Source organism: Vicugna pacos, chromosome 21 (assembly GCF_048564905.1).
Source record: "Vicugna pacos chromosome 21, VicPac4, whole genome shotgun sequence".
NCBI lineage: Eukaryota > Metazoa > Chordata > Mammalia > Artiodactyla > Camelidae > Vicugna > Vicugna pacos.
Window position 1 is genome coordinate 21,372,693 of NC_133007.1, and position 124,327 is coordinate 21,497,019.

The window sequence follows — 124,327 nt, forward strand, 5'->3', positions numbered from 1 at the left end:
TTGGAAAACTCAGTTCTGAGGAATGCACTGATATCAGACCATTGTTTTAATGGGATAGTACTGTTGGGTACACAGGGAGCACCTGAAAATGGTTGAAAATCCCACTGTTGATCACCATGGGGAAAGGTAGCTCCTGGGACAAAAGGAGAAATCTTGAATTAGGGAAGGAATTTAGACTTTTTCTCCCTCTGGTCTTTAAGGGGTTAATCTGGACTCTGATATTCTGGAAGATAACTCAGAATGGTGAGGGAAATGCTGGCTCTACTACAGGGAGGGAGCCACCCTTTAGAGGATCAGTGTAGATGGGTTTTAGAAATTTTTCTCTTTTGTTACTTCCTTTAATTATTCTGGACACTTCAGCAAAGAATTCTTATAAGTTATAACTTGGTCTCTGTTATGCTGTGGGGAATTGGGTCCACACTTAGAGAACTTGGTAAAGAGAATGATAAAAAACAAACAAACAAAAAAAACAAAAAAAACCCCCTAACTTTTAGACAGTGCTTACTATGTGCTAGGTACTGTCCTAAACATTTTGCAAAATTAGCTCCTTTAATTCTGGCAACAACCTTAAGATAATGACTTCCGTTATCCTCATTTACATTTGAAGAAATGAGGAATAGTCAAGTTCAATGAAAGAAACACATACAGACACTAACTTGTAGAACTGGAATTCACTCTCAGGCACAGTCTGACTCTAGATCACATCCTTAACCAACTGATAAGCCTTTCTATCATTTCTAGGCCAATGTGAAATCAGCAGCATGGATCTGGGGGGTTGGAAGTGGTAGCACGGGGCTAGTCAAGACCCTAAAAGGGCATATAGCTATCAATAATGAACCCATGTTTCTGAAAACACAAAGACTGATGGTTCTGAACCAAGCAGTAGAGCTGCAGGAACACAAATGAGACAACCAAACCCTCCCTGGAATGGGCTGAATTGTGCACAGGACCCTCTGGTATCACTCCCAGGGACTTTGGAACTATGGACTTTGAGTTTAACTGTTCTCTACTAGCTAGTAAGATCTTGGCAAGGGTTGGGGGTGCCAGAGGATTTTGTTAACAAAGATGAAAAGATGTAGTCTTTGGGGAGGAGAAACTAATATGTAATCAATTACCATAAAATAAGAAATCTTTATTCTGGAAGTATACAAAGTACTGCCTGAATAAGTATGCCTGAGAGAATAAGGTAAAGCTAGTAGTATTTGAACTGGACCTCTTAGGAGGAATACACTGAATGTGCAGGCAAGGAGAGAGCAAGGTAAGTACGGTATTCTAGGCAGACAGAAGAGCATACATAAGGCTGGAAGGCATTAGGGAATACGGTAATTAATGACAGCAAATATCCAGATCATTATTTGTAACAGAAGGGGGAAGAGAGCTCCTAGAAACCATTAATGTTATATTAATTATATGCAATATGCTATATACAAATATTTATAAAATAAGCATAAAATCAGACTGCAAAATTTTACACACACATGGTTTTAAAATATTCACTCTTAAATAGATAATGCACGTATCTGCTCAAAATTCAAAATGTACAAGAGGATATAGAATGAAACACAAGTTTCTTATCCCATTCCTTGGCTATTTAGTACCCTTCCCCAGGGGTTCCTTCCCTCCAGCTAGTTTTTTATATATCCTTTCAGATATATTGTATGCACTTACCAATATGTACACACACGTGCATTCTTTTAAAACTTTTTATGCACATCACAGCATACTATACACATTTCTGTGCATTGCTTTTTTCACTGGATAACATATCTTGGAGGCTGTTCCAAATTAATGTATATAAAACTACCTCATTCTTCTCCTCTCCCCTCCTTTCTTCTTTAGTAGATGTACACCATTGTATGGATCTACCATGATTTATTCAACAAGACCCTCATGGATGTATGTTTAGATTGTGTTCAGTCTTTTGCTACTACAATGTTGCAGTTTATAGTCTTGTCTACTCATCATTTTGCACATGTATAATAAATACTTAGATATGGAACTGTTGCCACAAAAGATTTGTGCATTTTAAATTTTGTTAAATATTGCCAAATTGCCCTCTATAAAGACTAAATCAATTTTTATTCCTATTGGTGATATATGAAATGACAAGCTTTCCCCCAAAACAAATCAATATTAACAACAGAGTTGGGGTTTTTTAAATTTTTTTTTTGCCAATTTCATGATTGAAATGGAATCGCAAGACAATTTTAATGTCCATTTCTCTTATTATAAGTAAGGCTGAATATATTTTCATAGGTTTAGTACCCATTTGTATTTCTTTTTTTGTAAGTTCCTATATCCTTTGCTCCTTTTTGATTATCATCCATTTTTTCTTATTGATTTGCATGAGTTTTTTTTTTTTATATTAAAGAGATTAGCCATTTGTGATGAGTTGTAAATATTTTTCCCAGTTTGTCATCTGTCTTTGCTTTTATTTATGGTATTTTTTAACCATGTAGAAAATTTTCATAAATGAAGTTATCAGTTTTTTTGCTTATAATTTCTGGTGCTGAGACATCACAAAAGTCTATATTATTTTTTAAAAAATTATCCCATTTCCCTAGAGTACTTTTTCTCTTAAACTGAAAGTGGCTTTGCTTGTTCCAGCTTATTTAAACAATACAGAAAAATAAATTCAAAATCCTACCCAAAGAGATTAAAAACTATCACTTTAAATATATATCCTTCCAGACATCTCTTCGTACACATTTCCTTTCTTCTACATTCTCTGGATTTATATAGGTTTTTGAGATGGATGCAAAACTTCAGAACTTTCAGCTTTTCTTTTTTCCTAGTACGTGTAATTAAGACTATACATTTCTCTGTAAGCAAAGCTTTAGCCATATCCAAATTTTGGTATGTTGTATTTTTATTACCATTCAGTTCCAATTAATTTCTACTCCCACTGTGATTTTTTTGGGGGTGTGGGTTAGAAGTTTATTTCTAACTTCTAGTTACCTTATTGCTACTTATTTCTAGTTTAACTGCAATGAGGGCAAGAAACACACTTTGTATAATTTCAATACTTTGAAATTTGTTGAAATTTGCTTTATAGCACAATATGATCAGTTTTTTAAATGTTCCAAGTGTGCTTGAAAATAATCAGTAATTTGCAGTTTAGGGGTATAGTGACTATATATGCTTGTTGAATGAAGTTTGCTCCTCATGTTAAGATTTTTATATACTAAGTTTTTGTCTATTAGTTCTTTATCAGTGAATGAGTGGCATGATAAATCTCCTGATTGTGAATTTGTCTGTCTTTCCCTTGTAGCTCTGTTGCTCTATATATTTTGTTATTCAGTGCATACAAATTTATAACTTCCCAGTGAATTGGACTTACTGATATGAAATGCCTTTATTTCTAGTAATGCTTTTGCCTTCAAGCCTACTGTATTTGTTATTATATAATTTTCTTTTGGTTTATGTTTGCATAGTATATTTTTCTCATTTTTTTACTTTCAACCTTTTCATACCCTTATATTTTAGTTTCTAGTATTTTATATTAACTATGATTAGCTATTAATGCATATGGAATTAATTTTGAAGGGTATTTAAGGTGACATCTTTATCAATACAAAATTTCCACACATATTTGGGTCTGTCCTTGGACCTTCCATTCTATTCCATTAATTTGTTTACTCACAGAGTATTAACCCATTGTTTTAATTATTGTAGATTTACATATATGTTTATATCTGGTTGAGTTGGCTTCATTACTTACCTTTTTCAGAATTTTCCTTTCAATTATTCCTTATTTTTCCATGTGAATTTAAATACATTTGTTTGATTTTTTAAAAATCCTGTTGATATTTTGATCTAGACATTAAATTTATAGGCAGTGTTGGGAAATTGACAACATATGTTCTATCCAAGAACATATTACTTTCCATTTGATCAAGATTTCTTTTATGTTGGTAGCATTTTAGAATTCCATTCATACAGATCTTGTACATTCTTGTTAGTTATTCCTAGGCATTTTATCTGATTTGTTGCTATTGGGTCTTTTCTTCAGTTTTATCTTTTACATGTTTATATATCTATAAAGGATATTTATTTCTGCATGTTACATCCCCCTACATCACTTTACTAAATTGTTACTATTTGTAATAATTTTAAAGTTGATTTTCAAGATTATCTATGTAAATAAGCTATCATCTGCAAAAATGATAATTACATTATTTTAGCCATGTATAAATGTGTATAAATAGCTAAAGCTTGGAAGAAAACACGAAGAAATGAGGTAATATAAGTTAGGAAAATTCTTTTTGTTATAACTTCATTAATGTTTAGCTAAGATAGTAATAGGATTTTAGCATTTTAAATGAGTTCAAGGCCTGGATACATGGTGTTTTCGAAATCAAAAACACTATGTAAGTGAAATTGTACTCCCTTCAGGTAATCTGAGGAATTCACAATATGGCAAATGTCCACATTTTCAAACAGGGAAATTCTAGATAGTGAATTCTGGAAACCAAAAAACTGAGATTACTGATTCTCAGTAAAACTGTAGAATATCTACTAAAGAGTGTTTTATGAGTGAGAAAAGAAAGCAGTGATCCTCAGATGCCTACAGGGGTTCAGCACGATGTGTTTCAGTCTCCCAAAGTGTCAGCTCTTCCTTGCCTCTGGGCTTTTTGCAGGTATCCTCTCAGCCTAAGAGATTTCTCCCTTTCTCTACAAGAAGGCTGACTCCTTTGTCTCCTTCTGGTCTCAGCTTCCATGTCACCTCCTCAGAGAGAGGCTTTCCCCGATCATTCATCTTCCTGTAACAGCATTCTGTTCTTCTCCTTCATAGTACCCATCTCAATTTAAAATGATTTATTTGCTATTTTCCTTAGTGTCTGTCTACCCCTGTATACAGTGAATTCCATGAAGACATGGACCATGTCTGTTTTGTTTACCACGTGTATCCTATCCTACATGCCTATCACAGTACTTCACATAAGTAAATGTTTACCATGTATTTATTAAATAAATGACTGAATAACTCTCCTTGCCAGTATTACTAGATTAACAGACTAGGATGACATCACAGATACAGTACACCTTGATTTCAGAAAAATCTAACAGTTTCCTGATATGTTCTTCGAAAAGGATAATGAATTGGCTAGAATATAGAAGCATTTTTATTCGATTAAACAACCAACCAAAGAAATGATTAATTCTCTAAGTAGCTGGTGGGGTTGGTAAGACAGGGATTTTTTAATTTTTTTCCCATCATGGCCTGCCTGTATGATAACCAATGACTTGGAAAAAGTCATCCCCATGGGGGCAGCAGAAAGCATTAACAAAGACCCTCCTGAACTTCTAAAATCTGGTGAAAATTGTTATATATAAATATTAGATAACATTTATCCAGTACTTACAAAGCTAGGCCCTGTGGTGATACTTCACATATATTATTTAATATAGTTTTAGAACAATGACCTATGAGATCGATGTTATTTTATATTTGTTGCTTTTACAGATGAGAAAATAAGCTCAGAGAAGTTAAGAAACTTGCCTAAAGTCACATTAGTGAGGGTCAGAGCTGGCAAACAAAGAAAAGGGAGCAAGTTAAGGAGAATTTTGGACAGATCACTAGGAGTCAGTGACTGATTGTGGTCCCTTTCTTCTATTCCCTAGGAGCGAGGAGTCACCAGAATTCTAGTTAAGGGCTTACGGCTAGGTCTGAATTACGAGTGAAATTAGGAGCCAGTATGATGCCTGGGTGAAAATGAGTAACTGGAGTAGCTTGGTAACTGGAGTTAATGGGGGCACCAAGAACTAGAAAGGACTGTAAGGTCAGCAAGTCACTGTAGAATAAAGTTCAAGAGTAAAGCCCAGGCAGGGCCACAGGGATCAGAGTGGGCCTGGAAGATTCAAGAGGGTACCTGGGACGATGGGTTGCTAACAGCGTGCAGAATTCTTTAAGGGAAAGTCTGGTTTTAAGACTTTAATTCTGGCAGAACTGGGGAACAGCATGGACTGGGACAAGCAGCCTTAATAGAGTATTGAGATCAAGGAAGATAATAGATCTATTATAATTTGAATTGGTACTACCATTGACTTGGAAAAAAAATTTAGTAGGGACATATTAGCTATCTGAAGAGCTGACATGTAACTATGATGTATTGATTCAGAGAGGGGAAAAAAAAAAAGGACCAGAAAGTGGAAGTTACAGAGAGATTTTTCTAATTACAGAAAAAAAGGCTTTTCTAATCACTGAAAATTACAGTGAATTAAGAATTATAGTGCAAGACATACTGGAAATAGAGGCATGTGAAAGGTAGCAGAAGGATGTCAGTTTAAAGATTCTAGAGAAGGATAGAGATAATTGTGGGAACAGAGTTTATTAAGAAGAAGAAAAAGATGGGAGTCAGGGTCCAGTTGGAGGGGCCAGTGTTTGAAGGCTAGAGGGATGTTATCTCAGCTGAGGCCTGAAGGAAGAGACAGGAACTGAGGAACAAGGCAGACGAACAAGAGAATCCTACACAGAGTTCTCAAACTTCTCAATAGAGTTTTCTCAAGTTTTTAGCTGAAGCAAGGAGAGGGTGGAAAAAACATCAGGCAATAGATGAGGTTTATGCTGTAACTGCAGAAATGATGTACAGTTTAATCCAAAGGGGAACAGCTGTTTAGCCTCAAATGACAAAAAAATCTTGTTTGAAATATTTTTCTCCATGTTGGGCATGAGAGTGCCCACCTCTATACAAATCTCCTTGGGTTAGTTATTTACTCCATTTCACCTCAGGAAATCTGCTCAGCTCTTTATTGGCAGTATGACCTCTTCAGCACCTATACCACCTGTACCTTCATGTTATTAAGAGTGAACTTCAAGGGTCCCCCAAACAGAAAACATTTCTACAAATGTAGTCATAAATGGACTGATTTACGAACAGCTGGCCAAGCAATTGTCCCAATGTCTGGAATTTGTAAAATTTAGTTAAGGTTTGGCCCCAGGGCAAAGGATTAAGACCTACAAATCCTATAGAGGAAGAGGGATTACTTTGAAGGCCTAATGAAAAAGAACCCCAGCCCTTGCTTTAGCTTTCCATTCTGAGTGAAGAGGGCAATCTGTCTTTTCCCCGCAGGCTGCAAAGAGCAGACAGGACACCATAGTGTCAGAGATGGCAGTCCTCAGCATGGACTCTCCTCTTTTATCCTCCAAATGGGGTTGGGTTAGGTTAGAGAGGAGATGGGCTCATGGAAAGGAATTACTACTGTGATGCCAAGACTGCTAGGTGTTAAATCACTTCTGGATATGGGTATAGAGAGAATATGATTCTATTTTAAGAAGTAGGGTCTGGGTCTGCCTCTTTCGTGGGCTTATGTGGTGGGGCACATCCCCCTTCCATACATTACAGCTGATGAGTTCCTTTCTGAAAAGCCAGGAAGTAATCTGTGAAGAAAAAGAGAATATAGGGAAGGTTGTTTGCAAATGAACAGTTCCAGTATCGGAGGGAGGGACTGGGGGTGTAGACATTTTTAGCTTCTTCTAATAGGTATCTCTTCTCTTCAACCTTCTAAAGTAGAGGCTGTTCTTTCTCCCACTCCTGTAGGAAAGGGTGGCAGGCTATCATTCTTCTCTGCTATCCACTGCTACCTTCAGATGACTGTGCTTTCATCCTCTTGCAAAAAATCTTCCCTCTTTGAAGCTTATGCCATTTGGCTGTACTACTCTTAATCCTTCATGCTTACTGAGTGCCTAATAACCTCTCTGTGCCAACTCTTCCTATCATTCTGGGTGGTTTTAGGAAAATCCATACAATCTCTAGTTAGTTCTTGACCTTCTCAACTCCAATTTATACTCCTACTTTTGATTCCTTAACTATGCCATTTCTGACAACACAGGTTTTTCTTGAAGGCAGCTTAAGGGCCGTAAGAAGGAATGGGAGAGGTGGTATTCTTGAGTGTGGAAATATTGGTGGTGCTAGAACTGGCTGGTGTCAAGTTCAAGACCCACTGAAAGACTGCAACTGGCAGTCCTGACACAGAAGAATGGAATACATGGGGTTTGAATTCCACATGATATTTGGAGGAAGGTTCAGGATCTGGATTTGACCTTTATGCTAAGCTTCCTGGAAACCTGGGTCTAGAGTTAGCTTTTAACCTTTCCTGCTAGCTGCTTTTCTGGGGACATCTGACACTTTTAACAACTTTCATCCTCTTGGAAGACTCTCTTCCCTCTGTTTCTGTGACAATCACCATCCAGTGTTTTTCCTTCCTCACTGGCTGTTCCTTTTTGAAGATTTTCCAAGATTCTCTTCTTCTACTTGTGCCTTAAATATTAAAATTCACCAGGGCACTTGTCTTAGCCCTCTGTTGTTCTCTGGGGAGTTTATCCAAATTTATGGCTTCAAATACCACTGAAATGTTCATAATTCAGAATTTCTGGCCTGTACAACACTGGAGTTTTTAAAAAGTAGTTTTCTATAAAAGCAATACTAAACAAATTAAAACTAAAGATGGATCTAAAATAAAAAGTGTAAGTTTCATCCCTCCCAGGCCTAATCTTCATGTTTGTTTCTTTTTAACACTTGTATGAATATGCCATACATATTCTTCTGCACTTGCTTTTTTTCCGTTTAATATATTTTCTCCTATGTTTCAGATCTGTGTATTCAATTACCACTAGCGCACCTCCATCTGGCTGTCCCATAGGTATCTAAAACTTTCCTTTCTTTGGACTTCTCCCTTATGATATATATATCTATCTCCCTCATGATATATATATCTCTCTCTCATTATATTATATATATATCTCCTATGGCTAGCATCTTTTTGCAGTCAACAGCATGAAAAAAATCTGTTTTTATACATTGTGCCTACCAGTCACTCAGTTTACCTCAATCTTGTTTCTACCCCACCATTATCTCTGAAACAGCTTTCTCCAAAACTACGAAAGGACTTACTTGTTGCAAAATCCAATGGATACATTTTAGCCACATCTTACCTGAATTGTATGTTAACACTTTGATCAGTTTCCTTGACACTTCTCTCCTGGTTTCTTATTTCCTTCCTATTTACCCCTTCTCAGTGTCCTCTTTTCTGTTCCCTTCCCTCATCTCATTCTTTAAATGCAGATATTTCTCTCTCAAGGCTCTTACTCACTTCCACGGCTTTAACAACCTTCTATATTCACACACTCAGGCGTGCACACACTCCAAACCCTCCTTTGGGGCTCCCACCCGACATTATCTAATGTTCCATTGTCTAATGGATATCCCACAGGCACCTAAAACTCATTCTTCCCCCACCTCCCAAAGCACAAAGAAAATGGTATTATTATTCCCCATTTGCCCCAAGTCAGAACACTAGGAAATACCCTAGATTCCTCTCTCTGCTTCATACCCACTTCCGATCAATTTTTTCCCCATTTGCATTCCCCCTTCATAGGACAGACCACAGTCGTATCTTACCTGGTAAGAGCTTCCGAATTGTTCTTGACTCTAAGTTCGTCCCCTCCAATTCATTCTCCCCATTGCAACTAGTGATCTTTCTAAAATGCAAATATATCGGTTCACACCTCTGCTAAGACTCTTCAAGACGTATTCATCGCCCTTAGGATAAAATCAATTAATTCACAACGCCTCGCGTTAACCGGCCCCTTCCAACCTCCCAGGCCTCATTACCTCTCTTTTAATGATACCAGACTGCTGGCAGTTCCAGATGGTACCTGGCCCCCCACCCCCAATTCCCAACAGTCCAGGATTCAACCCAGGCGACACTTCAGGAAGCGCGTGTTCAAAAGGTAAATGTTCAAAGAGTGAAATCTGAGAGGGTATCTGAGCAACGCTTTCTGTTCCGGACTCAGGTTTACAGAACGTCCGGGTTACCAGGAAGCTCAGAGCAAAGGTCAAATCCAGAGCATGAACCTTTCCCCAAGTTCGCAGGGCAACCCTGACCCCGTGATGTTCCGCCCTTATGCGTCATGGGTACCAGTCGCAGTCTTTCAGTTGGTCTTGAAGTCGACACCAACCAGCCCTACACCCACCAGTGTTTCCACACTCAAGAATGCCACCCTCTCTCATGCCTTTACACGGCCCTGAAGCCGCCCTGAAGAACAACTTGCGTTGCCAGCTTGCCCGAAAGCAAGATGGCTGCCAACCCCTATTCTCTGCTACCAAAGTGAAGCTATTCCCTCCCCGTTTAATGCCGCTGCCAGGCTGCCCTCACCTAGCATGGCTACTTCGGCTCATGCCTCACTATGGTCTCGAAGCCGCCGCTAACCGGCCAGGTTCCGGGAGGCGCTGTTCAGGATGCAGCCACCCCCGCCCGCCTCTCCCCTCCCCCACGCCCGCGGCGGCGGCGGCGGCGGCGGCTGGAGCCCGGATGCGGCGCCGTGAGACAGGCCCGGGAGAGCGGAGCGGATGGATCCAACATGGCGGCGCCGAGCCTGAGCCGAGAGTGAGGCGGCGGGGCGGCCGGGGTGGGGAGGGGGAGTCGAGCGGGACGGGGCGGGGCCGGGCGGGGCCGCAAAGGGCTTGGGGAAGGAAAGTGGAGGGGGAGGCGGTGGCGACGTCCAGCCTGAGAACCTCAGGAGAGGGAGGTGACGGGACGCTGCGAGGTGGGGGAGGGGAGCGGCCGAGGGGGGCGTGCGGGGGAGGTGGCAACTGTGGGAGAGGGCAGGGTCGAGGCGGAGGAGTGGGGCAGGGGAGGGGCGTAAACAAGGGCCGAGGCTGGGCCGGGCTAGGGGTATTAGAGAGGCCGAGGTGGGGAGTGGGGCTGCGATCCCGCCGGGCTGAGGGGGTAGGAGCGGGAAGGAGAGGCTGAGGGTGTGAAGGGGAAGGGGGCTGGTGGCTTGTGGTTGGAAGGGGGACTGGACTCTTGTGAGGGGTGTTGTGGAGAGGTGGGAAAAGGTGAGGATGGGACTTGAGACGTTTGGAGGGAGGTTCTCTAAGTGTTAAATTGAAGGTGGAGGGGGAAGGGCCTAGGGGAGACTGGGTGGAAAAGGAGAGAACGGAGGTTTGGGGAATGGAGAGCGTGTCGGTGTGACGAGGTAATGGAGAAAGTGAGAGTCTGGGAGGAAAGTTTGGGAGGAAGGGGGACGGGATGGGAGATAGGACGGTGGAGCTGCATGGGTGATAGAGGTTCGGGAGTTTCCCTTTCCCCTGTGGAAAGGGAGAGAGAGCAGAGTTGAGCAGCATCAGTTGCAGCCAATTCTAATTGCCAGGCCTTTAGCTTTTACTCGAGTGGGAAGGGCAGAAGGGAATGGTCATGTGGGTTTGGAGAATTGGGGTTGGATGAGGGTTCAACTGGATTTGCTTTCCAAAAGCTCCCTAGCTTGCTGCTCCCTTGTTTTCCCTGGTTACCAAAGGAAGGGAAAGTGGGGAGGCTGGTATGCTGGAGTGTGGAAGGAGTGAAGGGCTTTCCTAGTTTTAAGTAATTAGCAATGCCAGAATGGGGAAACAGCCATGCTGTGTTGGAGTCCTGTCTGCTAAAGTGGTGGCTCTGGAAGTCTGAGACGGGAAACAGAAAACACAGGATTGCATCTAGGCAGCCATGCTAATTAAATGAGTGGTTTAGTTTCCAGACCTTTCTTTCGCTGTTTAAGTGCTAGGAGGGAGGGGTCGGTATCCATATATGAAAAATGTTCTTGGTGAAATGTGTATGTTGGAATGGATACTGCCCCAGTGGATATTTTGTTGTGTGCTAGGTAAGGGAAAGAGTGAAGATAGAATTTGGAGGATAGTTGTGATCTTATAAGTGAAGTGATGGAAAAGAAAGTGCCTTCTTTGGCTTTAACCTCGTTCCTCCTAATTCTTTTAAAAGATGAAAGTCAACGTTAACACTGTAACAAAATAGGTGGTCTCATAAGGAATTGAGGAATCAGATGAGGTGTCAGAGGATAATTGGTTTTCCTACAAGTTGTTGAATTTGGAATCTTTCTTGCCCTGAGCCACTGAGGCTAGAAGTTCCTGGAGTTGGTATTGTTTTTCTGTAGTAGAGAGTTAGGGAAGCCTGGGGACTTTGTTAGAACTGAGTTCTCTCATTTAGCTTAGAGTGGATTATTTCAATTGAAATGGCTTTAGGCTTGTCTGTGTATTTTTGCAACTGAGATTGACTGACTCTTTGGGTCTCTGAGGTTTCAAAATAAAGCTTGAAAATTTACCTCCCCCGCCCCCCGTTTGTTTTTGTTTTGCTGCTGGCTTTGAATCTTGTGCTAGGAAGAGACCTGGGAAGTTAAGTTTCTTGCAGAGGTAAGTCTGGAGCTTTTTATTGTTTTCTAACAATAGAAGGGAATGGAAATGGCAGTAGAAATGTAATGTGGGTTGAGCCCACATTAGATGTCAAGGAAAATAGGTTTTTACCCACCCAAGTACATAAGATCTGTTGTAGTCACTGTCCCTTTGGGTAACTGGAGATTGGTAGGAGGGAAAGGAGAGCAGAAATTAGGTGCCTTGGGCAAGCCTCCAGCTTTGTTTTGTTATTATCTAGTGTTCTTGGTCAGCTCTGAGAGAAACATTTTTAAACATATGGAACACTGTACTCTAGTACAATGTCTACTAAATGTTGCCCTTGGAGGGTTGCTGAGGCACCTGCCATGGGAAGACTTTTCCTTTAGCTTACTCTTTCTTCGAGTTGTTCTGGAATCTTCATTTTGAAAACATACTCTGTAATTCTGACTTACAGATATTTGGTTACATTTTCTTGGTGCTACTAACAAGAAAGCTCTCTGTGTTAGTCTTAGCCATCTTTAAGGTTTTCCATGTCCTTTACATTTCAGGTTTCAAGACATCACTCTTCTTTAGTTTTACATATGACTTTCCCTCTCTGAGGGTTTCTGAGAGAGTCAAATACCTCAAAAAATACAGATCTCATTCCTGGTTGGGATGGGGCTAGACTCTGCTTGAAAGTAGAAACTTAATAGATGAACAATCAATAAAATCAATCAAGAGGATGTCCTGTAGATACATATAGATTGTCTTTTGGCCCTTGGCTGGCTTGGACCTCCCTAAAGAAAACAAACAACAACAACAACAAAACCCTCAACTCCAGGATATGCAGCAATTCATTTGAATAAAGAACTAGTTTGGGGAACCTCTTTGGGGGATCCATATGTTAGGCTCTCAAATGTACCCAAATCAGCCAGCAGGATCAGGACGTTGGTTTACTGGAGTGTTTGTCTCCTGGTATCTGACGATATTTCAAGCACGAAGATTCAGAAGTTCTTTCTGATCTTCTGTTTAGAGGGGGTACATTCTCCTCACTGCTCTGATACCTTACATCTAGTATACTTTAAGCTGAGTTCCCTCGATTCACTGCCACAGAAAGTTTGGTTTAAGAGGAAATTGGTCACGTTCTTTTAGTGCCAAAGTTAGATTCTTGGAACCCCCATCTGGATTATTGAGTGAGTGAACTCACCATCCTAAACGATAATTAAGTGGGGAGGGCTGCCTATTAGCCTGCATGCCAGCCTCCTGACATTTCTCCCAAGGACATGGCCTTGGGGAACTTCTACCTCTTCTACGTTTTGCTTCAATCCATAAGCAGTATAAGTCTGACCAGGAACCTAACAAGAAGAGTCTGCTACTGATCTAGTTTTGGGACTTTAAAGATGACTGCAAGGGTTAAGTGCAGGATCCTTTCTGTCTGTCTTGCAGGGGATGGCTTTTCTCTAATCTTCACAGAAATCCAGATTGAACTAGGTCAAATTAGACCTCCTGGGAGGGGGCAGAAGGGAGTGTAGCCCTATTACCTGCTGTTCACCTGAATAGCAACAGCAGGTGATAGAGAAGCCAAGGTTGGAGTGGAATGGAACTCCTTAGTTAAGTTAAATGAGTCTTTGTCTGACTGGCTTTCCTTTCCTTCTGAAATATTGTTTGATGGGTTTGGGTTGGGGGGACCAGATGGGTTCCTTATCCAGGTCTAGGGTGGATAGTGACATTCTGTCTTTTCTTTAGACCCTTCATCATGCTCCATCTAGAATAGGGTTTCTCATCCTTAGCATTATTGACACTTTGGGCCAGATGCTTCTTTGTTGTGGGAGGCTGTCCTGTGCATTATAGGGTGTTTAGCAGCATCCATCACTTTTACTCACGCTAGTAGCACCCTCCTCACCACTCCCATCCCCCAGTTAGGACAATCTAAAATGACTCCAGACATTGTTGAATGTCCCCTGGGGGACAAAATCGCCCCTGGTTGAGAACCACTGACATACAAGTTGTGACAATCCTGGCACTTTGATCTAGCCTAGGACCTAAGACTTAAAGGTGGCTGTTTTCCCCTTAAATCTAGGGAGTTAACCCTAAGGATTGAGGCCTGTTGTACAGTTGCATCCATTGATACATAATTAGGACCACAGTGCTTTGCTGTATTCATTTTCCAGTAACCAGGTATGTGGGGACAATATTTCTTAATTTCCCAGAGTTTGTAGCCAGGACACTGAATTAGGGAGCTCTGGAGCAACCTGCTTTTCTGATTGGTTGAATCTGAAACCTGCCTATCTGTTTTTTTCTGGTATCCTCATAATCAACAGCTGACCAAGGGGAACAGGTGGGATAGGGAACAAGAAGAAGTTGTAGGGGCTCCAAGGAGGCTGAGTCTTCTCATATTGCCTGCTATGAGCAAGAAGTTATTTTTTTTCAGTCCCCTCCATTTGTACCCTGTGACTGCAGCAGGTGAAACGAGAGGAAGAGACAAGGAAAACCAGTTAATAGTTGAGCAGGTATTTTCCCAGTTGTTTCCCATGCTTTGGGTGGGGCATCTGGGCTCTCATAGTTAGATCTGGGCTATATTTCCTGTCCACATGTCCGAACCCATGGTGTAGGGCTAGGTGATTCCAGGGTGTACCTCCCCTTTTCTCTGGGGTTTGAGTATTTCTGTGCTTCCATTTAGGATTACTAAAAAAGAGAGGACCAGGTCCTACTTGCTGTTCAGTGTTTTGAGTCCCCAACAGCTTGACTCTTCTGAAGTAGTTCATCATTTTCTTCTCTTTCTTAACCTAGCCTCAGTTTCTTGGAGTATAAAATGGACAGAACAACCTGTCTCGTTGAGTAGGGTGCTGTGGAATGGGTAGCTCTGCAGTGTTGGGGAGGCTATAGCTAGTTAGAATATATGCTGGGTGCCTGAGTTATGTGTATTTTTTTTCCCTCTTAAAATAGCTTTATTGAGATATAGTTCATAAACCACATAATTCACCTATTTAGAGTATACAGTTCAATGGCTTTTAGTATGGGCACAGTTGTGTGTCAAATTGAGTGAATTTTTAATGGGGTCCTCTCACTCTCGGACTTAAGTTTTTTCCTTAATTGATACTGCTTGTGGTGATCTCTTGGAGATTCAGTTCAGTTCAACAACAGGTTGCTCCTACTATGTGCCAGCCTCCATCCATTGCTGGGCACTAGAGATATAAAAAGGAATATGACTTAGTCCTTCTACATGAGTCACTTAATATCTAATAGGATAGTAAATACACAAACAATTTTAGTACACTTTGATAAATGGTTTAAAGGAAATGCACACAGTGTTCTATAGGAGCACAGAAGAGGACTACTTATCTCAGCATGGGGTGTAGAGAATGAATTTGAAGATGGCATCTGAGCTGACTCTTAAAGGTTGAGTAGGAGTTAGCCATCTGAAAAAGGGTGGTGATGGAAAAAAAGGGAGAGGGGCATTCAGGCCAAGGGAACCTGAAGGAAGCTGTAGAGAAATGAATTGCATGATATATGCGAATTATAAACAGACTGACAATGTTAGAGGAAAAATGCAAGTTATGAGGTTGACAAGGTAGGCATCTTGGTGTATTGTATAAGGAGTTTGAAGTGTTTTTATAGGTTGGGGGGGACTGTAGATAGCTCTTAAGCAGAAAAGTGATGTGGTCAGTTGTGCATTTTAAATAGTGAATGCAGCTGGATGTAGGGGATAGATTTAGCCAGGTTAAGATTGGTGGTAAAGAAAGTCCTTAAAGAAGCTGTTGTAGTAATCCAGGTGAGAGATAATTGGGACCTGAACCAGGGCTGTGGTAGTAGCGGTGTGGAAAGGTGAGGCAGATTTAAGAAATGTTTAGAAGTAGCATCAGCAGGAATTTATAATTGATTGGGTGATTGGAGGTTGTGGTCAGAAGATGGAGCAGTATCAGGTGGTTCTGCCTGGCCAGGCAGTAAGTATGAGTGGCTAAAGTGGAAGTGAAAGTTGTTGGACTTGAGGATTGGTTTTTGGCCTGGTCACTGACATTACTCAGGATAATGGAGAAATTTGTGTATCAAATGGCAAAATATATAATAAATGTTGGGATGTGATCGGTCATTGACAGGACTGGTAAATGACAACGATGAGGAAGGGTTAGAAGGTGGTATATCCAGATGATGTGTGAACATCAGGGGAGTACAAGTGGCATAGGAGAACTGTAAGAATGCTCAATGCAGGAGCTTAGTAACGTTCTAGTTCTGGCCCTGCTGTCCCTAAGTTCATCTGCTGCAGCTTCTATATTAGAATTAAGAGTGAATTCTCTACTTCCCTTCACTTTTGGCTACATTTCATTTAAGGAATGAATTGATTGGGGTGGGAGGCTGGTAGTGAGAGTACAAGGGACCAAAAGCAGTATTTTGGAGGCTGGGGGAAAAATTGGGGTAATATCTAATAGCCATTTCTGCTGAATATGTAGCACTAAAATTGCATATAACAGTCTCTCTTAGAGGAAGTCACTATATTTCTCCAGTTGGGTCTGGACATAGGGCAGCATCCGCTGGGTGTGGAGAGTCGTAGGTTTTATTTTTTAATAAATACTTTGTAAAATTTAAGAAACACTTATTAAACACTACATTGTGCCAGGCATTGTGTTAGGCTCTGGGAATATAGGAACGCATAAGACTAGCTCCTGCCATTGAGTGGCTCACAGGTTCTTTCCTTGCCCTTACAGTATAGTGGGGATTGCAGCTGCTGAGTGGGAATTCTGGAAAGCATTGCGCACCTGAGCCCCCAGCATGGCGGGCCTAAAGCGGCGGCGGGCAAGCCAGGTGTGGCCAGAAGAGCATGGTGAGCAGGAGCATGGGCTGTACAGCCTGCACCGCATGTTTGACATCGTGGGCACCCACCTGACACACAGAGATGTGCGCGTTCTTTCCTTCCTGTTCGTTGATGTCATTGATGACCACGAGCGTGGCCTCATCCGAAATGGACGTGACTTCTTATTGGCGCTGGAGCGCCAGGGCCGCTGTGATGAGAGTAACTTCCGCCAGGTGCTGCAGCTGCTGCGCATCATCACTCGCCATGACCTGCTGCCCTACGTCACCCTCAAGAGGAGACGGGCTGGTGAGGGTGCAGCAGGGGCTGGGGACACTGGAGTCAGGGAAGAGTTGTGGGAAGCCATGAGTGAGCAGCGTAGGAGTCCAAGCGGGAGGAGGCATTGACCCCGGGAAGTACCGAGGAGAACAAGTTGTGAGGCCCATTGGAGGGTTGGACTAGGAGAAGGGAAGGGTGTATCTTCTCCTACATGAGTCCTTCTCTCTCTACAGTGTGCCCTGATCTTGTAGACAAGTATCTGGAGGAAACATCAATTCGCTATGTGACACCCAGAGCCCTCAGTGATTCAGAACCGAGGCCCCCCCACCCCCCTAAAACAGGTGAGAAGATATTAACTCCCCCTAATGTCTGTAATCAAGAAAGAGGACACTGGATCTGTCATTTTCCCAGCTTTGCCAGCCTAAAGAAAGGACTTTGTCCTCCCCCTCCCCCCATATCTGGCAGCATAAAAATCAGATGATGTGTTAATACTTCATCAGGTCCTGTAATTGTTCCCACATTGTGTCCACCTTTCAGGTCACATTATTGATACTGCTCCTAGTGCTAAGTCTAAATGATTCCTTCCTCATTCCAAGGAAGTATTTGAATTTCTGCTTTTACCCTGCTATGTCTTCTCCCTTTTTACCCTCTGGTCAGTGCCTCCCCACTATCCTGTGGTGTGCTGCCCCACTTCGGGCCCTCAGATGTGTAGCAAGCGGCCAGCTCGAGGGAGAGCCACACTTGGGAGCCAGCGAAAACGCCGGAAGTCAGTGACACCAGATCCCAAGGAAAAGCAGACATGCGGTGAGAAAGTTCAAGGGTTCTAGGTGTGGAGTAGACTTGAGGGGAAATACAAAGAACTGCTGGGTTGCTGGGCAATTTATGCTGTTCAGTGCAAGGTTCACTTTGATTGTTATTGCAAAGTGAGGTTGAATGGCTTAGTCTCTGGAAGGAGAATTCCTCTACTTTGTGGCAGAGTACATTCCAGTTCTTTCTAGTTAATACCAGATGAAAGAGATGCCGTTACGCCATCCTTATTGTAGGATGAACCAAGTCATGATAGAGTATTAAAGTGAACTTCTGTGTGTTAATTAGGAAAATATCTCCTAGAATCAAGGTGCTACCTGTAAGTGATGGAAATAATCTGAGCCGGCATGGCTCATTTAAGGGAACTTCTTGAGTTCAGGCAAGGATTTCAGAGGTACATAGAAAAGAACTGGTTCTGGGAAGAGAAAGAAGCTGTCCTGTGGTATTCCCAACTTTGCTACTCTGCTGCTCTTTTCAACCTTGCATGTGAACTCAGACCTCACTGCAACCTCTTCTGCATATATTCTCTTCCCCACAGACATCAGACTGCGGGTTCGGGCTGAATACTGCCAGCATGAGACTGCTCTGCAGGGCAATGTCTTCTCTAACAAGCAGGACCCACTTGAGCGCCAGTTTGAGCGCTTTAACCAGGCCAACACCATCCTCAAGTCCCGGGACCTGGGCTCCATCATCTGTGACATCAAGTTCTCTGAGCTCACCTACCTCGACGCATTCTGGCGCGACTACATCAATGGGTCGTTACTAGAGGCACTTAAAGGTGTCTTCATCACAGACTCCCTCAAGCAGGCTGTGGGCCATGAAGCTATCAAGCTGCTGGTCAACGTGGACGAGGAGGACTATGAGCTGGGCCGACAGAAACTCCTGAGGAACTTGATGCTGCAAGCATTGCCCTGACCTTTTCCCCCTTCTCACTTCTCTGGGGACTGTTCCCACCCACCTCTGGAGCTTACATACTGTTCTGGGGTTTGTTCTCTACCCTTCCAACCAATCACACCCCTGCCTTTTTTTTTTTTTTTAAAGGAAAAGACAAAGGAAAAATGGAAGTGGTGTTCCCCACCCCTCCCTGCACCCATGTGCCTGGGCTTCCCCTTTGTGTCCCTTTTCCACTTAACCCCCTGATGTGTGTCTCTACCACCACCTTGCCACTGAGCCGTAAGACAAATGTATAGGGAGAAGCAAAGTCTATAGAACATAGTCTTTGTTAAGGGATTGAAGTGAACACTGCTTTGGGGTGCATTGAGGGGTTTTCAGTACTTCTGGCTTTATGAGGGCTCTTAAATTTTGTCTGAAAAACCAAAGGGCTGTGAGTAGGGAGCTGTGTGGAAGGTGGGATTTTGAAGTGTATTTTGGAAATTAATCACCACCCTCTCCAAAATTATAGAATTTTTAAAAAACAAAGAAGCTGTGGCCCTTTCCACTCTCTCCTGGCCTCTGGTGCTGCTCCTCTGCCTCATTCCCTCCATTCCATAGCTTCAAACCTGTCTGGTGTGGCTCCATCCTTTTGCCCCTTTGTCATACCTCTTCAAATGAGTAATAGGTAAGAGGACTAGGTCAGCACAGTCACCTTCCCAACTGTGGTGTTTGTGTGTTTGCACACATACACAGGGTGGGTGGAGAAGAGGTTGCTGATTAAAATACACTCCCCCTGAAAAGGGGAAGGAGGAGTGTGACACTTTATTTCCATGTTCAAATGAAAATAAATAATGTACCCTGCAGCCCTTTGCCCCTTTGCTTTCTTCTGGCTTGGGCAAAGGGCATCATAGGTGAAAATGAAGTAATTCAATATCAGTTCCTTTCTTGTTTTTCCTCCCCCACCCTCTACCCTCACTCCCACGCTTGGGAGCATGCACTGGGGCTGGGACATGCACTGAGTGTTGCACTTTTATTTGGGTAGGGAGGCATGTTGAATGAGCCAGGACGCACAGAACTGGAGCCTAGTCCAGCTGATACAATACCACCTTCCTTTTCAGCTCCTCAAAGTGATGTCCAGACACAGACTTTATGATTATTATATTTTTTTTCAATGCCAGTGCTGCTCAGCCCTCAGCATTACTTCAGTTTTCATGAAATAAACAGTGACTATAAAATTCCACCTTTCTGAAACTGAAATCTGAGCTCAGGTGAAAGTTTTTTCTTTCCCAAGAAGCTGAGCCTGTGTTCCGTCAAGAGAGAGAAGGTTCTCCAAGTGAGGGGAGCTGCGCCTGGGTCCTGCCTACAAGTCACAGCAACACCAGCTCACAATGGGGGTCTCAACTGACAGAAGCCAAAAGTCTTAAGACAATGGGTGACCCAGACTGCTGTAGAGGTCAGGCCTGCGGTGCTGGAACACAGGCAGGTTTTGGCGCAACTGTCGCAAGTAACTGAGGTCAATTCGGGCAAGGCAGAGGCCTGGTCCTTCAGAACAGCGGGCCACCACAGTTCCCCAGGGATCTACCACCATGCTGTGGCCATAACTTGCTCTCTTTTCATGATGGCGTCCACACTGTGCTGCCGCCACTACATAGCACTGGGTTTCAATGGCACGGGCCCGCAGCAACACCTGGGGACAAAGAGAGGCATTCACTTAAGTCCATGAACAACTAGTGGGGAAGTGATAGGCAATGGACATTACAGGCCTGTCTACGCATTGTGACCATTCTGATAAATTGCCTATGAATGATTTACTATGTTAACTATTCTGAGAGACAATGATCTGTGGAAATGAATTTTCCCTCTAGGTGGGAACGGGAAGAAAATCTTTCAAATGGTAGAGCCAAGGGGAGAGAATAAGGTTCAGAGAAGGCCCTTATGTTCTGAAGAGGTGTTCTCTTACCTCCCAGTGGGCTGGGCCTGTAACAGATCCAAAAGCTGAAGGGTAGGTAAGTATTTCTGCTCCAGCCTGAACCAATGCCAGAGAGAGTTCAGGGAACCGCATGTCATAGCAGATAGCCAGACCAATCTGGAATGAAAAACAGCCTATTTAGTCCGCCTGCCCTATTTGTCACAGCATCTAGTCAAATCTCAGCTACCCCACTTAGGGCTTTCTATCCTCCACTACCACTTTCAAGTATTCCTATTCCCCTCCCTCATGTTCCTCTCCCACCCTCATCCTTTTGCATCTCCCACCTTGCCTGCTGGTGTGCTGACAGGAGACTCAAGACTGGGCCCAGGTATGGTAGAGTTGCTTTCACGCATAGGTCCCTGTCCTGGAATCTCTACATCACACAGATGTGTCTTCCTATAAGTGGCCACTACTGACCCTAGAGTAAGAGGGAGAAAGAGTACTCAGGGCTGGTGATCTGGAAGCCCAGCTTAGTTCCTCTCCTCCCAAGGAGGAGGCAGCTTATCAGGTAGGAAAAGTACAAAGGCCCCTAAAGCCCTTAGACAAGGAAACAGTTGAGACAACAGCGTTCTGGAGAATCTTAGTTTAGGTAGAAGAGTCTGAGAAGAGGCAGGCTAAAGAATTTTGAGGTCTCACCCTTGTTGTTCAGAATCACATGACAATTGTAGATTTTCTGAGTCTGCTTCCAGTCTTGGCCACGCTCATGGAAACCACCCAAGGACAGCCAGAGTCCACATTCCCTGAGGGGGAGGGGACACTGACGACTCTTCTCAAGGCTCTACCCTCGTATCTGGCAATCCTGGGACATTACCCCAAAAGAAACTACCTCTCCCTCCCCCTTTCCCTGATACCTGGCAAGCTGGGTATATTCTCCCAAAAGGTTCCCACTCAGTGGCTCAGACAGGCGTAGCGTCTCTTCAGGGTCCCGTGCAATGAAGTCAAATGCCTCAGGCAGGAAAGCCAGGCAAGCGCCCAGTCTGGCAGCCTCCCGAACCAGCTCAGCACATGTTTTAAAGTTCTGCTGCTTGTCTGGTGTCGATGTTACCTGGCACACAGCCACCAGGGGCAGTTCCCAGGAGGAAGAGGAGATAGCCATGGCTCTGGGTCTGCGAATAGCATAGGCAGGACTGATTTCCTAGTATGGGGAAATCCAAGTTTAATGATAAGGGCTTAAATGAGGAGGCAGGAAGGCTGGACTTCCTTTTGATTTTTCTCTTACAGGGCACAATGACCCATGGCACAATGACCCACTTATCAAATGTTCTGTAGATGGGTGGCACCTTAGTGTTTCCAACCCCCATTCATTTAACATTTATTGAGCATCTACTATGTGCCAGGCACTGAGGACCCAACAAAACATGTTACCTTGGCTGAGCACAAAGTACTGAGAGTCGAGGTATCCGCAGTCCAGGACACAAGAGAAAGGACAGGAGCTGGTGAGGAGGCCTGATGATAAAGCCCAGCCTGAAGAAGGTAAGGAAATCAGGACACCAGCCCCTTCCTCAAGCAATAAATTTCTAAGATCCTCTGACTTCTCTCTGCATGCTGTGAGGCTGAATCAGGGCCCTGTCTGTAAAAACCCCCAAGTCTTCAAAACACTCTACCGTAAGTAAGTATGGGCTACCAGAAGAGATCATAAAGTGGGGAGATGGAGAAAAGGGCTCTGCTCGGCACCTTAATATCCCGACTTCCAGTGATCTCACATCAAATTGAAGCCCTTTTCTTCAGCCAAACGTTTCCTCAGTTCAAAAGTCATCTCTAAGATACTCCCTTGGTTTTCCTAGCCGCTCTTCTCGACTGTGCACTTGCACAATTTTATTGACTCAAAGCATATTTCCCCCCTTCCACAAGAATCTCTGAGGGGAAGTCCACCCTCCCTCGCTCCTCACCACCTCACGGCGGGCAGGGGACAATTAGCACTCAGATCCCAACCCGCGCCCCTCTCTCCAGTTAACCCGTCCTTCCCCGCCTCTCTCAGGGGCAGAGCCTCTGTTGCACCAAGTTAAAGCACCGCAGGTGGAATTCGCCGCGGCGGGCAGGATGAGTAGTAGGTCCTACATGAAGATACGGCCAAAACCAATCGCAGGATCTGAACCGAAGAGCGGCCCGGAGACTGAAGCGCCGGGGCCAGTGGGCGGTAACTCGGAGACCGGATGTGACGCGAGGCGGGGGCGGAACTGCGCAGGCCGGAAGCCCAGCAGGCGGTGAAGATGGCGGAGAGCAGCGGTCGCGCCGGCAAGAGCAGCGGGAGCGGCGCGGCGAAGGGGGCGGTGTCGGCAGAGCAGGTGAGGAGCGGGGAAGGCGAAGGAGAGCAACCCGGCTGGGTCTGGAGTCGATTCGAGAAGAGCCGGGAGCCTGTGACTGGCGCAGGCCTTTACTTCAGTCCCACATTAGCGTGGCCGCCCAGAGAGGGGAGGGTCCAAGAGAAGGTAGCCGAGCCCCCGGGGAGAGAGTAGGCGGATTGGTAGGTGAAAGCCACGCCTCCGTTGGGGCGTTTGGTGAGCCTAGGGGAGAGAAAAACTCTGAGAAGCAGAATCTGGGAGGATGCACAGGTCTGAGGGAAGATGCGTGGTCACTTTCCCCACTTCTCCGCACCCTCAAACAGGATATGGCTGGGCAAGGCAGCTCGTAACGAACCTCAGGGGATTAGTCAACGGGCTGGTTGTGTAGTCTGTTACGTGACCCCGAAACCTCGCTGACAGTCGTCGTCAGTCTGCAGAGCCACGTGACTCCCATACTGGAACAGTCTAGTGTTCTATACTGTTTTGATTCGGGAGTCATTATTAGGTTGAATTTCTTCAGAGAGCAGAAACCCTTTTCTAATCCGAGCTTGCTTTTCTCCCATCGGTAATGTTTGATAAATTAATCAGAAAGCCCTTTGTGGCTTGGGAACCGTGGTTTGCTAATAGAGGGGCTAATGTTTACTAAGGGTGGGAAGAAATCTACATAATAGGAAGGGGAACGTAGTTAAAACAACAGCTCTTTTAATTACAGGTTCATTTATCAGTTTTTTGTTGAACAGTTACTACAGGCAAAGGTATCTGCATAAAGATTTTTAAAACTGACACCTGCAATGAAAGAGCTCTTAGTCTGGTGAGAAAAATAAGACATACAAAATGTTAATATGAGGCAGAAGTAGACCTAAGAGAGGTATAAAGTTATTTGGAATTTTGGGGAGATAAAAAGAGATAGTTTCTGATTTTAGGGGAAAAGGCAAGGGAGAAGGAACCTAATATTTTTGAGGGTCTACTATGTGTCAGATACTCTGCTGGGTACGTGAAACAGATACATGAAATAGACCTTGTTTTCAAGTTAATGGACAGACTCATTTCAGAAAAGACAAACCAAGCAATAAGCTTCACAGTGTTCCTCGCTGGCTTTCTCAGTGTCGGCTAGAGGAAGGACCCCTTCTAAGCAGGAGGTTATGAGATTGAGGGGCCAAGTGGGAAAGGGAAGTGTGGTACAGTGGGGTGGCTAAGTGAAGGAAGGCACTGGGGTCAGATAGATCTGTTTGAATCACATTTCTGCCATTTACTATCTATACATGACCTCCCATGAATTACTTCTTTTGGTCTCCTGGGAAAACATAATGATTCCTACTTCACTGTATTTCAATTATTAAGCTAGACAACGCATGCAAAGTGTTTTGCACAGTGATTGGAATATACTATGTGCTTAATAAATGCTAATTATTTTGTTTTCTAGAAGAGAATCCTTCATCTCGATTATAAAGGATGAGAGAAGTTAGTCAAACAAAGAAGGAAATGGAGAATTTTTTAGATAGAAGGAATAATGTGTTTAAAAACACTGTAGCATGAAACTGCCCAACATGTTTGGGATACAGGTGAACTTAAGGTTTGGGATGGACTGCAAAACTTGAATGTGAGGAAAAAGGGATAAAAGGAATCTGGGGTGTCCCTCAGGTTTCTGTCTTTGATGGTGCCATAGGGAATGTAGGAAGATGGATAAATTTGGGGAGAAAATAAGTTTGGGTTTGGGCATCTTGTAGGACATCCAGGTAGAGACATTTAGTACGAAGTTTTATTTATAAATCTTGAGTTACAGAAAGAAATCTGAGTTGGAGATACAGATTAGAGAATTATGAGTTTATGGATGGTAGACCAGGCTGTGGTTGGGGATGAAATCTTCTAGGGTTTGTACAGAAAGTGAAAAAAGAAGCAGAACAAGAGTGAAATCAGTATTTAAGGGATGATAGAGAAAGAGAAGCCCTTAAAAGAGACTGAAGGATTGTGATAATTGAGTTCTGAGGCTGTTCCTTGCTTAATGTTCTCTGGCTTTTGTTTGTATTCCAGAGAGACCACTGGGTAAACAATATTATATTTATCATTGCTGCAAATTTGAGCCACATATATCCCATATAGACAAGCTGGAAGCAATAACACATTGTACTAGGCACTTTAACTTGTTTTATCTTCTGTTAATTACTGTGATTTGAAGTAGCTGTATTGTCCTCCCTTTACAGATAAGGATATTCAAGTTTTAGAGACTTAAGTTAACTTATCCACAGTTAGTAACTAGAAGAGCAGGGCTTTTAATTGAGGGACTTGAGAATAAGACAGACCTATTTTTTTCTACTTATACTATGACCGTATTAGAGAGATTTGAGCTGAGCTTGAAGAATTGGATAGATGTGAACAAGTGGCAATGAAAATGGAATATACAAAATAAGATAAGAAGAGGAGAACTGGGGAAACCATAGATTGACATGAGGTGCAGTTACTGGTTTGTTTAGCCAAATCATGAGTAGTAGCAAGTTAGAAAGATGTGGTCTTTAAAGCAAGCTGAGTCTTTGCATGGCAAAGAATTTGGGACTTTTTAATGTAAGTAGTAATGGAGTCACAGAATATGTTATACTATTGATTTTTCCCTCATTACATAAAACAATATGTTCATTTTAGAAAATAAAAGAAAAAGTACAAAATAAGAAATAAGTAACCGGGGGGTGGGAGTAGCTCAGTGGTAGAGTGCATGCTTAGCATGCACAAGGTCCTGGGTTCAATCCCCAGTACCTCTGTTAAAAATAAACAAACAAACCCAGTTATCTCCCCACCCAAAAAATTTTTTTTTAAAAAGGAAATTACCCACGATCCTACTATCCATAAATAACTATTCTTATCATTTTGTAGTATATTCTTCAAGTTTCCCCCCCTTTATGTTTTTGTATATGTGTGTGTAAATAGAAAGGGAGGGCATGTGTATTGTACACATTTACATATTTTATAAAATGAGCATTATACAGTATGTGCTGTTTTGTAATCTGCTTTTTAAGCCTAGTAATATATCATGAATATCTTTCTACGTCATCCAAGTGTTAGCAGAATTAAATTAGCAGCAGTGTATATGATGGATTTGGAGAGTCCAAAAAGGAGATAATGTAGAAGATTCGCAGTAGTTCAGAGAAGAGGTAATGAAGGTCTCAACTAGGGTGATGTTGGTGAGCCTAAGAAAAGTTGCTAAGGTAGAGGCAATAAATTTGGCTTTTAATGGGATAAGGGTGTGTTCAAAGACGAAACCAGGGTTTCCTGTCTGAAGGTTAGAGTGGTGTCATTAGCAGAAATAGGGGAGACAAGAAGAGGAGCAGTTTAAAACGGGGCAAAAGATGATCAGTTTAGCTTTGAATGGCCTGAGTTTAAGGTCTCCATAGGACATTTAGGTGGAGATGTTTTGTAATAATAGCAGCTTCTATTTACTGACAATCTGTTGTATGCTGGATATTATTCTAAGTCCTTAATGTAATTAATGAATCCTCACAACATCCTGAGACAGATATTATCTCTCCTTTATTGGTGAAACACTTAGATTCAGAAAAGAAGTAACTTGTAATAAACTATAATGGAAAAGAGAAAAAAACTATACATGTATACATACATATATATGTAAAACCAAATCACTTTGCTGTACACCTGAAACTAACACAATATTGTAAATCAACTATAGTTCAACAACAACTACAAAAGAAGGAGTAACTTGCTCATGGTGAGACTTTGTAGCCGTTTCTGACTCCAGAGCTTCTTCCTCTAACTTGGAAGTGTGGATCTGGAATTTCTGAGAAAGCCTGAGTTTGTAGGCAATTACAATAAAGGCAGTTGTTGAAACTATGGAAGTAGCTAAGAATATCAACGGAAATAGTTCAGGTAATAAAGGGAGAAGTCCTATGAACAGAATCTTAGATTCGGTCTCCATTGTAGGGGTGAGAGAAATCTTTAGAAAAGAGAAAGGGGGTTGACAGAGATAGGAGAACCAGAGAACTGAAGGGTCCTGGAAACTAAAGGAGAATGGAGTACCTACATTATATCAGTCACTTGCCATATATCTTGGTTTAGTTCTCATTGTTACCTTGTGGTGATTCTCTTCCCTGTTTGATTTTGCCCCTAGGAGATATTTGGCAATGCTTAGAGACATTTTTGGCTGTCACAAATAGAAGGAACTACTACTGGCTTTTAGAGGGTAGAAGCCAGGGATGTTGCTAAACATAGAGTGCACAGGACAGCTCCCACAACAAAGAATAACCTGGCCCAAAATATCAGTAGTGCTAATGTTGAGAAACCCTACCCTATGATATATTAGCTCCATTTTATAAGTGAAAAAAAGAGAAGTAACTTGGCCATATAGCAAGGAAGTGGCAAAACTAGGATTTGAACCCAGGTCAGAAAGTCAGAGGTCTGGGCTTTTCCACCATGCCACGTTGCTAGTTGAAGGAAGAGTTTCAAGAAGCAGATTGTAGATTGAGAAAAGGTCACTGGATTATGCAGTTAGTTAGGAGACCATTCATGATCTCTGTCTGAGAAGATAGTTTAATAAGTAACAATAGTTTAATAACTAGTATAGACAGAAGACAATCAGAAGGCAATTTAAAGTCGACTGGGAGTGAATGAGAGGTGAGACAGTGAGTATAGACTAGTCCTGAAAAAATTTGATGAAGAGAAGGGATGAGAATCATCATTTGATGGAGTAGTAAGATCAAGTTTTAAAAAACTTGTCAGAAAAAGTGGCACTGCTTGTCAGAAACAGCGGCACTGAACTGAAAAGAAGATATTTAGTGCAGCGATAGCCCAGAAAATGCTTTTCCAAATGCATCTGCACGTAATTCTGTATCTCTTCTATTCTTCTGTTGAACCTAATAAGAGTACATATCATGTAGGTAAGAAGACCAGATGACATTTGGGGGATAAATGTAATGATTGTATTTCCCAGAGCTACCAGAGTTATATGGTATTGATTAAACAAACAAACAAAAAGAAAACACAAAAATAAATCAAGTGGAAATAGTTTGACTTTCATAAGAGATTATTATGTGATAAGCCAGGAAGCTAGGAATAATACATCCATAAAAAACGGATTCTTAGAGTTAGACAAACCTGGGTAGAAGTCACAGTTCTGCAGTTTACTGTGTTATTTTATCCACCCTCCACATTCCACCAGCCTTGGTCTCCTGATCTATAAGATGAGGGTACATGTCTTATGTTTTTTATTATTGTTGTTTGCATGGTTTAGAATTAAATGAAATAAAAAGTCTAGCACAGTACCTGACACCTAATAGTGTTCCTTTACTATGCAAATTGAAGGAAGGCAGATTATTATAGGACTATGAAAGAAATAGGTATTTTAAAAGAGGTTACATCTGCATATTTGAAATTTTCAAAGAATATAGTGATAAAGATTAGAAGGCAGGCTGCCTGGTGGAAAGTAAGGAACACAATATGTAAAAATAGAAAAGGTTTTCTATTAAAAAATGTAAGGCATTGATATGCATTTATATGTGAGCACATAGAAGGAATTAATATGGGGGTAGAGAATAGTTAGAACTGCTTCCTTGAAGAATCTAAGTTGAAACCTGAAGAAAGAATTAGAATCAGGCAGGGCAAAGGGAATGAGAGAGGTTTGGGTAAGTGTACTAGATAGCATGTGGATTCTGCCCTGTCAAAGGCAGTTGATTAGAGGAACTGCAAGTGGTTCCACAGGGCAAGAGACCTGAGTGTAAGGTGGGGAAAGGCTGATTGGGAGAGGTCAGCAGGAACCAGGTCTTCATAGGATTTTTTTCTGCTGTGTTCAGGAGTTTGGATCTTTTACCCTGAGCAGTGGGAATCATTGAAGCTTTACGTGTAGGAATAATATGGTTAGTTTTAAATTTTAGGTTATTTGTGCTGAATATGGAGAACGGATTGAAGGGGACAGATCTGGAGGCAAGTGTGGAACTCAGCTAGGAGGCTTTAGTGCAGGCGAGAGAGGATAATGAGACGGAAGTGGATGATTTGAGGTATTTAACAGATGGATGTGATTTAGAGAGTAACGGGGTGTGGAGAGTGAGTCAAGGATGATTCCCAGGTTTCTGGAATTAAGATCTCTTCTTTAAAAATTGTTAAATTAACAAAAATAATATAAGTTACCATTAGAACTCTGAGGCAACAGGTGCAATCATGATATTTCTGATAGCACTGTAAAGTCATCTGGTCATCTTGGAGAGCTTTACAGCAGCAGGAAGTAAAAGCTATAGTAATGTTAATCCCTTTTGACTCATTCATCTCACTTTTGGGAATCTGATTCAATAAAAATGGCTGTAAAATTTTTGTACTCTTTGTCCAGATATTTAAAATCAATGCTATTTATTACAGAAAAATTGGGAACAACCTAAATGTCCCAATAACAGAAGAACAGACTTTTTAAAAATATATCAATAGGGTGAAAATGCTATTATAGCCCTTAAAAAAGAAGAAACCACATCCTGTGGATGAATAAAGAAAATCTCTCCCTCTCCCTCACACACACACACACACACACACACACACACACACACACACACACACACACACACACACACACACACACACACACACACACGAACATTATTCACCCGTAAGAAAGAAGGAAATCCTCCCATTTGTGACAAAATTGATGAACTCTGAGAGCATTATGTAAAGTGAAAATAAGAGAAAGACAAATACTGTATGATCTTACTTATATGTGGAATCAAAAAACAAAAACAAAACACAACATGAACTCATAGAAACAGAGTAGATAGATGGTTGCTTGGAGGGGGAAGTGGGGGCATGAGTGAAGGTGGTCAAAAGAGTACAAACTTGGAGTTATAAGATGATTAAGTTCTGGGGATGTAATGTACAGCATGGTGACTATAGTTAACAATACTATATTGGATACTTGAAAGTTGCTAAGAGAAGAGATTTTAAAAATTCTCATCACAAAAAGTAACTGAGGTGATGGATGTATTAATTAACCTTATTGTGGTAATCATCTCACTTATAAAATCATAATGTTTTATACCTTAAACTTACACAATGCTATATGTCAATTATATCTTGAGGGGGTAATTAGGTTAATTTATTTATTAATTTTTTTTTTTAATGGAGGTATTGGGGACTGAACCCAGGACCTCATGCTTGCTAGGCACGCATGCTACCACTGAGCTATACCCTCCCCCTTCCATTGTATCTTAATAAAACTGGGAACAACAGCAGCAAAAAAAGACCACGTCCCTTGTAAAATTATTGTACATGCCAGTTATGAGAATGTAAAGAGCTCCGTATAGTTTCAGGGCTTGAAGTTACTTTAGAATAGGATAAGTAGTTGGTATTTTTTTTAGGAGGAGGTAATTAGGTTTATTTTATTTATTTATTTTTTAATGGTAGTACTGGGATTGAACCCAGGACCTCATGCATGCTAGGCACGCACTCTATCTCTGAGCTGTAACTCCGCCTAGTAGTTGGTATTTTAACTGGATTTTTTTTTCATTTTTTTGATGTTTATGTGTAAAATGATTTAACAGGGTTGAGAGAGTCAGCAGTGACCTGGCCATCCCTGCTCATGACAGGCAGCTTTAGGAGAACAGGGGATAAAGGAAAGGGAAGGAAAATTAGGTCGAGCCATAGGAGAGAAGACCATTAGAAAAGTTGTATTTTAGGAGGAAGAATGTGGGAATAGAGCACAGCCTCTCTGTCTTCATTACCTGGCAGACCCCAGAGATGGCAGGTTAATATCAGCTTATTTTGCATTTAACTAACAGTTTTCATTTAGCTGCTAAGAGATTTCATTTCCTTCAAGTGCATCAGTGGCTGAAACTTTTATAATAACTAGGGATAGCTCATATACTTAAATAGATTTACTTTAGTTTGGTATATCATTAAAACTCTATAAACTGGACCAGGAGGAAATAGGGGTTGTTAATTAGCAAGAGAGTTTGAAGAAAAGTTGGAATTAAAAAAAATATATTTTTACCTTTAGTTGTGTTAAATTGGTGGTTGAAAAGTAGATTTCTATTAGTTACTAAGGAAAATAAGTTCAGGCCTCAGAAATTTTAGACATTTTAGCTGATTTCATTGATGTATGTTAAATACAACATCCATCCAGAAGAGTGGGTCATTTGGATGCTAGGAGAACATCTAGAATCTAGTTTAATTGTAGAATATTTTTAAATGAAAGTATTTTGATGTGTTACACTGACAGTGGTGAAAATGCTAATTATAAATGGAGTAGTTTTGATATAGGCAGTGAAGGTGAAGGAAAGTAGCTTGTAGTGAGTGAGATTTCCAAGGCATTTGCCAAAATGAGTGGATGAAATAGACTGAGATGAGAGGATGGTGGATGGGAGAAGGAAGCAAGTTGCTAGAATGACAGGTTTCTAGTTAAATTTATTCCTTCATTCATTGGGCAGTAAAAGGGACTAGGGGTGGTACAGGACAGCCATTTGGATTATTAGCTGCATATGAACCTTGCAGAAAGAGCTAGAGATAAGGGATCCTAATAAAGATGAGGTGGTTAGTCATCAGTGGTAATGAGACTAGAGATGATGTAAATAGGAGTGAGAGATTTGGCAGCTGTTTGAATGAATAGGCCCACTGCTCTCAGCTGATTAGGAGGGTACAAGGGGGCACTTCTGGATTTGGACAGAAAGCCATTATAGTAATTAATGTACTTCACTGCTTACAAAGCTATTTCACACTAATTCACTCATGTGATACAACAGCTCTGTGAAGTAGGTATTGTCTGCATTTTACAGGTGAGAAAACTAAGGCTCAGAGAGATTAACCAAGTGGTTCTCAGTTCTGGCTGCACATCAGAATTTTGTGGGAGATCTTTTTGAAATACAGAGGCTTGGGCCTCACTCCCAGTGATTGTGAAATTGTTTTTAGGCTCCACTATTTGTGTTTTAAAAACATTCCCCTGGTGATTCGAACATGTAGTGATGCAGCAAGGGTTGACTGAATAGGGTGAGATGTCTGTCAAAGGCCATAAATCCAATATGTGGCAGGGGCAAAACTTGAAACCTGGTCTTTGTCTTTCATCTGATATTTCTTTCCAAATACAGTCATCAGAGCCGTATACTGGAAGTGATGGTGGTGGTGTATTAGTATCCAGTTTGATTTCTAGAGTTAAATTCTGGTTTTCAGTTTTAATTCTCTGCTCAGTTTCTGGAGAACAAGATGCTGGTAGTAATCACTTTTCTAGGCCTTCACATATGTTATTTCTTGTGCCTTTTTAGCATCCTCCCCTGCCCCCCACCCCGCCCCATTTGTCATCCCTCAGGCTTCAATTAAGGTGTTATCTCTCAGGAAGCCTGTATGTTTAGAGGCTACAAAAATGGACTTTGGGCAACTTTTTTTAAAGGAGTGTTTTAGAAAGATGGTGGTAGGTAGAACTGAACACAATGAAAAGAAAGGTTAAACAGCTAAGCCACACGAAGTTCAAGAACTTGGGCAGCTTTGGGGATTTCAGGGATAGGGGATCATCTCTATAAGGTATCTTAGCTCCAGCTGCCTTCTGTACCTGTTTGTCTCTACTCAAAATTCAACCTGCAGAGAGTCTAGCATAGAATAGGTCAATGTCCCTGTGGTCAAGGAGCAAGCGTTCTGTGATTAGTAGCCCCACAAGAACCCCACTGAATTAAGGAGGGGCAGTTCCCCAATGGGAGGGATGCTAGGCAGATCCAAACAAGAATCGCTCATTACAAAGCCTTTCCTGATAGCCCTCTTTACCTGCAAGTCTAAGTTCCCCTGTAGGTGCTACAGTGGCTCTCTACCCCCATTCCTATATTATAAACGCCTTTTCCTCACCAAACTGTAAGCTGCGAGATGGCCCAGCAAATGTCTCACACCTAGTAGGCACTCAGTGTTGGGTGAATGGAATTCCAGACAGACTTAAGTTAGAAACGGCAAACTGTGTTCTACTTCTTTTCCAAGGTAGGTGTCTACTACTGCATCTTTGTAAAGCCTGGCATCCTATGTTGTATGTTGTATGTTGACCCTCTGCCATTTTCACTGTTCCCTCTCTCACTTTTATCTCTTTCTCACCTTCTTAGGTAATTGCTGGCTTTAACCGCCTGCGGCAGGAACAGCGGGGCCTGGCATCGAAAGCAGCTGAACTGGAGATGGAGTTGAATGAGCACAGGTGAGGAAGCCGGGAGAAGCAAACAGTTGGAGAGTTGGATGGGCCATTTTCTAAGAGAGGGTTGCTGCAGAGTGGGATGGAATTCTCAGATCTTGCCTTGTCCTCTTTCCTCAGCCTAGTGATCGATACTCTGAAGGAGGTAGATGAAACCCGCAAGTGCTACCGCATGGTTGGAGGGGTGCTGGTGGAGCGGACCGTCAAAGAGGTGCTGCCTGCCTTGGAGAACAACAGGGAGCAGGTAAGCAAGAATCTCTGAGTAGAAGCTCTGGGCAACAAGGGGTAAGGAAGAGGAGTCCAGGGATTTAGGGAGTATGGGGGAGGAAAGTCTGGGTAGGAACTCATGTCGAAGACAGCATAAATAGCCTAGTAGCCTTTGTTCTTTAGGCTATGCTAAGTCTAACTCCTTAGGCAAAAGAGTTGCTGTGTGCCTCTTTCCATAGGCTCTGTGACCTGGCTGGGTTGGAAGAGGGGAGGTGGATAGAATGGTGTTTCTCACACTGTAGTCCATGGATCCTTGCATCCAGATCACCTGGATGACTAATTTAAAATGTAGCTTTCTGAATCTGCTGATTCAGAACCTTTGGGGATGGGATCCATAAAGTGGCATATTAAAAATAAGCAGCCCAGGTGATTCTTCTGCACACTAAGTTTTATAAACCATTGTTTTAAAGAAAGGAATACTTACAGTGTCTGGGCTCTAATATTAATACTTGGTTAAAGGTGAGGTTAGAGGTATCATCTCTCCTTCATTTCCCCAAGTCAAAGTCCATAACAGATGGGAGAAAGGAGTCCTGAAATCCTTATGTAATCCCTGTTGTTTGCCCTCTAGATACAGAAGATCATTGAGACACTGACACAGCAGCTTCAGGCAAAGGGAAAAGAACTAAATGAATTTCGGGAAAAGCACAACATTCGTCTCATGGGGGAAGACGAGAAGCCAACAGCCAAGGAAAACTCAGAAGGGGCTGGGGCTAAGGCCAGCTCAGCTGGAGTGTTGGTCTCCTAGGGAGCAAGGCCTTTGCATTTTTTTCTACCCTGATTCCCACTTCTAATTTCTCTTTATTGTTATTGTTATTATTTTGTCTGCTGTTGTAATATTTTTTTTGTTAATTAAATGTTTTGGTCAGAATGTTTATCTCTAGTCTGAAGCTTTCTCCCAGTACTAGAGGCAGAATTTGCATGGGGCACGGACAAGCATATAATTTGTGGTTTTGCTTCCATCAGGTTAATGGCTCATAATATCAGACTAGGTCCCATATTTTACTGTTTCCCTTGCAAATAAAGATACATACCCTATTTACTGCTCTCCTCCCAAGAAGATTCAGAGACAAACGTTGACTCTCGGGATGAAATTTAATGAGCTTTCAAAATGAGGCAGATCTGGTGACAATGCTTTATGAGTTTGCAACAAAACAGAGGCTTGGCAATATATCTTGGCACTGTTCTTTAGATAAAGAAGTCCAAGATGCAAACCTGTGAACTAGCTGTCCTGCCATCCTCACCGAAACCCCCAACCAGGTAAAGCTGATCATTCCAAAGGCAGGTCCGATGGCCCGTGCGTTTTAGCCCGTGGTCTGCGCAGGGAAAGTGGAACCACAGAGAAGGAGACTTGCCTGTTGGGTAAGGGCAGAGGGTGGTTATTGAGGCAGTAGCATTTTGGTCCCCATGGGGCTCTTAACAGGACCAAAGTCTTGCCCGTTATTTTCCTCCTCACTTGATTTGTGGGCCTTTAAAATATTTAATATTCTGTTTATTCCTTCAACTTGTTGACTAATTCTTCCTCCTCCCTAACCCATTCCTCCATTCTCTTTCTTTCTGTAGTCCTCAGGTTCTCCTATCTTCCCACCTTTTACCCTTCTGAACCATTAAGCTGGCTCTCACGGGTATCGTAGATGTAGAGGTCATTGCAGATGGTGTCTCTGGCTCTGGTCAGAGTTTCTCCACCAAACAGCACAGCAAAGGGCCCAACCACAGAACATGAGTGATGTCGTAGTCCTCGAGGCCCCTGCCGAGACCCCTGGCCACTGCTCACAAGCCTTGCAAGCTGTTCCGTCAAACGGGGGGCAACAAGTGGTTGGTTCCTCCTTGAGGGATAAAGAAGGGACTGTCTGGAGGCATTTGGGCATCACAGTTTTAGCTCCCTTCCACCCTTAGCATGTGAGTAGATAATACCTTAATCCTCCCATGACTCCAACGCCCAGCTACTTCTGGTTCAGCTGAGTTGCACCCCCCAAAGAGCAATAGCTGGTGACCTTGGTGGAGCCCAGGACTTTGAAGCAGTGCAGCGCAGTGACCTGAGCGTGAGGCTGTATGGCAGCCTTCTTCCTTATAGCTGTGGATATGCAGAAATGCAGCCCTGAGTTGGGTTTTCTGAAAAATCTAAGTGCTGTACTGCCATCCCCCGATTCCCACCCCCCTTGTCAAGGATAGAAAGGAGGCAGGATTCAGTGCAGCAGTTCGGTTGAGAAGGGAGGGTAATATTGGTAGAGACTTTAGCTATCTTAGACATGAAAGAGTTCTGGGGAAGGAAGATGTGGATAAATTGTGTGCGAATCTACGTAGATAAAGGGTTTTGGGCAAGGGTGTCGTACCAATAAGTGCGGGCGCCAGGGTCCAGCCTTAACGTGTAGATGCTTCCATAACGACGCTGAGTGCGCGTCCCGCCCTCCCTGCCTGCCACCCGCAGCTCTCGATCGGAGAGGCGGGTACAGGTATGACTACTGAGGCCAGCAGGGGGGCAGTTGCCTTGGGCGGCAGTCCACGCCTCCCACACACCGAGCTCCGTGTCCAGGGCGGCCACTGTGGCCAGGCGACGCGACCCGTCCCAGCCGCCCACCACGCAGAGCCAACGCCCGCCCACTGGCGCTGCGTCGTGATGGCTGCGCCTGGGGCCGTCCTGGGTTCCTACCCGCACGGCCTGGCCCCCAGCCGGGTCAAAGACCACCGTATCATTGCTCGGCTCTCTCGCTCCTCCGGCTAGAAGACCCCCTACCAGATAGAACCGTCCCCGCAGTTCGGTGCATGAATGGAAGGCCCGGGCCAACAGCGGGTCCCGCGCAACCGGACGCCAAGTCCAGCCCGAGCCTCCCGCCCCACCCACCGCCCCAGCCATGGGTACAGGGAGGGGCGGGCTGCGGCGCCAGCAGTCTGGAACCCCCCTACATCGCGGCCCAGGCTTTCCCGGAACAGCCTCTATTCCCCTACCGGAAGCCGGTCCAGGTCCCCACCACAGGCCACCGGCTTCGCTCCGCCGTTGCCCAGCAACCACTGCCGCGGCTGCTGCACTGCCGCGGCTGCCGCCCCACCGCTGCAAACTGAAGGTCGCAAAGCACTGGTTACCATGGAGATAGGAGACTTGGGTAGCCATCAAGAACCATACAGTGTTGTCACCATGGCGACAGGAGCTTTTCGAGTTAAAAATCTTGAAAGATTAAATTCCGAAAGTCGGGGGATACCCAGTGAGTGAGAAAGATCCCTGTTATCTAAACTACAAATTCACTTGGGATTATGACATCTGAGGGGATGAGGAGGGAACCAAGTCCTTTTGGCTTTGGCGTTTCTAATAGGTACTGACCTCCCCAGAGATGAGCTAGAGGAGGTAAAAGTCAGAGGGAAGGCAGTGAAAGTGGACTAAGCACTGACCTGGGAGTCAGGAGACTTGGGTTCTGGTGCCAACTATATCTTGTCTCTCAAAGTGATTATTTTTCTCCAGGTCTTCTCTTTCTCATTTACAAAGTGTGCCTTTGGCTTCTCCCTTAGGAGAATACGACTATCCCGTAGTAAAGGCTTGAAGGTCCTAATTGACTGAGTGGGACAGTCCTTTTCTCTCTGGCCACTAGAGGGTAGTAGAATCTAGTCTCTCAGGGAACTTTGTAAGGGGAGGGGAGAGAGAGAAAGAGAGAGATTGGGGTGGGGGTGAAGAAAGGAAAATACCTTAGGCATACTTGAGCCTTGGAGAACTTTTCACTGTTGAGTTCTAGGAAGAGTAATTCCTTATTTCATCCTGTCTCATAGGCTTACACAGCACAAGGAAACTGAGGTACTGTGGCATCTGGAACTCAGAATTAAGGGCAGGGAGTTTCTCCTGATAAGATCCAGGGCAGAAGCTGCCCAGCCTTAGAAGCTGGATGGGAGTGAGGTAGGGGAGGAGTGAGAAGAACAGACTCCTGCCCCTCCCTGGTATCTTCCTTTTATTCAAGCCAAGTCCATGAGCTTCTTCTTAACTCTATCCCTCCAAGACCCGATGAAGAATAAAGAAGCCCAGATCCAAGCTGACTAGTTTTAGCTACAGGTGAAAATGCAGACAAATTTCTACTCCCAGCACAGCTGGAGTGGGACAGAAACAGGGCTTCTGTTCCCCAAGGCTGGGCTGTAAATAAGAGTGATGACTGCTTACTTTTGCCTTTGATTTCTACACATCAACTTGATCCCCATCATGCCCAAGAAATTGAGGGCATAGAGAGTGGCTAGGGCTGCACTGGGGATGGGCATGTAATTCAGGGATCTGACAGCATAACAGGGCTTTTCCTACTCCTGATAGTAACTCTCAGTCCTTAGAGAAAACAGCATGAGGAGGGTATGGGCAAGAAGATACCAGGACCTGTTTCCCACCTATAACCTTAAAGCTGAGACCCAATAGTAGCTTTGAAAGTCTCTATCCACCCAACTATAGCTTCCTCTGAGTCTGACAAAGAGGATCCTCAGTTTTCCAGATCATGGCAAAAAAAAAAAAGTCTTAAAAAAATCACTAACTTCTACTGTCCTTGGTTGAAATCTGAAAGCTAGTCTTTTCCCTAAGGCTCTGACTGGCTAACCTCCCAACAGCTGGATTCGGATCTGTCACACTCCTACGATTTAGATGAGGAGCTGCCTGGGGGGTGGTGTCATTTTGCTTAAACCTTATTGGTTTATATGCCCATTTTAGGCTATTACTTTTGCTTAAGTCTTTGGCTGCTCTGCCAGACTTATTTTCTGCCTCTTCTGGATAGAACAGGGAACTCCCCACCCCAGGGGCCTTTCCAGCTCCTCTCTCCCAGCTTTGTTTTCCTTCTCCTCCCAGCTTCCACTTTGACTCTGAGTCCTCAGCAGTTGGCATCTCACTTGAACATGGAGCCTGAACCTCACATATTCCTTGAGTGTATCCTCCCCCTTTCCAGTTCTGCACCTCCTTCACTTCCAACTAGTAGCTAGAGGTGTCTATCCATTTCTGCTCCTGGGGAAGGACTCCTACCTCCCCAGTTTAGTTTGACTCAAGCTCATATTTTGAAGAAGGCAGAAAAGAAATGGAGGAGGGGGAAGAAGAAGAAAAGAGAGAGAGAGAGAAAGAAAATAAGCCTGTTTGCATTTGTCTAAACCATACTTGACTCCCCAGGGCAGCATCTAAAATGGTCTATAATGACCTTGTCAATGATTAAAAAAACAAAACAAAACAAAAAGAAAAACAAAAACTGAAAGGGCATTAAAATAAAGTGAAAGGCACACCTGAGAGAGAATTGTTAGAGACAGGGAGAAGGGCAACCAGGGCTCCTCCTCTGGACCTGCTTTCACCTGCTAACAATGTACAGGGACAATCTCTGTCCAGGCGTGGGGATTGGAGCAGATCATCCTGAAAGTCTTAGAATCCTGATGTGATCCATGAGTTTGGTCTCCTCAGATGGCTGTTTCTGGCAAGCAAGGATCCATACAGCTCAGCTTTCCAGTCTTAGTCCAGCCCCAAACCTGTACCCTCTTGTCTCAAACCTCCACAAAACAATTGGTCTATCTTCTCCTTCCCTTGACCCCATTTTCTGACCCTGGAACCATCCCTGGTTCTCAGCATTGTTCAATACATCTAGAAAGTAAAAAATTGGACCCTAGGGGTCTTAGTCACACTCTCAAGACTCTCTTAGTTCCCTCTGCCTACATCTCTCAGGCTCTCCCATCCTTCAGGCCCTCTCTCTGGCTCTTCCTCTATTGTCCGCTGACCTTTCTACATTTTTCCCACATTTCATTCTGGCCACTTGATTTCCTGGCCCCATGCCTTCTTGGCGCCAGTTCTGGCTCTTTGCTCTCAGCTCAGCCAGAATAAGGACATGGACAAACAGAAGGACAGAGGAATGACCAGGAAAAGAGACTCCAAGAGACCAGATCTTGAGATGTGTTTGAGACATGAGCTGAAAGGAGTTTGGGAGAAAGGTAGAACTGTAAGCCGACTTGGGGATGGAGGGGAGTGAGAATCAGGGGAGTTAGAGAATGATTGGAGGCGAGATGAGGATGGGAAGGAACTTGAGTTTTTGAGGGACATAGCGATATTAAGTAGGAAAGTATCAAATGGGTCATTGTTGAGTGGTGGAAATTGAGGGTGGAAGTGGAAAGTAGCTGAGTGAGCAGTAGCTAAGTGATCCCAGAATTGGGCAATGGGCATCCAGAAATTTCGCTTTAGGTCTTTCTGTCTCTGTTTCAGAGCTTGTCTCAGCTTCTTGTCTCTTTGAATTGCCCTTATTCAATAACCCGTCAGTGTATGTGTGTGTTTCTCCCTGTCTCTCTGTATCTTTCTATCTCTAGGTTTCATCCTGTTTCATTGTGCCTTGGGATCTCTCTCACCATTTCTACTTTATGTTTTCTCTCTGGGTCTCTGCCTTTCTGTCCTCCCTATCCTCTCTCTCCTGGAACAGAGCCAGCTCTCTGACTTTCCTGCAAGGAGCTTTGGAACCTTCCAGGAGTGGCCAGACTTCTCTCCTTTGGCTGTATTCTAGAACTGTAGAACCAGTTTGGAGTCCCTGGGCACAGTCCTAGGGTATTGATTACTGATGAGGATGTGAGTGAGCTTCAACATACAGAGTCTTTTCAGGGAGTCAGATTTCCCCACAGAGGACCTTAGAGCATGGAGGCCTGGGCCCAGGGAGAGAAGCCAGCTGGCAAGGAAAGATTTGACTCCAGTCTCTGTTCCTCTACCCTTTCCTTCTAGCTCATGAACCAGTGCTTCCTACTCTTGCTAGTTATCAAGGTAAGGGCCTCTTTCTCTATTTCTTGATCCCTAGCCCTTCTTTTATACCACTCCTAGAACTGAAGGAAAAATTGACATTCAGGAAGGCTTCAAGATGGGGCTGGAGGACAGTTACTAGAGGTTTCTGCAAGGAAAGCATGAGATGTGGCAGATGATGTGGAAGATGCTCAAAAGTGAGTCAGGGGCTGTACTCGGTTTCCACCCCTGCTTCTCCAATAGACTGGGACTTCCCTCCTCCGTCCTCAGCTCACAGGCTCCCAACCCTGCTATCTATGGAACTGGAAACTGATGCAGGACAGGGTCCAAGTCTCTGAGTGCAGTGGGAGTGAAGCCAAGAACTAGTCCTGCTGCAGTGGGGCCTTGGGGGTGTCTTGGAACCTGAAGACCTGGCCCTTGCTTTCTAGGGCCAGGCAGAGAGAGAGCCTGGGGCACTGGGGCTCTGCAGCTGCCCCATATTCTGGCCTCTGACCAGGGCAGCTACACCTGCCTGCTGAGTGCTGAGCTCTGATGATGGAAACAGGTGGAGCTGCAGTCTGAGGTAACTTCGGTGCCGGTGTGGAGAGGAAGAAGGGGATTAACACTGATGTGATGGAGAGGTGAATATTCCTGGATCATACAGGAGGAGGACTATGCTAACAAACTGCAAAAGGAAAATCTACCTTCCAGTTACAAGAACCCCCTGATCCTACTAGTCCCCCTGATTCCCACCTCCCACTTGTGTCCTCTCTGCTTCTGCCCCTCTCCTTCAACGTCTTCCCTCAGGGTCCTTTCAACACTTGCCCTCTCCCCTCACAATCTTCCCCACTCTTTCCCCCCTGGGTCTCATGGTGTCTTTCTTCTTATTCTTCCCGCATGTTCTTTTCTGCAGCTGTCCTGCCAGCCCCGGTGCCTGGTCTGAAGGTGATGCTTGACTGAAGGGCCTCAGGAGGCTTTCCCCCAGGGAAGCTAAGTTGGGTGGTGGCAGGAGCCCAGGCTGATGGCCAGGAAGTGTCAGTCTTTGGTTCAGAGAGGAACCACACTTTCAGCCTCTAAGGTGGATACTTGGGGACATGAGTGAGAGGCTACAGAGGCCTGGTGTTACCTGAAGATGCCCTGGTGGCGCAGGTCCTGCAGCCTGAGCTGGCCCCTGGGGGCTGCCTACATGTTCCCTGACAGGTGGGCTCCGTGGGAGGAGCCTGGCTCTTTCTGAGGATGGGGGTGGGGACAGGGATGGGGAGAATGCAGGGGAGCATAGTTTGGGTTCTTCCTAGAATACATTCTGTGTCCTAGGACCCCGCCTAATTGTTGCTCTTACCTCCCCATTACCACTGCCCCTCCTACTGCTGTTGCTACCACGTGGAAGACTGTGACTTCCACAAGGGCTTCTGCTCTTGTCCTGCATTAGCCAGGACCTACTTCCAGCCTTCTAAAAGTGCTATTCCACCCAGAGACACAGGGTCAAAGAATAAACGTGTCTCTCTTTTAACCCACGCCCTGGTCCCTGATCTTGTGATTATGTATTTACAGAAGCTTGGGGAGTTCATGGGGTGAGAGCAAGGAGGGGGGCTCTGTACTCAATGGCCTTCTGAGAAACAAGGCCCAAATATGCCTTATGTTCAGCTACTTCCTCACTTCAGCTTTAGGGCTCTTTAAGGACAAGCAAATCCAATCCCCTGAGCTCCAAGGGATATTGTTAGGCCCCGAGGAAGTGTGGCTGTCATTAAGGGATGGGGCTGGATACTGGGGATCCATGGGTCTGCAGGATAGGCAGATAGGAACAGTATGGCACACAGCACATGGTAATGTCTAGGTGGAATCTTGGAAAGCAAGACACCACCATCCTCATACTGGGCACAGTGAAGCTCCAGTTGGAGGGGAGCAAAGGTGTTTTCCACTGGAGGAAAAACTGCTGGAGCCCCTGTTTTCTGTATGAGGGTCTCTCCCCACCATTCCGTGGATGAGGAGCATCCTAGGGAGGAGCAGGAGGAGAGACTTTGAAGCTTCTATCTAAAATAACCTTGGTCCTGGGGGAGGGAGTCCAGTTCCCTACCAGTAATCTTCCACTATAATGTCAGTCAGCCCACAACACCTCTCTGTGCAAACTACAGAAACCAAGGCAGTGAGCAGACCAGGAATAGCTTAATATCACAGAGAAACAAAGCCATTTAGAAAGGGATTGCAGACATTTTGTCCACACCCAGGCTTCCAACTAGTTCCACTCTGATTTATTATCCACTCTCGACTCTCCCAAAGCCCAAGGGTCTCCCTGCCAGCTTTTGACTCTTTGACCTGGGCTCTCACCACAGACAAACAGGATATTACTCACTAAGAAGCTCTCTCCTTCCCCCAACCCATCTTTCTGATACCTGCCCCCAACCCTTCCCAGCTTGACCCACTCCTTCCTTTCCCTGCTCACTCAATCTGACCCTCACTCTCACTATTCTTCTCCCCCACACCACCCCACCCATCCTTGTCCCTCCCTGACTCACCTCCAAGCCCCACTGACACAAACAAAAATTTCAGCACAACCCACTCCAACCGGTTTGGCTTAGGTGTGCAGCCTGCCATGGGGACAGACACAGGTTACAAGCGGATGCTTGGACACACGCAGGTAATGAACATCAGCAGTTATACACACAGAGACGGCCCCAAGTATGGACACAGAGACACGGAGGGAACACATAATGGAGGGATATACACTATTACAGCTGTTTACGTGTCTGTCTCTCCTAACTGAGGGCTCCTTGAGGGCAGGGACCACGTGTTATGTCTTTGTCCTCTCCCTGGAGCCTGGCACGAAGTGGTGCTCACTAAATATCTGTCGAATGAACTCAGGCATGCAGGCGTGCACGCAGTGATGCCACTCAGACAATATACCTGCTAAAGATGCCACCTTGACTTGAATTGTTCCCATTCTTAGGTCCCAGAATGTGGGTGGGGGAGGTAGGTAGTGAGGCATGAGGGGAATGGGGGTTCAATGAGAAAGAAAGAACAGAACCCAGGAGACCAGGCGCTGGTCTGGAAAGTCTTTCCTGACCAATGTTTTCTTTCAGCCCCAGCATTGGAATTTGCCTTCTTCCATGGGCGTCATCCCAGAAGAGGAAAGGAAGGGCCTAAGAATGAATGAGTATGTGTTCCCTAAGAGCATGGCCCTTGTCGGATATACAGGGTTGAGGGCACAAGAGGGCAGGGGGCTTGGAGACAGATACTTGTTAGATGAGGGGTAAAAGATCTCTACTTCAGGCAGAGGTCTGGAGTGACTGCCAGGCCCAAGTGTTCCCTTTCAGGCACAGTGATGCCCCTAACCCTTCCTTGAAGGCCACCTTTGGTGTTTACTAAGACATGAACATACCCCTGAAAAAATATCAGATACGTCCTGGCCTTAACATTTCTGGAAATTCCAGCCTCCCTCTGGTGTTCCTTATGGCTGGAATTAGAAGTGAATGATTGAGGGTCCCAACCAGAGGCTCACAGACTTCCTGACTGGTGGCACTGTGGAGGTGTGGTGGTGTCTTGTGAGTGGAAAGGCTGAAGGGGAAATAGAGGCTGGGTATCCACCACATGAGCTAACTGCTTTCCCACCACCGTGCCTCAGTTTCTCCTGTGGTTTCCTGGATCAGGAGGGGTAAATCCGTGGGAAGGAAAGGAGCTCCTCTGAAATCATGCGATAGGATCCAAGGTGTGATAATTATAATTATAACACAGGATGCTCCTCCTCCCTTTCCCCCCGGCTCTACCCCACCCCTGCCACAGTGGATCTCAAAGAAGCATCGGGGTGGGGCTGCTCCCCTGGCACAGGTGGGGATGTGGGTCCTGAAGAGGGGAAGGGGTTCACCAAGGTGGAGGTGGAGAGAAACCAGAGCTTTGGCATTCAGCCTGGCCCCTAGGCTACCCCTGACCCGTGGGAACTAGCCCTTGAAGAAGGGGTCACTGCCGTGTACACTGCTGAGATCTAGGATCTGGAGCCAGAGCTGGGGTCCAGGTCCAGAGGCAGGATTAAAGTCCAGGTCACTAACCAGTTTCAGGAGAGTCAGGATCTCTGCTTCACTGATCCCACCTGACCACCTTTTCCGTTCATAACTTCAGGCCTTGGACGAAATGTATTCAGTTCTCATTAAGTGCTGTGGACTGTCCTAGCACGGATGGTGGAGACAAGATTGAAAAACAAGCCTGACTTTCAAGGAGTTCACAGAGCACAGCTCTCAGCCTGCCCCTCCTTTTAACACATTTACAGAATCCTTGGCACACAGCAGGCTTCAATCGATGTTTCTTGAATTGAAGCATACAATTTAGTTAAGGAGATAAGATGTGCACAAATTATGAGGACACAAGCTATAATAAAGGGACTAGGAGAGGCCGAGGAAGAACAGAAGGGAGAAAGATTAATTTTAGGGGGGAGGAGCTGAGAAGGCTTCATGGAAGATGTGGCATTTGAGGTCAGCTTTGAAAGATGAGTAAGATTTTGACAGGTAGAGTTGGGAGGGGGAGTCTGTGTAGAAAATACTCTACGTGAAATGACCCTCCTCTCCTTACTGTTCTTGACTCCTCCTTCCTGCCCCTCTCCAAAGGATCTTGTTGCAAGATTTTAACCCACATATATTTTTTCTTCTCTCGTGTCTTCCTGTATATAATTTTTTTAGTCCCAGTCTGTCAGTGACTTTGCCCCTTCCCTTCCTTCAGTTTTTAGGGAGTCCAGAGTCTGCCCCCTCCTCTGGCTATCCCAGATAGGCCAGTAAGATTTTGTGTAACTTGGTGCTTACAGTACATGCATCCAACACGGAAACAGGAGGTTTTGAGAGTGTGAATACACCTATAGAAATCAAGATTTTCCTTGCAAAGTCCAGACATGTGGCTTTGTCCAATGGCCATGGATAAATGGATAAAATGACCATGGAGGTGACGGAAAGGAACCCCTTTCCATTCAAGTAGCGCTGGTGCACTTTTGAGACTCCTGGCCAGTAATAAGAAGGTGTTGACACTGAGGGAGGGCCCTGCTAGGGAGGCCAGGAATCTGTGTGGCTAATTCCTCAGTCAGTCCCTCTGCGTCTCCTATAAGAAGGAGGTGTGTTGGGGAGGGGGTCACTCAAGCTCCTTCTCAGGGGTCTTTGAACTAACCCTGTGCCTCAGGTATAGAGCTCTCTGGGCAAACCGTGACACTACCAAAGTTGTGTGTCCTCCAGCAAGCCCATTCCCCACTCTGAGCCTCTGTTTTCTCATCTGATGGATGAGGTGTTTGGGCCAGTACTATCCTCAGTTCTGGCCTTCTCTGACTCTGTGGCTCCAAAGCTGAACCCCTCCAGGAGATCGGGGAACTTGGCAAGGCCCCGGGAAGGCAGCAAGGCTGGCTGGGGTGTGGGATGCTTGGGTTCCTTTCCACCCACAAGGGCCTTGCCCCTGTTCCTCCTGGCCTGGTGCCTCCCTCTTTGAGCCACCCTGGGCCTTCTCCTACCCCTCCCCCACCCCCCTTGCCTCTCCCTGTCACAGCCCCTTCCACACACGGCCAGGTAAAGCCTGAAGCTGACGATGGGATCCCACCCCCTGGGTCTTTCCCTCCTTCCCTCCCTCCCTGGCGCCCATTAGCCAGCCCAGGCCGTGGGGGCGGTGGCTGCCGAGTCCCAGTGCCAGGCCCGGCCCCCAGAGACGCACCTGTTCTGACCTGCTGAGCAGGTTCCCAAGTTTCTGCCGTCGTTGTTGGCCACAGCGTGGGAAGCCGCTCTGGGGGAGCTCTGAGCTCCCGATCACGGCTTCTTGGGGGTAGCTTCAGCTGGGTGGGCGGAACGGGGCCGGGTCCCCTAGCGGAGACCCCAGTGGGATAGGCAGGTGCGGCCGTGCCTGAGGACTCCGTGACTTCCTGCCTTTTGGGCTGGTGCCCTACCCAGCTCTAGAGCCGGCTCCCAGGGAGAACTCGGTGCAACTTCAGAAACACTGGGCGGCTGTGCCTTTCGACCAATGCCTCTGTCCCTGGGAGCCGAGATGTCGGGGCCTGAGGCCTGGCTGCTGCTGCTGCTCCTGGCATCATTTACAGGTAGGACTTGCTTCAGGATACTTGCTTTGAAGCTCAGGCTGACACAGACACACACACATGAGCACATACACATGCACGCACGAACACATACACATTCTCTTTCCTGTGACTCTGGACTGAGGAACCAATTTCTCCCTCCCACCTCCAGCTGCCAGTAGTGCCCCCAGAAGAGCCACTGTAGCTCTTCTGCCTCAAGTCCCCTGTCCCCTTCCAGCCCCAGGCCAGGTCACTATGTCTGGGGTCTCCAACCACCTTAGCCCAGGCCTTGCCTGGGCCGGAGCTGCCTCTGGGGGAAGAGGTATGGTGACTCAGTGCAGGTGGGCAGGGAGGTAAAACTGGTGGGGACCCTTTCACCTCAGGGTGTCCTGGAGGTTCCCTCACCTACCCCTCTGGGCTCCAGAATTGCTGACTGGGGCTGGGGCTGACTCAGGGCTGAGCTGGTTTCCACAGTCATCAGGGTGATGCCCAGAGAGGTGACAGGGTCTTTCTGTCACCTTCTCCTCTCTCCAGGTCCTAGGATATCAGGACTGAGGCACCTGTTGGGGGACTACAGGGGAGCTGGAAGCTTTTCTTATTCTGGCCCCCTCTTTCCCTGGGTACACTGTGAGGTGTCAGGGTAGGAACAAGGTGGTTACTTAGATGAGTAGGGGGTTGGGGCAGGGCACCTTCTAGATAGGGTGTGGTTCCCTTTTGTTTATCTCCCCATTTTCTCAACTAGCTGCTTTGTATTACTCCTTTCTAATGTATGTTTAGCAGCTATAAATTATAGGAATTTATAATCTTCAGAGTGGAAGAAAGAATATGTGTGTGTGTAAGTGTGTGTGTAAAGTGTGTGTGCACAATGAGACCACGGTTGGATTCCATAGGCTCTTCCCAGGGTAATGGGTAACCGAGAAATCTTTCTCCTTGAAAAGACAGGGCCTTATCTACTTTGGGCAGTTTGATTCCCAGTCCCAGGAGCAGTAGTGATGAAGCCTCAGTTGTCCAGCAGGGTCCAGCAGGGCCCAGCAGTGATTTCCTCAACCTCCATCCCCAGCTGAAGTTGTCAGGGAGAGAGTGAGACTCAGATGTGCGGATAGGTGGGGAGGTGCTTTTGCTCTGATCTCATAATGGAAGGGTCTTTGGCCCAGCCTCCAATCGCAGGATATTGAACTCCAACCCCTGCCATCCCCCATTCCCCCCACATCTTAATTCCCATCTTCCAGACAACACTTTTCACTTGTTTAGGCCAAGAGGGTGGGGCCTGGTTGCTGGGGCCAGGGAACTCGGCAGTCACTTTCCTGTGTGATCTACCCACACCTAAAGAATGGAGCCATGATGTCTCAGGACTTGGAAGGGATCAAAGAGATCACCGCTCCAATTTCCCTCATTTTACAGATGGGAAAACTAAAAGAAACAGATAGGCAAGTGAGATCTCTAGATTTCTCAGCATTAGAAGCATAACGGGGGTTGGTGTCCTGGTCTCCTAGTTCATTAAATAATACTACATCTGAGTGCAGGCTGCGTATAGCCAGGGCACTAGATGCTGGAGATGCAGTGGTGAACGAGACATGATCCCTGTCTTCTCTCTCCATGACACGAAGCTGTTCTTTCTAAGAGAAGCCCAGGGAAGGGGAGAGGAGACCCCTTCTAGTTAAGGCGTCACCCCAACCTTGCCCAGTGCCTGATGGACAGGTACTGTGGCTAGGGAAGCAGCCTGGCTCCAGGATTGCCCCGGGAGGCTAATGCCCATGGAGACACACCTTGCTGCTTCTACCACCTTCACAGAGCTGGAGGGTGCTCTGAGGACTGGCACTCAGACCCCAGGTTCCCAGCCCAAGGATCAGATGGGCCCACCTTACTGCCACCCCAATCCTGGCTCCTCTGTGTGTAGGCATCTCCTCAGTGCCTCCAGGAAGCTGAAGTGTTTCTTGTCTCTGAAAAAGCCTTGGACTGGGAAGTCAGGAGTCTTGGATTCTGGCCCTATTTCTGTAATTAATTTGCTATGTGACCTTGGGCAACTAAGAAAGCAGACTTCAGTAGACCAAGAGGTAAGAACAGATGATCATTATCAGCCTTCTAGCTCTGAAATCTTGTGGCTGTGTGAATGTCTGGCCCCTGACTGAAGGTGGGTGCTGGGTGCTGGGTGCTGGGTGCTGGAAGAGGCTGTCAGTCTCGCTGTGGTGACAGAAGAGGAAAGGTCCTGACCCCATCTCTCAGTGGGACCAAGGGTAGCTTTACCCTGGATACTGCCTCCTGCCCCTGCACTGCAAATTAGTGCCCCCACCAAGTCCTGGGCCATTAGAGCTCTGAGCCCCAGGGCTCTGCCCCACCCCTGACAGAGAGAGGAGCCCAGGCTGGGGAGGCACCTCCACACCACAGCTCTTTGTCTCTCTTTAATGGGATGAGTTTCCGGGTGAGGTCCCCTCCCTTCTCCCTCCCCATCTCCTGCCCTGGGGCTGAGGGCCCAAATCTACAGTTACCCCTCCAATAAGATCCTAGTTCCTTGACCTTTACTTGGGCCCAACTAGGTCCTGCAGGACCAGAGGGCACGGGGTTCTCTGAATTCTGAGGTCTGTCTTCTGAGGGTTAGGACCAGCCTTCTGTCTGAAGTTAGTTTCCTAGAAAGGGAGGGGCTCCATCCCTGTTTTTCTACTCCTGTTTACAGAGGGGGGCAGGCCCTTTCCTGTAGGACTTACCCAAACCCAGGGAAGCCAGAAAGAGAAGCTGGCTTCCCCGCCCAAGGTGGGGAGAACTAGGAGAATCCCAGGGAAACCCAGCGGCCCCAGTGACCTTGGTCTCACCCCAGTGTTTCAGGGAGCTGGGTTCAGGGGACCCCAGCCACAGAGATGGCAGTGAGGGGCTCATAGTGGAGTCTACAATCCCAGCTCTAGAGTGCAGCCTTGGGATCCTGGGGTCCTCCAGGCAAAATGAAGGGGGGCTAGCCACTGTAGGGAGCAAGCCTAGTGAGGAGAGAATGCCTGGGCTTTCTGGCCTCCCAAACTTGCCCTGTGCTGACCAAAATCAAGGCAGAGAGAAGGGATGGGGGTAGGGTGGGGAGCTGAGTCAGGAGGAAAGGGAGGAGAGGAGCCTAGGGGCTGAATCTGGGGACCGAATCTAAAATACACAGGTCAAGTTCAGAACCCAAGGCTAGCCACCAGGCCTCCCTGAGGAGGGCCATGCAAGAGGTGGTCGGGATCACTCTTTCACTGGGACAAGAGACTTCTAGCCTCAGAGATTTCAGGCCATCCCCCTCCCACCTTGCCTTTAAAACTGGTGTGTCCTGAGAGTGGATTGAGGCTGTGATTTGGGGTGGGGTGGGGTGGGGTGGGGCTGGTGGGGGGATTGTTGGCTGGCAGGATTGGGGAGGTGGGGTTAAGATCTCAGGAGTTTGGGAGAAGCTGAATTCTGGGTCTCCCACCCACAGTGTGGCTGTTGTGGTGACTCAGCCAGGCTCAGACTCTGGCTCCGGGGGGTTTAGGGGACTTATCTGTGCTGGGAGCTGTGTCTGGGCCAGAGCCGGGGCTGCCTCAAGGCCTGTCCTCCTCCATTGTTCTCACCTCCCTTTGTGATTGATGTGGCCCCCCTCCCCAGACACTAATCTGTGGTGGGCGCTTTGCCCAGGTTGGGAAGCTCTTGCTAAGCTGGGGGGCTTAGGACAATGGGGGGTAAGTGAGTGAGGTGGATGAAGGCAGAAGGAGAATCTGCTGGTTTTCAAAGTTCTTTGGCACTCCAAGGCCAAGGTCATGGGGGGAAGGATGGAAAAAAAAGTGCTGAGTTGTTTATGTCACCTGTCCTGAGTAGTGGGCTTCAGGGGTCCCTTTCCAGGTCTTTTCTTTCCCCAAACTCACCCACATAGTCCAGCTTTCTCTGGTGGAGGCTGCTGCCGTAGGGTGAGGGGAGGCAAGAGTTAACAGAGGAGAATGAGACCCTAGAGAGCTGGGACCCCTCCCCCAGCCCCAGGCAGGATCCGCCCCCCTCCTCTACTTCCCACCGAACCTCCACCAGACAACCCTCACCCCAGGCCTGGAGCTAGAGCTGGTTTTTCTGGTGGTGGAAGCAGCTGGAGGCCTGACAGAGATTCCCAGGGAGAGGCCTTCTTGGGGGGCCAGAGGTGCTGGGGGGCCTGGGGGCTTGGCTGTGGGGTGAGAAGGGCGGGGGGTCCTTCTAGGAGGAACCTGAGGAGCAAGGGTAGAGAGAGCTTTGTTTTGTTCTGTTGGGGAGTCCTTGATAGCAATTTCCCATTACCTGGAGGGACAGTGACCTCATCGCTGGGTACCTCCACCTGAGCTGAATCTGCCCTCAAGTCTGGGGTGAGGTGGGGAAGGATGCCTGGGCGACACTCCAGACGGGTACAGGAGCAAATCGCAGAGCCACACACCACTGACCAAGGCAGCTGAGACAGACAGCCATGTGGAAGCCAAGAGAAACTGACATCAAAATATTTACTATGGGAGCACATTCACACACACGCCGTTGCATAGCTCTCTCTGGATGCAGACAAGCACACACATTCTCTTGAAGATGAGACACGAATATATGTATGTGCAAAACACACCCAAAGTTCCTGCCGAGACAGCCTCTCATGCATGTGAACCAGCACTGAGACCCCCAAACCCTCACTCAAAGATGTAAATTCAGGCACAAGAGGCTCACACTTACTCCCTTCCTCCTCCCCCCAGACCCATCTCTAGGATCCCAACGTGTACCCCTCTGTATATGAGCAGGGGGTGCTGATGGAGAAAGCGCCCTCAGAAAGAAAAGCCTCCTTCCCCAGAGATGCTGTTATCTGCAGCTGCCAGCCTCAGTTTCCCCTCCTGAGATCAGAGTCCAGGCTTCACAAATATAGGAAGGTTGGGACCCAGGCACAGGGTGGGGAGCAGGCAGCCAGCCCAAGCCAGGAATGGAGGGCCTGTCTGGGAGCAGGCGGGGTACATAGAGGGCAGGGCCCCAAAGAGGCCCGTGGGGGCCTGGCCAGGGGTGGGGGAGGCCAAGGGCAGGGATCCCGTCTGGCCAGTTGGGCCTGTTCTCTCCCTTGCGCAAGGTGGTGGCTGGTGGCGGCTGAGGCTAGGCCTGCTGTGCAGCAGCAGCTGAATCACCAAGGCTCCTGACCAGCGTCCTGGTGCTCCGGGAAGGAGGGGTGAGGAGAAGCAGAGGGAGGAGGCCCAGCCAACAGAGTCCACCAGCCTCAGCAAACAATTTGCAGCAGAAGGGTCCGTGGGCTTGGCCTGGCCTGGCCACTACATGCCCGCAGGGTGACCTCACCAGGCAGGCGGTGTGTCTCCTTTGCTCTGGTGACATCATCATGCTGACGCCGGGCGGGCACTGGGTGGGGGAGAAAAGGAGGAGACAGTCCTGGCCTGCCCTATCCTGAGTGTCTGGGCTTCTGGGTCCATTTAGCCCAGGACAGGGATTCTAGAACCCAAGTTCTCCTTTCCTTCTCTTGTAACTGTGTGTGTGTGTGTGTGTGTGTGTGTGTGAAGGAAGGTGTTGCTCAGGCTAACATGCTCCCACGAATAGTGGATTCAGGACAATGGGGGGCTGTGGGTGAGATCCAAAGGGACTTTCCTGTTTTACTGGGTTCCTCATCCTGCAAAGCAAAGCTTGGGCTTATCCCTTGGGATAATGTGGATCCTGGACTCACAGGTAGGGATGTGGAGAATTGGACTCAGGCATACACTGGGGACCTGATGTATGTTGTACCCTAAGATGGTGTTTTTTTGGGGGGGAAATGTGGATGATTAGTGATGGGGAAGGGACAGTAATCCCTGGTTGGCAGGTGTAGGGATGGGGATAGAAAGTATGTCACCTGACATTGTCCCGGAAAGAGTGTTTGGAAGCGTTTGAGTGTCCCCAGTAGAGCAGGCTTGGACTCCCTGGCCTGCATGGACACTAGTTTTTGAAGCAAAGGATGTGCTCAGAAGCCTTTATTTCAAACCCACCTCCAACACTTCCTTGGCAGCCCTGCTCCTTCCAGTGCCAGGAGGAGGTGCCTGGGAAGGGTGCGGGTAGTTAGCTGGACTCCCAGGCTGGGCTGGGTGGGACCAACATCAGCTTAGGCTGGTCAGGGCCCTGGTATCTGGCCCTGCAGGTCTGTCCCATCCTATTCAGGCACTCCCAGCTCCCAACAGCATCCTCCCTTCCTCCTCCCCTGCTAGCAGGGCCATGGGATCCCCTTCCTCGGCTCCATGCTCTACCTCACTGGAACCCCCTGGTCCACTCTAGTGGGGCTTCACTTTCTCCCTCCATGCCTATCCCCCTCCATCCCCTCCCTTCTCCCCATGTTCAGTCTGGAGGTGCTCCCTTTGGCAGAGAACCCAGCTAGGCAGCCTATCCTGTCTCCACCCTAAGGTTGACAAGCCAACCCCCTACCTGTCCAGCCCAGCCAAAGGCTGCTCACTCCTCCTTGTTCTACCCCTTCCTTCTTCTGCCTGTCTCTCTCATTTATTCATTTACCCACTCATTCATTCATTCATTCAGTCAGTAAACATTAGCTGAGCACAAATTATGTGCCAGGAATGCAGACCACTGAGCACTAGGCCAGAAACCATGTTTCCATATGTGATGTGAGACCCAGTTTCTACTCTTGAGGTTCTCAGTCTGGTGGAAGACAAGAAAATAGCAAAACAACTCATGGTATAAAGTATTATGATGGGTCAAAGCAGAGTGCTGGAGGAGACCAGAGGAAGGGCACCTAACCCTGCCTGAGGTGGGGGTGGGGGGAGGGAGACTCCAGGAGGAAGTGATGTATAAGCAGAGTCTTCAAGGATGAGTAGGAGTTATCCAGACAGTGATGAGTAGGAGCTACCAGACACAGGGATGAGGGCGTTCCAGGCAGGAGCATAACATGAGCGAGGTGAGGGACAGCAGGTTGTGTGAAGTGCTGGCCAGAGGCAGGAGCTTTGAACTGTGGGGAATTGCTGTATAAACATTCCAAGGCAGGAGCCCTTGCCATCCTAGAGAGCCTTCACACCCAGCCCTCAGCCCCCAGCCCTGTGTTTCACATGATTTGTTCCACAACTCCAAATTTCTTTCTTCCTAGCCACCAGCTTCCTTGGCTCTGCCTTCTTCATAAGTTACTCATCCTAGAAACCTAGGAGCTGTCTTCAGGTCTTTTCTCTCTCTTTCTGGTCAGTGACCAAATCCTGCCGGGTTTCCCCCAGGAACTGTCCTCTCCTCTCCACCCCGGCAGCCCTGCTCAGGGCTGTAGCTGCAGCGTCTTAGTGAGTCTCCTGTTTCCAGTCTCCCTGCTTTCTAGCTAGAGGGCACATGCCCACTGGCTTCATGCTTTTGTGACTCCCTCCTTCCTCATGGCCAAATCTGAATTCCTTTGCCTGGCGTGGAAGGTCCTGGGTGATTTTACTCCAACCAAATGTTCCACTCTGCCTTAGTAGTATCCCCTCTTCTTTGCTTCCTGAACCAGCCAGCCTCTCTGCCTCCTTGGGGTTTGCCCACCTTGGTCCCCCATCTGGGACCCCTTTTCTGGTCTCACCCCCTCCTGGTTCTACCCAACTCATGCATGAGGCCCTCCCACATGACTCAGGACCACTGTGACTGTCCCATTCCACAACTAACCTGCAACACGCCACTAAGCACTAAATCAGAAGCCATCACACACATTTCCATATCTGTCTCCAGGTCTCAGACTCTGTAAGTGCAGGAAATGCATCCTTTTTAGCAGATAAGTCTCCACGATAGATACCCTGAGTGCTTCATACCGTTCCTTGTCAATGTACAAAACACTCACTCTTTGTTTCTGGTCCCTAACTCCTGTCCTCTGATTCTGGCTCATGGTTCTGACCCCATTGCTGTGTGTCTGTCCTGACCTCATCTCTCTGGGCCTCTGACCTGGGGCCTTTCTGATTTCAGTGACTTGCTTGTTCCTGCTTCTGAGCCTCCATTCGTGCCATTCCTCCCACATAGAACACCTTCTTCTTTATGGGAATCCAGGTCTGTCATCTTCAAGCCATGAAAAGAATGCTCTGAAGGGCCTACCGGGATGGACCCTTCCTCCCCTACATGCCCTATCCCAGACACCAATTGTTCCCAACCCTTGCATAAAATCCATTTCCCTAAACTCCCTGAGGGCAGAGGCTGGGCCTCTCCTCCTGTTATAGCCTCCCACCTTCAGTTGCTCAGGATACAATCCTGGGCTGGGAGAGGGTGTGACTTTTCCCTGCACCATCTGTATGGCCTTAGGCAAGTCACTTCCTCTCTCTGGGTCTCAGTTTCCTCATCTGTTAAATGGCGATAATAACGCCTTCCTCTTGGGAACATTTTGTGGATCTAATGAGTTAATGGTCTGAACGCGCTTTGCAAGCATAAAATGCTCCAGGAGTTCTGGGCTGCCTTTGCTGTCATTATCATTATGAATAAATAAGTGTTCCCCTGGCTCTGGCAGCGCCCCCAATCCTGGCTGCTTCTGTCTGCCCCCTACAGGCCAGTGCCTGGCAGGTGAGCTGGAGACCTCGGACCTGGTGACGGTGGTGCTGGGTCAGGACGCAAAGCTGCCCTGCTTCTACCGAGGGGACCCCGGCGAGCAGGTGGAGCAGGTGTCATGGGCTCGTGTGGATGCGGGCGAGGGCACCCGGGAGCTGGCGCTGCTGAACTCCAAATACGGGCTGCACGTGAGCTCGGCCTACGAGGGCCGAGTGGAAGAGCTGCCGCCCCCACGGAACCCTCTGGACGGTGCGGTGCTCCTGCGCAACGCTGTGCAGGCTGACGAGGGCGAATACGAGTGTCGTGTTAGTACCTTCCCTGCCGGCAGCTTCCAGGCACGGCTTCGGCTCCGCGTGCTGGGTAAGTGCTGCCGGCTGTGGGCGTGATGGTGGAGTCGGGGGTGGGTGGAGGGGGGGGTGCCAACGTGACAAGTACTGTGTATACAGAGGCATCAGATCCTCAGGCCCCTGGAAGGAAGAAACCAGAGGCAGGGGAATGGAGAGATGGGGACTTCAGAGACGGATGGGGCAGAGGCAGAACAGGAAGAAGAGGTGGGGGTCCTATGGGGGAAAGGTAGCCTCATCCGCCCACCAGCCTGCCCACCCACCCACCTAATCCAGAAATTCTCTCCAGGTGACCTCAAAAGCTTGATCCAGCTTGGTCAGTCTTGGGGAAGAGTCTATACAGCAGTTCTTCCTTCTGCTGACCTGAAATCTCCCTCTGGGTTACTTTCACCCTCTCCAGCAAGATGGCACGGGCTTAACCTCTCTTCTACACAACAGCTTTTCAAAGACCTGAGGACCCTTGTCATGCCCCACTTAAATCTCTTCTCTAAGCTAAATCTACTAGTTTCTGCAACAGTTCTAACCAAAGACACTCACTCAGAGCCTCCCTTGCCATCTTGGGCTCCATGGTTTTAAAATGCGGTGCCTAGACATGGACACAGGCCCAGCTCTGATAGTGTGGCTGTGCATGACCAGTGAGGCTAAGACCTTCCTTGATGTGGACCTTCAGTGAATGCAGTTGCAGACCACGATTGTCTTTTAAACCACCACTTTGCACTGTGGGCACTCGTGGTCAATAGGTGCCGTAGATTTACGGTCAAGTTAAATCTTTTCCCTCCTGTGCTTGGGCTGTTAATGTCATGAAGATACAAATAAAGGCCTTTATAGTTTCCCTTTATTCACACAGAAGTTTGTAATACCAGCTTGATAGGAATCCCTGAGTGTGAATCTTGGCTTCACCACTTAATAGCTAATGATCTGGAACAAATCATTTAACTTCCCTGTGCTTCAGTTTCTTCAGCTGTAAAATAGGGATAATAATACCTGGTTCGTGTTTCTTGACGGAATTAAATGAGATAAACTTTTTAAAGGTTTAGCACAATACTTGGCACATAGTAAGTACTTAATAAATGGTGGTTATTATTAGTATTATATAGTTGTTATCTGGTTAGTTTTTTAATTCATTATTTTTATTAAAAAATGATCATGTACATTGTAAAAAATTCAAACAATGGAGAAGGGTACAAAGTCAGCTGAAATTCTACCACTCATCTGGTGTCTTTGTTGGATGAAATAAGATGAAAAAGGGGCCTGAAACTTTCCACCTGTGCAAGACTGAGCTGAGGTAGGATGGGGCCTCCTGACAGGGTTGTAAAGATCATGAACTCCTCTTCCCCCTACCTGCAGTGCCTCCCCTGCCCTCATTGAATCCTGGTCCAGCGCTAGAAGAGGGCCAGGGCCTGACACTGGCAGCCTCCTGCACAGCAGAGGGCAGCCCGGCCCCCAGCGTGACCTGGGACACAGAGGTCAAGGGCACTTCATCCAGCCGCTCCTTCACACACTCCCGCTCAGCTGCTGTCACTTCAGAGTTCCATCTGGTGCCCAGCCGCAGCATGAATGGGCAACCACTTACTTGTGTGGTGTCCCACCCTGGCCTGCTCCAGGACCAAAGGATCACCCACATCCTTCAAGTGGCCTGTGAGTACTTGGATCTTGAGTAGAGTGCCCCCATGGGTCCCAGGAGGTTTGGTGAGATACTGAGAGACCCTGAGCCACACCAGTCTGGCCAGCCTGGGTCCCGGAGGCCACCTTGTGTGGCCAAGAGCACTAGTCCAAAGGTAGAAGACCAGGAGCCCATCCCAGATGACTCTGGCAAATCACTTAAACCTCTCTGGCCTTCCGTGTCCTCTTGCTTACAAAGGAGACTGCTCTGCCCAGAGGGTTGGGAGAATCAGATATAAACATGGAATAGAAAGCATTTTGTAAAATAGTGTAGGATTTGAAGGCAGACTTGGGGTGAGCCCTAGTCCTGCTGGTGGCCAGCTATTGTTATTCAGTCTTGTTAGGATTCATTTTTTTCATCAGCAGAAGGAGTATAATTATATCAACTTTACAGGGTTCCGATGGGAATTAGAAACCATAAAGGCAAAACATCTCGCACAGTGTTTGGTGCATAGAAGGTGCTTAGTAGATACTAGATACTTGGTAGACTGGGCTTCTTGGGGGATAGGCCTGTTTTTACTCATACTAACCCAACATTTGACACAAAGTAGGTCTTCAACAATGTTTGTTAAAGAAATGAGTGAACTAGTAGGATGCTTAAGCCTTTGAAGAATCAAGGAGCGTTTGCTGAGCACCTGTCCTATACTAGCACTATGCTAGAGATCACAGGGGATTCAGAAAAAGTGTGACATTACTTTGCAGAGGAACTTATAGACTTATTGCACAGGTAAACAAATGTGGACCCTCTGAGCTTAGAGAGGGGAGGGAGCGATCAGCAAGGTGGGGCTGGGCTAGGTTTGGCTGCAGATGAGTAGGACAGAAAAGGGCCAGGGGAGACTCTTCCAAGCAGGGTGCCGCCTGGGGCGGGTGCCCTTCAAGGACATAGGATAAGCAAGATCAAAGGGATCCTTTCCATTCTTTCTCCTCCCACCTCCATTCCAGTCCTTGCTGAGGCCTCTGTAAGGGGCCTTGAAGACCGAAAGCTGTGGCAGGTTGGCAGAGAAGGAGCTATGCTCAAGTGCTTGAGCGAAGGACAGCCCCCTCCCTCCTACAACTGGACACGGTAAGGGCCTGGCTTGGGACCAAGGTCCTTCCCTCTCAGGACCAGCATGTACTCATTATGGGCTGGGACATTATATTCTGAACCCCAAATAAATGTGTTCAAAGCAATACAAGAATTTGCATGGTCACCAAACATTATTATTGGCTTTCATAAGGAGTGTATGATACGTGGTAATTGGTAGGGAATAAGCTAGTAAGTCCTTGGCTTTTTTCCCTAACCTTAAAATTATGAAATATTGTACAGTATTTAAATGTTAATACTTTCTATATTTATGTAAGTGCCTAAAGTGGATAAGACAGAAAGATACAGCTTACTATGACTGTTGTTAAACCAACACTCCTGTAACCACTGACACGCTGTCAGCCCCTCAGTAGCACCCACCCATCTCTGCCAGTTCCTTGGCTCTTTTCCAGGGTCTGAGCTGTCCAGACAACCAGGGATGGGTCACGGTCTCACATGTGAGCTGATGGGCCGTGCAGGTGGCCTTATGCCTGGGGCTCTGTTCATGTGCTCTGCCATACAACATCATGAGTGTTGGGACATGTAGTCAGATTTCCCAAGTACATCTGAGCATAGAGAGGAATGGCCTGTCCTGTCGTGTGGACTTTATACCATGCAGGCCTGGTACCCAGTGCTGGATGATGTGATGCCCATGGGAGCATGTGGGATGGCACGTGTGTGGATCTTCCCCCAGTGTGTGTGGGGGTGCCCGGGTCAGACTGGGCGGCAGGGAGAAAGAACCTCTGCCTAGACCTGCCTAGGGGAAGGAGGGGCACCGTGGGAACAGCCGGTGGCTCTGGGTGACGTCATGGGGGAGGGAGGTAGAGAGCTGCCTGGGCACGTTGGGTGGTGGCAGCCTCAGCCCGCCCCAGCCGGCACCCATCAACTTCCCTGTCCTCCAGGCTGGATGGGCCTCTGCCCAGTGGGGTCCGAGTGGAAGGAGACACTCTGGGCTTTCCCCCGCTGACCACTGAGCACAGTGGCACCTACGTCTGCCACGTCAGCAATGAGCTCTCCTCGAGGGATTCTCAGGTGGTTGTGGATGTTCTTGGTAAGCACTGGGGCAGAGACTGGGACCTGGGCTAAGGGCCTGGTGGGGCAACAGGAAGCAAGATGGAGAGAGTGAACTGGGAGAGTGTTTATCTGGAGGGGACAGGACTGCATGTATTTTGCAGAGGGTCATGCCAGGAGGGTGGTTTTGGATGTGTTTTGTGAGGACAGTGTTTCGGGGGCTGTGGGGTCTGGGGGCTGGTCAGGGATATGGGCATCTGCCTCAGACAGTGGCCTGTCTCCAGCAGACCCTCAGGATACCCCAGGGAAGCAGGTGGACCTGGTGTCGGCCTCCGTGGTGGTGGTGGGTGTGATCGCCGCACTCTTGTTCTGCCTTCTGGTGGTGGTGGTGGTGCTCATGTCCCGATACCATCGGCGCAAGGCCCAGCAGATGACCCAGAAATAGTGAGTACTGGCCACTCCTGGGTTGGGAGAGCTAAGCTGGGAACAAAGAGGAGACAGGCAGGAGGTGGGCCAGCACCGAGGAGTGAGAGGAGACTGAGAGGCCTGACATCTAGGGATCTTGTGGACCAGAGGTAGGCCGCGTCTCTGGGGGAGGTGAGAAGGGTCTTGGGGCCTAGCCCACAGCTGGATGAGGAGAACCACACTGCCTGAGTGAGGCTCAGATCCATATGCACCATGCACACACATGCACTGTGGCCACACTGCCACCTGCAGCCACTCACTCACGTTTGCAGGACAGCTCAGCACCCACACCCTCCAGTCCTGTCTCACACAGGCTCTGCCAGGCTAGGTTCACCTTGGGAGGCTACCGCTAGCCTCAGCTCCTGACAAAGGGGTGTCTTCCCAGTGAGGAGGAGCTGACCCTGACCAGGGAGAACTCCATCCGGAGGCTGCATTCCCATCACTCGGACCCCAGGAACCAGGTGTGTGCCAAGGTTGGGTGCATTCATGGGGCCCGGGGCCTCCCCGCAGACCAGGAGCAAGGCCTCCTTGGGGTCTGGCCACAGACTCTTAGCTACGGCTAGTGGGTGGAGCTGGGGTGGGGTGGGGTGGGGTGGGCAGAGCTGCCTTTGGGTCTGCCGGGCTCCTTCAGAAGGTCCCCATCAGTACTGGCCTAGGGGTTGCTCTGGGCAGCCACCCTTAGCACTGGTTTCAGGGTGGGATTAAGGTCGGGGTGGGGGAATGAGGATGTTTATATCAAGGAGAGAATGGATACAAGGGGCTGGGGGAAAGAGGCTGAGGAAAGGAGGCTGAGCCCTGTTCTGACTCCTCCTCCATGTCCGGGCCCTGCAGCCGGAGGAGAGTGTAGGGCTGAGAGCCGAGGGCCACCCTGATAGTCTCAAGGACAACAGTAGCTGCTCTGTGATGGTGAGGCCCCCGGCCGGCCCCACCGGTTTCCCCACCACTTTCCTCAGGCCCCTCTCCTGGTCCCAGATGTAGTGCGTCGGCAGCCCCCTTGCCAGTCGCTCGCACTCAGGCTCACACTGCCCAGCCCCGTCCCACACCCCAGCTTCACCTTTGTTCTCTAGACTCCCCTTCCCCAGGCCTAACCTTTACTCCCAGCCCCTGATCTCTGACCCCACCGTGCCCTAGTTGGCCCCCTCATGTCTGGCTGCCCTGCCCTGCTGCCTGACTTGCCCTCTGCTCTTGGTCTCCAGAGTGAAGAGCCAGAGGGCCGCAGTTACTCCACGCTGACCACGGTGAGGGAGATTGAAACACAGACTGAACTGCTGTCTCCAGGCTCTGGGCGGGCAGAGGAGGAGGAAGATCAGGATGAAGGCATCAAACAGGCCATGAACCATTTTGTTCAGGAGAATGGGACCCTGCGGGCCAAGCCTACGGGCAATGGCATCTACATCAATGGGCGGGGGCACCTGGTCTGACCCAGGCCTGCCTCCCTCCCCTAAGCCTGGCTTCCTCTGCTGACATGGAAGATTTCAGCTCACCCCTGGGGGAGCCTCTCTAAACCCCTATTTCTTGAGGAAGATGCTCCCCACCCCACTCACTGACTGCTCTACCTTTTCCTCCAACCCTTTGTTCAAGGATGGTAGGGCTCTCCTTGCTGAGTCCCTCCCACAGTGTGTGCAGGTCACCGTGTATGTCTTTGTGCTGGTGTGAGTGTTCACTGCGTGTGCATGGAGGGGTGGCTGTGCCCCTGGTGTGCACTGTGCTGTCATGTCAGAGTCCAAGTGAACCATGGTGTGTGTGCCACAGGATTTGGTGGCTGCATGGGGAATGCCATGGGGGACTGGTGTGTGTGTTGTGTGGCTGTGTGACCTTTGCCTGTAAAATGCAGGTGTTTTCCTCAGACCCCAGAGCAGTATTAATGATGCAGAGGTTGGAGGCGGGAGGTGGAGACTGTGGGCCAGATCCAGGTGTGCGGGCATAGCTGGAGCTGGAATCTGGCCGTCTGAGTGGGGGAGCCGGGCTCCCACCACTTGGGAGCCATCGGGGCAAGTGTGAAGCACAGGGCCTAGGGGTCGGCTAGAGGCTCAAACTGTTACAGAAGAAGCCCTCTGCCCTCTGGTGGCCTCTAGACCTGCTGCATGTACATATTTTCTGTAAATAAACCTGCACAGGGGAGCTGCTTTAAGGAATACTGCTCCAGACCCATTCATAAGAGAAAAGACTTTAAAAAAGCATTTGATTGATCTAGATGTTTATTATCACAAGGATTGCTGAAAGTGACATCAGCCTACACAGGAATTCAGCAGAGCTAGACCTTGCTCAGGCCCTACCCCCAGGGGTTAATTCCTGTGGTTCTGAAAGGTGCTCCCTCTATGGCACCTTAATCCAGCAGCCTTTTGGGAGGGAGCCTGAGAGCTGATGGAGTTTGAAGAAAGGGTGTGCGCCTAGCAGTTACTGGCTACCGGAGGACAAGCCCTAGTGTCTCCTCGGCTCTTTCCCTGGCCTCATGTTTTCCTAGTTGTATCCACAGTTGTTTGTGGTCCCTTGGTGGGGGGAGTTGCTGGGACTTGGTGACAAGGGCTCCTGGTTCAGTTCTGGTGTAGGGGAGAGAGAATAGTGGTTATAGACCAAGGGAGGGTGGGAGTTCAGGTGAGGTGAAGGAGCTGCTGGGGCGTGAGAATGTCTCCTTTCCCCCAGGGGTTTAGGGTCACTAACTTGGGGCTCTTCCAGTAGTTTTTCTGAGTGGGGGCTGGGGTTAGATAAGGTCTATTTTTGCCCGGCCCACCCGAATATATTCAACCAGAATACCTAGATTTAGTGCCCAAACCCTGCTTGGCCTGAAATCTGCTAGATTTCTGGACCAAAAGAGAGACTCTCATCCCCTGCTCCCCAGCCAGCCCAGGACTTTGGATGTGGAACCTGAAGATATGGAATTTCTAGTGTGTACATGTTCTGTAAATATGTGCATATTTGTACATAAAATGATTCTGTTTTTAAATAAACAGAGAAAACCTGTTCTTTCTGGTTCTTGTCTTGCTCCGTAAACTGTGTAAGTCCTGAACCTCTGCCGTCCCTGTCTCTGCACCCTTCTCCCTGTGGTTCCAGGTAGGGGAGGAGTTAGGATGCCTGGAGCTGGGGGTGGGGGGGACGGGGAACGAAATGGCCTCCGCAAGCTCTTAGGCCATCTCTGAGAGGCTCCAGGTAGGATAGTGGAGCTAAGGCCCCTTTCAGTGCCTTAGTGGGCAATATTTTATATCCTGTATTGTACTGGAGTCTCACTACAACAGGCCCAGGAAGTAGCCAGCAGGGTACACTTTTTTACAGACAAAGAACCCGAAATTCAAATGAGTTCCCCAGGATGTTAGAACTGGAAGGATTTAAAGATCACTAAGTCTGTTCCCTTCACTTTTCTATATGTGTGGAAACTGAGACTCTTCGAAGTAATGTGACTTACTGAGCATATAGGCCTGTCAGGGCCAGAGCCTGGGCATCCTCCCTCCTCGGAGTGCCTTGCACAGCCCTGTGCCTCCTTGCTCCTAGGCAAATCTTGGATCTCCAACCAGACCCCAGAATTCTGATCTCCAAGGGTGTCAGTCACCTGTTCACGCCCCAGGCGCTAACACCCTACCCTAGGGCTCTGACATCACCTCCTCTTGACCAATGAGTGAAGTCCCAGTGATGGGTGAGGGTGTGAATGTCAGCTACCTCCCCCACCCAAGCCTTGTGGTTGCAAAGATGCTCTAACAGGAAGCGGGTTTAAGGAGCTGCACAGCTTCCTGCCCCCCCCACCCCAGGGCTGAGTGGGGTGAGAACGGCGAGTGCCAGTCCAGGCCACGAGACAGTTTCTTGCCGGGGTCCTGGGAGCTTCCTCTTCCACAGCAACTTCCGTGCGGCCGGGGCCCCAGCGGCAGGAGCTGCTGCCCGTTGCCCAGGCCACCCTCCACCCCCAGTTCCGAGCCCTGCCCCCTGGGGCCGGGCCAAGCCCAGAGGCTGGCTTGGGATCCCATGGGGGACTGGTAGGGCAAAGGTCGTGGGGGCCAGAGGTGGCTGGGCCAGAGCCCTGGGGCTCCGGCCATGAAGTCTCGGCAGAAAGGAAAGAAGAAGGGCAGCTCGAAGGAACGGGTGTTCGGGTGTGACTTGCAGGAACACCTGCAGCACTCAGGCCAGGAGGGTAAGGAGGCCAATCTGGAGCTGCTGTTGGGTGGATGGGGAGGTACATGGACCTTCTTCAACCTGATAGAGTCTGAGGGTACAGAAGCAGCTTCTGGGAGTTCATGGGCAGAGAAGGGGCAGTGGCTTGGGGTCACCACCCAGGAGGCTGATGAGCAAGCAGGCAGGAAATGTGGCTCTGTGAAGAGGGCAGGGGAGCTCCCTTGTGTGACTACCTGGGGATAAAGAGTCTGGGGATGAAAATGGGAGCACTGAGAGAGCCCTGAGGGGAGAAGATGGAGAGATTGGAAACCCAGGAGAGGTAGAAGAAACAGTAGTGAGAAGATGACAACTGGGGACAGGGAGTAGGGCTGAAGGGGCAGAGTCAGGAGATGAGTGGCTGAAGGGGCAGTGGATGCTCCTTGGGTTTGAATGAAAGGAGACCGGAGAACGGCTCTTGGAGAGTCTGAGGATGGCACTAGGGGAGACATGGGCTCTGGTCCCTCTGCAGCCTTGTTGGGCCACAGGTGAGGATGGAGGGTGGGGTTAGCTCCCCCCTACAGTCTCTGTGAGTCTCCTGTTCTTCCTGAGCAAAGGAGAAACAGGTTCAAAATGGTGGGCGAGAAGAGAAGCTGCTAAAATGGGGAACACCAGCGGAGTAAGAGAGATGGCCTGAGATCTGGTGTGAAGATGGGTAGAGGGGGCAGCAGAGGGTGGGTGTGTGTGTAGCTTGCCTAGCATCCTCCCTGAGTTACCTTGGAGGGGTCTTGGACACCAGCAGGACCAGGAACAAGGTCGGGCTCCTGACTGTGCTTAGTGTGGAGTAGACACACAAAAACATTTATTGATTTTATTTGGAATTAACACAGGTATCCCGGCTGCCCAGCCCAGCTTGTTTTTGGTACTTTGAGCTCCTCCCAGAGAAATGCACGATTCTTTCCCCCCACCCCCACCCCACCCCAATCTGTCATTTCCTCTTTGTCCTCTGCTCTGGGCTGTGGTGCCTGCAGTGGAGGAAGGGTGATGGTGGTTCCCAACTCATTTCCTGCTCTTAGCCCCGCCCCTGTGTCCCCAGACACCTCCTTCCCTTTTTCTCCTCCCCCAGAGGCCCCCATCCCCACTGGGCTTGGTTAAGGGAAAGCCCAGGGTCCCAAGAAATGGTATTAAACAGCTTAAGTGGCTTTTCTGTGCCTTTCTCTTCTCACGGAGCAGACCCCAGCTGCCAGTGCAAAGCTGACTCCTTTACAAGGGATTCTTCTTGAGAATGATGACTCTTGGCCAAGGGCCACATGATTTAATTTGGGCTGATGTTCTTCCAGTTCTCTGCAAACCCTCAGTTTAGCTTCATCATCCTGGCACTGTCCTTTCCTGTGCACCCTCCTCACCCTGCCCCGGCCAACCTCTTGTGGAAACACAGAACTCACAGCCAGCCCAGATCCCACTCCTGTAACCCTTCCTGGCCTCTGTCTGCATCCCCAGGTGAGGAGCATGTTCTCTGCAAGGAATAGACATCTTGTTGTTGTGTCCTGATCCTGATGAATCTCAGAGAGAGAGAGAGAGAGATACCTCCTGCCCTTCACCAGCACCTCGTTGAGCCCAAGGGTGGACCAGTATCTTGGGCAACAGAGCAGCAGTGGCAGCCTTCTTCCCCTCCCCCAGCTCTTCCTCGCACAGACAGGTGGATAGTGGAAAGACAGAGAGAGGCCAGTGATGGCGCCTCTCTTTAAGCCAAGACCCAGTGAAAATGAAAACCCAGGCTAGCAGAGAGCTTTGTTTCTGGTTAATTTATCCTCCCTGATTATGCCGGTTTTCCGCATTCTTGCTTGATATCAGCACCCTCCCCCAGCTCTTTGCCCTTGGTGGATCTCTTCCTTCCCAAGCCCTTATATGTATTGAGTTCTTCCTTTTCCTAATCTTTATCTGTTTGATACCTCGTCTAGGTTTCTGATTCTCCAGGCTCCCCAAGCTTCAGGTCCTCCTCCCTAACTCACCCCCATTTCCTTGATGTCTCTATTCCTTTGACTCTACCACCCCAACTCTGTCTCTAACTTTTATCTCTGGACCTCATTTCTCTTCTTTCTATCTCCTTGACTCTGCCATCTCTCTGACTCTGTTATCTCTTCCCCCATCTCCTTGACTCATTTCATCTATGGCTCTGACTCCTTAGGCTCTTGAATGCCTTCTTTAAGAGCCTTCTGTGGAGGTTCAAAATCAACAGAGAAGGATGGGATGAGGAAGATCTGACTTGGTTGGAGTTCAAGTGAAAAGGACCTGGGGTTTAGGTGACAGCAAACTATTTATGAGTCAACAAGAGTAATGTGATGGCCAAAAGAGTTGGGGTAGCATTAGTCTCCCAAGAGTAGAGCATCAGCTTGAACCAGGAGGGACTGTCCCATCTCTGCATTCAGTGCTGGGAACCTGAGATCAGGGAGACCCTGGCAAATGGGCACAGATCCTGAAGGGATGGATGGTGGGCTGCAGGGCCAGGACCAAGTTGAGGCAAGGGAGGTGACTTGGGTACAAAATTTAAGGACTCTTTCACTCTAAGGGTGGGGCAAATGCCCTAGGTGCCTCCTTCTTAAGGAGGCATTCAGTCTCAAGATCGTGCATATGCACAGTGGCTCTTACACAACCCTAAGAGTGAGTGTTTCCTTAAATTTTGTACCCTCCATACCTTCCTTACTTGTCTCACCCAAGCCCTGGCTCTGGGGTGCAGGAGGGCAAAGGGAGTGGATACCAGGTCATATAAGGAGAGTTTAAAATAGTGGTTGATGGGTTTATTGATTTCTTTCGGTCTGTATTTCCTCTTATTTAATTCCACAAAGAGCTTAGGATGGATGACTTCTAAAACCTTAAACTACAAAAAGAATAAATGACTGAAGGAATTAAGTTGAAGGGAAAACAAGAAGGGTAAGATCAGTACCCAGAAATGCATCTCAGGTGGTTCTGTTGGTTCTTAGATATGGGCTCTGAGCTCCCTGGTAGTTAGAGAGGTAAACAATCAGGTATAAAATTCATAAAGCCCATAAGAAAAAAATAGGTGGCTTAGAAGAAACACAGCTTTTTCTGACACTAACACAAGACAAGGATTTCTTTGGTGAGTCTCAATGTTTTGTCTTAGGCAATATTCTCTATTAAATCTCCAGTTCATTGACTAATTCACTGAGTAACTTAATAAACATCTGTTGAGCACCTGCTCTGTTTCAACACTGTGCTAAATGCTGGGGAGTATGTTACTATTTGTCAGAAGGTATAGATACAAAATATACTAATCATAACAAAGTGCAATGAGTATGATAGTACAGATATAAATAAAGGACTGTGGGAACTATAATACAGAGACAAGAAAAGAGTTCAGAATTGGAGATGATGTTTGTGGTATGTTTGAGCTCACCAGGCAGAGACAGAGAGGAGCGCATTCCTAGGCAAGGGAATAACATGAGTGATGGTACCATGGGTTGCTCATAAGGTTTATCAGGGAACTGGCTAGAGCTAAGGCTGGAATGGCAGCTGGACCTGGTTTGTGAAGGTCTTATACAGTATACCATGTTAAGGAGTTCATATTTTATTCTGTATCCGTAAAATAAGCATTGAAGATGGGGGTGGAGCAGAGTGTGTATGTAGCAAAGGATTTAAGTCATGGAAGTGCTTTAGAAAGATAACTATGTGACCTTGTGGAGATGAGATTCAATACATGGTTTCTGAGGATTTCCCATGACTGAGACACCATAACAGATAATATGAGGAAAAGCAAGATGGGTCACACTTAGGTCTTGTCCTTAAGGAGCTTACAGTCTAGTAACTGGAGAGGGTCTGAGGAAGGGAGAGATAATACTGCTTTTTGCATCTTTGATTTGAATCCTGTTTCTAGCTGAGTGGTACTGAACACTCATTATCTTTGATCCTCAGTTTTTTTTGTCTCATGCGCAGTGCTTGGCACAAAGGCACTTCTCTCCTGAACTGACCTGTTTGAAGGCCTGTCACAATTCTGAGTACCTTCCTATGATAGATCTAACATCTGTGCCCTCACTTACCAGCGGGCGAGGTGCTTAACCGTAATGCCCATCAGCTCTGTTCCATTATGGTTGGTCGGAACAGTGAATATTCCTTTACCTTATGTACAGTGTTACATAAACACACCTTTAAGACCAGTCCTTTACCCCGAGTCCTCTTCCAAGCAGATTGCTGCCCCTTTAAACATTTCTGCTGTAGCAACTAGTAATTCCAGAGAGACAAACTTCAGGCCAACACAGGCAGAACTTTCTAATGGGAAAGGGCAGTCTGGAGAGGCAGTGAGCTCCCCCACACCGTGGGGATTTATGCTGAGACTCTAGACCCAAAGGGCAGAGAGAATGTACCAGGTTGGCAGATGGGAGCTGATGTCCTGTAAGACTCTTTGTGACAAGGTTTTGTTCCATGAGCTTTGTCTTTAATCTCCCCAAACCCTCATCCCTGATGTGTCCACTTCTCAGATCCCCTAGAGTCTCTGATCTCCCAGACCTTCTGATTTCTCTTTCTCTGCCCGATCTGTATCCCCAGTGCCCCAGGTGCTAAGGAGCTGTGCCGAGTTTGTGGAGGAGTATGGAGTGGTGGACGGGATCTACCGCCTCTCAGGGGTCTCTTCCAACATCCAGAAGCTCCGGTGAGTCAGGCAGTGAGGGGAGGACTTGGTTGCCCCCAGGGAGCCAGAGGGGGAGAGGATGTGAGGAGAAGGAAACATACATGCTAGATACTGTCCAAGGGAGGAGCTCTTGCCTCCTTAGGAAAGGTTGAGACCATGCTCTGCACTCCCCGCAGGCTAGCATGCATGCATGCATGCACGTGTGTGTGCGTGCACACACACAAAAACACACATCTCCACTCTCATATGCACCCACCCAGCTTTAAAAAAAATCAGATATAATTCACTTGCCATAAAATTTATCATTTAAAAATGTACCATTTAAGGGGGAGAGGGTATAGTTCAGTGGTAGAGTGCTTGCTTAGCATGCACGAGGTCATGGGTTCAATCCTTAGTACCTCCATTAAGTAAAAAATAATAATGATAATACATAAATAAAAGAAATAAATATTACCCCCAAATGTACCATTTAAATTCGTTTTTAGTATATTTGCAAGGTTGTGCAACTACCACCACTATCTAATTTCAGAACATTTCATCAACCCCCAAAGAACCCCTGTACCCATTACCAGTCACTCCACATTTCTCTTCCCCAGCCCCTGGCAGCTACTAGTCTACTTTCTGTCTCCATGGATTTGTCTATTCTGGACATTTCAAATAAATGGAATCATATAATTATAATCTTCTATGCCTGGCTTTATTCACTTAGCATATTTTCAAGGTTCACTCATGTTGTGAGTACTGGTATTCATCTATTTTTATGGCTGAATAATATTCCATTGTGTGTCCTTATTACCACATTTTGTTTCTCCATTCACCAGGTGATGGCTATTTGGGTTGTTTCTATCTTCTGGCTGTTATTAATAATGCTGCTATAAACATTCATATACAAATATTTGTATGGACAAATGGTTTCAATTCTCTTGAGTATATACCTAGGAGTGGAATTACTGGGTCATATGGTAACTCTATGATGAACTTTTTAAAAAACTGCCAAACTCTTTTTCATAGCAGTTGCATCATTTTATATTCCCACCAGCAGTGTATGAGGGTTCCAATTTCTCCACATCCCTGCTAACACTTGTTACTTTGTGTCTTTTTGATTATAGCCACCCTAATGGGTGTGAAGTGATATTGCATCCATATTTGCATTTCCTTGATAGCTAATGATGTCGAACATCTTCTTTGGAGAAATATCTATTCAAAACCTTTGCTCATTTTATTTTACCATTAAAATGGAGGTACTAGGGATTGAACCCAGGACCTCGTGAGTGCTAAGCACATGCTCTATTACTGAGCTATACCTACTCCCTTCCCCAAATCTTTGCTCATTTTAAAATTAGGCTGTTTGTTTCCTTTGAGTGGTAAGAATTCTTTATATATTCTGGGTATTAGACACCTATCAAATCTATGATTTGTAAATATGGTCTCCCATTCTGTGGTTTGTCTTCATTTTCTTGATAGTGTCCTTTGATACACAATAATTTGTAGGTTTGATATTAAATTTATCTATTTTTAGTTTGGTTGCTTATGCTTTTGGTGTCATACCCAAGAAACTGTTGCCTAATCTGAGGTGATGAAGATTTACACTTAACGTTTGCTTCTAAGACCTACACTTATTGGTTTTTATATATATCCAGAAACACACATCTAGGCTCATCCCCCGACTTCCTGACTCCTACACAGCCCTACATTTTTACTCACGCCTACAGCTACCGCCTTGACATATACCCCTGTTCACGCATAGATCCTCTTACCTACCCACTTACCCATTTCTCATCCACTCTGCATGTTGATAGATACAATGCCTTATAATTGGTGCCTCGTGTATATATATGCCCCAACCTCTTCCTTCTAAGTTTCGTACAAGCTGACCCTCAACCCTATAGCTCCCCCATCCTTACATTCTCCCAGATACCCCACCACTCCTGACCACTCTGCACCTTCCCAGGCAGGAGTTTGAGGCTGAACGGAAGCCAGACCTGCGGCGAGATGTTTACCTTCAGGACATTCACTGCGTCTCCTCCTTGTGCAAGGCCTATTTCAGAGAACTGCCTGACCCCCTGCTCACTTACCGGCTCTATGACAAATTTGCTGTGAGTTGAGAAGCAGAGGGGTGGAAGAGAAGGCTGAGGGTGGTTGCTCTGGTTTTGACATTCCAGGTGTGTCCAGTGCCAGATAGAGTACTATGAATCCTGAATGACAGAGATGATGTGGACGTGAAAAGACCTCTCCCCTACAGACCTCCTAACCCTGCTACCTCTGCCCTCCCCTGTCCCTCTTCTCTTCATTATCCCTGCAGACCACACATGGCAGGGGTGAGACTTGGGGAGAGTAGAGGCCAGACAGAATAGAAGCTGGAAAGCCCTTGGAAATCACCTAGACCAGAACTTCCCTACATTTAAGAGAATGAGAACTCTTTTAGGAAGTCAAAAATTTTCTTAAGCATGGCCCTCCATGAACTATGATTGTGTGTTGAACATCTTTTGAATAAGAAAACTCATGGCCAAAAATGCCATCTTGAATTGAGGAACACTTTTATGTTGCATTTTATTGAGCACAACGTCATTTAGAGATCCTGAACAGGAGCAGACAACATTCAGCCCGCACAGGCCAGGCCGGGTGGGCAGAGGCCTTCCTGGATATCTTGGAATAATTTCATGGCCCCTGGGGCACTCACAGGATGAACCACTGATGTATTCCAGTACCAGAGCATTACTGATGAGGATGCTAAGGTAATGAGTTGCCTAACGTCACAAAGCTATTAAGTGGCATAGCCAAGATTCAGCTGCAGGTCTTGTGGGCCCCAAATTCTGTCTGCTGTGTCAGTGTGCATCCAGAGTGGGGGATGGCACTGGGACCCGCACAGATTGTTTCTGAGAGTTTGGCTCAGAGCTCTGGGGAGTAAGCAGGGGCGGTGCTGGTCACTGACCGCTGCTTCTTGAACCCTTCCTCCCAATCAGGAGGCTGTGGCAGTGCAATTGGAACCTGAGCGCTTGGTCAAGATCCTAGAGGTGCTTCGAGAACTCCCTGTCCCAAACTACAGGTGTGTGGAGCTCCTCCCCACCCAGGGTCCTGACTCCCTCCACTCAGCCCAGGCTTTGACTTGTCACTGCTCTTCCTGCTCCCCGGCCTCAAACCTACCCCTGCCCTGAGGGTTCCCTGTGTGAGCTCTGCCCCACGATGCCCCCTTTCTGCAGGACGCTGGAGTTCCTCATGCGGCACTTGGTGCACATGGCCTCATTCAGTGCCCAGACCAACATGCATGCCCGCAACCTGGCCATCGTGTGGGCCCCTAACCTGCTGAGGTGGGTGGTGTGTGAGCAGGGTGTGGGGATCCTGGCAGAGCCTCACCCCTGGGAGGCTGCTGAAGGTGGGGTGTGGCTATGTGGGTGCACTGGAGGGGGGTCTCATGGAACCCAGTGAGAATGGGAAGGCTCCTGATTACATTGAGTGGGCTGGAGCTCACCCATGTGAGCCCCGTCTCTGAACTTGACTGAAGTCCCTAAGGGCAGGGCCTTTGTGTTTTCTTACACCATATCACTGAGCTCAGGGACTGGAGCAGGGCAGGTCCTTGTCAAATGTTTGTTGAACAAGTGTCTTGCATTCTATTGGAGAAGTGCCTCCATATCACTTCTTTTGGTACAGGCCAGGCTATGAGAAGTCCTGCAATTCATTATACACAAGGCACCCTGGTGTGCAGAGGAGGTAGAGATTAATCCTGAAGAGGGTGTCCAAGAAGGGTGCTTGGAGGAAGTGGTATTTGAATCATGACTGTAGATTAAGAGGTGGGGATGAGGTTAATGGCATGCAGGGGAAAGGGTTTATGGTATTCTTAGGGAGAAATGGGGCTGGGAGGGGAATAACTCCACATCTCCATAGGTCTAAGGACATAGAGGCCTCAGGCTTCAATGGGACAGCCGCCTTCATGGAGGTGCGCGTGCAGTCCATCGTCGTCGAGTTCATCCTCACACATGTGGACCAGCTCTTTGGGGGTGCTGCTCTCTCTGGTCAGTGTCCTTCCCATCCACCATATCACACTCTTTGTCTGGGGAGTCATGTCAGAGTTATAGAGGGCCTCCAAGATCAGTTAGTTCAGACTTTCTGCTTTGCACATGATTGAAATGAGTCTCATAAAGATGTTTTTCATGATCACATGGAGACAACCTTGGAGAGATAATGCTGTAGTCAGGACTCGAGCAGGCCTCTGATGCTCTCAGTCCAGGCCATAGCCTGACATCTTAATCACTGTCCTGGTTCTCAAGGTTAGTGACTGATCATTCCCACCCTCAGCCTTCTGGGCCAATGTCCTGGGATCTCCTGGACCTCTTTGTCCCCGAGGACTCCTTCTTGAGGAGCTAGACACAGACGATCTGTCTCTAGAGGCCTCTGAGTATATCCCTAGCCTGGTAGTTGGTGAGTGGGAGAGTGCAGTGAGAAGGTGGTACCCAGATCCCTCCCCCATCTCTGTTCCTGGCTGTCCAACTCCTCTTCTTTTTCTAGGTGGTGAAGTGGAGAGTGGATGTCGATCACTTCCTGGAACCCGGGTGTTGGGCAGCCCCGAGGACCTTATGCCCAGGTCTCTGCCCTACCACCTGCCTAGCATCCTACAGGCTGGCGATGGACCCCCACAGATTCGGCCCTATCACACTATCATAGAGATTGCAGAGCACAAGTAAGGCCTCCTTCCTGGGCCCTCCTCCCTTGCAATGATCATCAGGCTCCAACCCCAAAGTTTTCTCCATTCTGTCCAGGAGGAAGGGGTCTCTGAAGGTCAGGAAGTGGAGATCTATCTTCAATCTGGGTCGCTCTGGCCATGAGACCAAGCGTAAACTCCCACGGGGGACTGAGGATAGGGGTAAGTCTGGGGAAATCTAGGGGGAGCTCTGCTGAGGGTGTGCCAGGCCCTGGCTCTACACACATCCCTGTCTTGCAGAGGACAAATCTGATAAGGGGACTCTGCGGCCAGCCAAGAGCATGGACTCACTGAGTGCTGTGGCCGGGGTCAGTGATGGTGAGTATAGGTGTGTACCTCTGTGTGTGTGTGCACTGGGGTAGTGATGGCCGGTGACTGTATCTGCAGGGAGGGAGGGTGGTTCCTAAGTATCTTTGATGGCATGACCTTTGACCTGCTGACTGTGATGGATTTGCAGTAGTGGCTAAGGGAAGCTGGGCCTGGTGCCTTCCAAGCTAGAGAAAACAGAAAACACTCTCTAGAGCCTTTCCGAGGTGTCCAGGCCTCTTGCAGCTTAGGCTATTCCTACCTCTCTCTCCTCCACAGAACCAGAGGGGCTGGTGGGACCCAGCAGCCCTCGGCCAAGCCCACTGCTGCCGGAGAACTTGGAGAATGATTCTGTGGAAGGAGTAGAGGGTGAACAGGAGCCTGAGGCAGAGGCACGGGGTGGCACCAGCTCTGAGCCAGGCACACCACGAGCTGGGCGGTCAGCAGTCCGTGCTGGGGGCAGCAGCCATGCAGAGCGTCGTGCTGGCGTCCACATCTCAGAGCCGTATGCTGTCAACCTCCCATCACACATCAAATGTATTCTCAAAATACCCCCAAACATCTCTCACATCTCCTTGGCTGGCTTCACCCGCAGCCTTGAGTATCCTGCCCTACAGCCCCGGCCAAGCCCTGCCTCTGGCCCTGGTCCCCCAGGTGAGGACCCAGGGATTTCCCAGGACTGGGAGAGGGGACTAGAGCTCTAGGCTGAGGCTCTGATGCTGAGGATCTGCCCTGGGAAGGGCACAAGCCTCAGCCCTTGGGCTTTGGGTGGTTACCTTCAGCTGCCTCCTGGGATTTTAGGTTGAGGGAATCCAATAATATTATCAGGTTGTGTGAAATTCATGGAGAGAGGATCTCTGGCAGCCTTCAGATCACTGATATATCCAAGAATGAGGACCTGTGTCAGATATATACACAGCAGGGATTGCTAAGTACAAGGTGGGAATATATAATAGATAGTAGTAATAGTCACACTAGCATTAATACTAATAGCTAACATTTGTAGAGAGCTTACTGTGTGCTTTGTTATGGACTTTGCAGGCATTAGCTCATTTCATTTTCTCATAATCTTATCATAGGTTTTTTTGTTATCCTTATGTTACAGTAGTGCAACCTGAGACTTAGGTTAAGCAACCTGGTAGGAGATGGCAGAGTTGGAATCTGATCTCTGCTCTGACTCCAGTTCCTGAAGTGCCACTGATGAGGAGTACTGAGGCAGCATAGGATAGTGGGTACAGCTATAGAGTTAAGTAGACTTGGATTCAGATTTTGGCTGTGCCACTTATTTGCGTGACCTCGGACAAATCTAAGTCTCAGTTTCCTCATGTGTAAAATGAGGATAAATAACCTACATTTTAGGGTTGTTTTGTGGAGGAAAGAAGATAATGCATTATAAAATGTATAGCACAGTGCTTGGCACCTGGGAGGAGCTCAATAAAGGTGACTATAGGCCAGTAGTTAGGGATATTGGTCTGAGACAATCAGCTACATGGAGTATCTATGCTGGCAATACTGGGCCTATACTAGCAATGCTAGGAAGACACATTGCAAAGGTCAGGGCTGGTCCTGACCTTTGTATCCTGGGACTCTCTCTCTCCCAACAGATGAGAAGTCGGAGGAAAGTCCAGCCCCAGGTCCCCTGGCTGACTCAGGCCCAGTGGACATGGCCCCTGCCCTGGAGGACTGCCTGTCCCAGGAGGTGCAGGATTCCTTCTCCTTCCTAGAGGACTCAAGCGGCTCAGAGCCCGAGTGGGTGGGGGTGGAGGATGGGGAGGTGGCCAAGGCAGGACCAGCAGGAGCAGCTTTCTCCCCTGGGGAGGACGACCCTGGGATGGGCTACCTGGAGGAGCTCCTGGGAGTTGGGCCTCAGGTAAGGAGGCACTGTGCTGGGTTTGGGGGTGGTAAAGAATCTGGAGGGTGGACAGGGCCACCTGGTCCTGAGCCACAATGCTGTGCTTACAGGTGGAGGAGTTCTCTGTGGAGCCACCCCTGGATGACCTGTCTCTGGATGAGGCGCAGTTTGTCCTGGCTCCCAGCTGCTGTTCTCTGGACTCCCCTGGCCCCAAGCCTGAAGCAGATGAGGAAAGTGGCGAGGAAGTCTTCCTGAGTGCCTATGATGACCTAAGTCCCCTTCTGGGGCCCAAACCCCCACCCTGGGAGGGTCCAGGCAACCTAGAGGAAAAGGCAGCAGAATGCAGAAGACAGGAGGCTCCAGGAGAGTCTGAGGGAGAGCCGGCATTCTGGGAAGTTGGGGAGGACAAGGAGGCTGAGCCTGGAAGCAGATGCGACCTCAGAGAGGAGGTTGAGGGGAGTCCAGAGAGCAAAGTGGAGGGTGGAGAGGCCAGTGAGGAAGGAGGGGAGGCTGAGGGAAGCCAAAAGGTGGTTGTTGGTTTGAGAGAAGGAAGCGGGGAAGAGACAGAGGAGACAGAGGTCAAGGGAGAGGAGTCCAAAGGTCAACAGGAGGACGAGAGTTTGGAGGAAGCTACAGGTGTGGAGGAAACAAGAGGAACGCAGGGTAAAGACAAGGAAAAGGAAAGAAAGACTGAGAGAGAGGAAGAGGATGAAGAAGGAGATGAAACCCAGGTAGAAGCTGGAAGGGACCCAGAGCATGGGGCCCAGGAAAATCAAACTGTTGAGGAGGGCTGGGAAGTTGTACACAAACAAGAGGCTGAAGGAGGCAGAGAAGATGAGGTAAAAGGACAGAGGGGGATTGAAGACCAAGAAGAAAGAGAAGACCAAGGAGATGGTGAAGATAGCAGAATCCCAGAAGCAGCAGCTGAAGGAGGAGCAGGGGAGGTCAGCAAGGAACAGGAAAGTGGAGATGGAGAAGCTGAGGGAGACCAGAGGGCTGGAGGTGACAATTTAGAAGAGGATTCCCTCCCTGAAGGGTCACATGTAGAGTCCCTGGAGGTTGACAGTGCCAAAGAGGGCAATGCCCAGTCCTCTGCGACAGAACAGGCAGCTCCACAGCCACCCCGGCCAGAGGAGATGGAGCCTGAGGGGCAGCCCAGTCCCCTTGGCTCAGCTGCTGGTGTAGGCATGCGACTGGCTTCCACCTTGGTTCAGGTCCAACAGGTACGCTCTGTGCCTGTGGTGCCCCCCAAACCACAGTTTGCCAAGATGCCCAGTGCAATGTGTGGCAAGATCCATGTGGCACCAGCAAACCCATGCCCGAAGCCTGGTCGGCTTGATGGGACTCCTGGGGAAAGGGCCTGGGGAACAGGGTCCCGAGCCTCCCGCTCTGCTTGGAGGAATGGGGGTAGTCTTTCTTTTGATGCTGCTGTGGCCCTGGCCCGGGACCGCCAGAGGACTCAAGTTCAGGGAGTTCGGCGGACCCAGACCTGCACTGGGGGAGGAGACTACAGCCTTATCCCCCAAACCTCCCCCTATAGCATGATCCCTGCCCATTGTCCTCGGCCTCTCAGCTGCCTGGAGCTACCAGATGAAAGCACAGAAGGGTCTGGACCCCGGAGTCGGCTTAGTCTACCCCCCAGAGAACCCCAGCCCCCTGACCCCCTTGTGCCTCCCCAGCGCCGTTCATATGCATTTGAAACACAGGCTAACCCTGGTAAAGGTGAGGGACTGTGATTAGGACCTGAGCTCTGGGCAAAAGGGACACTAGTTGTCTTGAATCTCTGGGGTCTTGGACTAGCTGTCTCTTCTGCAGCCTGAGCAGCTATAGTGCCCAACTCTATAGGTTTTGGCCCTCCAGCTTCTCTTTTTGACTGTGGAAGGCACTGTCTCTGTTGGTTTACCTGAGCTTGTCTCAGACACAAAGCACTTAACCCTTAGGAGATTCCAAAGAAAGTCTCCAAGATCCTGTTCCCACAGAATGGGGTCATTGGACAAATGGAACAAAGAATAGGTGGAAAATAAGTTTTCTCAAACTGAAGAATGAAGAGGAACTCCAGCCAAGTTCCTGCCCTCCTCTGAGGCAATGAACTCTTCATCGTGGAAGTCCAGGGTAGAGGTGGGGGACAGGGCCAGTTCAGAGCCTATTACACACAAACACTTGTAGAGTTACCCATCCTTGCTCTACTCTTGAGCCCTTGGACACCTCTTGATCCTCTTAACTCGATTAGGAGGAACATGTCCAAGAAGCTCTTTCAAGGCCTCAGTACTTGCTAGAGGGGCTGGCTCCCTTCCCAGCTACCCCACCCTCTGCTTCCCTGTATCTTAAAGAAAAAGGTCTTGTATAGATCTCTTTGGCCTCTCCTTTCTCCTATGGAATAACTTCCTGTTTCAGGGAAGGGGACTGGCAATATTCAAGCCCTGGGACTGCTTCTCTGGACAGCCTGGGGCCACAGGTCCCAGGGGGTGATGTCTCAGAATAAAAATTGTATTTTTACACATAAATAATGTGGAGTCTCATTATTCTTGTTGAAGTCTTGGGTGATAGGTATCATACTTTCATGTTTAGCCAAAGGTTGTCTTTCTTTTGCTTTTATTGTTTGGGTGCTCTTCCCCAATTGTTGTCATGGAGACCTGTGACTTGAAACTAGAGCTGGGTTCATAGCGGTCAGGAAATGAGGAAGAGAAACATATTTACATAATGCTCATTATCTGCCAGGAAAGGCTAGGTATTTTATGTGCGCACAGAATCTATGCTCTTGATTTTATTTAGTTCACTTAACAATTCAATAAGGTTGGTACTGGTATCTTCATTTTACAGATGAGGAAACTAAGCCTCATTAAGTCAAGATGTTTGCCAAGGTTCTTACAGCTAAGATGTGGCAGAGGTAGGTCTGAAACCCGAGTTTGTCTAGCTCCAGCGTCTAAACTAGTCTCACTACATCACATTACAACAGACCCATTAAGGGTAGGTCCGGGCTGAAAAGAATGGGAATCAGACCTCTCACAGAAACCCTGAGCCTCACAAAAACTGGAAGCCTTCGGGGTATTTGGGTGACGGCTGACATTAATACAAGTATATCCAGCTCTATGTATGCCCAGATACATCTTAATCTTCAGCAGTAAACTTTAAAAAGGAGTCCTGACCCAAGATGGCTTCCAAAAAAAGCCCTTGTTAAAGATGGAGCCTCCACACGACGTCCCTTGCTTGCTCTAAACTGGCCTCTCTCACTCCCTTTGCCTGGAACTTAAAAAGCCGTGTCCGCAGAAAGTTGGCAGCAACAAGTCAGTCGTCTTTCTCCCGTTCTTGCCTAAAGCGACTAGGTCTTCGGCGTCATTCTCCCGGGGTCCCCAGACGTTACTTTTTCTCGGCTCTAGCGACAGCCTCATCACACGCGAATCCCTCAGCCCTCATCAAGATGGAGCAGACGGAAGTGGGGCGGCTCAGAGGCTGAGTAGGCTGGGCGGGTCGAGTGAGACAATTCCGCCCCGCAGCACCATGGCCGCGGGTGGGGAGTGCGCATGAGCAGCTGTCCATGGAGCTACCCAAGTCTGGAGAGGGAGAGCACAGTCGGGGGAAATCTGCGGCTGCGGCGCCCTTGGCCGGTGAGTGCGGGACCGGGCGGGAATCTGGGGGCTGGAGACTAGGTGGGCCTGAGAGGCAGGGTAGCCTCGATTTTGTTTCCGTTTTTTAGGTTAAGGAACTCCTGGGGCGGAAGCCTTTGTTTTGAGGGAGGGGGCCGTGCCTGGTTCTTTATCTCCTACCCCCTTTTGTGGCCCGAACTCACTCCCCGCCCCCGGGTGCGCACGTCCCCGCCCTCCTGCGCTGCCAGCCGCGGGCCGCGGGGCCGGGAACCGCGGGGTCCGCTGAACCCCCGGCATCCTTTCCTGCCTTTGCGGAGTACCGGCGGCGCGGGCTGAGCCCAGCGGATCTGGCTGGGTCACGGTGCGGGCTCCTGGGCTCGCGCCTGGCCGGCGCTCACCTCCTAAGCGCCTACTGGTTGGTGGGCCTGCAGAGAGACGTCGCATTCTCAGGCAAGCTCTAGGCGCCTGACTTCTTGCGGGACCTGGTTATTTTTCCCTTTGTGTCCGGACTTTGCCGGGGCTCTTGCAGGGCCCTCGTTCCCTGAGCATGCACGCCACAACATTCCTATCCTGCTTTCCGTGTCTCCTATTCCTGATGCTCAGGAAATGCTTCCGGATGTCCAACTAAGATTTGAATAAGTAGCCTGACACCGTTGCTGGGTGTCCTCAGAGGCTGCCCCTGGCTGACAGCTGTGGGTCATAGAGACACCTCTTGCGCTGTGTTGCTTCCTTGTTGCTGTCAGCGCAGCAAGCCTCGGAGGGGCACTTCCTCTGCAGGTTTGAGGATGGAGAGGTAGGTGGTCTCGAAACACTGGTCCTACTTCCCCTTAGGGACTGGGATCTTCTTGCAGCGCTTCTTCCTCCAGACAGTTTCATTTTCAGTTCCTTTTTTTTTTTTTTTTCAATTGGTTGACACTTCGGATACGGACTTTCCAGGGCTCCTCCGCTGAAGACCTTACTTGGACAGGAAAGGTTTTGGGGGATCTTATGGGTAGAGAATTTACAAAAATTTTACCTCTTTCCTATCTGGATTATTTTATTGCTTTGTACTGTGTAGCTGTTTCTTTCTGTAGGCATCTGTCTGCTCAGCCCTTTGTTTATCCTGCCCCTGCCCCCCCAACCCCCGCAGGGTGTCAAGGTCTTAAGGCAGGCACCTCATAGATGGATTCATCTCCCGTTGTCTCTTCTTCTGAACCCTGAACCTGGAGTTTTTTCCCTTCTTGCTGAGGCTCAGTTGGTTTGGAGTTGTCATGGCAACATTTTAGCAACTGTTATTTTACAGGAAGGCTTGGTCAATAAAATACAAGGGGCTTGAAGATGATACACTTGGGTTTTAGGGTCTTTAACGAACGACATAAATCTGGACTCCCCAAAACAGGAGCTCTGTCAGTAGAATGGGGCCTAAGGGCCGAGTCTGGTCTTTGTGGTTCCGGAGGTTTTCCAGTGGGTTTCAGGTTTTCCTTTCCTAGATTTGAGAACAGGAATTTCTTGGTGTGCAATGTGTGGCTGAGAAGCTGGAAAAAGTGTTAGCATCCATGGCCCTGTGTTTTTTGACAGCTATGGTCTAAACATGGCCGTTCCCTATGTCATGGCAGATCATAATAGCTTTAATAGTCATCCATTCAGAAATATGTTGCTTCTCAGTGTTTCAGTATAGTTATCCCCTCCAACCAGGAGTTGGAATGATAACTGGAGGGGTGAAGAACACTGTTGGTAGAGTTGCTTTTTCAATCATTGGAGCCCAGTCCTCAGCATCAGAATGGAAAAAGCTGATAGTCCCCTAAAGATGACTGGGTTATGTTCCTGGTTGTGTCTTCAGTAGCCTAGCTTCTAGAAACAGAGCACTTTCAGTTTCCTAGACTCACTGCAGACTCCCTGATTTCTACCAGGACATAGCACTCAGGCCTGTGAGGCAGGAGATACAAAGACTTCCAAAGAAGGACCATTTCCTCGGATGCGCCCCCTCACAGAGAGATGAAGGGGTGAGTAAAGAAGAGATTGGGTCTGGGATGGGAGATGGGAGGTCTGGGAGAATGCAGAATGGCTAAGAGCACTGGCTCTGGAGTCAGGCAGACCTAGATTTAGGTCCCAGCTCCATCACCTACTAGCTGTGTGATTTGGTTTCCTGTTTGTAAAATGCAAGTAGTGCTACCTACTTCATTAGAGCTGTTCTTATAATTAAATAAGAGAGTACTTGGTAAGTGTTTAGCTCAGTGCTAAGTAAATACTAGCTCCTGTTACTCTAACCTAACCTAACCTAGCCTTCTGTTGGGAATGCCAGTGAGTTTGGAAGACATTTTCATTCACTTCTTCCCTTCTTCCTTTCGTTCCTTCACAGACAGCAGAAAACAGCTGAAACGGAAGAGGGGACAGTACAGATTCAGGAAGGTGAGTGGGAGAAACAGAACTGAGCTGAGACCAAGAGCCCATTGTGGCCTCTTCCTCTCCCCTATGGGTCCATCTCCTGCGTACCCTTCTTTTTTTAAATAACATGCAGGTGGAGCAGAGGGAGAAAGGCAGTAACAGACTTTTCCTAATTCAGGTGCAGTGGCAACTGGGGAAGACCCAACCAGTGTGGCTATTGCCAGCATCCAGTCAGCTGCCACTTTCCCTGACCCCAACGTCAAGTACGTCTTCCGAACTGAGAATGGGGGCCAGGTAAGGGAGGGGGCCAGGTGGCTGCAGGTGTTACCTGGGGTTGGGATTGTGGGAGGTAACTGAACCTGTCATGGGGAGACCTGGTTTGGCAGATGATGTGGACTATTTGGAGGGTGGGGGTTGGAGTAGAAGGTTTGGTTATGTGTGGGTAGGGACTATGCTGAAACCTCTCTATGGGGAAAGGAGGGAGAATGGCTGAATCTATGTCTCTGAAGGATTCTTGTTTGGGACCCTTATCCAAGAGAAGCTTTATGAGGTGCCCTGGTATCTCTTGCACTTACTCTCTTATTTTCTCTTCCTTTCCTTCCTCTTTTCTCCCTGCCTCTAGGTGATGTACAGGGTGATCCAGGTGTCCGAGGGGCAGCTGGATGGCCAGACTGAGGGGACTGGTGCCATCAGTGGCTACCCTGCCACTCAATCCATGACCCAGGTACAGGGCTATGGGCTAGGGAGGGGACTAGAGCTCTGGGTTGTAGGGAACCAATAGGATGGGGGTGTGGCTAGGGCTGGTGAGGCTCTCCCTTTCTGGATGTTTCTTTTTCCTCCCAAGGGATAGAAGCTGCAGAGTAGTTCACTGGGAAGTATCTGACTGTCACTAGACTCTGTTCTCTTGCTCCCCTTCCCAGGCCGTGATCCAGGGTGCGTTCACGAGTGATGATGCAGTTGACACAGAGGGGACAGCTGCTGAGACGCACTATACTTACTTCCCCAGCACTGCAGTGGGAGATGGGGCAGGGGGTACCACATCGGGGAGTACAGCAGCTGTTGTTACTACCCAGGGCTCAGAGGCACTACTGGGGCAGGCGACCCCTCCTGGCACTGGTGAGATATTGTGTGAGGATGCTGGCTGGAGGGGCTAGGATAGGCTGTGGGACATGGCTGGTGGGCAGTGGGCCTTTACTTATGATCCATTAATGATCACTAAAGACCTGGACAGGCAGTGAGTCTGGGGCTGCCCTTCCAGCAGGAGGAAGTATGTCCTTTTTAGAGGAGGGTCCCAGGACCTTGGTCTTAGAGCTTGGTGAGGTTCCTCATCCCACATCCTGAGAGAAGCTACCCTGCATCTTTGCAGGTCAGTTCTTTGTGATGATGTCACCACAAGAAGTGTTGCAGGGAGGAAGCCAGCGCTCTATTGCCCCCAGGACCCACCCTTATTCCCCGTGAGTAACCCTTGTTTCTTTTCAATTACTAGGAGTGGTCTTGATTCTTGCCAAATCTAGTGTAATTCTTTACCTCAAACTCCAGTCTCATTTTTTGACCTTCCCTCACTCTGACCACCCTGGGCTCTGTTGTTAGGAAATCAGAAGCTCCCCGGACAACTCGGGATGAGAAACGCAGGGCTCAGCATAATGAAGGTAGGTATGATCTGCGTGTAAAGGAAGCTTGGAGCAGTCTGGTAGACTGGGGACATCGGTGATGTTAGGGGAGATGTTCAGTAATTTTACTCTGGGGCCTCTAGTGAATTCTCCCTAAGTCACCTTGTCCTCTACTTTGCCTCACAGTGGAGCGCCGCCGCAGAGACAAGATTAACAACTGGATTGTACAGCTGTCCAAGATCATCCCAGACTGCTCCATGGAGAGCACCAAGTCTGGCCAGGTCATGGAAAGACCCTGGTAGTGGGCAAGATGCCTGAATTCTGTCTCCTGGTATCGTTTTCAGAAATGGTAGAGAGTGGGCACACATGGCAGTAGTCTTTTGTTATCTCTAAGGTTCTTGAATCCCTGGGAGAGGTTATTCGAACCATCCCTAGGGGAAAATGAGGTCCAAAGTGTGAGCGTGTTTTTGGAAAGCAAGCCAGGTATCTTATATCCTAGTCCTCATTTTGTTGGCTTTTTCTAACAGAGTAAAGGTGGAATTCTATCCAAAGCTTGTGATTATATCCAGGAACTTCGGCAGAGCAACCACCGGTTGTCTGAAGAACTGCAGGGGCTTGACCAACTGCAGTTGGACAATGATGTGCTTCGACAACAGGTCAGATCCCTATCCTCAGTGTAGCTGTCCTTGACCTTCATAGCCACTAACCCAGTTTGGGACTCCCTACTTTGTTTTCCATAGAGAAGACTTCATCTTTTTCCCCTCATCAGTGGGTTTCAGAATAAGTTCAGGTACTTAGCTGTGCCAACTTTTCTACCTGTTCCCCTTACTGTCTCTTTCCCATGTCAGGTGGAAGATCTTAAAAACAAGAATCTGCTGCTGCGAGCTCAGTTGCGGCACCATGGAGTAGAGGTCGTCATCAAGAATGACAGCAACTAACTCTGGGCGTTCAGGGGCTTTGGGCCCTACAACCCCTTTCTGAGAACTGCAGATAGCCCAGGAGCAACAGGCTAACCCCGTACCCCTTTCCTTCACTGCCCACTTCTGGCATGGGACTGGGGGAGTTCAGAAGGCGTCTTTGAACTGAGGCCCTATGATACAGTGAAACACATACGTGGTGTGAAACATACACGTGCGTGCACTGACAGCCTTGTCCAACCCCACCATGCAGCCCCTGGGCCCTTGTGCTCCTCTTGCACAATGCATGTGCTGTCTCCATGCTGGACACTGGACACACTAAACTAGGGGGCTTGCCCTGTGCTTGCTTAGGGTGCCAGCAGAGGGTCTGCTGACAAGCAATGGTCTGGCTTGCCCCAGGACTCTGGCGCTTCCACTGGTTCTTCCTTTCCCTGGAGCTCAGATGTGCACCTGAGGACTCTGAGGAACAGGCTTTAGCAAGAAGTGGGGCATAGATGCTTAGCAGTGGCTGCTGCCCCAGGAAGAGGAGATTGTCCAGAAAGCAGCTAAGGCCTATGCAGAAGTCTGGAGCCAGGGAGAACAACAGGCAGGGGCCCACTTGGGGCCTTCCCCCTTGTGGGGACAGTTTTTTTTTTCTTCCTTTTCTTTCTTTAATTTTTTTTTTTTAATTAAGATAAAATGATCAGATCCACAATCGTCTCTTGTTTTTCCTCCTCTTGTAGGCCCTAGGGCGGGAGGGAGGGTGCACATTGCACTTTGACCAGTAAGGGTTGGGCCAAGATGAGGGTGGGGTGCTGCTCCTCTACTCAATACTCTGAGCCCTGCTACCTGGGACAGATCAGTGAGTCGTTGGCCGCCCACGCCCAGCAATCGCGAGCATTTCCTCAGCGGGCTTATGTTAGGGGCACCGCGAACAGGTGCCGCGGGGGCGGTGCGGGAGGCGGAGCCTTCGCTTCCGGTTCCGGTCTCGGCTCAGGATCGGATCGGGCTCCGGTTTCGCGAAGCCGCGGGAGATGCTGCGGGCACCGAGGAGGCGGGCCTGGGCCACTTTCCTGAAACTCGCATTTGCTGCCCGCACCATGGCTGGAGGTACCTGCAGGGGAGACCTGGGGCCTCATCTTGTCCTACGTATGGCCCTCGGAGCGCGTGGCGTCCCCCGAGTAGAGGTGTACACGGAGGGGAACGCGAAGGGGCGTGGCGGAGGGGTCCTCCCCCAACTCCTGCGGGGTTGGGGCGCTGCCAGGTGAGGCGGCGCCGCGGCCGCCGGGTCTTGCAGTCCCGCTCCGTTCAAGGCTCTCGTGCCCCCTTCCTCAGAGCCCACAGTCTCGCTCCCTGAACTCCGCTCGCTCCTAGCCGCGGGCCGGGCCCGGCTCATCGACGTGAGATCTCGGGAGGAGGCGGCAGCTGGGACGATCCCTGGGGCGCTCAACATCCCGGGTATGGGACTGAGAGGGGACTCCCCGGTGGTGGAGTAGAAACAATACTGGAGGGTCTTAGCCAATGGAACTGCCCTTAGGATGGTGTGAGGAAGGCACTGGTTACGGGGGTCCTGTATTCCCTTAGCCCTTCCTAAACTTCCCTTAAGAAGGGTTGATTGGAGGCGGATCCTGGCAGCGAAACTGGGCCTTCCAGTTTGAGGGAATAAGAGGCGATGAGGAAGGAGCAAGCCACCTTCTCTATGCTTGACTGCCCCAAGACTGGATGCCTGAGTCTGCCCCCTCCTCGCAGCTAGGGAAGTGGCTCCCCTTCAAAGGTTTGGCTGACTTCCTGTGCAAGTAGACTGTATCTTGTCCTTGAGGTTTGGAGGGGGAAGGTCACCATGTGTTGTTTTGAGGCCCTCTGGAGATTTGTTCGACCACAGGACCGGACCTTCCAGGCTCAACCTCTGAACCTGAGATTGCCAAACTGCCGGCTTTCCATTCTATCCTCTCGACTCCTCCTCCCAGTGTCAGAGTTGGAAAGTGCCCTGCAGATGGAGCCAGCAGCTTTCAAGGCTTTGTACTCTGCGGAGAAGCCAAAGCTGGAAGATGAGAATCTTATTTTCTTCTGTCAGATGGGCAAGCGGGGATTGCAGGCCACGCATTTGGCCCTGGGCCTTGGATACAAAGGGTATGGAGAAGGTGTGGATTGCTAGCTGGGGTGTGACCAGGGACTGCCTCCTGGGCCTGCCCTTCCCTCACCCCTCTTTTTCTCCACAGGGCTCGGAACTACGCAGGGGCCTATAGAGAATGGTTCCAGAAAGAAGGTTAGGTTGAAGGTGGCCTACTGAATGCTCTCTCCCCTCTACCCATGGCCACCTTAACTAAGAGTGATGAAGGGGCTGACTTATTGAGTCTGGCAACTCCTTATAGTGCTGTGCACTCAAAAGCATCAAATAAAGAGCATTTAATCAAAGTACTGGAAGCGCTTAATTGGTCAGATGGACTGGAAACAGTTCTAATCTTGATCTGGATGTCAGTTCAGCCTTAGGTCCTTCCAGCATTCATCTCCTCTTCAACTCTCCCCACACCAACAAAACAAAACAGCAGTTTGCTGAGACTATAATTCTCCTAGGGACAGATATAGATATATAGTCACTATTTGAATATCTTTTTTTTTTAGTGGAGGGACTGGGGATTGAACCTAGGACCTCGTGCGTGCTAAGCGTGTGCTCTACCACTGAGCTAAACCCTTCCCCTATAACTCTTTCTGGAACAGTTGTTTTCAGTCCAGGATGCGCATCAGAATCATCTGGTAGTTTAAAAATAAATAAATAAAAGGAAAAAAAAAACCCAAAACTTTGGGCCTCATCCCAGACTTGGAATCTTGAGGGTAGAATCTGGGCATTAGTGATTTTATGAACCTCTCAAGTGATTCTAATAATGCAGTCAGGAGCCAGAACTACTGCTTTAGACCAGAGGTCAGCAAATTATGGCCCCATAATTTGGTCTTTGCTGTCATGACCATTTGTTTACATATTGTCTGTGGCTGTTTTTGTGCAAAAATGGCAGAATAGTTGCAACAGAGACTATACAATTTCATGAAAATTTACCAAAAAAATATACCCCAAATTCTTACTATCTAGTCCTTTATAGAAAATGTGTGCCTACCCTTGCTCTAGAGCTTCAGGCCCCCAGCCCCAAACTCACTTCCCACAGACTTTGTCACTGGGTTAAGGAAATGAAAGGGCTGTCCCAGGCTGTCTAGTGAAGGAGTGGATGCCACTCTTAATCCCTGGACATGAGTCAAACACAGCTTACAGGTGTGACGAGCTCCTCTCGTGGACACCAAAACAGGTGTCAGTTTTTATCAGCACTGTTCTCTGATCCCATGCTGGATTTAACAAAATTTAACTGGTTAAAACAAAATTTTAAAGTACATGCTTACCACAACAAAGTTTAACACTACACGGTAGGTGTGTAACTTCCCTCTAGCATGGTGCATAGTTTGATGCATATCCTTCCAGACCTTTTAAATATTTTAATGGCAGAGTTTTAATGTCTTAAGTTTGACTTTAAAAAATTTATTCCTTTATTTGTGAGAGAGAAGGTTGAGTCAGAGATGAACCCAATTTTCTGATTTTTCAAGTTTCCGAAGAAAGTCCTTCAAACATTTCCTGCATTCCTTGCCTTTCTCTCACCTTTTCCTCTTCCATTCTGCCTTCTGGTCTATATCCAGCTCTCCTACATTTTTTATCTCACAGTCTGCATCGCACACTCTACACAATCCTCCTTTCATCTGGGCTCTCCCCCTTCTTTCACAGAGCTATTTCACTCTCCCTGGACTAATCACATTACTGCCTGCACTTAGCTGGACAATTTTGGGTCTGGAGATAAAGTTGAAATATGTGAAAGAGTCTAGTTTAGGATTTGGCAAATAATAGGTGTCACTCTTTCCCCATACCAAAATTCGTTTGGTTCTCAGATTGGCTGGGAAATTGTTCCTGGGGTCTGATTTCCCTCTTTGAGTTTTAACTGTTCTGCTCTTCTTCTTTTCCCTCCTCAAGTCTTTTAACTCGATTATAGCATTTCTTGTCTTTTTTTTTTTTTTGAGGCATAATTTACCTACAATAAAATGCACAATTCTGAAATGTTCAGTTCATTGAGTTTTGAGGATTCTAGGCTCACTTGTAACAACCATCCTAAGCAAGATATAGAGCACTGAAATCCGCCAAATTTCTCTGGGGCTCCTTTCTGGTCAACTCCATCCCTAATCTCTTTCTAGGCAGCCATTTTCTATCTTCTATTACCTAAACTAGTTTTCTAGCTTCCTTCTTGGCTTGCCAACCTATACTGTTTGTTTTCTTCAGTTTAGCTGATGAGGGTTAGAAAAGATCCAGGAAGTAAACTGAACCAGCCCACGACATGACCATGCCCTGTGGCTTGATCATTGTTAACAGAACATTCCTCTTTCCCTCATTAACTATATGGTTCATAATCTTGATAGGCTGTTCCAACTCATTACCTTGCCCTTTAAAGTTCTCTTTCCCTTTCGTCATAGCCAACTGTTTCAGCAGGTGAGGCTGAGCCAGAATTTACCAGTTTTACGTTCCTGCCTTGCTTTCTGCCTTCCCAGGCTGTATCAGCCTCCCCCCTCTCACTATGCTTTATCTACCCTAGGTTTGTGTTGACTGTGTCATCATAACTACTACACTACATGTTTGTGGTTTCTCTCTCTCAGTTGATTATGAACTCCTCAAAGGCAGGAACTGGCTTTCATTTCCTTGCTTCCAGTGCCTCGGACAGGAGTTCTCAGTAGGTGTTTGTGGAGCCTCACTAGCCTCTCCACTTTCCGAATCTTCTAATTTCAGTCTTTCTCAACAGTGCTGCCCGAGCAATCTTAAAATAACACACATTTTTATCTTATCAGTCAGAGTTGATAATTTACAATAGGTCTTTGTTGCCTAGTGGCTCAAGCACACTTCTTGGCTAGGCCTTTCAAGCAGTCCCTAGTCTGGATCTGGCATCACCCTGCCTTTTCAAACTTATCTTTCAGTGCCAGCTCCTGTCAGGCTGATTTTTCAGTGGCCTAAGTAGACCCTACTCCTTCCTGACCCTGGCCTTTACTCACCATCTTCCCTGTTTGGGAAGCTTCCAGCCACTTTTGTACCACTCTGAATTTCATAAGAATTAGAAGAATGTCTTTGGCAGGGTGCTCGCTGTCTTTATCCAGAGGGCTTTGAAACTGAAGGAAAAGGGAGAAAAATAACCAGATAAAATTATATAACTAATCCATGAAGAACACAAGAAATGGGAGAACACTGGGTAAGGCACACACCTCTATGTAGCAATTATCACGCTGTATTACAGCTTTCGTGGTTCTTCCCCTTTGGACTGAGCTCTTTAAGAGGTAGGAGTGTTCATTTTTGTATGGTCAACAATTAAACCAGAACTGGGGATATAGGAGGTACTCAATAGATGTTAAAGTTTTATTGAGGTATTTAGTAATTCCCAGAGGGGAAAATGCAAGGGGAGAAGTTGGGAATAATACTCACAAATGGTAACATGTTATTTTGTGAAGAGAAAAAATTTTATTTCTTTCATTTTCTTCTTATTGACGTATAGTTGATTTACAGTGTTGTGTTAGCTTCAGGTGTACAGTAAAGTGGTTTAGTTTTGCATATATTATATATATTCTTTTTCAGGTTCTTTTCCATTATAGGTTATTAAAAGATATTGAATATAGTTTCTTGAGCTGACCAGTAGGTCCTTGTGCAAGTTACTTTTGAACTGTTCTAATTCTCACTTTCCTTATCTGTAAAATGAGGGTTAAAAGACATCTCTTTGGATGGTTGTGAGAGTTTACTGAGTTAACATATGTAAAGGGCCCACTAAATAAAATGGGTGGATTTAAAGATGTATATATGAGTAAACACAAGATGTTATATAAAATAGTATAGATATCATTGAAACTTGATGGAAGGGAACTTATGACTGGCAGTGGGAAATTTTTAAAAGATAATATATTTAATAGAATAGTCACACATCATAAGTGTGTGGCTTGTTGACTTTTCACACACTCACTCAACCACCACTGTGGTCAGAAAACAGAAAGCTTCTACATAGCAAAAGCAAACAAACAAAAACAAACAAACATTCAAAAGTCAAGTCAAAGTCAAAACTGGGGGAAAAATTCAACTCATAGTATATGCAAAGGGCTAATTACTGGAATATATAAATGGATAAGAAAAAGACAACTATCCCAATTAAGAAATGAGCAAAACAAATGAAGAGACAGTTCACAGAATACTCTTAAACCTACAAGAGTGCTCAGCTCACTCATAATAAGAGATATGCAAATTAAAACTAAATTGATGTTTCAATTTACATTTATAGATTAGCAAAAATTCAAGTGTTTTATAAAACATTTCTGGCAAGACTATGGAAAAATAGATATGCTAATAGATTGTGTAAACATAAATTGGTACAACCTCTGTGGAGGTCAATTCATCAGTATTAATCAAAATAACTGCATATACTCTTTGACCCAGCATTCACATTTCTGGAGATTTGTCGTACAAATAAACTTGCATCCATGTGAAATTATATATGTGTGTGTGTGTGTGTGTTTTTCTATTACCTTATTTATACTAGCAAAATGCTGGAAGCAGTCCAGGTGTCTAAGTTAAAACTGGCTAAATAAACAACAGTGTAAGCATACAATAGAACATTACGTAGCTGTAAAAAAAGAATGAGGAAATTCAGTGTCCTTGCAAAGGATCTCTAAGACACATTGTTGGGTGAAAAAGAAATGTAATATGCTATCTTTTGCATAAAAAAAAGGTAAGATAATATAAATACATATTTATAATTGCTCATGTTAGCAAAAAGAAACTCTGGAATGACACAGAGAATTAGTAAAAAGCCACTCCCTGAACATCTCTTTAGCATCCTTGTTGCTTTCTCCATTCAGTTGCTTAGGAAAAATCCTAACTGTGGTCAAACACAATTAACCCCTTACTTTCCCTGCTGTGCAAAACAGCTGGAGTAAATTCATACCAGCTTGACTGGTCTCTTTTTGAATTTAAGTCCAAAGTATCTAGTGGGCACTTAATACTGCTCACCAGTCCTAATACACTTCCCAAGTATGTTCAGTTTCTGTCTCCACTTCTCCCCACTCTTCAATCTCCTAAACTTCCCTTTTTCCTCTGTACTTTTAGTTAATGACTTTACATCATACTCCAGAGACAGAAGAAACCAGACTGAATTTTCATCATCTTCCAACCAACAAATGTACCATAGGCTTCCCTCCTGTTATGGTAGATGGTTGTCCCTGCTCCCCTTTGACCTTCAGTTTGAGCTCTGGATCCCATTTCCTCAAGGACATGGTACTATGAGAGGGGAGAGTATAACTCAGTAGTAGAGTGTGTGCTTAGCATGCACAAGGTCCTGGGTTCAATTCCCAATACTACCATTAAAAAAAAAAAAAAAAAAAAACAACCAATTATTTCCCCCCAACCGGAAAAAAAAAAAAAAAAAAAGAGAGAGAGAGAGAGAGGGAATCAGAACAAAACAAGCAAACAAAAACCTTGGTAATACAACTATCCCCTTTTTCATCACCATTAATTTTTTCCTTTCTATTGGATCATTGCCATTAGCAAACACTCATTTCCATGTAAACAAAATACCTACTCTGCCTTCATCCAACAGCCTTCCAGCTGCTGCTCCTTTTTACTGCCCTTTTCAGCAAAATCTCTCCTGAACTGACTGTAGTAACAGTCTATATTTCCTCAGTTTACATCTCTCCTCAGCCTACTCCATACAGGTTTTATTGTCTACTCCACTACTCCATCGAACCATGAACAATATACACGGATTAGTCATTAGAATGCGTGATAATAGGAAGGGGGCATGCCTCTGACCTAGGTGCCTCTTTTTTGGTGAAGGCAGTTCCCAAAGAGGCCAACAGCTGATGAAATAGTTCTTCATTTCTGAAGGGGAGTCTGGGTAGCACATCACAGCACCCATTACAGTATGTTTTTATGTGCAGAAAACCCTACATTCCAAAAAGGAGAAAAGAATTTTTTAAAAAGTCAGGGCTAAGGGAAAAATTGAATAGCATAGTCAGATGAAGTCAGGATAAGGTCAGATGAAATGAGAAATGCATGTCAGTTTTTGAACTCCAAAAATTTGGATTGCAAATTTGGGTTTGGTCTTCCTAGAGACTAAAGCCAAATGACTAACAAGATTGATTATAAAATGTAAGGTATCCATACAACCAATACATGAGAGAAGCGCAGCATTTCTCAACAGGAACCTCTGGAAATATCTATACCCAGAGAGCTATTATTGCACCATGCCAGCTTGAAAAGAGGTCACTTAAGGATTCTGTTTGCAACTCTGTCCTTGTTCAACATTCTAATTAACTTATTGGATTGGGTCATAGACAGCAGGTTTATGAAACTTCCATATAACACAGATTCAGATGCTACTGCTAATACACTATATGACAGAATCAAGATTTATATTTAGTATTCCCTTTCAAGATTTTCTACTTTACAGACAACCTCACTGGCCTGAAATGTACAAAGTCAGCTTAAAAAAAAAAGACTACAGAAAACAAATGTCAATGACAACGACATTTAAACTTTTATTATTTCTTTAATCGACTTTATGGGACAAGGAAACTGATGACTATCAAATTATTTGCATGCTCCAAAATTACTTCGATGCTTTGTAAATATATACGTGAATGCTATAGAGAAATAACTAGGATGCATTCTGTTTATATTTACTTTTTTCATTTACCAATAATCATTAGTATTATTTCATGTATACTTTTCTGTATATTAATTCATTTTCAAAACAACAAAAAAAGATACAAATGTATGTCTGTATATGCATGACTGGGAAATTGTGCTGTACACCAGAAACTGACACATTGTAATTGACTGTACTTAAAAAACAAAAAAACAAACAAAAAAGAAATTGTGTAGGGATAAATGCAAAATGTACTTTGGTTAATAACAATTGCATAAATATAGTATGTAAGAGACCTGATTTAATAGTAGTCCAAGTGAAAATAAAGACTTACGGGTTTCAGTTTGCTGCAAGTTGACTATAAGTAACTTAATAGTTATAATAATATTAATGTTATTAATTATTAATCCTATAATATTAATAAATATTTGCAAATGCATTACTTTTAAGGTACATTAATCATTCTAAATTTATTTTTACTATTTTTTTATTGAAGTATAGTTGATTTACAATATTGTGTTCATTTCAGTTGATTTACAATATTGTTTTCATTTCAGATTTACAATATTGTATTCATTTCAGTGATTAAGTTTTTTTTTCTGATTATATTCCATTATAGGTTATTACAAATTACTGAAAATAATTCCCTGTGATGTATAGTAACTACTTATTGCTTATATATTTTATATATACTAATTTGTATCTGTTAATCCTATTCTCCTAATTTGTTCCTTCCCACCTTGGTACATTTGCAAATGCATTCTTTTTTAATTGAAGTATAGTTGATTTACAATATTATACCAGTTTCAGCTGTACAGCATAGTGATTCAATATTCTTAAAAATTATACTCCATTTAAAGGTATTACAAAATAATGGCTGTATTTCCCTGTGCTGTACAATGTATCCTTGCTGCTTGCCTATTTTATACATAGCAGTTTTCATCTCTTAATCCCATACTCCTATTTTGCCCCTCTCCCCACTGTATATACTAGTTTGTTCCCTGTATTGTGAATCTGTTTGTTTTGCTATATACATTTATTTGTTTTATTTTTCAGATTCCACCAGTAAGTGATAAAATATAGTGTTTGTCTTTCTCTATCTGGTTTATTTCACTAAGCATTGTACTATTTGCATCCATCCACGTTGTTGCAAATGGCAGAATTTTGTTCTTTTTGTGGCTGAATAGTATTTCAGTGTGTGTGTATGTGTGTGTGTATGTGTGTGTGTGTGTATATGCATCTTCTTTATCCATTCATTTGTTGGTGGACATTTAGGTTGCTTCCATATTATGCCTATTGTAAATAATGATGCTATGAGCATTTAGGTGCATGTATGTTTTCAAATTAGTGTTTTCACTTTCTTTGGATATATGCCCAAGAGTGGAAATGCTTAATTAAATGGTAGTTCTATTTTTTGTTTTTTTAAGGAACCTTCATACTGTTTTCCATCCTGACTGCACCAAATTATATTCCCACCAGCAGCGTAGGAGGGTTCTCTTTTCTCCACATTCTTGCCAACATTTGTTTTTTGTAGACTTTTTGATGATAGCCATTCTGACAGGTGTAAGGTGTAAGGTGATATCTCATTGTGGTTTTGATTTGCATTTCTCTAGTAGCAATGTTGAGCATCTTTTCATATTCTTGTTAGCCCTTTGTATGCCTTTTTTGGAAAAATATCTATTTAGGCTATTTTTTAAAGTGGGTTGCTTTTTTTTTTTTTTTTGATATTGAGTTGTATGAGCTCTTTGTGTATTTTGGATATTAACCTCCTACTGATCATATCATTTGCAAATATTTTCTCCTATTTAGTAGGTTGTCTTTTCATTTTGTAGATGGTTTCCTTTGCTGTGCAAAATCTTTTAAGTTTAGTTAGGTCCCATTTGTTTATTTTTGCTTTTATTTCTTTTGCCTTAGGGGACAGATGAATAAATATATAGCTATGACTTTCTGTCAAAGAGTGTTCTGCCTACATTATCTTCTAGGAGTTTTATGGTTTCAGGTCTTACATTTGGGTCTTAAATCCATTTTGAATTTATTTTTCAATATGGTATGAAGAAATGTGCCAATCACATTCTTTTACATGTAGCTGTCCAGTTTTCCCAGCACTACTTATTGAAGAGTTTTTTTTTTCTCCGTTGTATATTCTTGCCTCCTTTGTCATAGATTAATTGACCATAAGTGTGTGGATTGCAAATGCATTCTTAGACTGTAAATAAAAGTGATGAAAATAGCTATCATTTCAGTACTGAGAATGTACCAGGCCCTGTGCTGTGCATATTACATCAGTTATATTATTTAATTTTTATTTTGCCATAAGATAAGTCATATTACCATCATCATAACTACCTCCCAGATGGAGAAACTTTCAGAGAGTTGTGAGCTGGCCAAGGAAAGATAACTAGTTGGGAACTGGGTTTGAACTGAGATCTGTCCATCCCATGGAGAGATAGTTTCTCCAATGCCTATATGAAGACTATTTGAAGGTTATAAAGATGTTTAGCTTAGAGAAAGAAAAGAGGCTCATAATAAGTATCTTAAAATACTTGAAGGAAGGGCTGTCATGAGTAAAGAACAATGAGACATTTTGTGTAACTCCAGAGAGTGTTGCTTGAAAGTTACCAGGAAGCAGATTCCAATTTTGTTGAAAGGATATTTTAACAATTACAAATTGTTAAAAAAGCAGAATGGTCTGCCTTGAGAATTTTTAGAAGAGTTTAACCAGAGGATGTATAAACTCTTGGTAGTTGTGTGGGCCTTTCTGTGAAGGGTGAGAGGATGCCCTAAATAACCTCTAAGATGACCCTTCTCCCTAAAGACTAATCAGCCTAAGAGTTCCTTTAAACCCCTCCTCAAGTTCCCCCATCTTAAAATTTTCTCTAACAATCACAGCCCAGAGTGATTGGTCCCTTCTCCAAACTCTTCTCTCTGTTCCTTTTTACTCTCATACTTAACTTCACATGTATGTCTTTATCTCCAAGGGTTTAAATTTTCTTGAGAGTAAAGAACAGAGGTTAGACATGGCAGGCACCCAAGTATTTGTTTCAATTTAGTAATACGAAGTTTCTCTTTTGGTTACATACTGTTCTGTTTCCTGCATTAGTCTTGGAAGTAGATTGTAAACCATTTGAAGTCAGGGATTGTGGATTATATTTATTTTGTATTCCCTCACAGCACCCAATAGATGCTTGATAAACATTACTTTAAGTTGGGTGGAGCCAAAACTAGACCTTTGGCCCAAAGGAATGAGAACAAAGGTGAAAGAAGCGAAAGGTCAAAGAATATCACTGTTTTGGATACAAGTCTGGATATTTTACTTGCAATGAGATAGGGTTCAGGAATTTTTCCCACAGGCAACCTGGATATACTAAGATCAGTTAAAATTAAATCATTATAAAATAGAAACTAGAAATAGTAACTATGTTGAACATGAATTTCAATTAAAAATGACTTAACAATATCAATATTAAGAGAAAGCTCGAGTATCAACATAGTACAAAGAGGGCTTAGTGTGACTCAACTATTAGTCACAGTGAGAAGATAAATAACTCTGAAATGCAGGGGGCTCTGCTGACTGATCAAACATGTGTAAAGGACATATCCACAGTCACTCAGTGTTTATAGAGTAGCTGTAGGTCAGCTTGTATAATTGGGTGTGTTTGGTAATGTAATCCTGCTTTTCCTACTATTGAGCTGAGTGTTGCCTTCCCCTGCATTTTCCCTTTCTTTTTCCTTTCCTCCTCTCTCTATAGCCCAACTCTCAAATCCTCTGAGTGCTGCGAATGGAGTCGACAGAGGAACATGGTTTGGGGGTAATGTCAAGATATCATTTCACTTCTCTCCTGGTCTTCTCCCCCACCCTCTCATATTAATATATGTGGTTTTCAGTTACCAAAGGACGGAACCAGGGTTTCTGCAGCACCTAGCAATTTACATTCGAACAACCAACCAACCAAATAAAACCAGGCCTATCTCTCGCAGGTCCCACTGTACAACCCCTTTCCCCACCTCCTGCTTTAAGATAGTCCTCTAATCTTCCAGCTCCAACTCAGAATCCAGCCAGTCGGAAAGTCCCTACTTCAGGAACGCCGCCCAATCAGGGTGCCCTCACCTGCAGAAGGTGAGGCATGGGTCTCCTTACACGACCGTCTCCGGGGCCAATCAGAGGCGGCTCGAGCTTGGAAAGGAGCCAATCTGCCCCAGCAGGGAGTAGTGGGCGGAGTTGTACCTGGCGACGGTGAATCGCTCAATGGAGCGGCGGCTCCCTCCACCAATCGGAATGTGCAGAGGCGGGTGCTGACCAATCGGGCGTGGAAGGAAGGGCGGGGCGGGGGCTCAACCTGGTGGCTGGAGTTTAGTCCCTGCGCTGCTGTGGGAGAAGCTGTGTCTGTTCTCAGGGCTCCGGCGGCCGCCGTCTTGTTGGGATCTTGCTCGTGATGGGGACAATGGCGAAAGCTGGCTGGAAACAGTTGCTTCTCTTCACGTCTGTGATCTTGTGTAAGTTCCCGGAGTTTCGGGAGAAACCCGTGGGTCTAGGCAGAGGTTAGAGGGAGGCGCTCCCCACACCTCCTGCCGGGCAGAGGGGAGGGGTTCAGAAACTAGCCCTCCTCACCCTCCTAGTCCTCTTTGCCACCGCTGGCTCGTCCCTCTTCTTTCCCCTCCCCCTTCCTCTGGTGTGTGGCTGGCTCCCCTCCCCCACATCGGCGAATAGTGATCCCTCCTTTTAACACCCACCAGTTGGGAGCTACCCCTTCCACATATTAACCATAAATAACGGGGAGGGGTGGGTTCCCCATTCCTCCATCCTCATTTACTGATGAGGGCCAGTGGGCCTGCCCACAAACACCCACCCAGCCAGGATCACGCATCTGGGAAGGGCCATCCTGCCCCTCCGACAGGCATCCAACATCCGCGAACAACCCGGGAGAAGTCGTGAGCCTCTCATCCCCTGACTCCCTCGGCCCCTGGATACACTGTTTCTGTTTCTCTGAAGTGTCCTCAGAAAATCTCATGGAGGTGGAGTGGGGTGGAAGTCTCTTTAGCTTTCCTCGGATCTTTGGGTTGCTGTGGTTACTCTGGAAAAAGTGGGTGCAAAATCTGAAAAAAACAGAAAATAAAATTGACATCTGAAATTTCTCAGAGCACAGCATTCAAAGTTCCTTTCTAGAATAACTACTTCAAGAGTGCTTAATAAACGTTGTTGACTGAGTGGTTATTCCCAGGAGGAGGACCTGTCTTCTGGTTGGCTGGATCGTTCTCAGAGCCAGAACTCTCCGCTTCCCCTGGCCATGTTTGAGAGTTTTTGTTTCCTTTGTAAACTCCCTTTCCTGTGGAAGAGTGAGGCTCACTCGCTGGGACATGCCTCTGTCTATAGATATGTTTGTGCCTGGCTGAATGTATGGTTTGTACCTTAGTCTACCTATGTTTGCAACTGTACGCTTATCTCTGATTATTGAGTGTCTGCATGTGTGCTTCTGTGGATGATTGTATCAGTATGTGATCTGCAAGAATCTCTGTTTTTCCCTCAAGGTCCAGGTTTTAGGAAGTTTAAAAGAAATGAATGATTACAATCAATATTGGTAGTTATAAGGTAATTCATTTCACTTAATTTGAAGGGGTGCCATTAGATAGATGGATTGACTACCCCTTTGTCCCTAATAACAAAAACATTAAGCCTTGGGGTGGACTGGACGAGTGACAAGTCTAATCCTCTCTCTATTGTACAGATAAGGAAACAGGTACAAAGAGGGGAAATGACTTTGCCAGATTGACAAAAGGACCTGGGAATGGAACCAAAGTCTCCTGACTCAATTCTCATTTTCCACTCCTGGGTCCAGCATCTCAGGCACCCTGTGTCACAGGAACCAGCATATCAAACATCAGTTTGGGATACTGCTACAGTGTCCCTATCTTATCCACCTTTTTCAATTTTTCTTTCCAACTAGATTTTTTTCTTCTCTCACTTCTCCCTTTCACTCTACTCCTCTATTTCTCTTTTTTCTTCAAGTGCCATTCTTTTCCTCCACCATTTACTTCTGCCTGTATAAGCTTCCTAGAGCTGCATCCTTTCCCCTTTCCTCTTTCTTCCTTTTCTCTACCCCTCATTTACTATAATAATCCCACAATAATCACATACTGGTGTTGAATGTGTTGTGATACCACCCTTCTGAGCTTGGGAATGTCTGCTAGTCTGTTCAGGGACTAGCAGAGAAACAATAATTTAATGGAAGCAATAGCTGGACAGGATAGTAAATCGTGGGAAGTAACATGTCCAAGAGATGGAGGAACTGACCGTTGCACATTTAAATAGGGCTAGACCTGAGGGGAACAATGTGATTAGTACAACGAGAATGGAAATAGAACCCACCTGGGTTCTAGCTTGCTTTTCTGCCTTATTTGTGATTTTAGGCTAGTAACTCGGTCTTTTCATCTGTAAAACAGGAGCAATAATACTTGTCCTGAGGATCCACCAGGATAATAGCTATATTACATATACATGAAGGGATTATTATTGGGCAGCTATTATCCCCTTTGGATTTTGTGAGGATGAAAGAATGCTGTCCCTAGTGGAGCAGGTCAAAGGAAGCAGGGAGAGACACTGCTAGATTCCAAATGGCAAGAGTGAAAAAGTTGGGGCTCTTGGGCATCTAGTCTGTTCTCTGCCTCTGGGATGTTGGAAGTACATATAGGATGCCCACATGTTCTTCCTCCTCCCTCCTGGGTTGCTCCTCCTTGTGAGCTCTGCCTTCAGGGAGGAAGGACAAAGGATTAAGTAAAGACCCAAACCCAGTCTGGGGAACCTAGTGGAGAGGAGGGCCTGAGCCTGCAGGAACAGGAATTGGAGACTAAATGCTGGGAAAACTGGGCTTGGGAAAAGCAAAACTGGTGACCGAGATTGCTATCCTCTCCCTCTCCCACCTCCTCGAGAACCTGTGCTTAGAAAAGTTTCCAGCCATCTCCCAGGTGGGAAGAGGCATTTCTGTTTAGCAGTAGAGTGTGGATAGGATGATTTGGTGTAACCACAGGGAGGGAAGAGGAAGCCTAGGCTAGAACCCTGGTTTTTGCATACACCCTCTTTACATGAGTTGTTGTGTCCTGACCTAGACATTCTGGGAGGGAGGAACTGCTGCTCTGTGTCTGGTTCAGTGGGTGAGTCCTGGTGTTTGTTACTGATATTTCTGACTCAAGCCTTTCTAGCTTTGCTGTTCAGGCTTAGACTTACCTCAAACCATTGATTGGTGAGTCACTCCTCCTTTCCCCTCCCTCTACTGGGGGGTTGAATTTACTCCCGGGAAAGAATTGTTCCCTCGAAACCAGAACCTAGAAACTAGCGACAAATTAGTGACGCAACAAGTTGGAACCAGGAAGTGAGTGAGTGGAATTCCAGTGTCTTGGTCTTTCCTACCTGGCTCCAGAACACTTTCTCTTCATATTTCTCTTTAGTTTCTTTGCGATCTGTGCTTGCCTGGGGTCTCCAGCCTAGTTTTGGTTTGGAGTAGAGCTGCTGTAATTAAAAAATTTTTTTTTTTATTTAGAGTAGGTTAATACATTAATGTGGTTTGAGAATCAAAATTATATTAAAGGAGTGGAAATATCACTCCTACCCTCTTCCTGTTTACTCTATACCTCCCCTATTTTCCTATGTATCTTTCCAGTGTTTTGTTACGCAGATATCAGTGTATATAAATATATATCTCTTTCTTTTCCCCTTTCTTGCACACAAAAAAGGCACACTATATACATTCTACTGCATCTTGTTTATTTCACTTAGAATACACTGGAGATCTTGTCATATTGGTGTTGTGGCCTTGGCCATCAGGATATTCCACCCCCTCCCCTGCTCTTCTCCCCAGGTCACCTGGGTCAAGGGGCCCCTGTTCTGTGGACACAGAGATGGCTGACAGTTCCACTCAAAGATAGATTTAAAAGCTACACACATGTTATGTGATAGATTGGGAAATAATGGAGCTTGTTTTTCACATCTGTTAGCATTGAGGAGAGACCCTGGGGATCTCTGAATTCAGATCTGCTTCCTCTTTAGAGAGTCAGGAAATACCTGGATGGCCACTTGTCAGTTGTAATTGGGGAAGAGGTTTTACTGTTGTCAGGGGCTTGTGAGAAGCAATGTGAGTGGATGCATACTGGAGTTTTCCAGGCATTGAAAACTCAGAGTTCATCTGCCTGGGACTCCCTGATAAGCAGTGTTTCTGTCTAAAGTCCGCCTGGTGTCATTTGTTTTACAGTGTGGGGGTAGGACTGGAGGAAGCAACTGGTTGGCAGGAAGTTTGATGCCAGGCCCCTGGAGGGAGCCTTGGGCAGGCAGGCACAACCTTCCTTTGTGATAGGGAGATGGGTGGGGGGAGGAGCGCTGAGCAGGTAGAACTGGAAATTCTGCTGAGAGAGGGCAGGAGGGAGCAATGGAGTGAAAGCTCTCCTGTCCTACCCTGCCATAACCACTTTCTGCCATCATCGGAGGGCTGTGCCAGCTGAGCGACGTCGCTGAAAGTGCAGCCAAGGCTGGCTGTTTAGTCCCAGCCCAGCCTGCTGTTGGGCTCACAAAGCCTTCCTCTTGCCCACGCATTCCTTATCTGTCCCACCCCAACCTCTAGGAGTGAGTTCAGTCTTTACAGGGTGAGTGCTGTGAAGGAAAGCACAAACCGGGAGTGGAAGCCCTCGGTGCAGGTTCTAATTGTATTGCAATGTCAAGTTCATTTGTTAATCCAATAAACATTGGTGTTTACTATATTCTGAGCACTGTGCTAGAGATTAGGGATTAAAAAAAATGAATAACATCTGCTATCCAGAAACTCTGAGGGGAGCCAGAGGTATTGTAACAATCAGCCCAGGAAGTTAGGTTAACTATGAGCATGCTGTAGCTGGGGGCTTTCCAAGGCTTTGGCTCATTTCCCTCTTCTGAGGCTCCAGCTCCCTGACAGCTGGAGAGTCCTATGAGGCTCATCTGCCTAGAGGGGAAGTTTGAATGAATTCTTAGAGAGAACCTGAGGGGCTGGCTGGCTGGCTAGCTTTCCTCTTTTCTCTTTCTCCTTCTCCTCCTTCTCCTCTTCTTCCTCCTCTTCTTCTTCTCCTCCTCCTCCTTCTTCTTCGAATTAAAATAAACTCATAGCATGAAAGCAACTTAAGGAGAATTCTAATAATTAACAGGATGCATAGGGAAAACAAAGGTTTCTTAAAACAGTAGAAGGAACTAGCTTTTCTGTTGTGGGTTTGACCTGCATGTACCAGGGATGGTAGATGGTGGGTTCTGTGAGGTGTCTGGACACCTCTACCCTCTGTGACCATCTTCTCATCACAGCATTGCTTCAAGGGGGCAAAGCATAGTGCTAGGAGCAGGGGAGGATACAAACGTAATTTGGTTTCTCTGTTCCCCAGTAATTACAGACATGGACATGTATTGACTAAGTAGAATACAGGGCAGAGTGTGTCAGGAACTGTCATCACAGTACAAATGTTTGGGGAATGCAGAAGGAAAGAGTTACTTTTTAAAATGATAGGTTTTTTATGAAGAAATGATAACATGCTTAATGTGGAAAAGTTGAATAACAGGAATATAGAGAAAATAAAATCACATGTCATCCTGTTATCTAAACACTGATTGCTGGTTTTTTTATTTTAGTCTTTCCTCTTTGAATAAATGTGTGGTGTAAATGACCTGTGCAAAATATATCAGGAAAAATCAAATGGCTGTTTGGTAACACTGACCTTTCCTTAAACCTTGACTCTGTGGGCAGAAATTGACTAGGGCTCACGTCACACCAGCTCAACGGAAATCCATAGATACTGATGTTTAAACCAAACCTGTGTACTAATACTACTTTGAGCTGTGGCTGATTTGTCAGATTAGGTAGGAATCCCAGTGGGAAAAACAAAACTGTGTTGTGGGTCCCTTCTCATTTAGGTTATTAGTTAATGACTGAATATTAGTTTTAGGTGAGGTAGTTGACTACCTGCATGACAGAGAGGGTAAATATTCTACGTGCTGTCGTATGGTAGCATGTTGTAGTAAACCTTGACTCTGTGTGTGTGTGTGTGTGTGCGCGCGCGCGTGTATATACATATATGTGTATATATATATTTTTTAAGCAAAGTATTCTTTAAACAAAATCCATCCTCTAGTATTCTACTGTATGGCTGCACTGTAATTTACTTAACTGCTCACCTTCTGTTGAGTATTTAGGGTTTTTTTTTTTTACCTTTGCTGTATGAAATAACATTAAATTATCCTTTTACATATATCTTAAAGCTTGCCTTTGATTATTTTCTTAGGCTATATTCCTAGAAGTTGGGAAGAGATTAATATTGACTGGGGAAAGGCATGATGGATCAAGAGACATTGGAACAGGATCTTGAAGGTTGAATGGGATTTCTTTGCTTGTCAGATGGAGATGCTGTGTAGTAGCACAGTAGTTTTGGAGACTTAGAATTAGGCAGGCTTGTGTTAGGATTCCCATCTTGTCTGTAGCTGTGTGATTTTGGGCAACTGTGCTAAGCCTCAGTGTTCTCATCTGTAAAATGGGATGATAACAATAGTACTTGTCTCACAGGGTTTTGGGGAGAATTTAATGAGACAATGCATGTGCTCTTGTTTCTTCCTGCCCTCTTTCTATCCTTGAAGTTTATCGGATTCACATACACTGTCCAGGATCTTGATAGTGTAATAACCTCCTATTTCTTACTCAACTGTTACTTCATTTCACCTTTGAACTTTTATTTAATCATTCTGCGCTTCCTGTTGTGCCACTATTTAGATATTTCCTGTTATTCTTTATCATCCTTCCTTTCTTTTTGCCTTTGTTTTGCTTGTCCTTTCTGCCTTTGTTTTATTTTTCTTTCCTTCTTGTGATCGGTCTGATTTTTTTTTCCTCTTTAATTCACTCTTTCCCACTCTTTTTTCCTTTAAATTAAAACATTTAATACATACTGGGTTATTACACAAATGTAGAACATAGGAAAGAAAAGCTGTCTGTATTCTCATCTCTCAGATAATATGTACTTTCAAGTGTTTGGAGTCTATTCTTAGAAATTCCTTTATGTGTATAGTCAGATTATTTTTATTTTTTGTAAGAATAGGATCATATTCTACCTATTGTTTTTAAACTTTGGATACATTTGTATGCCAGTACTAATTGATCTATCTTGACCTTTGGGACGGCAACTTTTTTTTTTTTAAACATAGTTGTATGATGTATCATATCCTGGAACCAGATTGCTTGGGTTAGGAGCCCAGCTCTGTGACCTTGAGCAAATTACTTAATTTCTGTGTCCCAATTAACTCACATGTAATATGGGAGCAATAATAATATTTATCTCATAGCATTATTGCAAGGATTAAATGAATTAAACCTATAAAGGACTCAGAAGAGTACCTGGTACATAATATTCATAATGTTAGCTACTATTATTTTATTCATGCTATTATTTTATTCATTTGGTCATGCTCAGTAACATATGTCTAGAACTTAGATATACTTATTTAAAAGTATAGGACAAAATTTGCAAAGATCTTCAAGAGTTCTGCTGATTTCAAAAATTATTTATGTACTTTGTTGAGGTCTAATTGGCATACAACATTATTTTAGTTTTAGGTATACAACATAATCATTGATATTTATACTTATTGACGAATGATCACCACAGTAAGTCTGTATTCATTACCATACATAGTTACAGAATTTTTTTTCTTGTGACTAGAACTTTTAAGATTTACTCTCTAAGCAACTTTTAAATATGCAATACAGTATTAACTACAGTTGTGATGCTATACATTACATCTCCATGTCTTATTTATTTTATAACTGAAAGTTTGTGCCTTTGATTCTCTTCACCCCTTTTGCCCACTCCCCCACTCCTCACCTCTGGCAACCACCAATCTGTTTTCTATATCTATATCCTTAGTTTTGTTTGTTTGTTCTTGTTTTTATTTTGATCCTACATATAAATGAGATCATATGGTATTTGAATTTCTCTATCTGACTCAGTTCACTTAGCATCCATATTGTCACAAATGGCAAGATTTCATTTTTATGGCTGAATAATATTCCATTGTTTGTATATACCACACCTTTATCCGTTCATTCATTGATGGACACTCAGGATGTTTCCATTTCTTGGCTACTGTAAATACTACAATGAACATGGAGGTACACTTACCTTTTTGAGTTAGTCTTTTCATTTTCTTTGGATAAATATACATTAGTGGCATTGCTGGATCATATGATAGTTCTATTTTTAATTTTTTTCCTTTGGTAGGGGGAGGTAATTAAGTTTATTTATTTATTTATTCTTAAAGGAGGTGCTGGGGATTGAACCCAAGACATCATGTGTGCTAATAAGCATGCACTCTACCCCTTGAACTATACCCTCCCTGCTATTTTTAAAGTTTTGAGGAAAATTCATATTGTTTTCCATGGTGGTTTTACCAGTTTACATTCCCACCAACATGATGTTTGCATGAGGGTTCCCTTTTCTCCACATCCTCATCAACATTTATTATTTCCTGCCTTTTTGATAATAGCCATTCTAACAGGTGTGAGGTGACATCTCATTGTGGTTTTGATAATTAGTGATGTTGAACATCTTTTCATGTATCTGTTGGCCATTTGTGTGTCTTCTTGGGAAAAATATCTATGCAGACCCTCTGCCAATTTTAAAAACAGATTGTTTAGGTTTCTTTGTTCGGTTTTTGTTTGTCTTTGCTATTGAGTTGTATGAGTTCTTTATATATTTTGGATAGTAACCCCTTATCGGATAAATGAGTTGCAAATATTTTCTCCCATTCTGTAGGTTGCTTTTTCATTTTGTTGGTGGTTTTCTTTGCTGTACAGAATGTTGATTCTTTCATTGTGCAGAAATGTCATCATGCTTACTGGAACCAAGGCTGTAGTGACTGGAGATTCAACCAGAATGCCCACTGCTGATGCCCAAGTTAAGCCTTTGTATTGGTCTGCATGGACTTTCATAACAAAATACCAAAGATTGGGTGGCTTAAACTACACTCATTTATTTTTTCACATTTCTAGGATCCAGAAGTCCAAGATCACGGTGCCGATAGGGATGGTTTCCTCTGAATCCTCTCCTTGGCTTACGATGCCTGCCCACTTGCTGCCTCTTCACGTGGTCATCCCCTCTATGCACGAGCACCTTTGGTGTCTCCTTGTAGAATGACACCAGTCAGATCGGATTAGGGCATGTCCATTTTGACTTTAAAGGGGCCTGTCTCCAAACGCAGTCACATTCTGAAGTGCTGACAGTTAGGGCTTTAATATATGAATTTTGAGGGAACACAGTTCAGTCTGTAACAACCATAAACCATTTGAAGATCACCTCTGCAGAAAGAGCAGTGATTTAGCCAGGTGTCTCCTCAGATGACTTGGGCCTACTTGGAGTCTTGCGTTGTCTCTTGTGGTCATGAAATGAATGGGGGTGCTTTAAGTGGATTTACATCTTTCCCCCACTTTCTGCTGCTATTTTAGATCTTGTGGTAGAAAACCTCCTGGCACTTCTTCCACTTTTGTCTCTGCACACTTCCCCTGGATGTAGGAAAAAAGCCTTTACTATTATGCGTGCAGACACCTATAGGCACACTGAAGTCTGGGTGTAGAAATCACTCCCTTTAGCAAAATGACAGGTGGAAATCACTCCTGTGCAGAGAACTTTAATTCTGTTTCATAACTATGAAGGAAATTTAAAAACAATTACTTTTTAAATATGAAGCTAAGTTTAAAAAAAGATTAATAGAATGCTCCTCATCTCCCCCCCCCCCCGAGAACTAAACAGGTAAAAAACAAAACAAAACAAAACAAAACAAACTTTTGCTAGCATCCACATTTTAAAAAGATTGAATCAAGTTTGTTTTTCCTTCATTTGGATGTGCCCCATCTGCCAGTTTGAAAAATGGGCTCATCTTTTATAGATAAAACTTAACACGTAGATGTTATAGTGAACAGTCTGCTGTGACCTAATTTGTTAAGGCTCTATGTTGTTCCATGTCAACTGGTACCAGGCATCACGCTAAGTGCTGAGAGCTCAGAATGATAAATTAACACGTGGTCGCTGCTCCCTGGGGGTTGACTGTCTGATGAGGGCAGACATACATGTGCAGAGATGATGTCATTATAATATGAGAAGAGCTTTGACAGTATTTTGCTGGGAAAGAGAACTTAACTTGGTTCTGGTGAGGACTGGGGTTGGGGTACGTCATTTCCCAGAAAGTAACATGGATGAATGGCTCCTGGCCAGACCGAGAAAGAGGGGAAAGGATATTCTACACAGGAGGAACAGCAGGAGCAAAGGCAGAGGCTGTGAGATAGCACATCCTTGCTGGGATTGTAAGTAGTTTTGTATTGCTTGAGGGTAAACTGCAAGAGTAAAGAGGGTGATGAAGATGATAAACTTGTCACCAGGTCAGGTAGTGATGAAACTCTTGCCTTGCTGAAGAATTTGAATTTTATCTAATAGGCAATGTGAAATCATTGGAAGCTCAAAGCAAGTTTTAGATCATTGTATAGTGTAGCCTAGCCTCTGGAACTGGACTGCCTTGATTTGAATCTGCACCAAAACTTACCTGCTCTGCACCTCGGTTTCCCGATGTAGAAAATAAAGGTGATCGTAACAGTATCACCCACCTCCTAAGATTGTTGTAAAGATTAAATGATAGTCCATGTAATGTGCTTATAACAGTGCCTGGCATATAGTAAGTGCTCAAGAAATGTTAGCTCTTTCTGCAGTAGTGGGATGGAAGATGATTTGAGTGAATTAAGATTACACAAGACAGAGAAACCAGTTGAGAGACCAAATGCAATTCTTCAGGTGATGACAGCAGTAAAAAATGGCAGTTGGGTATGAATAGGAGGGGCCAACTTTGAGAGAGATTGGGGAGATGGCATTGTTATGTTTGGTATTCGATTGACTACTAATTTGTACGTGTGTACAGTATGCCAAGTGTAGGTCCAAGTTTAAGTGTGAAAGCAGGGGCCATGATGAGGCAAGGGAAAATCTAAAATAGATGAGGAGAATGGGTGGGGAAACTGGGTGTTCTGATATAGATGCGATACAGTGATGGAAAGCCCTCAGCTCTGCTGGTCTATATATGAAAGTTCTAGAAAAGAGTTAGCTTTTCCAAGGCAGTTACAGTGATAGAGGAGAGATAGTTTGGTGGGCTGGGATGTAAGCATTTTTCAGGCAGTATTTATATGTACATGTCTTAACTGAAGAAAACGCTGAGGTCAGAAAAAGAAGTATGGACAGAAGGACGGATGGGCAGATGATGATAATTATAAGATTTGTGCTTCCTGTTGGTCAGACACTGTTGTAAGCACTTTATTTGTATTAGCTTGTTTAACTCTCAACAACAGCCCTTTAATGTAGAAACTGTTATTATCCCCATTTTACAAAGGGGCAAACTGAGGTTCAACATGTCTAAGTGGCTTGCCTGGGTCACACAGCTCTTAAGTAACTGGAGCTGGGATTTGAATGCAGGCAGTCTGGTACCAGAGGCTTGATCAGGAATGCGAAGGGGAGTACAATTGAGGATGGCGGTTGTGTCCTGTGGTCCCCAGGAAGGAAGGACATGGTAGTGAGGCTGGACTTGACTCGTGGTGTGATAGGCATTCACAGAACATTTTGAGTATTGCAGTCAGGCCGCAGGCACACATGGGCAGTCCTGCATCGTCGGAGGGAGATGGGAAGGCAGTGAGGTGAAGGGCCCTGTATTTTAAACAAGAGGAGCCTGGATTAGGTAACAGCAGTCAGAATTAATGAGAGGGGGAACATGCTTGTTGCTCAATATGTTTGTGTATATATGTGATATCATTCCTGAACGTGTTTTAGATGGGATAACCTGAGAGGATTCAAAAAGGAACTTTAGCTAAAGTCAGAAGTGATGCAGAAATGATCACCAAATTCATATGCTGTGATTTATTTATTTTCTTTTGGATAGCCCTTTATTCCAAAGGCTAGTTTTTAGTTTAATTAGAAGCTCTTCTTTATTTGGGTGTTGTCATAGGTTGGGTTCCTGGGATGCTGACTCTGAGATGTCAATTATTGTACCAAGACATTCATTAGGGAGTGCTTTTGGGATCCACACCTATGGAAAGGAAGCAGGATTGGGCAGAGGGAGAAGCTGAGTTGCACTGTAGTCCCAACAAAGCTTCAGCCTACTCCTCAGGGAGCTTGAAGCAGGAATAGCCCTTCAGTGTTGTCCCAGGCTGGGGAGTTGGCCATAGAGCAGGGGCATGTGCCCCCTCCTCTCATTGATCAGGCATTGTATGCCAGTGCCCAGCCCCTGCCTGGTGGGAGGAATAGCCCTGAGCAAGGCAGTGTTCTGGGTCTCCTCAAGACAGCTGATAGAGAAAGCTGACTTGGCCAAAAAAAAAAAAAAAAAAAAATCAAAGCATTTCATTATCTGTGTTCTTGATGAGAGCTGAGTCAGTGACTTTGGTGTCCTCAGTTTTCTTTTTTTTTTTCTTTTTTTTTTTTTTTCTTTTTCTTTTTTCTTTTTTTCACTCAGTTTTCATTTTAGTAAAGGCTATTTGGTTTAATTTCTGTACCTGTTATTACATTTGATTATAGATTTGACATTGAAATGTACTGCCAAATATACAGATACAAGGTAATATTATAGAGAAATAATTATAGATACAATGAACCTTTTAAGAGAGTGACATTTTATTATATACTTTAACTCTGTTAAACCAGCACTTTTCTGAGCAACTGCGTGGTGTGTTAAAGTATGGCATAATAAGAGAAAAAGGGAGGTATAGCAGTAACCCATGTGCTAATCTCAGCTTTGACACTTCCTAGCTATGAAAACTTGGACCAGCCACTTAACCTTTTATTTGTTCATTTGTTTGCTTATATTTATTTAGGAAGAATCTAGTTTATTATTTAATTTAATTTAATTTATTTATTTTTACTGAACACAACATTTTAGGCACTCAGTTTTCTCATCTGTAAAATGGGAGAGAGAATACTTATCCTGACTAATTCAGTGTTGTTGTATCAAATTGAAATAAATGTATATGAAAGTACTCTCTAAATACTTAGGCCCCCCCCAAAAAAAACCAGGGGGGGTGTGGAGAAAAGAAAAGAGAAAGAAACAAGAAAAGAAAAAGAAAAAAGAACCTAAAGGACTTCAAAGAACATCTAGTTCAAACTCTTCATGTTTCAGATGAGAAGAGGGAGCCTCAAAGGTCAAGAGACCGTATTCAGTGATGTGAGTAATTTAATAAAGGAAAAATGTACTTACTTTGAACAGATGTACTTACATTTATCTAAAGAAGACAGGAATTTGCTTAAAGCTATAAATAAAATATTCTTCATGAGGCTGAGCTTTGAAAGCATGAATGAGAGTAATTGTGTAAGTGCGGCTTGGTATCTGTATCACGCCATCCCAGACCCTGTCACTGGTGCTTATTTTGGAATGCGTGGGCCCCTCCTGTGAACCCTGTTGCCTCCCTCCCCCATGTTATTTAATTAACCTTGTCTCGCCTCACCTCTTCTCTCCGCCTCTTCCCCACACCACCTTTTCTTTCCCTTCTCAACTGAACAGGAGGAAATTCTAATGAGATAATCTGAGCCCCTTTCTGGTCCTGACTCCATCTCAGAACCAGCTGTGTGATCTTGGACACGTTTCTTTGCTGCAGTTTCTCCTGTAAAACTGGGATGATAATATTTGTCCTGCTGACCTGTCATGCTTGTTTCAAGGATCAAATGATATAATGTATGTGAAAACACTTTAAAAAGCACAAAATGCCCTACAAATGTCAAGTATTATTATTATCATCCCATTATTGCTCCTCCCTTTCCTTCCCTCCCTTGCCTCCAGCTTTGCTGGCTTCCTGCCAGGATTGTTTGACAAGTGACTGCAATTATTGGTTGAGAAGCTTTCTCTGAACCATGAAATGTCATTTGGGAAGCAGCTCTTGGACTAGTAGGAATCTAATTAGATTATTGGGAATCATAGAGGGGGGGGGGAAAGAAGTTGCATTTGAAAGAAACATTTTATTTCCATTGATAAAAGAAACATTGGCCTGCAATTGTAGCGAAAAGCATGTAAAGAAGATACTTAGTGTATTGGTGAGAGGGTATGAAACCCTAGAGGAGCCTGAATCTCTTGAATCCCTTTATGCTGAGATCTCAGCACAGAGAGTCCCAGCCCTCCAAGCCCCAGCAGCTGGGATTGCTCTTCCCTCTCCATAGCATCTCTCTATCCACCCCTGATGGACCCACCTCTCTTCTTCTCAGGCTCCCTGGCGTTGGGCAGGGGTGCAGTGTACAGTTCTGAACCAGAAGTCAGAGTTGCTGAGAATAAACGTGAGTTGGGAGGGGCTGTGGAGGGTGGCAGAGGTCGAGGGGGAAGGGAGGTGAGCAGGTGCAGACCCCTGGGGAACCTCCAGCCCAGACTGTGGTTTGAGCCCATTTCTCATCTTCTCCGTTTGCTGCTGTTCCTTCCTCCCACTCATGTTGATCCTGTCTGCAGCTGCCACGTTGTCCTGCTCCTACTCGGGCTTTTCTTCTCCCCGAGTGGAGTGGAAGTTTACCCATGGCGACATCACCAGCCTCGTTTGCTATAACAACAAGATCACAGGTGAGTCACTCCATCTCCTTCCTGACTGCCTGGGTTGTAGAAGGGTTGAGTGTGCCTGGATTCCATGGGAGGGACTCGCCCTGGGGCTCAAGACCTCCCATTGCCATCCAATTGCCAAGGAAGAGGGCCCTTGTGCCTTGGGTGCCACCATCACCAGCTTCTCTTGGCTCTCCGGCTCACTCTGCTCCTGCCCCTGCTTCCTCTCTCCTGGCAGCTTCCTATGAGAACCGAGTTACTTTCTCAGATAGTGGCATCACCTTCAGTTCTGTGACCCGGAAAGACACCGGGATGTATACTTGTATGGTCTCTGATGAAGGCGGCAACACCTATGGCGAGGTCACCGTCCAGCTCATTGTGCTTGGTACGTGCCACAGGTCTTCCGTGTGGGCTTGCCGTCAACTGCTTTCCTAAACCTTAGCAGGCTCTGCTAATCTTTGGAGCTCACTGAAGTAAGGGAGGGAGGCTAGAGCTGTTGGAAGAGGGGTGTCATCCTAGTCAGCTACTTTGCCTTCAGGCAGCCCTCCTGCCCCTGTGATCAGTACCTTCTCTCCCTTCCCAGTGCCTCCATCCAAGCCTACCATCAACGTCCCCTCCTCTGCTACCATCGGCAACCGTGCAGTGCTGTCCTGCTCAGAGAAAGACGGTTCCCCGCCATCTGAATACTTCTGGTTCAAGGATGGGGTACAGATGCCTACGGAGCCCAAGAGCAACCGTGCCTTCAGCAACTCTTCCTATAGCCTGAATCACAAGACAGGAGAGCTGGTACGGATGGGGTCAGGGTAAAAGGTGTGTGTGTGTGTGTGTGTGCGCATGGTTATAGGACCCCTGATGGTGAGAAGGAAGAGCAGGCAACAAGGTGAACTTGACATTAGGGTCAGGAGACATAAAAGACAGGTACTTGGCTTCTTCGAGCAAGAAGCTAATATGCTTTCTGCCCTCCAGATCTTCAATCCTGTGTCGGCCTTTGATGCTGGAGATTACACTTGTGAGGCACAGAATGGATATGGGTCACCCATGAGGTCAGACACTGTGCACATGGAAGCTGGTGAGTGAGACTGTGGTCGGGGCTTGAGCTCAGACCCGGAGCGGGAGCCGGGGTCTGCTTTGGTGTTTTCAGTACCGTAGTGTGCATTCAGGTGCCTGACCTCTCATTTATGTCCCATAGCGGAGCTGAATGTAGGGGGCATTGTGGCAGCTGTCCTTGTAACACTTATTCTCCTTGGAGCCTTGATTTTTGGCATCTGGTTCGCCTATAGCCGAGGCTACTTTGACAGTAAGTATTTACTCTCAAAGGCTCTCCTTTGTAACGTCCCCGTTTCAGGGCCTGGTTCTTGGCCACCTGAGTCCTGACCTGATGCTGAGCCCGTATGTATCTGGTTATCTCCCAGGGAGCGCCAGTCACCCCTATCTCAGGGCTGCATGCTAGATCCCCATCTTCCTGGCCGTGCTGTCTTATTTCCTGCTGACACTCATGGTCCCATTTCTTCTCTTTCAGGAGCAAAGAAAGGGTGAGTGAGCTGCTGTCCTGGGGCTGTCTGAAGTTGAAAACCTGGATGTATATGGTTTGAAGCTGAGATGGGCCCAGGGGAAGGGGCTGGAGGCAAAGGCAACCAGCCTGGTAGGGAAGATACCCAGATCTCTACCCCTGTCCACTGTGGCCGTGGACTTGTTCTTTCCCCACGCCTCCCTGCCGAGAGCTCTGTGCTTCTGTGAAGTTCTCAGTCCTGGCCTCTGAAGTTAGCAAGCAGAGGTTAAGGTGAGGACCAGGGGACTGAGTGTCTTCTTCTGGCTTGTCTATAGGACCTCAAGTAAGAAGGTGATTTACAGCCAGCCCACTGCTCGCAGTGAAGTGAGTATGCCTGCCTGGGGATGGGGAGGGCCTCCTGGCTGGAATGAGGGGTTTCTAGCCTGTGTATATGTGTTTGGGGGGTTATCAGCTAAAGAAGGCTATGGAGACTTGACCTGGATATTTTATTTCCCCAGGGAGAATTCAGACAGACCTCATCATTCTTGGTGTGACCCTGGTCCAGCTCATCTCCTGTCCTCTGTGCTTGCCTTACTCAGGTGCTACCAGACTCTGGCCCCTGATGTCTGTAGTTTCACAGGATGCCTTATTTGTCTTCTAGCCCCCACAGGGGCCCCTACTTTTATCTTAGGATGTGTTTTTTTTTTTTTAATAATGTCAGCCATGTACCCCTTCTTCTTTCCTCCCTCCCTTCCTTTCTCACCACTACTGAGTGGCCTGGGACTTGTTTAAAGCTTTCTTTTCCCACCCCTACGAGGGAGCAGGCAGGAGTCCTGAGTGATGCCTGCTGACTCCCCTTCCAAGTAGCCAGCAAGAATGGCAGGGCCCTCACTACCCACTGCACGTAGTGGTCCTCAGATAAGGATCTTGAGTCTGGTCCCTTGGCTCCTTCCTCCTGTACTGAGGACCGGTACCTGCTGCTCCAAAGAGGAGACTGGAGACTGGAGCAGCTGAAGTGGTTGTTGAAATGCAGCGTCAAGCCTCTCCGCCTCTGCAGCCTCCGCCTTCCCATGGGAAGTGCCACTGGGATCCTCCTGCACTGTCCTCTTCCTGAACACAAGCAGACCCAGACCGACACCAACTGTGTCAGTAGGGAAAATGGGAGCCTTTGTTGTGGAAAGTACAGTAGGCTTTTGGGGGACGCTGAGCAGAAGAGATTTTAGACCACTGATATGAAGAAAAGAAAGCTGGAGCTGGTAGCTCAAGCCATCACCCTTCCCTTGGCTGGAACACTGGAACAACTGGGCTGACCCTTTTAAGATGTGTCTGCAGGGTTTTGGAAATTGTGTAACAATCAGCTCTGCTGAGCTTTGTGTGTGTGTGTGTGTATGTGTTTGTGTGTGTGATCTTAGCTCTATGCTGAAATCGAGTGTGTGCTGGAGGGCTTCGGAGCTCTTTGGTGAGACTGTGTTTTTACGTGGGGATGGGAGAAATGAGATTCCTGGGCTCCTTAGTACAAATAGGAAAATCTCCAAAGCCCTGTTTCCCAGCAACCTGGGCTGGTCCCCGGATCCCTGTCCCACCCCTTCCTGGTTCCTGCCTTAAGGCAGAGGTTCTGAGCACTGGACCTTCATTCTAGAGCCCTTCCTGTGCTGGGGGAGGGCATCCCAGGGGAAGCCAGCGCTGTGCTCTCGGTTCTACTTGGTTTGATCCAGCCTCTTCCACCCAGATGCACTAATAGACTTTCCGGAGGCTACAGGAAAAGTTGCTCCGGAGCCTGAGGCAGGATTTCTCAAATCTTTTCGGGAATCACTTTAGTAGTAGTTTAAAGTAGGAAGTACTGTGTTTCGAGGGGTAGGTGTGAGTGGCAGCAGGGATGAGTGGGGTAGACCTGCCTTGCACTGCTTTCCTCTTCCCACTCAGATCCTTCTTTGCCCTTGAGTCTGTTTCCCCCTCTGCTCCAGGCCTCCCTCCCCCCGGTCTATTTATTAACTAACAAGAGGGCAGATGGGGGTCTTCTATGGATGATCATTTCTGCAGAGAATCCTGAGCACCACTTGGCCATGTTCTGTTCCCTGAGCTGGGAACCCCTCACAGAACTGAGTTTTCTTTTCAACAAGAATCCAGAAGGAAAAACAAAAACCAAATCAAACTGTCATGCACCAGTAAAAAATAAACTTTTCAGATGGAAGTGAAATCTAATTAGGCCATAAAAAATAGAGATTCTGAAACAGTTCAGTAAGAATGAGATTTTTGAAGTAGGTTTCAGTTTTGTAACATGATGGGGAGACACGGTGGGAGGGATGTGGAGAAAAGGCTGCAGGGAAGCAGAGGTGAGTCATAAGTCAGGGGCTCCTCAGTCTGAAGCAAGTGGTTCCTCCCTCCCTTCGTCACTGGTGAGGAGTGTGAGTCAGTTATTACTGCCTTGGAATTTATGGCTCCAGCTTACAACAACCCCTTTGAGTTGGAAAACACCTTGTCTGCTTTCATTTTAGAATGTCAAACCAAATTTTTGTAATAAATGTTTATTTTTCACATTGAGTTTGTTTAAATTCAGAAGTTCTATATTAAAAGAATTTGGATTCCCAGGGTGACTTGGACATCCAGAAATCTTCCCTTGTAGTCTTATTAACAGGGTAAGGATATCTGTCTACAGAGCCCAGGTAGTTACATTTCAACTTAACTTAACTATTGGCCTGTACTTAAGTGGGAATGATTCAAATTGACATTTCCTACATTAAAGGGAGACTGGGGCTTGGGGAAGGGGGCAGTTCCACAGAGATTAGTGTTTTAGACATGAACCCATCCCGATCAGGGATAAAATGATTGAGCATTAAGGATGTATTTGTTGTCCATGTCTTTACAGGATCTACAGGTCAAGGCCAGGAGTGGGGAGAAGTGGGAAGTGGGGTTAGTCCATTTCTGAGTGAAAAGACAGTATGTTCTGTGGGGTGTGGAGAGAGCTTAATAAAGGAGATAAACAAGAACTACAACTGGCACTACAGGAAAAAAAAAAACAACTAATTTTGTAGCTCCTCCAATAGATTGTCCCTTCTTTGGTACTAGTTCTAAAAATCTTACATGAAATGGAACTTTTTTTTTTTTTTTTGGTGGGAGAGGTGGGTAACTTGCTGAATAGTTACTATCATCTACTAACTTATTTACTGGGTATTACTATTCTCAATTTACAGTTGGGGGACAAAGTTACAGAAGTGCTAAGTAGAACTTGCCCACATTCACACAACCAGCAGCAGGCAAGTGGTAGATCTGGATTCAAGACAGCTGGGGAAAGAAGGTTAGCCTTTGACCCCACAGTGACTCTGAATGAGAAAGAATGCGGGAGGAGGAGGGGCTGGAGACAGAAGTGAACTACTTCTGTAGATGCGACTATGTGGGAATTAGGAGAGAGGACATTGAAAGTAATGATGTCCACCTGGGGCTTTCTCTGAACTGTGACTATCCCAACAGCATCTTCAGGACAGAGTGAGACAATCAAATATGAAGCTCTTAATAAAGCGGAGGGCCTAGGAGTGCCACCTTCTGGAATGAATGATAAACTTCACTGCATTTTTACCAGTAACCCAGATGAAAAACAGGATGCATATGATATCTGTGGATGGCAAGGAGTTAGAACAGCAAGTGCATCAGTTAGCAAAATGAAAATTCAAAAAGGTTTCAATAGGCAAGAATGACGAACTCCATCTAACAAAGTGAAATTCAGGAGTAAGATTCTGCCTTTGGGTCCAAAAAGCCAACTCTTCTTGTATAAAATTGAAAAGATGTAGAATAGAACTAGAGAGGGATTCTTTGCTGATGGCATGATACTCCTGTACCAAGTTCTGTTTTAGGTGCCAAACTTTAAGATGATTACAGACGAATCAGGATATGTTCGTAGAAAGTGATTTCGGTGGTGAAGGGATTTTAAACTATTTCATATAGAAACTTCTAAAAGAATCAATGTCAAGCCCAGAGAATCAGAGACTCAGGCAAAACAAAATTATTGTCTTTGGATATTTGAAGATTACCGTATGGATGGCCTCAAGGGAGAAAATTAGACCCAGTGGATGATAGCCAAAGAAGACGGTTACGAGTCAACATGTGCCCTTCAGGGGTTTAAGGAGGGGATGGTGTATGGTGGAAGGGACACTAGTTTTGGAGTCAGGCAGACTTTGACTTCAGCCTTTCCTGTGATGTTGGCAAAGTTTTCTCTCTTGGTCTCAGTTTTGTCATCTCAAAAGTGGTGATAGTACCTACCTACGAAATTTTTAGAAGTAAATGAGACAAGATCTGTAAAGCACTTTCAGTACCTCACATTATGTGAGCTGTCCGTCCCTCCTCCCCACCCCCTGTCACTCAGACCAGATATTCTAGGGCAGGAGTTGGCAAACTTTCTGTAAATGGCCAGAGAGTAATTTTTGTGACAAAGATATTTTTAACAAGACAGTTTGGGAAGAAATGTACATGACCCAATTTTTATATCAGAGTAAATTCAGATTACACCCAGATGCTTTGAAGAGGGGATGTGTAAAAGCGATTGATTCCTCTGGCGAACGCAGCCATTGTTTATAAACGTTGGAAGCCTTCTAACATGACGATGCTATTTCTTCATGTTACCACCACTCTGATACTGTTCTGTTACCCACTAGTTGCCATCTCCACACATTCATCTATCCTGAGGTTCACAAAGGGGCCAAATCTCTGCAATATTCCTTGGACATGTCTGCCCCCGTTTAACTTCAATGATAACTTATTTTCCATACATTTTTTCAAGTTGGGTGGGTGAGCTTGGCTCATGGTGTCGACTCAGCAAGCTCAAATTTGCCTCCAGAGAATAAATTATTTTTAGACTTTGCGGGCCATACAATCTCCACACAACTTTGCAATTGTAGCAAGGAAGCATCCATAGAATGAATGAGTATGGCTGTGTTCCAGTAAAACTTTATTTATGGACAGTGAAATGTAAGTTTAATAATTTTCACATGTCATGAGACAAGTAACTTTTGATCTTTTTCAATCATTTCAAAATGTAAAATCCATTCTTGGATCTTAAGCTGCAAAAAACAGATGATGGGCTGGCAACTGGTATATATACATATATATTTAATACAAAAGAATATTTAAATTCTTGTCCTTAGAAACTCTAAAGCCTATGCATGATTTGGAAATGAGACTGAACCAAACAATGGCCAAAGAAGAATTATCCACTCTATGCATTCTCTTTTGTCTGGTTACTCAGAAATGCATCATCATTGTTCTTGCTTATCACCTCACATTACTTTTATCCATGTATTCACCATAGCCTCCTTTCCCTTCCACATAAATTTGAGGTCCTCCTTTCATATACTGATAGGGCAATTGGTATTTTATTCTTAACTGAATTTAAAAGAAAGCAGCTAACCTCATTCGGCTTTGAATGCAGACTTCAAAAAGATTCCTTTGGTCCAGGTCTGTAAACATCCCTGGAGAGAAAGAACCTTAAGACAGAGTGGGAACAGCTGGACAAGAATAAGGGCTAAGTCATGGAGCCTGCAGGAGAGAAAGGAGTGAATGGAAAACCAGAATGTCAATGAGAAGTCATGGGGGAGGAGGGTGTAACCGGTGGGGAGGCTCACCCCTACTATTTGAGAACAACACTTAAATCTAGTTTCTAAAGTTTAAAACAAATTTCTTAAATGTATGGATTTATTTTTTATTTTTTAGCGGAGGCACTGGGGATTGAATCCAAGACCTCATGCCTGCTAAGCATGTGCTTTACCACTGAGCTATACCCTCCCCCCTAAATCCAGTTTCTGTTTCTAGTTGATTCTTAAACTATGTGGAAATAATGAGACAGTCATTTCAGTAATAAATTATATTTATAGCTCCTTGACTGATGTCACCAACTTCCTTGAGGGTGGGGAGCTTGTCAATGTACGTGCCCAGCGTCTGACATGTCGTGCCGATTAATAAATGGTGAATGAGTAAGTATCATGTAACCAGATCTGAATGAGATAAGTCAAGATAACTGTGGAGCTGCTCTGTTGGCTGTCACCAGCTTGTTTTTTTGTGTGCAAGATAAACGGAAATAAGCAGAAGGGAGTTGGGGGACAGACAACCCCAGGCCCTGCATTTTTAAACGCTGGCACCACAAGCATTTTGTTCTTGATGTGTGGGCAGTGGAGACAGTGGAACAGGATACAGGGTGGAGAAGAGAATGCATTGGCCTCATTTGCTCGTCTCTGGTGTGCCGAGTCCTTCCCAGGGTCTAGGTTCCTGGGTTCAGCGCTCTTCTCATCTCTGAGTCCAGCTCACAGTTTCACGTGTTGAGGTGGCCAATAAAGAGCACATTGAAACCTTCCTCAGGAAGACATCAACCTGTACAGAGAAGGCTGAGAATGAGGTGCCTTTATCCTGCCCTGGAAGGAGCCTGGCAAGGATGCCCAAGGGATGCAAAGACCACTTTAAGGCCCCAGGCCTCTCTCTCTCTCGCACTCTTTTCCACCAATGTTTTGGCAATATTCATAAGAGGCTTGTGATCTCTAATTCTGTTTGCACACAAAACACCTGAAGTCTATCTTGTAGGGAAAGAAAACCACATCTTTTCCCCACTGGGTGCTTCTGTGGGGCCTTGTACCTTAGATTGATGAAAGACAGATTAACAAGAGATGAAGAAACAAACTTTATTAACATGTGTCATGCAGACCCAGGGGAGTGCTACAATGAGTAACTCACAGGAGTGGCTAGAACCTGGCATATATAGCATCATAACAGAAGAATAATAATTTTTAGAGGAGTGATGAGACAAGCAAAAATGACTTTGAGTTTCTAGGGTGCCAAAATGTAGGAAAGTTATATGGGGAAAACTAATGGAAGATAAAGGTTACTTAGGTTTGTTATGTAGATTTCCTCTGGGGCCACCTCTTGGCTAAAGGTCTGGGATTGTCTCTGGTGATTAATTTCTGCCTTTCCTGGTAGAGAAGGTGGGTGGGTAGGTTGGGGAGACACCTTGACAAGTTTATGTTCTGCTTTTAAGCAACTAGGGGAATGACAGACAGCTTGTCTTGTATTCACGTCTCACTGCCTTCAGCTCTAAATAATCAACAAGTCAAGGTGGCATATTTTGGGGTGGCATATCCCGCTACCTTCTAGTGTCTTTTTTTTTTTTGGAGGGGAGTACTCCACGAGACACAGGATGAAATCCTTAAAGATGTTCAGACCAAAAAAGAATGTCATTTTTGGGTAAAAAAAAAAAAAGAGAAAAAGAAAAAAGGTGTGAGAAACACCTTAGAGCTTGAGATAAGCAGACTTGGGTAAAAAACAGCCTTATATTTTCCTTCACGGAGCTACACATTTAGGAACTGAGGAAGAACCCATGTATCTGGGATTGTTCCCAAGGAAGCAGAAATCTGGTTGGAGGGCAGGAGTGTACGCTGTATTTGCGCAGTGCTTTATATAAAAATAGTCAACCTGGAGTTCTCATTAGTGCCAGGCATTGTTCCAAACACTTTAAAAGCACTAACTCATTTAATCCTCACACCTAAAAGGAAACTACTGTTATTATCCCCATTTCAAACGAGGAATTGAGTCAGGAAGCAGTTAAGTGCCTTGCCCAAGGTCACATAGGGGTGACTAGCCAGAATGCCGACCCAGACGGACCAGCTCCAAAGCCTGGGTTCTAAAGACTCACTGTTCTGCCTCTACCAAGGTTACAGAAGCATAATTATCCATATGGAAATGAGCTATTGGAAAGCTCCCCTAAACTGACCCAGTACTGTAACTCTGTACACAACTCCAGAGGCTTTAGGATAGTCACAAATAACAGAGCCATGCTGAAAGGCATTGCAGACCAGAGCACAAATTGGCCTGAGGCCCAGGGTACCACGCTGATGAAATTCAATGTGAGTTGCCAGGAGGATGCAACTTGGGGCTCTTGCCTGGGGCTCCCCATGGTGCCTGCAGAATCCCGGGCAAGAAATCCTTTCTGGAAACATCTGAGATCTGTCTCAAGAAAGCATTTCTTATGGATGCAGGGGAAATTTCCCTATTCACTGAAAACATTTTTAATCCTGCAATAGGGCCATATGATGTCACTTTTAGGTCTTGTGCATTTAAAGAGAGGAGGAAAACAAGAAAAGAAGAAATAAAAGGAAAATATGATGAGAAGAAAGAAGCTGGCTGGTGGGGGAAGCAGGTGCTGACAACCTCCAGCCCCCAATATCAGAACAGAGTCTAAGTTCCAGGGGGGTCTATGGGTTGCCCTCTGCTATAATCTGAATGTGTTCCACCCACGTTCATAGGCTGAAGGCCTAACCCACCACAGGTGTTGGTATTAGGAGGTGGGGCCTTTAGCAGATGCTTAGGTCATGAGGGTGGAGCCCTCAAGATGGGATTAGTGCTCTTACAAAAGAGGCTCCACAGAGCTCCCTGGCCCCTTCCACCAAGGAAAGGTCTGTGATCTGGAAAAAAGCCCTTGCCCAACCATGCTGGTACCCTGACCGCAGACTTCCAGCCTCTACAACCGTGCAAAATAAATCTCTTGTTGTTCATAAGCTACCCAGTCTATAGAAATTTGTTATAGCAGCCTAAAGGGACTGAGGTACCGCTTAATATTTTAAAGAATCTCAGTGGGCAAAAAGACTAAACAGCAGGTGTACTTGTGAAATGAGGTTGGTAAGAGGGTGAAGCCCAATGTCTGCTGTGACAAGGGCCAGTCCCTTAACTTTCTCCTGTGTGGAACTTAATGACAAGGGAGTAACCCAGCAGGAACCTGGGGAGCCTTCCTGGGACAGACCCCTCCCCTATAACCTCTGTTATAGGTCCTCTCTGACAATAGTATCTCATGTATATTTCCTGAGTTTTTCAGTTGCTAAAAACCACCACCAAAGGGAATAAGTCAATTACTTGATGATCAAGAGCAAGTAGCCCTCAGACCTTCTGGCACCTAGGGGTTGATAGTGTTGACCGCCCTGTCACCTCAGCATCAGCCAATCAGAGAATTGTGCACAAGCTGATCATGTACCCTGTGATGTCCCTCACCCCCTTACCTGGCTTTTAAATATACTTCGCTGAAACCCTTTGGAAAGTTTGGGGTTTTCTTGGGCGTGAGCCACCCCATCCTCCTTGCTCGGCCCCGCAGTAAGACTTTCTCTGCTCCAAACTCCAGTGTTTCAGTTTGTTTGGTCTCATGGTGTGTTGGGCACACAAACTTGCCTTTGTTAACTGTTCTCTTAAATTGAATATTGGCTCTCCAAAAATACCACTAAAATAACCTGCTGGTAAGTCAAAATTGAGTTTCTCCCTTATTGTAGTAAGAGAAAACGACGTTGATAAAGTCTTAGTAGAGCCTCAGAAAAGAGAGGGCAAAGGGAGAGTCTTGATGAGAATTCTGGAGTCTGGCTTAAGGGGGGAAGTCTTTCAATGTGGGGAGAGGCAGGGGGTGCCGATAGAGATTAGGCATTCTCTGCGGCAAAATAATTTAGGATTGCTGGGAAACTTGCTAGGAAAGGGTTTCCTAGCTGCTCTTGGTTGACGAGCCATTTTACTGTAATGACAGTCAGTTGGGATGTCAAGTTCCTGGGCAAGAGTTTCCTGGGTTAGTAAGGTCTTGTTAATATGCAGACCTTCACATAGTAAAGTCAGGTTGTAAACAGTAAACTGTGTGGGTGTGGACTATTTTAGTCCTCATTTAACTCAGGAAGTTAGGAGCATGGCACGTGCTATAGTCAATAGGAAAAGGGTTAAAATACAGGTTTTTTCCACTAGGGAAGAATGAGCAGGAAATTTAAGAGATAAGGAAAAGGGCAAAGGTACAATAGTCCTAAAGAAAAGATACTTTTCCTGCAACTAGATAGACCACCACCAGGTGGAGCTAGACCCTCTGGCATGATGCTTCTTCAGCAGATGATACTATGTTACAAACATGATTTCCTGGAGATGGAGTTAAGTATGAAGAATTAAAAATAGTTAACTCCTACTATATTGGCAAAATTTAAAAAGCTCGTGTAGGGAAGGAAAAATAATTTTACTTCTACTCTTCCAAGTTTTTGGTTGAAGACCCCCAAACCCCACTCCCCACCTGCCCCCAGTGTTAAAAAGATTAACAGGAAAAAAAAAATAACCCGGAAGTTTATAAAAGGTATACCTCCAGTACACATGGGAGATATCCAGGAAAACTGAGTAACTGGCCCAAATGGCTGAGGATCTCACCTTAAATACCATCTTTAGCTAAAGACATAAAATGTTGGAGGGTGGGAATGAGGGAGAGCTTCCAATTTCAGGCAAAGCACAGTAAACCAGGGTAAGGTTGTTAAGCAGATTTCAGTTCAGGCTTTTCCCACTGGTAAGAAGTTCTAGAGATTTGATCATCCTTCTCTTCCTAGTACAGGGAGGGAGATACCATTGCAGATGGAGATTTCCCTTAGACATGTAAATTTCTCTTACAAAGGGTAACTTCTTTGTTTTTAGAGCTTTTCCTGTGTCTGCTGTTTGTTTGTTTTTTAAAGTAATCAGCTTAAGATAATCCTATGTCAATGTAGGGAAGCAGAATTTGCCACCCTAAAATATGTCTCATTTGTATATTAACTGTTTTAAGTTGGTTTTTTCATGAGAAACAGCAGACCTGGAAGGGGTCTGAAAACCAAGTAGGAGTCGCCCTTTTGTAAGAAACATTTACATTTGTAAGGGAAATCTCCATTTTTAAGGGTTTACCTCCTTCTCTGTACTGGGAAGAGGAAGATGACCAAATCACTAGAAACTCTAATCAATGGAGAAAATAAAGACCTAAATCTGCATCACAATCACCCTTGTTTGCTGTGACTTTTCTTAGTAAATTTTCATATCTATCCCCAGCCTCAACATCCTCTTTTGTCTTTAGCTGAGGATGGTATTTAAGATGAGGGTTGTGGCCATTTTGGTGAGTTGCTCAGTTTTCCTGGGTCTCTTCCTTGTATACATGTCATTAATTAAATTTTGTTTGATTTTCTCCTGTTAATCTGGTTCATGTCAATTTAATTGTTAGACCAATCAGAAGAACCTACCAAAGTAGAGGGAAATTTCTTCCTTCCCAACACCAAAAAGGCATATTTTGGGGTGGCATATTCTACTCCCCTTCACTTGATAATACCCTTGGCAAGGCTGTGGGGGAATCGCTCATATGTTGTTGGTGTGAATACAAAAAAGTATAACTGATGAAGGGCAATTTACCAATGTGATAACCATACTATTGTGAACGAAAATACTGCAACCATATCAGTAAACAAAGACTGCTGAAACCAAGTCATCAGCGGCTGCCACCACCCACAACTGAGGACAGACCTGCAGCCCAGTCTCTGCAGCCACTCACAGTGGTGCACTCTGAGTGGACTCAGAATAATAAAGGACAAAATAATGGCCAGAGATAGCTAGATGCTTGTCAAAGGAATGAACTCAATGAGCCCAAATGTTTGCTTCCTCTCATACCTAGAAAAGCACTAAATTCTTTAACTTGAGATGCCTGTTTTTCTTTAGATAGCAAGTAATCTTTTGTTGTTCCAACTACTTAGTCTCTGTTGTAAAGCTCCTATATATCCTAGCTCCTCCCCTACCTCTTTGGAGCAGTTCCTCAGAGCGACCTGAGAGGCTGTCATCCTGGCTAGAGTCCTCCCGCCAAATAAAACAAAACTCTCAACATTTAGGCTGTGCATTTATTTCAGTTGACACTATGTATACATTTAAAATTTGACCTGGCAATCCTGCTACCAAACCAAACTTGGATCCACTCACCTGCCATGCAGCAAAACCAATCTACTGACACCAGGCTATGGTGAAGGAAAGTGCAGCATTTACTACAGGGCACCAAGCAAGGACAACGGGCAGCCTGTGCTCAGAAGACTTGAACTCCCTGATGGCTTGCAAGGAAGGGTTTCTAAAAGAAACATTTGGGGTGAGTTTTGTAGCTCATGGATTTTCTTCTGATTGGTTCGTGTTGAGGTAAGAGGGTGGTGTTTTGGGAATCATAATCATCAACCATCTGGTTCCAGCCAGTCCAGGTTCTACATGATTGTGGTCAGCACGTAGTCACCATCTTTGGAATCGAGGGTCTCAGTTTCTGCAGAACAACTCAAAGATATGCATCAGATTTTTATCTATATCCCTTGAGGAGGAACTAGGACTCCATTTTATGGCTGAAATATTGTTTAAACTATCATTACTTTTCTTGCTTGACTACTTTTCCTTGTTTCTGCATTCCCTCACTTCCCTAATTAGTAGCTGCTTGAGTCTGCTCTTTAGAACTCAAGGAAGACCTAGGAGACTAAAGCCTTTTTTCTATAGGCAAGAAATGGGGTACATGGAGGG

At 46.0% G+C, this 124,327-nt stretch overlaps 9 protein-coding genes, 3 long non-coding RNA genes and 1 pseudogene across 30 annotated transcripts; 8 read left to right on the plus strand and 5 right to left on the minus strand.

Annotated features, from left to right (window-relative positions):
• Nucleotides 1–5,103: 5,103 nt before the first annotated feature.
• On the minus strand, nt 5,104–10,059 carry LOC116284966 (uncharacterized). Its single transcript, XR_004194655.2, has 3 exons — nt 9,615–10,059; nt 9,402–9,542; nt 5,104–7,381 (listed from the first exon to the last, which is right to left on the minus strand). It is a non-coding gene; the product is annotated as an uncharacterized lncRNA (long non-coding RNA).
• Nucleotides 10,060–10,237: 178 nt separating this feature from the next.
• On the plus strand, nt 10,238–19,748 carry DEDD (death effector domain containing). 4 transcript variants are annotated; one of them, XM_072946263.1, is made up of 6 exons: nt 10,493–10,549; nt 12,150–12,182; nt 16,844–17,235; nt 17,439–17,546; nt 17,863–18,009; nt 18,551–19,748. In XM_072946263.1, the coding sequence occupies exons 3-6, from the start codon at nt 16,908–16,910 to the stop codon at nt 18,925–18,927; spliced, it is 960 nt and encodes a 319-aa protein (XP_072802364.1). In that variant the 5' UTR covers nt 10,493–10,549; nt 12,150–12,182; nt 16,844–16,907; the 3' UTR covers nt 18,928–19,748. The 4 variants fall into 4 exon arrangements, with proteins under 4 accessions (XP_072802361.1, XP_072802362.1, XP_072802364.1 ...); XM_072946260.1 differs by lacking the exons at nt 10,493–10,549; nt 12,150–12,182 and adding an exon at nt 10,238–10,389; XM_072946261.1 differs by lacking the exon at nt 12,150–12,182 and having other exon boundaries at nt 10,459–10,549.
• Nucleotides 19,749–20,028: 280 nt separating this feature from the next.
• Nucleotides 20,029–23,038, minus strand: NIT1 (nitrilase 1). 5 transcript variants are annotated; one of them, XM_006215674.3, is made up of 7 exons: nt 22,913–23,038; nt 22,220–22,318; nt 21,706–21,960; nt 21,491–21,594; nt 21,139–21,272; nt 20,846–20,971; nt 20,029–20,572 (listed from the first exon to the last, which is right to left on the minus strand). In XM_006215674.3, coding segments are annotated over exons 1-7 (987 nt in total). In that variant the 5' UTR covers nt 22,915–23,038; the 3' UTR covers nt 20,029–20,305. The 5 variants fall into 5 exon arrangements, with proteins under 5 accessions (XP_006215736.1, XP_015104528.1, XP_072802359.1 ...); XM_015249042.3 differs by having other exon boundaries at nt 21,706–21,989; nt 22,853–22,997; XM_072946258.1 differs by having other exon boundaries at nt 22,853–22,991.
• On the plus strand, nt 23,000–34,407 carry PFDN2 (prefoldin subunit 2). Its single transcript, XM_006215671.4, has 4 exons — nt 23,000–23,139; nt 33,186–33,274; nt 33,389–33,512; nt 34,104–34,407. The coding sequence occupies exons 1-4, from the start codon at nt 23,065–23,067 to the stop codon at nt 34,278–34,280; spliced, it is 465 nt and encodes a 154-aa protein (XP_006215733.1). The 5' UTR covers nt 23,000–23,064; the 3' UTR covers nt 34,281–34,407.
• A 201-nt stretch (nt 34,408–34,608) lies between these two features.
• Nucleotides 34,609–36,471, minus strand: KLHDC9 (kelch domain containing 9). The gene is made up of 4 exons (XM_072946264.1): nt 35,866–36,471; nt 35,446–35,606; nt 35,156–35,353; nt 34,609–34,887 (listed from the first exon to the last, which is right to left on the minus strand). The coding sequence occupies exons 1-4, from the start codon at nt 36,384–36,386 to the stop codon at nt 34,721–34,723; spliced, it is 1,047 nt and encodes a 348-aa protein (XP_072802365.1). The 5' UTR covers nt 36,387–36,471; the 3' UTR covers nt 34,609–34,720.
• A 454-nt stretch (nt 36,472–36,925) lies between these two features.
• LOC140688064 (uncharacterized) lies at nt 36,926–39,934 on the minus strand. The gene is made up of 3 exons (XR_012062765.1): nt 39,857–39,934; nt 38,756–38,937; nt 36,926–37,142 (listed from the first exon to the last, which is right to left on the minus strand). It is a non-coding gene; the product is annotated as an uncharacterized lncRNA (long non-coding RNA).
• A 107-nt stretch (nt 39,935–40,041) lies between these two features.
• LOC140688063 (uncharacterized) lies at nt 40,042–43,359 on the plus strand. Of its 2 annotated transcripts, none has more exons than XR_012062764.1 (3): nt 40,042–40,259; nt 40,664–40,855; nt 43,292–43,359. It is a non-coding gene; the product is annotated as an uncharacterized lncRNA (long non-coding RNA). The 2 variants fall into 2 exon arrangements; XR_012062763.1 differs by lacking the exon at nt 43,292–43,359 and adding an exon at nt 41,128–41,334.
• A 2,487-nt stretch (nt 43,360–45,846) lies between these two features.
• Nucleotides 45,847–62,189, plus strand: NECTIN4 (nectin cell adhesion molecule 4). Of its 4 annotated transcripts, none has more exons than XM_031689201.2 (9): nt 45,849–46,263; nt 54,682–55,041; nt 56,373–56,663; nt 57,630–57,750; nt 58,653–58,801; nt 59,046–59,205; nt 59,612–59,687; nt 60,058–60,132; nt 60,423–62,189. In XM_031689201.2, the coding sequence occupies exons 1-9, from the start codon at nt 46,188–46,190 to the stop codon at nt 60,645–60,647; spliced, it is 1,533 nt and encodes a 510-aa protein (XP_031545061.1). In that variant the 5' UTR covers nt 45,849–46,187; the 3' UTR covers nt 60,648–62,189. The 4 variants fall into 4 exon arrangements, with proteins under 4 accessions (XP_031545062.1, XP_031545061.1, XP_031545063.1 ...); XM_006215669.4 differs by having other exon boundaries at nt 45,851–46,263; nt 59,049–59,205; XM_031689202.2 differs by lacking the exon at nt 60,058–60,132 and having other exon boundaries at nt 45,847–46,263.
• A 774-nt stretch (nt 62,190–62,963) lies between these two features.
• On the plus strand, nt 62,964–77,295 carry ARHGAP30 (Rho GTPase activating protein 30). Of its 3 annotated transcripts, none has more exons than XM_015249050.3 (12): nt 62,964–63,343; nt 67,861–67,963; nt 69,894–70,038; nt 70,906–70,988; nt 71,143–71,250; nt 71,825–71,952; nt 72,446–72,617; nt 72,697–72,800; nt 72,879–72,956; nt 73,224–73,598; nt 74,549–74,814; nt 74,907–77,295. In XM_015249050.3, the coding sequence occupies exons 1-12, from the start codon at nt 63,247–63,249 to the stop codon at nt 76,530–76,532; spliced, it is 3,285 nt and encodes a 1,094-aa protein (XP_015104536.1). In that variant the 5' UTR covers nt 62,964–63,246; the 3' UTR covers nt 76,533–77,295. The 3 variants fall into 3 exon arrangements, with proteins under 3 accessions (XP_015104536.1, XP_015104537.1, XP_015104539.1); XM_015249051.3 differs by having other exon boundaries at nt 74,549–74,643; XM_015249053.3 differs by lacking the exon at nt 62,964–63,343 and having other exon boundaries at nt 69,898–70,038.
• A 983-nt stretch (nt 77,296–78,278) lies between these two features.
• Nucleotides 78,279–83,962, plus strand: USF1 (upstream transcription factor 1). Of its 4 annotated transcripts, none has more exons than XM_031689198.2 (11): nt 78,279–78,401; nt 80,270–80,362; nt 80,719–80,768; nt 80,923–81,038; nt 81,367–81,468; nt 81,665–81,677; nt 82,111–82,198; nt 82,335–82,393; nt 82,541–82,635; nt 82,882–83,010; nt 83,203–83,962. In XM_031689198.2, exons 2-11 carry the CDS (start codon nt 80,355–80,357, stop codon nt 83,290–83,292), a joined length of 750 nt encoding a protein of 249 aa, XP_031545058.1. In that variant the 5' UTR covers nt 78,279–78,401; nt 80,270–80,354; the 3' UTR covers nt 83,293–83,962. The 4 variants fall into 4 exon arrangements, with proteins under 4 accessions (XP_031545058.1, XP_006215726.1, XP_006215727.1 ...); XM_006215664.4 differs by having other exon boundaries at nt 78,282–78,401; nt 81,665–81,860; XM_006215665.4 differs by having other exon boundaries at nt 78,282–78,401; nt 80,923–81,007; nt 81,665–81,860.
• Nucleotides 83,963–84,078: 116 nt separating this feature from the next.
• On the plus strand, nt 84,079–85,668 carry TSTD1 (thiosulfate sulfurtransferase like domain containing 1). 3 transcript variants are annotated; one of them, XM_006215738.4, is made up of 4 exons: nt 84,181–84,360; nt 84,586–84,708; nt 85,218–85,380; nt 85,470–85,668. In XM_006215738.4, exons 1-4 carry the CDS (start codon nt 84,285–84,287, stop codon nt 85,519–85,521), a joined length of 414 nt encoding a protein of 137 aa, XP_006215800.2. In that variant the 5' UTR covers nt 84,181–84,284; the 3' UTR covers nt 85,522–85,668. The 3 variants fall into 3 exon arrangements, with proteins under 3 accessions (XP_072802368.1, XP_015104543.1, XP_006215800.2); XM_072946267.1 differs by lacking the exon at nt 85,470–85,668 and having other exon boundaries at nt 84,079–84,360; nt 85,133–85,360; XM_015249057.3 differs by lacking the exon at nt 84,586–84,708 and having other exon boundaries at nt 84,144–84,360.
• Nucleotides 85,669–96,269: 10,601 nt separating this feature from the next.
• On the plus strand, nt 96,270–114,556 carry F11R (F11 receptor). Its single transcript, XM_006215663.4, has 10 exons — nt 96,270–96,443; nt 110,208–110,276; nt 110,443–110,550; nt 110,765–110,911; nt 111,110–111,312; nt 111,493–111,595; nt 111,716–111,823; nt 112,046–112,058; nt 112,351–112,399; nt 112,534–114,556. The coding sequence occupies exons 1-10, from the start codon at nt 96,383–96,385 to the stop codon at nt 112,567–112,569; spliced, it is 897 nt and encodes a 298-aa protein (XP_006215725.1). The 5' UTR covers nt 96,270–96,382; the 3' UTR covers nt 112,570–114,556.
• Nucleotides 114,557–115,660: 1,104 nt separating this feature from the next.
• Nucleotides 115,661–116,965, minus strand: LOC140687959 (small nuclear ribonucleoprotein G pseudogene; annotated as a pseudogene).
• Nucleotides 116,966–124,327: the final 7,362 nt, after the last annotated feature.

Excerpts from the sequence above, each read along its gene's own strand:
- NECTIN4 (XM_031689201.2), top strand. The coding sequence starts at position 46,188 with ATGCCTCTGTCCCTGGGAGCCGAGATGTCGGGGCCTGAGGCCTGGCTG. Across the intron at positions 46,264-54,681 it reads GCTCCTGGCATCATTTACAG|GCCAGTGCCTGGCAGGTGAG; the intron begins GTAGGACTTGCT and ends TGCCCCCTACAG. Across the intron at positions 55,042-56,372 it reads GCTTCGGCTCCGCGTGCTGG|TGCCTCCCCTGCCCTCATTG; the intron begins GTAAGTGCTGCC and ends CCCTACCTGCAG.
- NIT1 (XM_006215674.3), bottom strand. Across the intron at positions 20,972-21,138 it reads TCAGCACACCAGCAGGCAAG|ATTGGTCTGGCTATCTGCTA; the intron begins GTGGGAGATGCA and ends TTTTCATTCCAG. Across the intron at positions 20,573-20,845 it reads CAGGCCCAGCCCACTGGGAG|GTGTTGCTGCGGGCCCGTGC; the intron begins GTAAGAGAACAC and ends CTTTGTCCCCAG.
- F11R (XM_006215663.4), top strand. The coding sequence starts at position 96,383 with ATGGGGACAATGGCGAAAGCTGGCTGGAAACAGTTGCTTCTCTTCACG. Across the intron at positions 96,444-110,207 it reads CTTCACGTCTGTGATCTTGT|GCTCCCTGGCGTTGGGCAGG; the intron begins GTAAGTTCCCGG and ends TCTTCTTCTCAG. Across the intron at positions 111,596-111,715 it reads CACTGTGCACATGGAAGCTG|CGGAGCTGAATGTAGGGGGC; the intron begins GTGAGTGAGACT and ends TATGTCCCATAG.
- ARHGAP30 (XM_015249050.3), top strand. The coding sequence starts at position 63,247 with ATGAAGTCTCGGCAGAAAGGAAAGAAGAAGGGCAGCTCGAAGGAACGG. Across the intron at positions 67,964-69,893 it reads TCCAACATCCAGAAGCTCCG|GCAGGAGTTTGAGGCTGAAC; the intron begins GTGAGTCAGGCA and ends GCACCTTCCCAG. Across the intron at positions 72,801-72,878 it reads ACGGGGGACTGAGGATAGGG|AGGACAAATCTGATAAGGGG; the intron begins GTAAGTCTGGGG and ends CCTGTCTTGCAG.
- PFDN2 (XM_006215671.4), top strand. The coding sequence starts at position 23,065 with ATGGCGGAGAGCAGCGGTCGCGCCGGCAAGAGCAGCGGGAGCGGCGCG. Across the intron at positions 23,140-33,185 it reads GGGCGGTGTCGGCAGAGCAG|GTAATTGCTGGCTTTAACCG; the intron begins GTGAGGAGCGGG and ends TCACCTTCTTAG. Across the intron at positions 33,513-34,103 it reads TGGAGAACAACAGGGAGCAG|ATACAGAAGATCATTGAGAC; the intron begins GTAAGCAAGAAT and ends TTTGCCCTCTAG.
- DEDD (XM_072946260.1), top strand. The coding sequence starts at position 16,908 with ATGGCGGGCCTAAAGCGGCGGCGGGCAAGCCAGGTGTGGCCAGAAGAG. Across the intron at positions 17,236-17,438 it reads CCTCAAGAGGAGACGGGCTG|TGTGCCCTGATCTTGTAGAC; the intron begins GTGAGGGTGCAG and ends CTCTCTCTACAG. Across the intron at positions 18,010-18,550 it reads CAAGGAAAAGCAGACATGCG|ACATCAGACTGCGGGTTCGG; the intron begins GTGAGAAAGTTC and ends TCTTCCCCACAG.
- USF1 (XM_006215664.4), top strand. Across the intron at positions 80,769-80,922 it reads GACAGTACAGATTCAGGAAG|GTGCAGTGGCAACTGGGGAA; the intron begins GTGAGTGGGAGA and ends TTCCTAATTCAG. Across the intron at positions 82,394-82,540 it reads CAGGGCTCAGCATAATGAAG|TGGAGCGCCGCCGCAGAGAC; the intron begins GTAGGTATGATC and ends TTTGCCTCACAG.
- KLHDC9 (XM_072946264.1), bottom strand. The coding sequence starts at position 36,386 with ATGGCTGGGGCGGTGGGTGGGGCGGGAGGCTCGGGCTGGACTTGGCGT. Across the intron at positions 35,607-35,865 it reads CCTGGCGCCCGCACTTATTG|CTATAAGGAAGAAGGCTGCC; the intron begins GTACGACACCCT and ends GCATATCCACAG. Across the intron at positions 34,888-35,155 it reads CCTCTACATCTACGATACCC|GCAAGTCTCCTTCTCTGTGG; the intron begins GTGAGAGCCAGC and ends CTTACCCAACAG.
- TSTD1 (XM_006215738.4), top strand. The coding sequence starts at position 84,285 with ATGCTGCGGGCACCGAGGAGGCGGGCCTGGGCCACTTTCCTGAAACTC. Across the intron at positions 84,361-84,585 it reads TGCCCGCACCATGGCTGGAG|AGCCCACAGTCTCGCTCCCT; the intron begins GTACCTGCAGGG and ends CCCCTTCCTCAG. Across the intron at positions 85,381-85,469 it reads CTGGGCCTTGGATACAAAGG|GGCTCGGAACTACGCAGGGG; the intron begins GTATGGAGAAGG and ends TTTTCTCCACAG.